At 44.4% G+C, this 120,741-nt stretch overlaps 2 protein-coding genes and 1 long non-coding RNA gene across 5 annotated transcripts in view; 2 read left to right on the forward strand and 1 right to left on the reverse strand.

Moving 5' to 3' along the window:
* Positions 1-1,121, reverse strand: part of LOC134553048 (uncharacterized) — a 1,277-nt gene extending 156 nt beyond the window's left edge. Inside the window, exons 1-3 of the long non-coding RNA XR_010081024.1 lie at positions 987-1,121; positions 432-603; positions 1-120 (exon numbers count right to left, since the gene is read on the reverse strand). The exon at positions 1-120 is cut by the window's left edge and continues 156 nt beyond it. This is a non-coding gene — a long non-coding RNA (uncharacterized LOC134553048). The remainder of the gene's footprint in view (positions 121-431; positions 604-986) is intronic.
* Positions 1,122-47,009: 45,888 nt separating this feature from the next.
* Positions 47,010-110,858, forward strand: ITCH (itchy E3 ubiquitin protein ligase). 3 transcript variants are annotated; one of them, XM_063404700.1, is made up of 25 exons: positions 47,010-47,121; positions 74,007-74,097; positions 76,526-76,664; positions 78,556-78,680; positions 79,897-80,034; positions 82,129-82,171; positions 84,158-84,327; positions 85,417-85,651; positions 86,845-86,940; positions 92,501-92,675; positions 93,524-93,590; positions 95,080-95,164; positions 96,601-96,729; positions 97,370-97,442; positions 98,829-98,900; positions 99,546-99,634; positions 100,284-100,443; positions 100,726-100,859; positions 103,018-103,158; positions 104,896-105,016; positions 105,963-106,067; positions 106,259-106,355; positions 106,723-106,795; positions 107,453-107,591; positions 108,360-110,858. In XM_063404700.1, exons 2-24 carry the CDS (start codon positions 74,028-74,030, stop codon positions 107,550-107,552), a joined length of 2,637 nt encoding a protein of 878 aa, XP_063260770.1. In that variant the 5' UTR covers positions 47,010-47,121; positions 74,007-74,027; the 3' UTR covers positions 107,553-107,591; positions 108,360-110,858. The 3 variants fall into 3 exon arrangements, with proteins under 3 accessions (XP_063260770.1, XP_063260772.1, XP_063260769.1); XM_063404702.1 differs by having other exon boundaries at positions 108,418-110,858; XM_063404699.1 differs by having other exon boundaries at positions 107,453-110,858.
* DYNLRB1 (dynein light chain roadblock-type 1) lies at positions 107,992-119,198 on the forward strand. The gene is made up of 5 exons (XM_063404929.1): positions 107,992-107,996; positions 113,518-113,731; positions 116,274-116,349; positions 117,637-117,804; positions 118,864-119,198. Exons 1-5 carry the CDS (start codon positions 107,992-107,994, stop codon positions 118,905-118,907), a joined length of 507 nt encoding a protein of 168 aa, XP_063260999.1. The 3' UTR covers positions 118,908-119,198.
* Positions 119,199-120,741: the final 1,543 nt, after the last annotated feature.

The raw sequence follows: 120,741 nt of genomic DNA on the forward strand, positions 1-120,741 counted from the left end.
AGGAAGCAAGGAGGTCCTTTCTGCACCTTGTGGCTCAACAGGAATGTCCTGCCTGCTCCCTGCACAGCTCTCCAGGTGGTCCTGCTGGTCCCGGGCCAGCTGTGAGTGCAGCAGGGACACCTGAAAGAGGCACAAGGCCCGGCTCAGACAAGCCCATGCTGGCAGCAGCATCCGCAGCCCCACGGTACCGGCTGTCGGGGCAGACACAGCCTCCAACTCCAGCCCTCACCAACACCCTGCCCCTGGGGAAGGGAAAGGAACAGGCTCCCAGACTGGCCCTGAACAGAGCTCAGATGATCAACAAGTCCAGTTCATGGCTGGCAAACCCTTCCCATGTACAACCCTCAGCCACCACAGGTCTATTAGAGAGAGTTCCGACAGCATTTAGGAACCCAACCCTGATTTCCAGAGCACAAACTTGGGCCACTGACCCCTTTCTCCACACGCTGTGCCTCAGGGCTACAGCTCCTCTGAGCTGCTGGAGGACTCTTCACTTTCAGAAGTCGATGTAGTCTCCTGGTCAGACTGGCAGACAGGCAACGTAAAGTAGTCTGGGGGGAACACTCTCCTAAAAGTTCTGATTTTTCTCCCTTCAGGTTCCACCTGCACGTTGGATGGGAGAAAGGGGCTCAGAAACCTGTCAGCAAACATGCAGCAAAAGGACCTCTGGACATCAAGGCAAGGAGATCTCTGCTCTGAGACCCTGAATTGCACCAGACAACACTGGGGCCATAAAGCTCTCACAGGGGGCTGTGCAAGAGAGGCCAGTGTGTGTCTGGGGACACGGGCCCAGGGAGGGAGGCAGCAGAGTGAAGGTGCCTTTGTGAAAGCCATGGGCTGCATCAAGAGAGAGAACAAACAAAAGGCTGTGCCCACAGCAGGGACGGGGGAGGCAAGGAAACAAGCAGAGATCTCCAAAGCAATGCCTGGGCTAACATGCAATGTTCCAGAGGAGCCTGAGGCTCTGCACAGGCAGTGCACTTTACCTGCTCCCCGGTTCTCCTGGGCTCAGTGGTTGATTCACGCTTCTCTGTCATGTCTTTGTCTGATGTTGCAACCAGATCCTGCACACATTCCACGTCCTCCCTGGAGTGCTCTGACACTTGCTCCCCTTCTGCTCCAACAGCCTGCTGAGTATTCAGAGAGGAGATGATTCCCTTATTTCAAACACCACAAAAGCTATTCCTCAGAAATCTCCATCTTGGGAAGCATCCTCACAACCCAGCAAGTGCAGCTGCGGTTCAGCCCTCTTGGTACACAACTCTGCTCAGTTTAGTCCATCACCCTGCTCACCTGCTCCATTCCTTCCCACACCAAATCCAAATCCCCACCTATTGCCTCCCCTTGTGTGGGCACAGGAGAAGCAGCTCCCCATGCCCAGCTTTTGGCCTGGAGCTGATTTAACAGCAAGCTCCTGCACAGCCAGCCCAGGGGCAGGGAGCAAACTCTCCCTCTGCCAGACTCCAGAGCATTCCACACAGGAGCAGAGCACAATGTGGGCAACCAAGCCCAAGAGCGAAATGACCCTTCAAGCACTGCTGAGGCCTTGAAACTCCTCCAACTCTTCTTTCCTGACCCCATGACCTTGTGTTCCCGAGGAGCCTGAGGTTTGCACAGGCAGCTAAAAGCCCATTTTACCTGCTCTCCAGTTCTCCTGGGCTCAGTGGTTAATTCAGACCTCTCTGTCTTCTCCTTTTCTGGTGCTTCAACCAGTAGCATAGATTGCAGGCTGGTCTCTGAGGCATGTAACAGCTGCTGCACTTGTGCTTTTAAAGCTGGCTGGGTATTGAGAGAGAAGAGGATTTCCTTATTTTAAACACCACAGAAGCTATACCTCAGAAATCTTCATCTCGGAAAACATCCTCAAAGCATCAAAAGAGTGCAGCTGCTCTTCAGCCCTCTTGGTATAAAACTCTTCTCAGTTTAGTCCATCACTCTTCTCACCTGCTCCATTCCTTCCCACACCAAATCCCCACATGCTGCCTCCCCTTGCATGGGCACAGGAGAAGCAGCTCCCCATGCCCAGCTTTTGGCCTGGAGCTGATTTAACAGCAAGCTCCTGCACAGCCAGCCCAGGGACAGGGAGCAAACTCTCCCTCTGTCAGACTCCAGAGCATTCCACACAGGAGCAGAGCACAATGTGGGCAAACAAGCCCAATGAGAGAATGACCCTTCAAGCACTGTGAGGCCTTGAAACTCCTCCAGCTCTTCTTTCCTGACACCATGGGATTGTGTTCCCAAGGAGCCTGAGGTTTGCACACGCAGCTAAAGTCCATTTTACCTGCTGTCCAGTTCTCCTGGGCTCAGTGGCTAATTCAGGCCCCTCTGTCTTCTTTTCTGGTGATGAAACCTGTTGCTTAGGTTCCAGGCTAGTCTCTGAGACACGTAACAGCTGCTCTTCTTGTGCTCCAGCAGCTTGCTGGGTATTCAGAGAGAAGATGATTTCCTTATTTCAAGAACCACAGAAGCTATACCTCAGAAATCTCCATCTCAGGAAACATCCTCAAAGCATCAAAAGAGTGCAACTGCTGTTCAGCCCTCTTGGTATAAAACTCTGCTGGGTTTAGTCTATCACTCCTCTCACCTGCTCCATTCCTTTCCACACCAAATCCAAATCCCCACCTATTGCCTCCCCTTGTGTGGGCACAGGAGAAGCAGCTCCCCATGCCCAGCTTTTGGCCTGGAGCTGATTTCAGCAGCAAGCTCCAGAGCTGTATCAGTCATTCTGGGCATGCCAGGAAACAGTCTGGCAGTCAATGGTCTGTGGCTGGAGCCAGGCACACAGACAAGGCTGCCTGCTGCAGCCCAGGCTGCTTTGCCCAAGCAGGCCTGGACTGACAGGGATAGAGAGTCCCATCACTTTATGGGAAACATCATTGGAATAATTCGGGAATGTTGTGGTGGACTGAAGGTCAGTGCCAGTGCCTACCTGGAGACACGTCTTTCCCTTCAGGAAGGCCAAGTGTTTCTTCAGAGACCCTTTGGCAATTTTACATTTGGTCAGTGCAGCACTCAGAGCGCTTCCTCTCCCTTCCTTCAAAGCAGCAGCCCCATGGTCCAACTCTTGCTGCTTGGCTTCCTTTTCCGTGTCCAGATGTTCCATTCTTTCCTGTGGACTTTGCATCTCACATGCATGCATTTCATTCTTCTTTTCCAGCTCTCTTATCTGCTGCTGGTGCAATTCCCGTTCACGCTGCCAAAACAGGGAGAAAAAGGGTCACTCATTCCCTCTCTCGGTTTGCTTTTCATCCCAGATCTGGGCTCCTGCCACAGGGGCAGGCACGGGCTGCCCCTCTCTCTCTGCCTCTCGGGATGCTGCAGACCTTTGCTGGGCCTCCCTTGATGCTGCATCTTTCCCAGCTCGCTCAGCCCATCCCAGCTTCCTTTCTGCCCTTCCCTGACCTCTTGCTGCTCCACTCCCGTGTTCCTTTGGGGAGGAGCTGCCAGAACTGCAGCCAGGATTTCAAGTCCACACTAAGCAGGATTCAGGCAGTGCCGTGAGGCTGTGCTCTCCATCAGGGAGGAAGGGAAGAGCAAACACCCCCAGCATTTCATTCCCTGGGGCTGGGCCAACAGGAGGGAGTTTTCAGCTCTCCTGTGTAGGATTTCCATGGCACCATCCCCGAGAGCCCCAGTGCCCTCTCCTGGAGCAGCAATGGCCACATCAGTCTGTCACTCTCTGCTGCCACTCAGGATGAGTTCTCCCCTTGCAGGCACACGTCCTTATCTGGATCAGCACTTGGCTTTCCTCTCTTCTCTCCCCACTGGCTGCTCTCAGATGGCCAAGGCCAAACACCTTTCTATGAACACCAAACTTGGTCTTCTCAGCCCTCCTTCCAGGTCCAGATATTCCGAAATCTGAACCTCATGGGTTTGGACACGGGGAATTGCCCAAACCATGCAATGTCAAGAGACAGTGTGGACATTGAGAACTAAAGCTTCTAGGGCACAGAACTCCAGCATGGAGGAAAATCAGAAGCCTCAGCACTAACTGGCTTTGGCATGACTACCACATCTCCTCCTCCTTGTTCAGAAGAATGAAATTAGAAAATCTGAACTGGAAAAAGGTGCTCCTTAGAACTAGTAACACAAGATCCAATCATAGCCAGGAAATGGCCCTTTGTAGTATCTGCCAATCTTACCAGAAAGTCCTTCCTTTCCTTCTCCAGGCTCTCCAATTTCCTCTGCAGAGATGCTTTCGTCTGACGAAGAGTCACAACTTGTTTCTTACTTTCAGTGAACTGTTTGTCCTGGGCAATTCGTCGAGAGATGTGCTTGTCCTCTGCCCTCAACCAATCTGCAGCAGTAAAGGAGAAGGGGAAGGAGAAGGAGGAGAGGGAGGAGAAGGAGGAGAAGGAGGAAAAAAGAGGAGAAGGAGGAGAAGGAGGAGAAGGAGGAGAAGGAGAAGGAGAAGGAGAAGGAGAAGGAGAAGGAGAAGGAGAAGGAGAAGGAGAAGGAGAAGGAGAAGGAGAAGGAGAAGGAGAAGGAGAAGGAGAAGGAGAAGGAGAAGGAGAAGGAGAAGGAGAAGGAGAAGGAGAAGGAGAAGGAGAAGGAGAAGGAGAAGGAGAAGGAGAAGGAGAAGGAGAAGGAGAAGGAGAAGGAGAAGGAGAAGGAGAAGGAGAAGGAGAAGGAGAAGGAGAAGGAGAAGGAGGGGAAAAGCAAATCAAAGACAAACTGATGTGCATCCTGCAGAGACAACAGCACTGTCTTCTCTGCCTGCCTATGTTTGCCAGGCCCTAAGCCCACAAGTGCTCCAAAGCTGACAGAAATGAAGGAAACTTCCAGGCAGAAAAAAAAAACCAGGAATGAAAGGGGCAAGGTGCAGAGGAACAGGAAAGTGTTGTTTGCTGTTGGGCTTGTGCAGAGTGAGCAATCCAAGACGGACAAGGGAGCAGAAATGCCTGTTCAGCCCTGCTCTGTGGTGGTGTGTGTTTTATTTTATGTTTCTTGGCCAGCCTTTTATTTCATTTGTGTATTAGATATGAAGTTTGTCTCCCCTAAACCGGCCCTCCCCCATTCTTTGAGACAGGCACCGTCCTTCATTTGTATCGGTTTGTTCTATTCTTAGGTTCTGTACCTTAATTGATATGCATACTGTTATGTGTCAATTCCTTTGCCTGTCAGCTGGCCACTCCCTCAAACATTTATCCCTTCCCTAAAATCCACTCCTTTCCCAGTTGTCCATCCCTTGTATCGCTGCCCCTGTTTCTAGATCCTTCCCTGTCAGTCTCCCTTTGCTTGATGTATCATTTGCTGTTCTGCATTGTTCCCCTCCCTTTGTTATCCCCATTGGATTGAGTTCTGTATTCCCTGCCTTAGACTCCTACCCAAGTGTACCCTCATTGGTTGCTTGCTTTGTGCCACCCCTTCTATAAAGTCCACTGCCAGAGCCCTGCTTGGGGTTCATGGGGCTTTTCGTTCTTGGAGTTCAGTTCTCAGAGCTTAGCTTTTCAGTTATCAATACCTTCAATAAACCTCCTGAGTTCACCCCAAGAATCCGTCTCGTTGTCTGCCTCATCTCTGCGCCCCAGAAGGCGACCGCTGAGAGCATTGGAGTCCCCAAGTGGGGAGCCACAAACTCCCCAGGGGGAAAGTGTCGCGCCCCCTTGCCGCTGTGCGTCCTGGACATTGAGAGCACACATGCGGACTGCGACACTGCTCCAGAGAGGCCAATAGTCTGGAGGCTCTGGCAGGGCCTGGAGTTTGGGGAAATCCAGCTGAGGCATCCAGCTACAGCTCCTTAGCACAGACAGGGCACCTGAAAGGCACCAGCTGTGCATGGGATCAGCCACAGCACACCAGATGGCACTGCCAGCCATGGCATCTTTCTTGAGAAAAAGCTTTCACTGGCACTTAGATGGATAAATCTCCTGCTGCTTGTTTTTCCCCTCTGCCATCTCTGGGCACTTTTCCTCTGATAGGCATCAGCGAGATTCCCCTGCTGGCAAGACAGGATGGGGGAGTGAGCATGACTAAAGTCGTACCTTGCTCATTTTCCTCCAACACCTTCTGAAACTCTTGAGTGCGGGATCTGAGTTTGTCCCTCTCAGCCTGTGTCTTCCTCAGATCCAGCTCACAGGTGTTATACTGTATGGTCAAGGCAAGAGCTTTGTCCTCAAACCTCTGGAGCCTCTCACGCACCAGGGTCAATTCACTCTGCAGCGCTTGCAAGGAGTCCTTCAAGCACTGTTCTCCTGCTTGGGACTTCTCCAGCTCCTGCAGCAGCTGCTTCTCTCGAGCTGCCTGGGCAGCCTCCATCTGCAGCACAGCGTCCTGCAGGGCCCGGATCTGGAGGGTGGAAGCACAGACCCTCAGGGACAGGGCTGCTCCTGAGGCAGCAGAGGGGGCAGCAGGGAGAGCAACAAAGGAGAAATGACTTCAGACAAAGAACAGGCATGAAACAGAAGGCACAGAAGCAAGGATTCCTCTGCAGACAACGGTACAGAAAAGGGGCAAAGGGAGGCAATGGGCATCCTTGAGGCTGCAGCTCTGAACACTGGCTGAACTGGCTGTGGTGGAAAGGCTCTTCCGAGCCTGCCATGGCCATGTCTGTGTCCTCACATTGCTCAGTGCCTGGAACAGGCACCAGCTCGGTGTGGGACAGCACTGCTAACAGAGGGACAGAGAAGCTCCAAAGAGATCTGCTGCTGCTTCTCCCCCCAGATTTCCTGTTGGGACCTGGCAGAGAATGGGGGAAACATTGGCAGCACACACCAGATCCAGCCTTGGCCTCAGGGTGCAGAAGCAGCACAAGGCAGAGCACGGCAGCAGTGGATGCTGCTGGGAGGGGAAAGAGGTTGGGCCCTCCAAGCCAAAGGTGGTGTTGTGTGTCCCTGGAGAAGAGGATGCCATGCACTGCTTACCTGGGTGTTGAGCTCCTGCAGTTGTACTGCACGGTTTGAAATAACCTGCTCGGCCTGCTGAAGAGCAGAACGAAGGTGAGACACCTGACTGCTCAGCGCCAGGTTCTCTTCTTCCAGTGTTCTCAGACACTGGTTCTTCTCCTCCAGAGACAGAATCAGCCTAGAAGGGAAGCATGCAACTCATTACGACACGGTAACACATTTTATAAACTCGTAGGACTTGCACCAGCTCCAGGAGCACTGCTCTGTCTGATGAGGTTTGTCTAAACAACTCCGCTGTTTGTTGCCCCTGCAGTCCCAGCCCAGCATGTGCCCACTCTGCTCTTGTTCCTGAGAGAATGGGGGGTTCCTGCCTACATGCCCTAGCTTCTTTTTGAGATGGGAATGTGAATACAAACCTAACAAAGTCTTGCAATGAAGACATTAGGGGAGAGGAACACTTTTCTTCTGACTAACCATGCTGCAAGGGGGGAGGTTTGGTCAACATGGAAGAGACCGTTCCTTCCCCCATCCTCTATGTCCAGGTAGGAGGAGCAGCACCTACAGCCAGGGGATCTCTGGGAAGTTCCCTAAGATTTACCAGCACCCATCCTACTTTCAGCTGGAGAAACAAAGGCCAAAGGCAGAAGAGGCATCAGAGGCTTGGAGCACAACCGGATGCAAGATGGTGAAACCTCCAGGCAAGCAAGAGTGCCCTGCCTTTCCTTTGTCTCCTCCATGGAAGAAGAATCCAGTGGCACTGAAGACTGGCAGGACTTGATCAGCTGGAGGAGTCCTCCTTAACCTTGGTCTTGTTTCTTGCATTCTTTGCACAGTCAGGAGTGCCTGTGACTGTGGAGGGTGCCAGGGACCCTGCTTGACACCCTCAGGCAGCAGGGGGCATTTTATGAGGAACAAGGCAACAGAGACATTCTTGTTTCTCGAGTGCCTCTGGGGACAATCTGGCCTAGATCAGCAATCAGGGCCTTAAGGTGGTTCTGCCCAGCAAAGGCATGAGATCCCAGGCTGATCCAGATCCCAAAGGAAAAGTTACAGGAGCCAAGGTGGAGCTGATGGATGTATCCAGCTCCTTCCACTGCAGCTTGGGCAGTGTTAACACACCCGGCTAACCTAAAAACACAACACTCCCTAGAGGGAAGGAGCTACTCCAAAAGCCTTGGTCTTCAGAAAAACTCTAACTGAAGGCCTAAAAGAAAAGAGAATGGAACAACATCCAGATAATGAGACGTGTCTGCATGGAGAGTTCAGAATCTGCCACTTCAGAAATGCTGCCAGAGCCCCTGGCAGGTGCAAAGATGGCAAAGAGGGAATCCATTCACCACAATGCAGAGTCCCACAGCTTTCATTTACCTGGCTTTTTCCCTGTCTTGGGCCTTCAAGGAAGCCTGCAGTGCTAACTTTTGCTGTGCCACTTCTTCCCATTGACTCCTTTCCCTCTCCAGCTTCTGCAGGTGCACTTGCAGCTCCTGGTTCTGATGTTCTGCCTCATCCAGCATCTTCTGGACATGCTCAACCTCCATCATCTTCTGCCTTGACTCCTCCTGGGCCTCATTCACATCTTGCTGGGCTCTCTGGACAATCCTTTCCTGGGACTCTTGGGAGGCTGCCAGCTGAGATCTCAACTCTCCCACCTCCAGGCAAACAGAACAAAGCAGTCAGAGGCTGCAGACACAGCCTGTCACTGTCAGCCACAGCAGAGGCTGTGAGGAAAGGGCAAGGACAACTTTCCATTGCTCCCTGTCCTGAGAGCACCAGACTCACAATGCCTATGGACAACTTGTTTCAGTCTCTAAGGGGTCCACCAAAGGCACCTGAACAAGCACTTCCAACCCAAGGCTAGCAAGTGGAGGCCAGCAGGAATCCTTGCTGATGCTTGCTGGCCAACAGCCCAGAGGACTAGCCCAGCTGCCCAGGGCAGCAGCTGAGATTCAGCAGAGCACTGAGTGTCCTTCAGAGCAGGTGCCATGGAGCCCCCAGAGCACGATGGATCACCCCATCAGCTGCTGCTCTGCCATGGAAACGCAAGAAGGGCACAGACCCCTTGCTGGATGACTGCAGTGCCAGTGCTGCTTCACTCACCTGCTTTTGTAGAGCCTCCCTCTGGTCAAGGAGGAGATTGATTTCCTCATTCATGTCCTCTAGTTCTTCCTTGTGACTCTTCCTCACTGCCTGGATTTCACTCTGAGCTTCCTGCAGCTGAGCTTGCAGCTCTGCCTTGATGGTCTGGCAACAAAATGCAGAGCAACTTTCTGAGACCTGCCCTCAGGCTCTGCTTTTTCCACTTGCTGTCTCAAAATCCCATTCCTTCAGCTCCTTCTTTTGGCTTCTCTACCCAGCTCTGCTTCCACTGCAAGTCTTCCTTCCTGGGGCTGAGCTCTGGAGTTTACCAGGCTCTGTGCTCCCAGGGCCTGAAGCAGCCCTTGCCTCCTCATTGCCAGGGGCTGCCTTTTGTGCCCTTGTCCCTGCCCTGCACTCTGATCCCTGCCTCCTCAGAATTACCTGCCCCTTCTCTTGCTGCTCTTTCAGCTCCTGCCTGAGCTGCTGGACCTGCTGGCAGGCTTGCCTGAGCTCTCCCTGAGTTTGGAGCAGTGCCTCTGATAAAGCAATCTTCTCATTCTGCTCTTCCAGCAGGGCCTGCACAGAAGGAAAGAGCAGAGGGCTTCACACTTCTCCTGCAACCTCTGTGTGGCAAGAGGCAAAGACCGATGGGCTCACGCGCTCTCAGAGCACTCGGCTGCTGCTCCCCTGGGCCACTGTCTGCCCCGGGGGTGACACAGCTGCACAGAGAGTGACTGAAAACACAGCCCAGAAGACATCTCTGGTTACTGTTCAGAAATACTCCAGACGAGTCTTCAAAAAGATTTTTCTCTTGTCAGCCTTCCTGCTGTGCCCTGCCTGTGCCCGTAAAAGAAAAGTCCTACAAACTCCCTTTGGCTATGAACACCTACCAGTCCACACCAAAAGGGGAGACGTAAGAGAACAGTGAAGATACTCTGAGGTAAGTCTTAGAAAAACAGAGCACAAGAGCAGCACAAAAGTCTCAGCTGAAAGCTGATGTTGCTGCCTGGCTTCCTATGAGGGGATCCATTCCTGGTCCCAAAGACAGCCCCGTTCACCTTTCACCTCCCCAGATTCAATGTAGAAGACACGGAGGGCAAGCTCCACACAGCCCCCTATCCTGCCATCTCCCACTGCTCCAGCCTTGCAAAAAATCACACCAATTCTCCTTTTGCAGTCATTACCTCTCGCTTGGCATTTTCCAGTCTAGTTTGTTCCTCTTCTTGTTGGGCCTGCAGGGTGGCAACTTTCTGCCTCATCTCAAACAGTACCTTCTCGTGCTGCTGCTCTCTCTCTGTCTTCTCTTTTTCCCATTGCTCCAGCATCTCTGCAAGGTGCCTTTCATAGTCACTTGCCTGAGGAGGGGAGGAGGAATTTGCAAGATGATGTCCCAGGCAATCTCGTTGCTGATAAATGTGAAGCTTCCTCCCTCCCACTACCAACCACCTGAAAAGACAACAGCACTGCCTTTCTGCCCTCCAGAAACAGTGTCCTGTCAGGGAATTTAAAAGCAGGCTCAGCAGGTGCAAGAATCACACTTGTGGAATCATTTCTGTTGGGAAAGACCTTCCCAAGCACTGAGTGCAACCACTCAGAAAAGGAGGTGTCACCTTCCCCTCTCTGATGCCCCAGTCACATGGACTGAAGGAGAGGGCACAAGGGGCCTGTTCCCTTTGGTTCCAGCCCAAAGCTGATCCACCTGTCCACCATGGAAGCACAGGAAAACAGGAACGGAGTTCCCTGGCCTGCATCCAGCAGCACTGCTGGCATCTGCTCCACGTGGCAGGTGGGACTGGGGCACGATCCTGCCCTGGGCTGCCACGCTGTGGCTGGGCACTGCCCAACCTGCTCTGGAACTCGTCTTACGCCCTCACTGAAGCCGTGGCCGCATTTACTGTCCCAGCACCATCCTGTGGGCCTTCAGGCACCTCCAACTCTGAGCTGTTGGCTCTGCTGCCCGGCGCAGCAGCAGGAGGCCTCTGGCAGAGGATTGCTGCCCTTTCACACGCACCCAGTGGCTCTGCTTGTGCTAAACCAACCCACAGGGCCAGCTTGGACAATTCAGGAGCATACTGTCCCCTACCAGGTCTTGCAAGAGCTTGTTTGTTTGCAGTTGCTGAGCAGCTCCCTGAAGCCTGAGGCTTTCATCACGCTGCTGCTCTGCCACCCTGAGCTGTTGAGCTGTGTCTTCCCGTTCTTGCCTCCTCAGAGCTTTCTCTGCTTCCAGCTCCTGTTGCAGACACTTCACTTGTCCTGCAAGCACGACCAACAGCAAGAGTCAGAATCTTTACTGACTTTACTGACCTCAGGCCTTTTCAGGGCCTCCAGCCCCACCACTCCTCAGAAGCCCTGTGGACAGAGGTGGCTTGACAGCAGCTTCTCTAGGCAGGGGCGGCACCACAAACAAAGCACACGTGGCTCTCACCTTCTATCACCTCCTTGGCCTTCTTGGCCCTGAGCACTTGAGCCTCCAGATGCTTCCTGGTCTTCTCCAGCTGAGATATCTGCTGCTGAGCAGCAAACAGGCTGGATTCCAGGCTCTCCTTTGCTGATCTACAAGTTGCAGATATGGAGAGACATGAGTTGCTTACTCCTGACACCCACAGGCACTTCTTCCAGGACGACGTGGCTCAAGATCCCCACACCTAAGTATGGAAAATGAGTGGCACGGAAACTCGTCCAGAGAAGGCACATTTGTGCCACTTCAGTGGCAAAGAAGGGCCCTCTGAGGGAGTGCCCAGGCCTTCCTTATGGCCTGGCAGAGCACAGGCTGCCCAGCCCAACTTGACCTCAGCAGCCAAGCCTCCAGGTGCTGTTCCTGACCTCTGACCCTGGGTAGCTGTGCCCAAACAGGCTGGGCCGACGAGCAAAAGCCCAGCCCCTGCTCACAGCCCTTCTCTCCTCAGCACTTCCCAGCTGCTCTGCAGGGGGACACAACAGATTCTGGTCCTGGCTGACTCCTGACTTTTTAATGCTCTTGATCATGGACATAAAGGGACATCATCTTCCAGACACCCTGTCTTGAAGAGACTTCAGAACTACTTTGCATGAGACAGTCAAATCTCATGGTCATGGCAGCACTTGTACAAAATCAGAAGACAATGATTTTTTTGTCTGAACAACAACTACCTGAAAGCAGAAACTGCTGTTTGAACTCTTGCAAGGTCAAGGAGTAGACTTGCCACCTTTATTGTAGTGTTGCTGGCTAAGCAGGCAGTAGCTCAAGTGACTTTTCCATCTTTACAGAGGGAGAGGGACCATCCAAAGGGACCTTGGCAGGTTTGGCAGGTGGGTGCCCATCAGCAGTCAGCAAGAATCCCCAGAGGCTCTAGAGAATTCCAAAGAGCTTTCCCTGCTGCTCTCTAAGCAGCTCTAGGACCTGCCCCACACTTCTCAAGAGCGTGCTTGTAAGCAGAAGGCCCTCAAATTTTCAGCAGCAGCCTCTGGCTTCCTGCTACTCCCAATGTCCCAGGGTTAGAGCCTGGAATGCTGAAGGTAAATCTTCAGTTCCAAAGATCAGGATCGTGTCAAACTACTTAGTAAGGAATGAGGTATGTTCAATGCCCAGAACAAGGAACCAAACCCAAGAGAAACCTGTGCTTTCACTCAATATCTGCATGGTTTAACTACTACTCAATTCAGGGCTGGGTGGCTTGCTTTCCACTTCCCACAGGAGTGTGCTCAGTGACCACAAACAGGAGCCCAAGGCTCACAAGAGCTTTGCTGGCTTTAGGTGTCAGAAAAATAATCTTCACATTGTGGCTTTTTTTTTTTCTTGAGACTCTCCCATATTCTGTCCATGGAATGTAAATCATTTGAAAAGGATCTGCTCCCTGCCTTTACCTGGTCTCTGCCAGCTGCTTGGACAGTTCATGTTGGTGCTGCTCCATGGCTGCCAGTCGGCTCTCAAGGGCAGCCTTCTCCTGGCCCAGCAGCTCCTTCTCTCTGCACTCCTGGGCCAGGGTGTGCCCTTGGCCAGAGCATTCCCAGTGCAGCTGCTCCAGAGCCCTTCTTCGCGACTCCTGCTCCTGGGAAACCTGGAAGCAGGACAAGGTACAGCCCAAGGAGCACCTGTACTCCGGGCTCAAAGTTTCACAGCACCTGCCCCATGCAGCTCTGACACCCTGGGCTCCAAAAGCCTCTGGCATTGTTCCCTTGGAAGTACTGTGAGAGGCCCTGCTGGCTTGCCTGGGACCAGACAGCTCCTTCCCAACAATCATCCCTCCTCCAAACTCCGTGTTGTCACCCAAAAATATCGCATCTTCTACAACTGCCAATACAATTTCCTCTAAAGCAGCAGCAGTGCAGATGCTTTTCAGGCATTGGCAGAAGACTCTGCTGGGTTTAGTCCATCACTCCTCTCACCTGCTCCATTCCTTTCCACACCAAATCCAAATCCCCACCTATTGCCTCCCCTTGTGTGGGCACAGGAGAAGCAGCTCCTCATGCCCAGCTTTTGGCCTGGAGCTGATTTCAGCAGCAAGCTCCAGAGCTGTATCAGTCATTCTGGGCATGCCAGGAAACAGTCTGGCAGTCAATGGTCTGTGGCTGGAGCCACGCACACAGACAAGGCTGCCTGCTGCAGCCCAGGCTGCTTTGCCCAAGCAGGCCTGGACTGACAGGGAGAGAGAGTCCCACCACTTTATGGGAAACATCATTGGAATACCTTGGGAATGTTGTGGGGCACTGAAGGTCAGTGCCAGTGCCTACCTGGAGATGAGACCGGCCTGTGCCAGTGTCAGGAGTCCTTCTCTGTAGGATTGCCAAATCTTTCTTTATAATCCCTTTGGCCACTTCACTCTTGTACAGTGCATCACTCAGGATTTGAGTGTTCTCTCTGCCTGTGAGTTCTCCTCTTCCTCTGTGCTTCAAGGCAGCAGCAGCCTCGTGCTCCAAGTCTTCCTGCAAGACTTCCCTCTCCATTTCCAATTGCTGGCTTATTTCATTCCAGCTTTGAATGTGGGTTGCAGGGATTTCATTCTTCTCTTCCAGTTCTCTTAACTGCTGCTGGTGCAATTCCCGTTCACGCTGCCAAAACAGGGAGAAAAAGGGTCACTCATTCCCTCTCTCGGTTTGCTTTTCATCCCAGATCTGGGCTCCTGCCACAGGGGCAGGCACGGGCTGCCCCTCTCTCTCTGCCTCTTGGGATGCTGCAGACCTTTGCTGGGCCTCCCTTGATGCTGCATCTTTCCCAGCTCGCTCAGCCCATCCCAGCTTCCTTTCTGCCCTTCCCTGACCTCTTGCTGCTCCACTCCTGTGTTCCTTTGGGGAGGAGCTGCCAGACCTGCAGCCAGGATTTCAAGTCCACACTAAGCAGGATTCAGGCAGTGCCGTGAGGCTGTGCTCTCCATCAGGGAGGAAGGGAAGAGCAAACACCCCCAGCATTTCATTCCCTGGGGCTGGGCCAACAGGAGGGAGTTTTCACCCCTCCTGTGTAGGATTTCCATGGCACCATCCCCGAGAGCCCCAGTGCCCTCTCCTGGAGCAGCAATGGCCACATCAGTCTGTCACTCTCTGCTGCCACTCAAGATGAGTTCTCCCCTTGCAGGCACACGTCCTTATCTGGATCAGCACTTGGCTTTCCTCTCTTCTCTCCCCACTGGCTGCTCTCAGATGGCCAAGGCCAAACACCTTTCTATGAACACCAAACTTGGTCTTCTCAGCCCTCCTTCCAGGTCCAGATATTCAGAAATCTGAACCTCATGGGTTTGGACACGGGGAATTGCCCAAACCATGCAATGTCAAGAGACAGTGTGGACATTGAGAACTAAAGCTTCTAGGGCACAGAACTCCAGCATGGAGGAAAATCAGAAGCCTCAGCACTAACTGGCTTTGGCATGACTACCACATCTCCTCCTCCTTGTTCAGAAGAATGAAATTAGAAAATCTGAACTGGAGAAAGGTGTTCCTTAGAACTTGTAACATAAGATGCAATCATAGCCAGGAAATGGCCCTTTGTGGCATCTGCCAATCTCACCAGCACATCCTTCCTTTCCTTCTCCAGGCTCTCCAATTTGCTCTGCAGTGATGCCACCTCCTGACGAAGAGCCACAGCCTCTTCCTTCAGGGCACTTTCTAGAGAGGTTTTCTGGTGTTCTGCTCTCCACATTGCTGCAGGACAGAAGGGGAAGGAGAAGGGGAAAAGCAAGTCAAAGGCAAACTGATGTGCATCCTGCAGAGACAACAGCACTGTCTTCTCTGCCTGCCTCTGTTTGCCAGGCCCAAAACCCAGAAGGGCTCCAAAGCTGAAAGAAATGAAGGAAACTTCCAGGTAGAGAAAAAACAGGAATGAAAGGGCCAAGGTTCAGAGGAATAGGAAAGTGTGTTTGCTGTTGGGCTTGTGCAGAGTGAGCAATCCAAGACAGACAAGGGAGCAGAAATGCCTGTGCAGCCCTGCTCCAGAGAGGCCAATAGCCTGGAGGCTCTGGCAGGGCCTGGAGTTTGGGGAAATCCAGCTGAGGCATCCAGCTACAGCTCCTTAGCACAGACAGGGCACCTGAAAGGCACCAGCTGTGCATGGGATCAGCCACAGCACACCAGATGGCACTGCCAGCCACGGCATCTTTCTTGAAAAAAAGCTTTCACTGGCACTTGGATGGATAAATCTCCTGCTGCTTGTTTTTCCCCTCTGCCATCTCTGGGCACTGTCATTTTCTACTCCATGGGATCAGAGATCCCTGCTGGCAAGACAGGATGGGGCAGGGAATGGATGGAAGGGGACAAAGTTATACCTTGCTCACTTTCCTCCAACTGTTTCAGCAGCTCCTGATTGTGGGCCTTTAATTGGTCTCTGTGAGCCTGTGTCTTCCTCAGCTCCAGCTCCACGGCCCTACACTGCATGGCCAGGGCCTCTGCTCTTTCCTCAGAGCTCTGGAGCCTCTCACACAGCTCAGACACCTCTGTTTCCAGCAGCTGCTTCTCTTGAATTACCTCGTGAACAAACGTCTCCGTCATTGCGTTCAATTGGGCCCAGATCTGGAGGGTGGAAGCACAGAGCCTCAGGGACAGGGTGCTCCTGAGGCAGCAGAGGGGGCAGCAGGGAGAGCAACAAAGGAGAAATTACTTCAGACAAAGAACAGGCATGAAACAGAAGGCACAGAAGCAAGGATTCCACTGGAGACAAATGTAGGGAAAAGAGGCAAAGGGAGGCAATGGGCATCCTTGAGGCTGCAGCTCTGAACACTGTCTGAACTGGCTGTGGTGGAAGGGCTCTTCCGAGCCTGCCATGGCCATGTCTGTGTCCTCACATTGCTCAGTGCCTGGAACAGGCACCAGCTCGGTGTGGGACAGCACTGCTAACAGAGAGACAGAGAAGCTCCAAAGAGATCTGCTGCTGCTTCCCCTCCCAGATTTCCTGCTGGGACCTGGCAGAGAATGGGGGAAACATTGGCAGCACACACCAGATCCAGCCTTGGCCTCAGGGTGCAGCAGTGGATGTTGCTGGGAGGGGAAAGAGGTTGGGCCCTTCAAGCCAAAGGTGGTGTTGTGTGTCCCTGGAGAAGAGGATGCCATGCACTGCTTACCTGGGTGTTGAGCTCCTGCACTTCTCTTCTATGTTTAGAAAAGAGCTGGTCTTTCTTCTGAAGAGCAGAACGAAGGTGAGACACCTGACTGCTCAGCGCCAGGTTCTCTTCTTCCAGTGTTCTCAGACACTGGTTCTTCTCCTCCAGAGACAGAATCAGCCTAGAAGAGAAGCATGCAACTCATTACGACACAGTAACACATTTTATAAACTCGTAGGACTTGCACCAGCTCCAGGAGCACTGCTCTGTCTGATGAGGTTTGTCTAAACAACTCCGCTGTTTGTTGCCCCTGCCGTCCCAGCCCAGCATGTGCCCACTCTGCTCTTGTTCCTGAGAGAATGGGGGGTTCCTGCCTACATGCCCTAGCTTCTTTTTGAGATGGGAATGTGAATACAAACCTAACAAAGTCTTGCAATGAAGACATTAGGGGAGAGGAACACTTTTCTTCTGACTAACCATGCTGCAAGGGGGGAGGTTTGGTCAACATGGAAGAGACCGTTCCTTCCCCCATCCTCTGTGTCCAGGTAGGAGGAGCAGCACCTACAGCCAGGGGATCTCTGGGAAGTTCCCTAAGATTTACCAGCACCCATCCTACTTTCAGCTGGAGAAACAAAGGCCAAAGGCAGAAGAGGCATCAGAGGCTTGGAGCACAACCTGATGCAAGATGGTGAAACCTCCAGGCAAGCAAGAGTGCCCTGCCTTTCCTTTGTCTCCTTCTTGGAAGAAGAATCCAGTGGCACTGAAGACTGGCAGGACTTGATCAGCTGGAGGAGTCCTCCTTAACCTTGGTCTTGTTTCTTGTATTCTTTGCACAGTCAGGAATGCCTGTGACTGTGGAGCGTGCCAGGGGCCCTGCTTGACACCCTCAGGCAGCAGGGGGCATTTTATGAGGAACAAGGCAACAGAGACATTCTTGTTTCTCGAGTGCCTCTGGGGGCAATCTGGCCTAGATCAGCAGTCAGGGCCTTAAGGTGGTTCTGCCCAGCAAAGGCATGAGATCCCAGGCTGATCCAGATCCCAAAGGAAAAGTTACAGGAGCCAAGGTGGAGCTGATGGATGTATCCAGCTCCTCCCACTGCAGCTTGGGCAGTGTTAACACACCCGGCTAACCTAAAAACACACCACTCCCTAGAGGGAAGGAGCTACTCCAAAAGCCTTGGTCTTCAGAAAAACTCTAACTGAAGGCCTAAAAGAAAAGAGAATGGAACAACATCCAGATAATGAGACGTGTTTGCATGGAGAGTTCAGAATCTGCCACTTCAGAAATGCTGCCAGAGCCCCTGGCAGGTGCAAAGATGGCAAAGAGGGAATCCATTCACCACAATGCAGAGTCCCACAGCTTTCATTTACCTGGCTTTTTCCCTGTCTTGGGCCTTCAAGGAAGCCTGCAGTGCTAACTTTTGCTGTGCCACTTCTTCCCATTGACTCCTTTCCCTCTCCAGCTTCTGCAGGTGCACTTGCAGCTCCTGGTTCTGATGTTCTGCCTCATCCAGCATCTTCTGGACATGCTCAACCTCCATCATCTTCTGCCTTGACTCCTCCTGGGCCTCATTCACATCTTGCTGGGCTCTCTGGACAATCCTTTCCTGGGACTCTTGGGAGGCTGCCAGCTGAGATCTCAACTCTCCCACCTCCAGGCAAACAGAACAAAGCAGTCAGAGGCTGCAGACACAGCCTGTCACTGTCAGCCACAGCAGAGGCTGTGAGGAAAGGGCAAGGACAACTTTCCATTGCTCCCTGTCCTGAGAGCACCAGACTCACAATGCCTATGGACAACTTGTTTCAGTCTCTAAGGGGTCCACCAAAGGCACCTGAACAAGCACTTCCAACCCAAGGCTAGCAAGTGGAGGCCAGCAGGAATCCTTGCTGATGCTTGCTGGCCAACAGCCCAGAGGACTAGCCCAGCTGCCCAGGGCAGCAGCTGAGATTCAGCAGAGCACTGAGTGTCCTTCAGAGCAGGTGCCATGGAGCCCCCAGAGCACGATGGATCACCCCATCAGCTGCTGCTCTGCCATGGAAACGCAAGAAGGGCACAGACCCCTTGCTGGATGACTGCAGTGCCAGTGCTGCTTCACTCACCTGCTTTTGTAGAGCCTCCCTCTGGTCAAGGAGGAGATTGATTTCCTCATTCATGTCCTCTAGTTCTTCCTTGTGACTCTTCCTCACTGCCTGGATTTCACTCTGAGCTTCCTGCAGCTGAGCTTGCAGCTCTGCCTTGATGGTCTGGCAACAAAATGCAGAGCAACTTTCTGAGACCTGCCCTCAGGCTCTGCTTTTTCCACTTGCTGTCTCAAAATCCCATTCCTTCAGCTCCTTCTTTTGGCTTCTCTACCCAGCTCTGCTTCCACTGCAAGTCTTCCTTCCTGGGGCTGAGCTCTGGAGTTTACCAGGCTCTGTGCTCCCAGGGCCTGAAGCAGCCCTTGCCTCCTCATTGCCAGGGGCTGCCTTTTGTGCCCTTGTCCCTGCCCTGCACTCTGATCCCTGCCTCCTCAGAATTACCTGCCCCTTCTCTTGCTGCTCTTTCAGCTCCTGCCTGAGCTGCTGGACCTGCTGGCAGGCTTGCCTGAGCTCTCCCTGAGTTTGGAGCAGTGCCTCTGATAAAGCAATCTTCTCATTCTGCTCTTCCAGCAGGGCCTGCACAGAAGGAAAGAGCAGAGGGCTTCACACTTCTCCTGCAACCTCTGTGTGGCAAGAGGCAAAGACCGACGGGCTCACACGCTCTCAGAGCACTCGGCTGCTGCTCCCCTGGGCCACTGTCTGCCCCGGGGGAGACACAGCTGCACAGAGAGTGACTGAAAACACAGCCCAGAAGACATCTCTGGTTACTGTTCAGAAATACTCCAGACGAGTCTTCAAAAAGATTTTCTCTTGTCTGCCTTACTGCTGTGCCCTGCCTGTGCCCGTAAAAGAAAAGTCCTACAAACTCCCTTTGGCTATGAACACCTACCAGTCCACACCAAAAGGGGAGACGTAAGAGAACAGTGAAGATACTCTGAGGTAAGTCTTAGAAAAACAGAGCACAAGAGCAGCACAAAAGTCTCAGCTGAAAGCTGATGTTGCTGCCTGGCTTCCTATGAGGGGATCCATTCCTGGTCCCAAAGACAGCCCCGTTCACCTTTCACCTCCCCAGATTCAATGTAGAAGACACGGAGGGCAAGCTCCACACAGCCCCCTATCCTGCCATCTCCCACTGCTCCAGCCTTGCAAAAAATCACACCAATTCTCCTTTTGCAGTCATTACCTCTCGCTTGGCATTTTCCAGTCTAGTTTGTTCCTCTTCTTGTTGGGCCTGCAGGGTGGCAACTTTCTGCCTCATCTCAAACAGCACCTTCTCGTGCTGCTGCTCTCTCTCTGTCTTCTCTTTTTCCCATTGCTCCAGCATCTCTGCATGGTGCCTTTCGTGCTCACTTGCCTGAGGAGGGGAGGAGGAATTTGCAAGATGATGTCCCAGGCAAGCTCCTTGCTGATAAATGTGAAGCTTCCTCCCTCCCACTACCAACCACCTGAAAAGACAACAGCACTGCCTTTATGCCCTCCAGAAACAGTGTCCTGTCAGGGAATTTAAAAGCAGGCTCAGCAGGTGCAAGAATCACAGACTTGTGGAATCATTTCTGTTGGGAAAGACCTTCCCAAGCACTGAGTGCAACCACTCAGAAAAAGAGGTGTCACCTTCCCCTCTCTGATGCCCCAGTCACATGGACTGAAGGAGAGGGCACAAGGGGCCTGTTCCCTTTGGTTCCAGCCCAAAGCTGATCCACCTGTCCACCATGGAAGCACAGGAAAACAGGAACGGAGTTCCCTGGCCTGCATCCAGCAGCACTGCTGGCATCTGCTCCACGTGGCAGGTGGGACTGGGGCACGATCCTGCCCTGGGCTGCCACGCTGTGGCTGGGCACTGCCCAACCTGCTCTGGAACTCGTCTTACGCCCTCACTGAAGCTGTGGCCGCATTTACTGTCCCAGCACCATCCTGTGGGCCTTCAGGCACCTCCAACTCTGAGCTGTTGGCTCTGCTGCCCGGCGCAGCAGCAGGAGGCCTCTGGCAGAGGATTGCTGCCCTTTCACACGCACCCAGTGGCTCTGCTTGTGCTAAACCAACCCACAGGGCCAGCTTGGACAATTCAGGAGCATACTGTCCCCTACCAGGTCTTGCAAGAGCTTGTTTGTTTGCAGTTGCTGAGCAGCTTGCTGAAGCCTGAGGCTTTCATCATGCTGCTCCTCTGCCACCCTGAGCTGTTGAGCTGTGTCTTCCCGTTCTTGCTTCCTCAGAGCTTTCTCTGCTTCCAGCTCCTGTTGCAGGCACTTCACTTCTCCTGCAAGCATGACCAACAGCAAGAGTCAGAATCTTTACTGACTTTACTGACCTCAGGCCCTTTCAGGGTCTCCAGCCCCACCACTCCTCAGAAGCCCTGTGGACAGAGGTGGCTTGACAGCAGCTTCTCTAGGCAGGGGCGGCACCACAAACAAAGCACACGTGGCTCTCACCTTCTATCACCTCCTTGGCCTGCACATCCATGAGCACTTGAGCCTCCAGATGCTTCCTGGTCTTCTCCAGCTGAGATATCTGCTGCTGAGCAGCAAACAGGCTGGATTCCAGGCTCTCCTTTGCTGATCTACAAGTTGCAGATATGGAGAGACATGAGTTGCTTACTCCTGACACCCACAGGCACTTCTTCCAGGACGACGTGGCTCAAGATCCCCACACCTGAGTATGGAAAATGAGTGGCACGGAAACTCGTCCAGAGAAGGCACATTTGTGCCACTTCAGTGGCAAAGCAGGGCCCTCTGAGGGAGTGCCCAGGCCTTCCTTATGGCCTGGCAGAGCACAGGCTGCCCAGCCCAACTTGACCTCAGCAGCCAAGCCTCCAGGTGCTGTTCCTGACCTCTGACCCTGGGTAGCTGTGCCCAAACAGGCTGGGCCGACGAGCAAAAGCCCAGCCCCTGCTCACAGCCCTTCTCTCCTCAGCACTTCCCAGCTGCTCTGCGGGGGGACACAACAGATTCTGGTCCTGGCTGACTCCTGACTTTTTAATGCTCTTGATCATGGACATAAAGGGACATCATCTTCCAGACACCCTGTCTTGAAGAGACTTCCAGAACTACTTTGCATGAGACAGTCAAATCTCATGGTCATGGCAGCACTTGTACAAAATCAGAAGACAATGATTTTTTTGTCTGAACAACAACTACCTGAAAGCAGAAACTGCTGTTTGAACTCTTGCAAGGTCAAGGAGTAGACTTGCCACCTTTATTGTAGTGTTGCTGGCTAAGCAGGCAGTAGCTCAAGTGACTTTTCCATCTTTACAGAGGGAGAGGGACCATCCAAAGGGACCTTGGCGGGTTTGGCAGGTGGGTGCCCATCAGCAGTCAGCAAGAATCCCCAGAGGCTCTAGAGAATTCCAAAGAGCTTTCCCTGCTGCTCTCTAAGCAGCTCTAGGACCTGCCCCACACTTCTCAAGAGCGTGCTTGTAAGCAGAAGGCCCTCAAATTTTCAGCAGCAGCCTCTGGCTTCCTGCTACTCCCAACGACTCAGGGTTAGAGCCTGGAATGCTGAAAATTAATCTTCAGTTCCAAAGATCAGGATCGTGTCAAACTACTTAGTGAGGAATGAGGTATGTTCAATGCCCTGAACAAGGAACCAAACCCAAGAGAAACCTGTGCTTTCACTCAATATCTGCATGGTTTAACTACTACTCAATTCAGGGCTGGGTGGCTTGCTTTCCACTTCCCACAGGAGTGTGCTCAGTAACCACAAACAGGAGCCCAAGGCTCACAAGAGCTTTGCTGGCTTTAGGTGTCAGAAAAATAATCTTCACATTGTGGCTTTTTTTTTTTTTTTTCTTGAGACTCTCCCATATTCTGTCCGTGGAATGTAAATCATTTGAAAAGGATCTGCTCCCTGCCTTTACCTGGTCTCTGCCAGCTGCTTGGACAGTTCATGTTGGTGCTGCTCCATGGCTGCCAGTCGGCTCACAAGGGCAGCCTTCTCCTGGCCCAGCAGTTCCTTCTCTCTGCACTCCTGGGCCAGGGTGTGCCCTTGGCCAGAGGATTCCCAGTGCAGCTGCTCCAGAGCCCTTGTGGACGACTCTTGCTCCTGGGAAACCTGGAAGCAGGACAAGGTACAGCCCAAGGAGCACCTGTACTCCGGGCTCAAAGTTTCACAGCACCTGCCCCATGCAGCTCTGACACCCTGGGCTCCAAAAGCCTCTGGCATTGTTCCCTTGGAAGTGCTGAGAGGCCCTGCAGGCTTGCCTGGGACCAGACAGCTCCTTCCCAACAATCATCCCTCCTCCAAACTCTGTGTTGTGACTCAAAAATATCGCATCTTCTACAACTGCCACTTGGCAAACACTGTTTCTATGAGGATCTATTTCAATGCTGGACATTTTCAGGGAGGTTGGGGCAAAGGATTTTGCTTGCTCCAGAAAGGGAAATTATGCAAGATTTCCCCTTCTAGAACAAAACCCATATCTAAATGTCACCTCCTCCAGTGTTCAAAGCAGCTCTCTGCAACGACAGCATGCTTGGTAGAGAAATGGCTCTTGTGGGGAGCAGTTATTTAGTGACTGATGGAAGTTTGGCTGATGTGGCCAAAGCAGACTCTCCTTGCACAGCAGTTCACACCTACAAGATCACTTACTTGTCTTACACGAAGAAAGTGATTAATGGCCCTTGCTGGTATTCTAGCCTGAAGACTAAACCGTGTTTTTCAGCTCTTCTCTTCAAAAGCAAAATCTCTGCTGTGTACTTGCCACACCTACCCCATACTCCAGAACTGAGACTGTCTGACAGAGACCATCACAAACAATCCCTTCTCTTGCAGCTATCCTCTAACAGCCAATCCAAACCTTCCCTGGCACAGCTTGGGGCTGTTTCCTCTTGTCCTGTCCCTCGTTCCCTGGGAGCAGAGCCTGACCCTCACCTGGCTGCACCTTTCTGTCAGAAGGAGTTGTAAAGAGCAAGAAGGTGCCCCCTGAACCTCCTTTTCCCCAGGCTGAGCCCCCCCCAGCTCCCTCAGCTTCTCCTCTCGTCACACCTGTGCTCCAGACCCTTCCCCAGCTCTGTTCCCTGTTTTAGAGCCTCTGTGGCTGCCCAAAGCAACAAATGTTGCAGAAGCAGACAACACTTTGCTCATGAACATGCCTATCCCTGGCTAAGAAATGTGCATGCCATCTTGAGCCAGGTGTGCACAGCAGTGTCCCTGTCTCCTACTGCCAGAAGCAGCATCTGGGCTGATCTGATTGGCACAACTCCCAGTCCCACAGGTGCTGCCTGGGAATAAGGTGTCCAGAGCTGTGGTAACATCATCCTTCTCTTGCTCCAGCAGATCCCTCTGAAGCTGCAACTCCTCGAATGTCTGCCTCTTGACTTCCCGCTCGCTCTGCAATGATGGGTCTTCTCCCTCGAGTGCAGTCAAGTCCTCCACTGTACAAGAAGGGGCAGGACAGGTTTTCTATGGAAAACCAGTCTCATTGCCTAGACTAACCTCCATCCTGTCCTGCTGCTCTGCCTTTTCCGCCTGGCCTGACGCTTCCTTCTGCTGCTTGGTGTTCTTCTGACGCAGACACAAGGCTCCTGGCTCCGGGATTCCGGTGCATTGCTGCAGCATTTCCTTGGACTTCTCCAAGTTTTCACAGTCACTGCAGAGGCAAGGCTCAGTCAGAAGAACAAAGAGGCCTGGAGAGTCACTGATGTCATTTTCAGCACTCCAGGATGGAGCAGGGGCAATGGGCTGAGGAAGACCTTGCACTTTCCCCCCCAGGGAAATCCTCCAGAGGCCAAGGGAAAGGAAGGCAGGATTTTGCCTTCCTTCCGTGAGAAGCAGTGGCTGGGCAGGGGCACACAAAGGACAGAATTCAGGAGCGAGAAGAAGGAAATCTTCTATTCCAACATGGCTGTGCACCTCCCAGCCAGCCTTGGGAGTCACAGTAGAGCATGGAAAACCCAGACAGGACAATGCTCGAGAGCCACACTGAGGCCTCCACATGGTAGGGCAGGTGATTTCTTCACCCAGGACACCTCTGAACTCCCAGACCTGGAAGCAGATTGCCTGTGGAACCCAGGAGGAGAAGGAGGAAGAAATGCTCACCTTCTGATTTCTTCTATCAGACAGTCCATGTACTGATAGTGACTTCTGAGTGTCTGGCATTTCTTGTCCATTTGCTCAAAACGTTGCTGCAAGCGCCCACAGTTCTCTGTGGCTCCCCGAAGCCATTCAAAGAGATGCTGTGCATCAGTGGATGTCAGAGTAGATAGGGTGTTCCCAGAACTGTCAGTGGAGATGACGGAACTGGCCATGCTGTCCCTGTCGTCTAACAGCACCTGAAAGCCCACGTCCAGCTGTTAGCCAGGTATTCTCTTCCTAGTCCAAAGTACCACTGAGATGCCTCTTCTGATCCCACAAGAACCAGTCTCCATTCATGGAGAACCAGTTTCAAAATCCCAGCCAGCTCAGCACAGCTTACTCACCTTAGGGGCTCTGGAGGAACGTCCCTGGTGAGAAAGCCCTCGAGCTCCCTGCAAGAGCACAGGGAAGAGCACACTCAGACTGCATGGCTGCCCCTGAGGCAGTCGCCTCTAAGTGCTCCCCTGCCTGTCCCAGAGCACAGCAATTCCAGCTGAGTTCTTCCTCCCCTCCTGGGGAATATTTTCAGCCCAGCAGTTTGACAGCAGCACAAATGAACATGCTGGGAGGTGTCTTACCACTTCTAAGAACACCAGAAGGGGAATCACCCAGAGCCCCATCCAGCCTGGCCTTGAACATTCCCAGGGATCCAGGGGCAGACACAGCTTCTCTGGGCAACTTGTGCCAGAGCCTCAGCACCCTCACAGGGCAGAATTCCCTCCCAGTATCCCATCCACCCCTTCTCTGTCTCAGTGGGAAGCCATTGTCCCTTGTCCTGTCCCTGCAGGCTCCTGGCTTAAGTCCCTCTCCAGCTCTCCTGCAGCCCCTTCATGCATTGGAAGAGGCTCTAAGGTCACTCTGGAACCTTCTCCAGGCTGGACATCCCCAACTCTTGCATCCTTTCCACTTGGCACAGGTGCTCCAGCCCTTGGAGCATCTTCCTGTTATCCCTGTGGCCTCCTCTAAAACCCTGGGGATCATCTTGTACATGTCAGGGAGAAACCCATTCTTGCCTCTGGAAGGGCTGAGGCTGTGCTGTAAATTGGGCTGAGGAGAAGGCAATGAAAAGTTGCTCCCTTGTTTGTGCCCACGGCCTCCAGTGGGACAAGGACGGAGGAGGAGATGTGGCTGTGCTCTGGGATGGCCAGGAGCCCCCCATTCCCTCCCAGGCCTGTCCCCACAGCAAGCCCCAAAGCTGCTGCCAGCTCTGGAACATCCAAACGTTTCTCCCTTGCTATTCCCAAAGGAAACCATTCCGTGAGGCTCAGCCCAGGCCCACCCAGGCCCCTGCTGCGCTTGGTACAAGGAGAGCAGCAGCTTTGTCACTCACCTGCCGGGTGTCCATCAGCCGCTTGGAACGAGCACGGACCAAATGCCAGTGTCCAAAGGCCCTTGGCCTTTGCAGGGTTTAAAACCCAGTGTCCAAAGGCCCTTGGCCTTTGCAGGGTCTAAACCCAGTGTCCAAAGGCCCTTGGCCTTTGCAGGGTCTAAACCCAGTGTCCAAAGGCCCTTGGCCTTTGCAGGGTCTAAACCCCAGTGTCCAAAGGCCGTTGGCCTTTGCAGGGTCTAAACCCCAGTGTCCAAAGGCCCTAGGCCTTTGCAGGGTCTAAACCCCAATGTCCAAAGGCCGTTGGCCTTTGCAGGGTCTAAACCCCAATGTCCAAAGGATGTTGCTCTTTGCAGGGTCTAAAACCCAAATCCAAAGGCCCTTGGCCTTTGCAGGGTCCAAACCCAAATCCAAAGGCTGTTGGCCTTTGCAGGGTCTAAATCCAGTGTCCAAAGGCCGTTGGCCTTTCCAGGGTCTAAACCCCAATGTCCAAAGGATGTTGCTCTTGGCAGGGTCTAAAACCCAGTGTCCAAAGGCCCTTGGCCTTTGCAGGGTCTAAATCCAGTGTCCAAAGGCCCTTGGCCTTTGCAGGGTCTAAACCCCAATGTCCAAAGGATGTTGCTCTTGGCAGGGTCTAAAACCCAGTGTCCAAAGGCCCTTGGCCTTTGCAGGGTCTAAACCACAGTGTCCAAAGGCCGTTGGCCTTTGCAGGGTCTAAACACAAATCCAAAGGCTGTTGGCCTTTGCAGGGTCTAAACCCAGTGTCCAAAGGCTGTTGCCCTTTGCAGGGTCTAAACCCCAATGTCCAAAGGATGTTGCTCTTGGCAGGGTCTAAAACCCAGTGTCCAAAGGCCCTAGGCCTTTGCAGGGTCTAAACTCAGTGTCCAAAGGCCCTTGGCCTTTGCAGGGTCCAAACCCAAATCCAAAGGCCGTTGGCCTTTGCAGGGTCCAAACCCAAATCCAAAGGCCCTTGACCTTTGCAGGGTCTAAACCCCAATGTCCAAAGGATGTTGCTCTTGGCAGGGTCTAAAACCCAGTATCCAAAGGCCCTTGGCCTTTGCAGAGTCTAAACCCTAGTGTCCAAAGGCCGTTGGCCTTTGCAGGGTCTAAACCCCAATCAAAAGGCCTTTGGCCTTTGTAGGATCTAAACCCCTGTATCCTAAGGTCCTTGGCCTTCGCAGGGTCAATAGCACACGATCAAAGTGCCGTTGGCCTTTGCAAAGTCCAAGCCCCAACGTTCACGAGCTGTTGACAGCTCCAGGGTCCAAACCCCAAAAGCCAGGAGCTGTTGGTTGTTGCCAGGGTGCAACTCCCAACATTCCATGGCCTGTTGACGGTTGCAGGGTCCAACCTCCAAAATTCCATGGCCTGCTGATGGTTGCCAGGGTCCGAAGCCCAGCATTCCAGGGGCTGTTGGAGAGGCTCTCCCCGGCTCTCCCCCCATCCCAGCTCCCTGATGTCCCTGGCACCTGCCCTGCCTTCCTCAAGTCCCCACAGCCCTGCTGGGCTGCTGGGCAGGGACCTGGCTCATAACATGAGTTCAAAGTTGCTGATCCAGACAGCATCACTTTTAAGGCTCAGCATTCTCAAGACCTGCATGCTCTTTAGGGATGCGCTTCGTTCCTGTGTCACAGGAATTCTGTCTTCCCTGACAAAGGGGAGATGTAAGAACAAGGCTACAAAGCTTCTGGGTGCTTACAAATATTCATGGAAAGTAAAGATTTGCATTTAGAACAGCCACATGAGGAGGAGAAATGGTGTTTCAGGGGCTTTTCAAAGTCCTACAGAGAAATGCTAAGAGCTGCTCTGTTTAAGGCTCATAAAATAAATGAAGAATCCTGAGACAGCCACGAGTTCATTTTTTTCCTCTGCTCTCTGTTTGGCAATATGTGTCTAGGTCTTCTAGGAAGAAGAAAAGTCTTGCTGCTAACATCAAAGATTCCTCACTAGGAACAGGCCTTCAAGAACCAAATGGGATTGCTTGGAAAAGCGTTGCTTTTTGCCCTCATTTTCCATAGCGTTTGTCTGTGTCCTAGGGAGGATTTTTGTGGCCCAGTTGACAGGAATTGGCTTCTGAGTAGGGCACAAATCCTCCGTGGCAGAGAAGAGCTGCACCTGCCTTCTCCAGGGCCTGACTCTCCAGAGACTGACAGCCCAAGGATGTCACTGCCAAGTTCAGGTTCAGAGACTGATGCAGCTTCAAATCTCTGCTGCCACAAGAGCAGCCTTAGGCTCCTTAAGCACAGCTGCAAAGGAGCAGGACAGCTCCTGGTGAAGGTCAGACAGCTCCTGGCTGGTCCTTGCACAGCTCTCAATGTAGTTCTGCTGGTGTTGTTTGTCCCGGGCCAGCTGTGAGTACAGCAGGGACACCCGAAAGAGGCACAAGCTCAGACAAGCCCACGCTGGCAGCAGCATCCGCAGCCCCACGGTACCGGCTGTCGGGGCAGACACAGCCTCCAACTCCAGCCCTCACCAACACCCTGCCCCTGGGGAAGGGAAAGGAACAGGCTCCCAGACTGGCCCTGAACAGAGCTCAGACGATCAACAAGTCCAGTTCATGGCTGGCAAACCCTTCCCATGTACAACCCTCAGCCACCACAGGTCTATTAGAGAGAGTTCCGACAGCATTTAGGAACCCAACTCTGATTTCCAGAGCACAAACTTGGGCCACTGACCCCTTTCTCCCCACGCTGTGCCTCAGCATGAGGGCTGCTGCTTCCCTGAGCTCCTGGAGGACTCTTGTCCTTGAGCTGCTGCACAGCCATGCCAGACACGAGGGGAATGTGATGCTTGGAGTTTTTTGGTGCTTTCCTGAGGGATTTTAGCAGCCCAAGCCCCATTTCAAATGTGCCCATTTTTTATTTATACATTGACTGTAATGCCTTTCTTCCCCAATTTGGGTGGATACCCCTTTTTGCACACCATATGGTCTCCCATAAAGCATTTCAAAGGGGCTCAGCTTTCCTTTAGTTCTGGGCTTAGTCCAAATTCACAGCAATGCTAACGGGAGGGACTGGGGCCAAGGTAAATTAGCCTCTTGTCCTAGCCTCACAATTTGTTGTTTAATCAGATGGTTCATTTTTTCAACTTGGCCTCTTGACTGGGGACGGTATGGCGTATGAAGTTCCCAGTTTATGCCCAGATGCTGACTGATCTGTTGGACTGTCTTTGAAATGAAATGCGGTCCCCTGTCTGAAGATATTGTGGCTGGAACTCCAAAGTGTGGTATTATTTCTTGGTTACCTCCTGGGCTTTGGCACTTCTGGTGGGGAAAGCTTCTGGCCATCCTGAAAAGGTGTCTGTTAGCACCAACAAATATCGATACCCCCCTTTTCTTGGTAATTCCAAAAAATCAATTTGCCACTGCTGACCGGGTCCATGGCCCTTTCCAATTTGGCCAAGGTTTGGTTTAGGGGTATTCTTAGGGTTAGTCTGGAGGCAAAGTTCACACTGCCGGGCCACTTGGGTGATAGTGGCATATAAATTCCTGGCAGTGATCTTTCCAATCAAGTAATTATACAAAGCATCAATTCCCCAGTGTGTTTTCTGATGTTCTTTTCTTACTAATGGCCACAGTAAATGGGAGGGGATAACCAATTTCCCTCCTTCTGTAATAGCCCATCCCTCTTGGTTATATGTTCCCTTTTGGTCTTCAATTAGCTCTTTATCCTTTTTATTGTACACTGGCTTACCTTCGGGGGAGATTTGGCCATCAGGAATCAGGGCTCCTTCCACTATCACCTCACCTTTAGCTGCTTCTTTTGCCTCTCTGTCCGCCAGCTCGTTTCCCTCTTCCAATTCCGAGCTCACCTTTTGATGCGCCTTAATGTGCATGATTGCCACCTTTTCAGACAGTTCCAGCAGTTGTATTATTTCTCATGCATGTTTAATGGTCTTCCCTTGTGAATTTAACAGTTCTCTTCCTTTCCAAATAGCTCCATGAGCATACACTACTCCAAACATGGATCTTGAATTTGTATAAATGTTTATTCTCTTTCCTTTTGATAATTCTAATGCATGAGTTAGGGCAATTATTTCCACCTTCTGTGCAGAGGTACCTGCTGGTAATGGTGCTGATTCAATTAGGTCTCTGGATGTGGGACTGCATACCCAGCACGTCGTTTTCTATCGCTGACATAACTGCTTCCATAGTGAACCAGGTTTCTGCATCATACAAAGGGGTGTCCTGTCACCATGAGATTTTACTAGTTTCTGAGCGTTCATATTAAAGTAGAAGGTTTGCACCTTCTCATGCTCCTTTCATGTAAACACCAGCTATGTTCTATAAACATAGCCATTGTTTTCACATTCCTTGCTGGGACAGATAAGACTGTGTGACAGTCCCCTTGACCAATGTGGTGAGAGGTGGGAATACCCACTCTCCAATCCATGGTCACCTTGCTAGAAGTATGTAATAGGAAGTAATAAACAAAGCAGGGGGATTCTCCCTGCTGCTGTCTGATCTCCCTAAACTCTGGGCTCTGTGTGTCTTTCTGGCGAGGCTCACAGCAACAGTGTCTTTCAGGTCTGAGCGACTGGAATAAGTAGCTTCAATGGTCTCACTAAGGAAAGAAGCTGGGTTGACAATGTTAGTCACTACTATCTCTACATCATCTTGTTCTACTGTGGCAGCTTGGTGTTTCAGAAACCGTTGTGGGGAAAGCCAGTGGCCTCCTTTTGTTTCCAGTACTGAGGATACCGTATGAGACACCAGCACAGTCATTTTCTGGCCCAGGGTGAACTTACGGGCTTCCTGAATGTTCAGCACCACTGCAGCCACTGCCCTGAGGTAACCTGGCCATCCTTTAGCTGCTGCATCCAATTGCTTAGAAATATAAGCAGCTGCCCTTCTGTATGGACCCAGGTTCTGTGCCAGTAATCCCAGGGCAATTCCCTGTTTCTCGTGAGAGAAGAGAAAAAATGGTTTACTCATGTCTGGCAATCCTAAAGCTGGAGCTGACATGGGGGCCTTTTTCAGCTGACCAAAGGCCTGTGTGGCTTCCTTTGTCCATTGGAGGTCTCTGCTTCCTTTTGCAATGAGCAAAGGTTTCACGAGTAATATGTAGCTGTAAATCCGTAGTCTGCACCATCCCGTCATGCCCAGGAAGGTTCTCAGTTCTTTTATTGTCTGAGGTTTCGGGGTTTGGCATATTGATTCTATGCGTTCTCTCCCCAGAGTCCGTTGCCCAGCACTGATCTCATAGCCCAGGTAGATCACCTTTTGTTTCACTACCTGAGCTTTTTTCTTAGTCACTCTGTACCCCTGAAGCCCCAAAAAGTTTAGGAGGCTTATCGTCCAGGCCACAATCTTTTCTTCTGTTGGGGTAGCTATTAGGATGTCATCCACATACTGCAACAGTCTCCCTTCTCCTGGTGGAGCTTCCCAGGATTCCAAATCTTTTGCAAGTTGTTCTCCAAACAAAGTGGGGCTGCTTTTGTACCCTTGGGGAAGCACCGTCCATGTGAACTGAGTTTTGCATCCGCTTTTGGGATTCTCCCATTCAAATGCGAAAATTTTCTGGCTGGCTTCGTGGAGAGGGAGGCAAAAGAAGGCATCCTTCAAATCTAAACCAGTAAACCAAGTTAGCTCTGGTGTCAAACACATTAACAAGGTATAAGGGTTAGCTACTACAGGGTAGAGATCCTCAGTTATCTTACTGACAGCTCATAAATCCTGCACCACTGGTATGAGCCATCAGGTTTGCGGACAGGCAGGATAGGAGTGTTAAAATCAGATTGGCACTCCTTCAGCAACCCTAGCTGTAATTTTCAATTATTGGGCTAATTCCTTCCCTGTCTTCCTTTCTTAAGGGATACTGCTTGATTCTGACTGGTTGTTTTCCTTCCTTGAACTTAATTTGTATTGGAGATGCATTTCTTGCTCTTCCTGGTACATTGGAGGCCCATACGCCTGGAAACACTTGGTTCAGTATTTCCTCACTAATTTCTTCTTTAATCTCAATAGGTGTCAGTAGTATTAAGCTTAATACTTCTATATATTTCTGCTCATTTACCTCCAGAGTAACCTCTCCATTGTTAAACGAGATGGTTACCTCTAATTTCTCCAACAGGTCTCTCCCTAGGAGTGAATCCGGGCAGTTGGGCACGTATAGAAATTTATGGATGCTACACTGTTTCTCATATTTGTATTCAAGTGGCTTGAAAAATATGCTATTTCAGGTTGGCCAGTTGCTCCCTGCACTCTAACACAGTCATTCCCCACTGGCACCAAAGCTTTATTCAAAACTGAAAGGGTTGCCCCCGTATCTACCATAAATTTCACCTCCTTCCCGTCCTTCCCCTCCTTCCCCAGTTTCATTTTTATAACCAGTGGATCTCCTGGGGTGAGGTCCCCTGGTCCTCCTCAGTCGCTTCTAGTGTGAGCGACCACCACCTCCCTTTCCCGGTTCCCTTTCCCTTTGTTCTTTGTTTCTTTGTTCAGGGCACTCATTTTTCCAGTGCCCAAATTTTCTGCAATTTGCACACTGATCTTTGCCCAGATGAGGTGGTCCTTGCCTGGGTGGTCTATGTCCCCACCTCCCTTTCCCTTCTTCTTTTACCACTGCCATTAACTTTTTCATCCCTTGCTTATATCCTTCCTCTCGATTGCTGAAAATCTTCCATGCCTCATCTACCAAGGCCTCTAAATTCCTTCCCTCTGGTCCTCGGAGCTTCTGAAGATTCCTCATGATATCTCCTGTAGATTGCCCTAAAAATAAACTTACTAGCTGCTGTATCCCTATCTCAGACCTGGGATCTAATGGTGTGTGATGGCGCATCGCGTCCCTTAGGCGATCTAAAAACTCCAAAGGAGTTTCGGCAGGACTCTGCTTAATTGCATACAAGACTGACCAATTTATAGTTTTGGGGATGGCCTGTTCCATTCCCTTTGCTACCCATTCTTGATAATTCTTTATCTTCACTAATTGTTTTGCAATGTTTGGATCCCAACCCGGATCCTGGAGAGGAAAGACATCCTTAACATCCTCTTGTGTTGTTCTGCAAAAGCTCTCTGCTAAATCCCCTGCTGTTTTCAAAACTAATTGTTTCTCTGTCTCCATTAATGCCTCTAATAATAACTGGAGGTCTTCCCTGTCTGGGTTGTGCTGCTTAATCATACATCTTAACCTTTTAATTGTTCCTACAGGATCAGCCCTATAATCCTTAACAACTTTTTCCCAACCTTCTAAGTCAATTGTAGAAAAAGGGACTTTGACTAAAACCTTTTCTCTCCCGGGCCCCACAGCTTGTCTCAAAGGGGCTTGTATTACTTCCTGATTTGTTTTCTAGTTCAAGATGCTATGGGACCAGTCACACTTGTGGAAGGTTCCTCATTGTCACTATCACTATCAGGCAATGGGGTATTCAATGCTGTTTGCAAGTCAGACGTGTGTGTGGGGGTAGATGGCCCAGCTTGTCTCCCTTCCAAGGGAGCTGAATCTTCTCTCCTTTGTCCCCTTTGCTCCTCAGAGAGTGGCCCAGATAAATCTAGTAATTCTTGCATTTGTGCCTCTGCTTGATAAACCTTGTCACGATTTGTGCAACGCTGGTTTATTGAGCAGATGCTATAGCATCGTTTAGGCTGCTTTCTATTAACTTTATTTTCCTTTTCAAGGGCTAATACCAGGGGATCAGAGGGAGCTCTGATCCCACAATCCCTCTGCCATTCAGGATGGTTTCGGAGGAAGAAAAACATTTCTGCATATGAAACTTCAGCCCATTTCCCCTCATGTCTGAGGAAAATCATAAGCTGCAGCAAAACATCATATTCCAAAGTCCCGGTGGGTGGCCATCTATTCCCATCTTCTAGCCGATATAAGGGCCACCACTGTGTGCAGTACTTCACAAGGGTGCGTTTGGATTCTGTACCTCCCGACCCTGCAATCTCCTTCCAGTGAGCTAAAACACAGACCAAGGGGCTTGGCTTTGGGATTTCCTTACTCTCTCTTGATCCCATTATTTCCACCAAGTACTCTAAATCTCTGGTTTACGGCCCTCTTCACCCTGTTACCCTACACTGGGCACAAGCACTGTCTTCTACTCAAGAAAACACCACTGTCAGCAAAACATTAAAACAGACTGCAGCAATCTAGAACAGCATTTATCATCTAAACCTTAAGGGCGATACTCACAACAAAAGCATGAAAACAAACAGCAATACACAAAAACCCCAGGCAGTTTATCACACAAACTCTAAGGGTTCCCAGGCACCTCACAACAACAATCTCTATAGACAGCACCCCATCAAAGCAGAATGCAAAACCCTTTAAGGACAGAATCCTTGGCAAACTATACTAAACAAACTTTACAACAGCATGCTGTAAAAGAAAAAATAAAAAGGAAAAAAACAACCACGCAAAGGTCCAAAGAGTTTTCTGTGAGCACACTAAGAAAGGAAATACATATAACCGGTACTTTGATGCACTTATAACCTGAGAAATACAGCACAGCTCTCAAACGCACGGTCATTTCACATACGCTCTCAGGCAGGCACAGAACCAAACGCAAAACGCACTCAAACTTTTCTCAAACTCACATGCACACAACCAAATAGGAGTTCGCTCGATTCACGCCCAGAGTCGCTAGCAGCTGATCCACGGTCAACAAACCCCTCCCCGCCGCCTTTCCCTCGGTCAGCGGTTCCCACCTCTGGCCGCACGTTCGGCCAGTGGTCACCTGCAAGCCCAAGCTCACCAAAACCCCTTCTGTGTGCTCAGACGTCTCTGTGCGACTTATCAGTGGTCTCTATGGGGCCCTTTTTTAAAGAAATACATACCGTTTCTCCGCTGCTCAGGGGCCGTTTTCTGCCCCTGCAGTGAGCGACCTGAGAAGCGGAATTCCTTCCAGGAAAATCCCGGCGGCGCCTTAGGAAGTCCACCCCTCAGCCAGTCCTGTGGCTGGGCAGAGAACGTCCTGTCTGGGTCGCCAAAATGACGTGTGGAAAAGACTCTAAAACTTGGAGGCAGAGTGAGTTTTAAAGTAGGTATACAGTTTTATTCAGCACTGGGCGCGATGCGAGGTAATTCTCAAAGGCACGCGTGCCACTCACTTTATGTTTCTCTTTTATCCTCTAGAATGTTACATATGTATTGAGTTTCACAGTACCCTCATGCATGTTCATCCTTTGGCTCCCCCTCTCTCCGCTTTGCATGCTAATTAGCTCATCAGTCTTTTGCGCCTGCGCAGTTTTCTCCGGAGGGTCTCAGCGATGAAGGAAGAAGTCTTCCTCTCGACTCCTCTGAGATGAACTTTTGACCCTGCCGCCTTGCGCATGCTCACTGATGCTCTGGTCATAGTTCAAGCTGTAAGGTCAGTTTTATCTGTCCCTGGGGGTGCAAGGCGCCTGTTATCTTAGCATCTTTGGTTCACTTGCATTCTTGTCTCCTGCTTTGGGTAAGAATTCTCCTTCTAATCAAGCATCCTTGCATTCCTACATATTTCTGTTTTTTCTAAGGGCAGCAATACATCACCTGAATGCCTACTCTTTTAATGAGCTTTTCTAATTTCTATGATTAATATCCTCTAATTTCCAATATATGTTTCAAGGTGGGGTGCCTGTTCTGGTCCTCCCTCACCATACAGAGAGGCATGGCCCAGCCTGTCCTGGTCCCCAGACAGCTGGAGCACAGCCCTCCCTCCTCAGCCCGGCATGTTGGGCAGGGAGCTCACTGCAAACAGCTGAAAAACAGCTTCTTCAGGGCCACCACGGTGTTCACCAAAGATCAGGAAGGTGCCCAGGGAAGGGATAAAACCTTGACAGGCTGGATACTTGTTATGGGTTAACACAGTTTGGTTTTTAGTTAAAGAAGAATATGGACTATTGCCCTGTTACAACCTTGGATTTCTTTAGAAAAGCCAAGGACCTATGAAGGTGCAATTCTTGGCTATTGGCATGTGGCTTGACCACTGGGAAAACCGAGTGCAACTTTTGGCAATACCCATATAAAACTAAGGCTTTGTTCAATTCCTCCCTCTCCTTTCTCCCAGTGAGGCACCAGGTAACATCGTGGGCCGCGGCGGGGCCTGCCTTAGGCCCACTCTGCCTTGGGCAGCCAGGCCAGGCTCGGCCGGGTCTCTGGGAGCCGCTGCTGTGGGAAGTGGCCTGGGCAGCCAAGCCGAGCTCCTCTTCTCCCCGGCTGCCAGAGGGAGATGCGGGAGGCTCTGGCTCAGCAGGGCTGGCCGCATGCTAGAAGCCGTGATAGAGGGGGCCAGGCCATGGCCAGGCCCGGGAGCAGCCGGCAGTGAGGAAAAAGGGCTTGCAGATTCTGATGGCAGCTCTGAGCTGAACTACCTTGGATCAGATCGAGGGGTGGAAAAGAAGGCATCCACCAGCCTCCTCTGCCGAGATCTCTACAGCTGCCGCAGGGCAGCGACCACATGAACACCGCAGGCCTGGGCAAGTTTGAACTCTTTCCTGCCAGCAAACAGAATTCCCAGAGCATTGCCCTTTCCTGGAGTGAGGACAGGCAAAGTGATTGAATATAAAGGGACATAGCATGAAATTTTAAGTCAGTGAAGAGTGAGTGAAAAGCCTATTTGGAACAAAGGAGGAGGGAGTGGCCTAATTTGACTGGACGTCTATAGTAAACTATGGATAATAGACTATATTTTTTTTTCTTGTAACGTATGAATGCTGTTGGGGGGTGTAAAATACAAAGTTGTGTTTCGTGTCAGGGAAATAAAAAGAATCTGTGTAATTGTAATTGTAGAACACGGCCATGGGACAGTTATAAAGATGAGTTCTAATAAACAACCGAGGAAAGCATGGAAGAAGGTTTTTGAACAAACTTTGCTTGCAATTACCTATTATAAATCTCAAGGAATTCTGTAATAGGTGTCTTTGAATTATAACTTTAGAAGCTTGTTTTGTATTAAAGAATTTAAAACTGTAGTTTTAGAATGTAAAAAGGCTTTCTCACAGACTGGTAAAAAAAACCAAAAACATCCTGGATACGGAAGAAAAGACTTCAGCTCGCTGATTTCTGGTTCCTGAAAAAAGCAAACTAGACATCACTATCGAAAATTGATAGACCTGGAAAATAGAAACTGGACCCCCACATCTAGAAGCTAGACCCCACCATTTGGGAGACATATCCTGGATGTACATCCTGGAATATTGAAATAGATCACAATAGCCTATAGAATTATACAGGAATCAAACAGGACCAACTATGGATTTATGACTGTTAAGTATTGAATTGTGATGTTAAAAACTAGAAATGGAAACTGCTGAGAAAGCTTATGAATATGTATGAATATAGCCAATAAAATACCAGCAAGTCCTATAAAATACTAGCCAATAAAATACTAGCAATTGGTGTGCAGTCAGAAGGGAAAATCCTTTCACTGTTCTCAGTGCGCTGTCTTTGCTCACACTTTACCATATTAATTAATTAATCATTAAATTGAATTGCTGCTTGATATATTGGCCGTGTCAAGTGTCTCTGTTGGGGGTTAGATTTGCCTCTTTTAAACTTGCATTATTTTTCCCCATAAGTTTCTAAGAAACCCTAATGACAGTACTTAGCCAGAACAAAGAGAGTAGTTGAAGGACATGGCAGCACAAGGCTACACCTGTTGTTTTTAAGTCTCTGGGAGTGTCCCTCAGAGGGGAGAGATAACACGAGCTTTGGGAAAGATAAAAGAGCTGGGGGAAGGGGCCTCACTCTTGCTCTTAGCATCGAGGAAGACAGTCAAGCTGCCGTTCGCTGCAGGAACAGTTCACAGCCATCACTCTGCCTCTGCCTCATCCTGGGAAAGCTCTTGCTCATCAGCAGTCTCCCCTTGTCTCCTTTGTGGCTTGGAGTATTGTTAGTTTTAAGCATAGAAGTATCTGGAACAGAGAAAGAATTTTATGGGTATGTTAGAACTCCACACTATTGCCCAGCAATAGTGTTGGGCAGCCAAGGTAATCTGTGTTTTAAGGATGCTGCTGGAGCTCTGTGCCTGGCCTGGCTGCACAGGTAGCTGTAACTAGTGAGGTATGTGCTCTACAGTGTGAACAGGGGATCTGAGGCCCTGCCAGATCCCACTGGATGCATTATGGGCAGTGGAAAAACTTCTGCAACAAAGGATCTTTTTGGTCTGGTGGTGTTGGGTCATGCTCCCATTTAGCATTCACATGTTCTCTCTCTTACCTTCACAATCACTTGTTTTATCAAATGAGGACAGATCAGTTCCACTTGGGTGTGAAGGTGCTCCAGTGACAAAACATTCTCAGTGTTTTCTGGGTGCATAAGGAATGCTTAAGGAGAAGCCACTCTAGCTGCATGGTTCATCCTGACCCTCTAATTTAGGAGATTAACACCTCAGAGCACACAGTATTTTACTACGCTTTTATGTGTTTCATGCCTTGACTGCTCCTATATATCCTGGTCCTTTCATTGTTGCTGTCACTGGTGAATTTGAGACACCAGGTGGCACAAGATAGTCATGAAGGGAAGAGAGTAGGATGTAGTAAAAAAGAAGGACAGGAAAAAGAAGAGTACAAACGCCTATTCCTCAACAGAGTCCATGACACAGTAACAGAATGTTTGTTATTTGTGTTATATATCCTGTGACTGTTTTGTTTACTGTAGGAGTTCAAGCAAGGAAGTTCTGGGATGTAAATTTACATATTTCACAGTCACTGAAATGCTGTGGAACTCAGGGGGAAAAGTCCCACTGCTTTAAAATTAAGAATATGATATTTCTTCAGACGTATATTTAAACACCCCCCCGGGCTTCCTGGTATGGCTAGGAAATGCTGTAGATGTCAAGACCAAGAGGAAAACATCAGTCTGAGCCTCTGTAATGCAGGTGATGTTGACACAGGTGCTCCATACAAAGCCAGCTAGTGGCTAGATTGGGATGATTTATGTGCTATAAATATTATAAGAAAGATTTTGTGCAATCTGATTTTTTATTATAGAAAGAATTATTTGTTCAACAGGATTTTCACTTGACACTGGGAGGATCTGTCTGAGTGTGAATTAGAAACACACAGAAAATGAGGCTGTTGTTCACAGGATTTCTGTCGCAGTAGAGCTGGTCTGTAGCTGGACAGATAAATCTGGCCATAACAAGAAACCCAATTTGGCTCTCCTAGTTTGATAAACAAGTCCCTGGGTGAGTGATGATAGGATAAATTTGAACACATACAAGGGAGCCTCAGCCAACCCCACTCAGTCCTAAGTGCAAACATATCATTGGTCAAGGAGCTGAGCAGTGTTAAGACCCAAGCCAATCACCTGTCTAAACCTGGGAAATTCAACCTCCCTATAAAAAGAGCTGCCATAATAAACTCTTGGCTGTTTGTTGATGAACCTCAGTAAATTCACGTCATTTCTGTCTCTGGCAAACAACTAACATAATAGATTTCATTTGTCAGAGCAGGCAGAAGATGGGCACCAAAGAGTGGCAAGGATGGTCTGGCAATTAATGCAGTGCTGTGTGAGCATGGAGAACAGCATTCTATCCCCCCACAGCACATCATCCCCCTGTGGTACTGCCTCTGCCCATGGGATAGGCTTTACAGTGATCCTTAATTTCATACTCATTTTCTAATCGTCCTCTGCTCTTTCCTATTTCTTGATCAATGATCTGTCAGGCTGCATGGACCAAAGTCCAGAGTATATCACTGACTTTAGTAAATGTAGCACAATGCCAAATACTCTGACAAAGCATGTCTCAAAGTGGTACCCACAGACAAAAAAATCATGCAATGTTATATTCTATATTTTGGGTTGCCCTTGCATGCAAACTGCAATGATTTCACCCTTCCACAAACTCAGATGCACATTTGAAAACAAGAATTCAGTTCTGCCTTTCAGGCACTACAATATTGTGGTGGTGGCCTTCAGGAGACCCTGGTCAAGAAACTAGGGTTGTTCTACCCTGCATAGCGTTTTGGTGAGGAGTGAAGAAGAATCCCCATGGTGAATGATGCCATCACTGGTGTCTTCTAAGCAAAGTGCTTTGTCTGTAGCCTCACACTTGTGAAGGCCCTAGCCAGCTGTACAGAATGGCTGGGATCCAGTTCAGTTAATACTGTCTCCATCTACAGAAATCTTTATATTACTGTAGCAAGCATTTGCATCATGATGATTATACCACTTGCCCCAGTGATATTAATTTTACCATATTCCAGTTTTACTACAGCTGGCTTTCTCCTACCCTGTCCTCCATAAAGGCTTCTGCACCATGCCAGGTCCTGATGCTGTAATGGTACCATCCCTTCCTACCATGAACTGCCCAACAGAGGGCAGAGAGAACTTTCATTTTGCTTCCCTGGGAATGAGGATGAGCAACATTCAAAAGTTGGGTATGATTGAGCTGGTGTCTTTTGGAAGGAGCAGAGCTAGTCCAAGGGTTAAAAGGTGGCTGAGTTTTTGTTTCAAGAACACTAGAAATTATTTACTCATGAACATGCTGTGTGTACACTCAGTGCAGGCAGAAACTGGAGCAAGACCCAGAAGATAACAAATGAATTGGTGTGAAGGGAAGCTTGCACTAATTTTATTACCTCTTGCCTTTTATTTTCCTTGTACCCTCCACAAGAGGAGAAACAGAACATTTTGTTCCTTATGCGAACCCTGGAGCCAGCATGTTATACAAGAGGCTGGTTCAGTCCCTGAGAGCACCAGGGTCTGGGTTGGTGGTAAATCAAGTGCATTATCTTTTCCTCCCTCTCCAGTCATAGCAAGCACACGCACAACTTCAACTGAGGACCAAACCCTGGGCCTTGAAGAGCAAGTTTAACCAAGTAAATTCTCCCTTAATCCAGTCTGGGAAATCATGAGCACTGCACCTGGTATGTTAATGGCATGTGATGGGACTGGTGCAGCAACCTTCCTGCCCCTGCTGTTACTCACCCTCAGATTGCAATTCAGTGCCCAGTTACACACTGCACAGTGAGCACAAGAAAGGCTGGATAAAAGAAATCGAGTGAATGAGAAAGATTTCTGCTCAGCCAGGGATCTCCTAAACCTGGACTGTAAGTCCAAGACCAGAGGCTTTGTTCAGAATTCACAAGTGTAATGCTGCAGCTCCAAGAGACAAGGGAACAAAGTGAAATACATAACTCCACCTCTCACTCATCAGAATTGATAGTCTGCATGGGGCTTTAATTTTTAGCAAAGGACATTCGGGTATCCTGTTATAAGGTGCTACAAAAGATAAGGAAGGTACCCACCCTAAAGCTGATAAGGGCTATTAAAGAGTTATTAATGGAAACCAGTTCATTAGCTATATTTGGCTTTGGATCAAGCTCCAGGTATTTAAATCATACCTCCTCCCTTTGTATTAGTTTTGACGTTACATGGCTTTTTATCAGCACCTGTTCTGCTCTGAAACACGAGCTGATTTATACCAGAGCAATTTGCAAGAAGGCAAAACGCTCAGAGGATGAGTCAGCCTTTCAGATGTAGATAATTCACAACTGTATAAATGAGGGAGGTGATCAGGGTGGGAGAAGAATAAACCTGGGTCTAAACAAAAAGTTCTGTCTCTACAAACATCTGCATGTCAAAAACTCTTCTCAAAGAGCCTGGCAGAAGCTGGCATTCAACTCACACTGACACTGAGCATCTGCTCCCATCGTGCATCCTCAATCCATCATCCAGAGGGCAAAGCTGTGATGGGATCCAAGTGGTGCCTGTGGACATGCTGCAGATCTGCTGTGGTTCCTCCCACGCACCCAGCTGACTTTGCTTGCAAGACCCCTGTGGAGACAAGAGCTGGACAGATCCACCAGTTAAGCACTGCCTGGTGTGTTTTACCTTTCCCAGCACCAACATCTCATGTCTGCTTTTGAAAAGCCCCCAGTACATTTACAGTGTCATGGTCTTCACTCCCAGAGAAAAATAGTCTTCAGTCTTTTGTGTGGGGAAGAGAGGCACATTTTTCCCAGTAGCTTCTCCTTGGTTTAAAACATCTACGTATCTTGGTTGTGTCATTTCCGTTCTCAAGACACCTAATCACTCCCTCCCACTTCTGTGATTATGCACTGTAGAGCAACTGAGTAATAAAACACTTAATTAAATAGCCATACGTCTTTGTTATACCCTTTAATTAGATTACTTGGAAATAATAATAGTTTCTCGCCAACCTGAAGGCTTCATTAATTTCCTCTGCAGATAACAGGAAGTAATCTATCTTTTCTTACTGGTATTTTTCTAAATCCTAAATCAAATGAATCAATTCTGATTTTAAAGTCAATTAGAAATAGATACACTCTGACAGTACACCATTTCCCTCATGAGTGAAATGAATTCAGACTCTCCTTACAAGGCAGCTCAACAAAATTTCTCCTTCTAGGGATGACAATTTCCAGACACGAAGTCAGATTTTAAAATATAAAACACTTCCTAGAATAATTACACAACTAACAAAATACTCCAGAAGAATAAGAAGATTGACATTAGAGTACTTAAAAAGTGCTTTAACACCAGGAAAGAAAAATGATGTGAAAACAAATTACCCCAGCATTTATAAATCACCAACTTTACACAGCCTTAAGTCAGACAGCAGCATTAAGCCATAGTTAAAGACTGACAATTGCTTAGGAGCTAATGCGTACTGATGACACCTGATGACTATTCCACAGTTATTGTGTGATACTTGCTTGGGGCTGTGTCTATCCCAAAATAGGTAAACATCCACACTACCAAAACTGCCTCCGTGGAGAGATGGTCACTGTGGTCTCCCCAGTACCAAGACCAGCTTCATGTTGTCGAGTTAATCAGCAGTAGAGACTGAGGTCCTACAGGAAGGAGGACAAAACCCTCAGGAAACTCAGCAAAGACAAATGCAAGTGGTCAAAGATAGTTCTGGGTCTGGGAGGAAGTAACTCAAATTCAGCAAGACATGGGGTGCTGCTGTGAAAGCAATTTGGTGGAAGAGGTGCTGTGGTCCCAATGAGTTGAGTAGGACCCCAACTGAGCACCCTGTGACAAAGAAGGACATATAGGGCCGTGTCACCAAGAGTGCAGCCAGTGGGGTGAGGAACCTCACCTTTTACTCTCCAGTGATAAGAACCCACCTGTAAGTGCTGGGACCAGCCCGAGCTCCCTGATGCCTATATAGGCACAGACGTACCAGAGTCCAGAGGAGACCACCATGCATCAGGGACAGAGCACAGGACTCATGAGCAGCTTCTGAGAGAGCTGGATCTGCTCAGCCTGGAGAGGAGATGGCGAAGGGGCACCTTACTGCTGCCTGCAACTGCCTGCTGGGAAGGTGTGAGGAGGACGAGCTGTACTCTCTGCAGAGCTGTGAAGTGAAATCACAAATAAATATAAGGAATTAAAATGGACTATGAGGGGAATCAAACACTTGACCAGGGCACAAAGGGGCTGTGGTATCTCCAGCCTTGACATTTATCTCTTACCTATGCAGCATTATCAAAGTTGGTTCTGGTTCAAGCATGGGGTGGACCTAAGGGCCTCCAGAGGTTACTTCCAATCTGAATTATTTTGTATTTAAGTGGTTCTGTAAGGGTTTTTATGTGCCTCACACACACACACACACACACACACACACACACACACACACAAACAAACAAACAAACAAACAAAACCCCACAACAAAAAACCCACACCAAAACAAAACAAAACCAACACCAAAAAAAACCCCAAAACCACACACACAAAAAACCCCGAAACCCACACCACTAAAACTAAAATATCATTAAACACTTGTGAAGGAGCTAAGGAACCCAGCCCTGTTTCCAAGTCTGACAAAAGACTCGCTGTGCAACCTTTAGGAAGTTATGTAATGTTGGAAAGAGGTTTGTCATGTGTGAGGTCAATGGAGTTGGTTGAGAGTGGAAAAAGTGAGGGAATGAAGGCAGGGTCTATTTCAGGAGAGGGAATCCCATACTCTAAGGATAGGAGAATAATTAGGAGTATTCAAAGTTTCTGTTACACAGTCTTATCCCAGCCCTTTAGATGAGAGAGCCCAGGGCCCAGAGGTATCAGAGAACAATCTCCATTTGCAGAATTCTGCTCAAAAATCAAAATGAATCCAAATATTTTAATGATCTTGCAAGATTTTTTTTTACCACACAAAAGGTTCAAACATGGAAATCAATTACACTACTCTGCCACACAGACCCTTATCCTCAGAGGCTTCCCAGTCAGCTCTCAGCACCAACAGCACTCCGTGTGTGTGGCAGTTCTGTTACAAGAGGATCGATTTCTATTAGGGATGTGAATATTATTACTTACAGTAGCCAAGCCAAGAATAAATGCTACACATCTTTTTGCCACAAACACCAGTCTCTGACCAGTGTGGATAGGACTGAGAAATAAAAGAAAAATATTATGAAAATTATTATTTCTCAGAAATTGTCTCCCAGAAGCACAGCTTCACCATATCAAACCCAACAAATGTGCAAAGCTACTAAGCATTTAGTTTTCCTGAAAAGCCTTTGCACAAGATCATCCTGCACTATTGTGGGAGACATTCCTGTCTGTTTGGGTTTATACTTGTCAAAAGAAAGCTATGACAGTGAATAGCAAGAAAATTCCATCCTGCCTAAGTATCTTGTAGTTATAAAAAGCATAGGGAAAAAAGACAATAATCAAGCATTCTGCTCCTCTCCCCAAAGGTAAAATCCTGGATACATAGTTCTTCTGCCACTCAATTATATTCATCTTCACTCACCACGTATTCTGTGTTAATTATTTATTTGTTCTTCCAGTTCACTGACGGGCCATGATTTTTACCAGGGAAAATGATATCTGAAAGAGAGTGAATGTGAGGATTGCTCTGTGTTCCGCTTGTCCTGGCAAGCACAAACTGATCAGTAGTCTGCAACTGGAATACATTATTTTTCTCATGAATTTTACAGAGCAGATGGAACCAATGGAACTTGACTGGAGGCATCAGAAGCTGAAAACAAAGAGATTAGGGCTGCTGAGGTTGAAAAACAAGCACTTTGTCTGAAATGCCAGTTGAAAAAAGGAGGGGAAAAACAGTAACACAGAGGACAAGTGACATGATGTTCTTTAAAAGACACTGAGTGTTATTCATATCTGCTTTAGCAACCTTTACCTACCAAAACCCAGTAAGACAAAAAGCGACTGCAAAAGGCCCACACTGCCCTAGGGATGGGTGTATGCACATCTGCTGGATTCCACAGGGGCTACAGGGATGTGTCCTTGGGGCGACCTCCGGATTCTTCCTGCAAACTTTCAGCTCTGCTGAAGGTAGAATTCATCCAGGCGGCTGGGGAGAAGGGGACAGCGCAATGTTCCCACCGTTGAGAATCAAACCACTGGCAATCTGCAAAATCAAAGTGTTATGTGCCAGCTGGGAGACAACAAATCCACTGCAAAGGATGCCCAGCTGGGCAGATGTGGAACTTCACCTGCAGTCTGCCAGAGCAACACTGGCCAGGACAGGAACTGGACAGGAGCCCATTGTTTATGTAGGTGATGCATGAGACAGAAATCTCTGTCAAGCAAGGCTTACAGAACTCTTTTTTATCATTATTAATTTGAATAAACCATTAACTATGGAACTTTAAATGTATGTGTATGCGGTCAAATATCTCTAAAGGAACATAAAGACTTAAAGGTGAATAGAAAAGGTTTAGAGAAAATAAAAAAAAACCCTCCAGACATTATTTCAGCTGATCAATTTGCTTGTTCTCATACTGGGCTGTAACCTTGGCTCCAAACTTGCTTCCCAGGGATGCCCACCTCTCTGACAAAGCCGCATGCTCCTGACTTTTCCCTGCTCAGCCTCTGGCTAAGCAGCATGCATTGTTCTGTGCTGGAATTAAAGTGATTTTTGTGTCTGAAGTGATGTGCACATGAACCTTGGTCAGTTGGAACCACAGATGGCTGACTGGTATCAAAAATGTGTGTGGGAAAACAGTTGGAGCTGTTTTCTTGCTTAGGCCTTATCAGTGGAAACAGTCACTTAATTGTGGCTGTGAGATCTTATGGGAGTTTATGCATGGAAGACAAGATGGATTTTCCCATCCCTACCAGTTGTAAGGAAATGCTAAACTTTACACTTGTAAAGCGTGTAATTTTTCTGAAGAATTATTGAGGCTATTATCCTACTCTCTGAAGATTGGGTAGTCTTTCCTCTAACTTCAGAACATGGACTCTCTCATTCCTCATTGTCAAAAGAGGAGGTATATTGTAATTTCTATGCTTTCATTTATGCAATAGTATATTCAGATTAAGAAAAAATACACTTCAAACAAGAAAGATTTTATGTAAAGGTTAAATAATATCAGTGGTTTAAGCACCTGCAGCAGATACTTTAAAATCACAAAAGTGCTTTATTTACAAAGGGCTTTATTTTGTGTCCCAAAGCCCACAGTGCCAGCAGTGATGTCCCAGCTGCTCGACTGTTACAGACTGATGTTAGCCAGATGTCCCTTTGTGCTCAGAGATTTCCTGTTACCGGTGTCTCTGCAGTAACGTGGGGCCAGGGACGGCCGTGGCTTCCTCAAGCTGTTCTTGCACCAGCCCAGCCCTCAGGGGTGCTTTGACTGTCCAAGATTTTTACTGTAGTGTGTGTATATACATGCACACACATATATATACTCGGTTTACAGAATCATAGATTCATGGAATGATTTGGGCTGGTAGGAACCTTAAAGATCTTGTTCCAACCCTTGCCATTGGCAAGGACAACTTCCACCGTCCCAGGGTGCTCCAAGCCCCGTCCAACCTGGCCTTGGACACTTTCAGGGATCCAAGGGCAGCCACAGCTCCTCTGAGCAACCTGTGCCAGAGCCTCACCACCCTCACAGGGAAGAATTTTCTCTCAATTTCCCATTTAACCCTACCCTTTGGCACTAAGAAGCCACTACCCCTTGTCCTGTAACTCCACGTCCTTGTTCCATCTTCCTCTCCAGCTCCCTCGGAGCCCCTTTAGGCACTGGAAGGCGCTCTAAAGTGTCCCTTGAGCCTTCTCTTCCCCGGGTGAACACGGTCAGCCGTCCGCGCCTGCCTCCACAGAACACAGACCTCTCCTCGTTAACGCGGATCCCACGACCCCTCACGGCCCGGCCCCGCCCCGCCCCTCCCTGCCGGGCGGCTCCGTGGCCCGCACCGAGCACGCGCAGTGTCTGGCGCGGGGCACTGTGGGAGCTGTAGTCCTTGCGCGGCAGCCGGGGGACTCGGCGCCTGCGCACATCACGCCCGACTTTGCCAAGTCGCTGCCGGAGGCCAGGCGGGCCGCGCTGCCATCTTGGACCTGAGGGACGGGGGAGCTGCGGCCGGTGAGCGGAGCGGGGCCGGGGGACGGAGAGGGGCCACGGGGGTAGCGCTGGGGACGAGACCCTGTGGGCGGCGGGGAGACACGGAAGGCGCGGGAACCAGCGGTCGGGCCCGGATCCGGAGGGGCCACTCGCCCCGGGAGGGGCTCGCTGAGGGCGGACCCGCCGCTCTGTGCCCCCGCCGGGCCCCGCGGGGCAGCTCCGGGAGCGAGGCAGCACCGCTCCCTCCCTGGGGCGCGGGCGGCGGTCCCGGGACCCCCGCGCTGCCCGGCCCCGCCGCCCCTCCGCGGCTGCCGGGGGCACCTGCCCGCAGCCCGGTGCCTCCCGTTCCCAGTCCCTTCCCCAGCCGTCCTCGGCAGTGTCGCGTCCCTGACCGGCCGGACCCCGCCAGCCTTTCCCGGTTCCTGGTCGCCCGGATCTGCCCCTAAACCTTCGCCCTCTCGGGGGCCCGTTCCCTTCAGGGCTGTGCTTTCCGCAGCCCTTCCAGCACAGCCTCCTTCCCCCGTGTGTGTCCCCCCTGTCCCGGGGCTCCTTCCAGGTGTACGAGGGTTCGGTGTCTTTGTCTCGGCCGGGTACAGGCAGACGTTGAAGGAATGTTTATTAGCGATAAAGCGTGACTACAGCCAGAGGTTTATCCCGAACTGTGTTCCCTCTTGTAAACACGACAGAACGGCAACGTTGGTGCCACGGCTCTATTTTGGAAACACGGACAAGTTCTGGCTTTAACTCTTCCGCTCCCACGCAGGTTTTCTTTGACCTTGTGTGCCCGTGCTATCGAGATAAAAGCAGACAAAGGTGTTCGAGGATGGGTTTCTGTAATTTGCTAATCGCTGCAATTTGTGATGTTAAATTGGCAGAAGACCTTGTGCTCTGTGCGTGATGCAGAGAAAGGGACAGGTGTAGAGTTTGGGGTACCTGTGTTGTGGCAGCCTTTACCCTTCATGCTTCAGGAGGTATCTCCAGCGAAACTTACCTTTATAGCTTAATTAGAATTGAAGAAGTCAGAAATCAGGATATTTTAAAATATATATTTTCCAATATATTACTGCTTATTTTTGTGAGTTTCTCATTGTTTTGCTTGGTCTCTGCTAACCTGCCTGTCAGCCTTTTCAAAGAGGAGAGGAATCCGGACTGGTATTTGAAATAAGGCATTCTGTGCTAAGAGAGTGACAGTAGATCCGGCAATTGCTTCTATTTACCTGAGAAAAGGCACAGGCGTTTAAGAACGAAACATGAATCACAGGCCGCCTTTGGTTCTGAGGACTTTACTGCTTAAAAACGAGTTGTTTGAAAAAACAGTAAATTCTTTTCTGTTTTCTTGAAGTGGAAGTCCAAAGCAGTTCCAATTTAATTACAATTACCTTGCTATTCACTATAACTCTTTAAATATGAAATGTGTCTAGAAGTATACATTCTTAATTGTGATTTAGCTGACATTTAATCACTGCACTGAATGCATTCACCTCTAAGTGATCTTTGGAATAATTTGTAGCATTCAGACCCAAAGTGAGTTTTCTTGTCTTTAAAACAAAGACCTACACAGTAGATGTGAAAGATAATTTTGGAGTGGAAAATAACTGAGACTTCTGAGTGCTAACTTTGAAAGCTTCTTACAGATTAAAGTTATTTTGGGGTTTAAGAGAGATTGGGAGAAGATTATTTATATGAATTTATAAGTTAAGCAGCATCACCTCTTTTTCTTCCCTCAATTTTCTCTCTCTTCTTAAAGTTCTGTTTCTTCTGTTGTGAAACAGACCTCAAACTTGAGTTATCTTATTTCTTTCTAAGTTTCAGAACGGTTTGGGGAAAACTACAGAATAAATTAATAGGAAGAAGGGCAGTAAAGTAGCATGATGTTTGTCTCGAGGAGTTTGAATTTATAATTTTTTAAAGAAAGCTTGTCATAGACTGCTTGAAAAATGTTTCATGAGAGATTTACAAAGTATTTTTCTCCTATTTTACAACATGTGAAAGAGATAAGACCTTGTCAGCAGCATTATCAGTATCAGTCAATTATAGCATCTAAATAAACATCTTCTATGAGTTTAAGCTGTTTAAAAAAAGAGATAAATGTATTCGACCATAGTGAAGTACTTTTCAAGCAGTAAAACCAATTTGATTTCTTCTTAAAAACAGGGAAAAGAGTCTGCAGGGTGAGAGTAGAAGAAAAACCCCTTGCATAGGATAATGGTGAAACTTCTCGAAGTTTAATTTTAAGCTTTTCTGTTTGGGTGTCCACTTTACGTTCATGTAATGTTCTAGTTTTTGTCATTCTGCTCTACTTACATGTAATTGCAGGAACTTCTTTGTGTCCTCACAGCTGAGGAAAGTGAAGGTGTGTGCATGACCCAGCGGAGTGCTGGCCGCACTTCCTGAGGATAACTATACTCTGCCCAGCTGCAGAAGCGTTTGGAAGTGAGTGCTTGCCTCAGAAGAGGAAGGAGACAAGCCATGATTATAAGTCTAGTTTGGGAGGATTCTAGATATTTAGTTTTACTGTCTCTTGAGTATTTTTAAAGACTTCAGGCAGTGCTTCTTGGGCTTGGTTGGACTGTTAGCTGAGCTAATTCTGTGTGCACATTTTGGTGAGAGAAAGTTTCTTCATCCTCCTCTCTGAAGACTAAAGCAACAGAGACTTGTCATTTTCTTTAAGTGACTGACACTCAGGTTTTACTGTAGTGCAGAGTTGCTGGAGGGGAAGGATTGATATTTTTCTTCATAAGAATTGCAAATTACACATAGTAGAAATGAAATTATTAGAACAAACTCGGAAAGAGTGTTCTGAAGAAGCCAAGGCCTTGTTTCATATGACCAGCTCTCAAGTTATGCCTGGAATTTCTACTTTTACTATACCAAAGCACAGCAGGTTTTTTTCTCTCCCTGAGGAAACACCATACCAGATCTTGTTGGGCTGGTTATTCAAATAGTTTTTCAAACCTGGCAGTATGTTGCTGTTCTTTTTTCTTAAAAAAAAAAAAAGTTTTATTACAGTCCTCCTGTTTAGGAACTGATAATTCCTGCCTTCCACCCACCTGCCCGAGCTATTCTCAACTCTGCTGCTGGGAGAGGCCTATTGTTTCAGTCAGGCAAAGAACTCTTGTCACGTTAGCATTTATATCATTGGTTCTGAAGCTGGAGCTCAGACTCAAATGGTATTGTTGCTCAGCAAAAAATGGCCTATTCTCTTCAGGGGAATTGTTCCGGTTTGATTGTGCAGAACCTCGTTTCTAGTCAGGAAGTGAAAGTTAGGTGACTTAGCTTTACCTGAAATGTGCACATCTCAGGTTCTGGATTTGTTAGCCCCTGATACAGAGGCTGGAGCTTTCAGGAGGAGTGTGTTGCATCAGCCACTATAAAATCTTCATGTTCTCAGTTTTCTGTTCTTTATAGGTCTATTTTTCTTTCAGCAGTAGCCTTTACACATATTTTTTTTCTTTCTGAGTATTAGCTGGGCACCTAGTAATCTTTTTGAGGTTTATTTCTAAGGAAAAGAAATATCAGGTAAAAGATTAAGGTGATCTTGAAACAGAAAAAGACATGGTAAGACAGGTCTGCAATGTTCTTCTGATTTATTCATTAATTCATCAAATAAATAGACATTTGCAGTGAAATACCCATCAGGAATATAGAATTTGTGACTGGAAGCATGTTAATTTACTGAAAAATAAACTAGGTTCTTTGATCCTTTAAGTTTCACATGATTGGGATGGAACTTTTGCCTAGGCAAGTCATTCATAGCTTACTACCCTTTTTAGCTTTGCCTCATTCGTTGGAAAAAGTGAAGGAAAGCTCAGTGCTGAGCAAGCTGAGGAGATGGACTGAGACATAGAAGGATGTTAATTTTTTACATGCTTTTTGTCAGAATCCATCCTTAGTGCCTCCCCACTCTCCAATGCTAGCTAAATTTTGATTATGTATTAATAATCACTACTCTTGGTTAACAGAGTGCTCAGATATCGAGATTTTTTTTATTCACCACTGGCTTCATAAACACTTGAATGGATTAAGACTTGTTGCTCTGAATACTCCTCTACTTTTCTGACACCCTGAGGTTTTTGCTCTGTCAGTGCTGCTCTTTTCATCTATTTGCAGAGCAGCTAGATGGAGTGAGTTTGTTCTGTATAAGGATTCCTCATCTTTAAAGTGGTTTGGTTTTGGTTTTTTTAACTTTGGCTTGTCAGAGCCTGAATTAAGTGATCTGTGGATCACTGATTAATTTCTCTTAATAAGGCTTGTCTCTACAAGTGTGTGTGCCTTGTGTATGTGCATGTGTATTTCCTACTGCTCTAAGTATATAATTTCAGAGACTAGATAAGAAATGTGGTGACCAATATATAAAAATGTTCATAAAATGGTAATGTATTTGGGCTAATCTTTAACTAGGCTTGCTAACTTCTGTGAAAGTTGTGAGCTGCAGATTTTCACCAGCTTTTACCTCAATACCCTTTCCAATCTATTCAGACTAGGACTTCCTGGGCAATCCTGCATATGAAGAGCACTTTATAAAGGAAATGAGAGAAAAGAAAATTTGTGAGTTTAGAAGATAAAAAGTGAGGACTTGTGACACTGACTTGCTTTTGGTGTCAGGATCACAGCATGGTTTGAGTTAGAAGGAACATTAAAGACACCAGTTCAAAGATCACAAAGCTGCTTTGGCTCTCAAATGTCTGTGGTTGACCCAGTGCATGTGATGTCTTCAATGATGAAGCCTTCAGAGCAGCTTCTTATTCCAGCTGTTTGAAGGGGAATAATGTGTATAATGATAACAGGAAAGAGGAGGGAATTGCTGAAGGAAGACACTTTGATCACCTCACTCTACGTGAAAGGAGATTCCATAGCTAACCAAACAGCTGTGACATGTGTTTTCAGGTGGATACTCACCACGTGTAACATTTCTAATTCCATTTAAGTGCTCATCACCTAAAGATACAGAGGAAAACTTACGGTCCACTGGCAGTAATCCTGCATACAATTACCATGTTCCCACTTCGTGCATGTTAAATTGAGTTTATCAGTAAGATTTTAGAATATCCTTTCTTTTGCCTTACACCAGTGAGGCTTTTTGTGAATATGAAAAAGATCAATTTCCAGAGCAACGCTGCATTTATTAAATATTTACCTGAACCAGATTGAGTTCAGGTCAATGAAAAAGTTATTGTGAGGCAGTGGTGTTCTCATGGTTCTTCCGTGCACCAGTTGAATCAGGGTATTTAACTCCTGTCCTGAAATCAGGTTTGGGCAGGTGGATTTGCTCTGTGTGGAGACCTGTTGACATTGCTGGTGGTTTATTTGATATTCTCCATGGTTTAAAGGTTTTAAACATAGCCCTCTGAGGTGTGGCATGGCGTATCATGACTTTTTTCTCCTTTCCCTTCTTTTCCACTCATTATGACGCTCTCAGAACTACATGACTTAAGGCACTAGTGAGAGCTTGAGTTGTTATTAAAGAAAAAAATAACATTTAAGCAACGTCTTGCTTTCACATCTGCAATGTGAACAAAATAATACTGTCCTGAGGGGGATAGTAGAGGTGAAGATACTTTCAGACTAATGGCTGTTCATTTCAAGGCTGGAGGCTGCCCAATGCATTCTGTGTTTGAGTGGAGGAGACACCAACAAAGTGAAATTTGTAGTTAAGGGTGGATGATGTGGGAGGTGAGAGAGGAGGGGACTTAGAGACAGTAATAATAGGGATGAGATCTATTCTAAGAGAGCTTGTGTCACAGCTGGGATTTCTTTGCTTTTTGGAATTTCACTTCCTGTTTTAAAAATAGTCAACTCTATACTTCATATTCTATATTTTTGCCTTCATGACCTCTAATCTCACACACAGTAATGTTCTAATGTATTGCAAACTAGATAAAGCATCTGAACAGAATTTAGAAGAAAACTGTCAGAACTCCTCACATGGTTCAGACTCTGGGTTTGGCTCTGTAAGGATGTTTTGCTGATTAAGGTGGTCATTGCACAGCATTATAACCCTATGGGTCTGTTCTTTTCTCCAGTATGTGAGTTCCTTTTTGATGTTCCACATGATGCATGGCCAAGGGAGGCCATGAAGGGGTGGATATATGGTGTAGTGTGCTCACAATGAATTACTCTCCCTGCGTAGAATATTTTGCCAGGGCATGCAAAATGTGCCTATTTTGTTTTTAAAAAATATACTCTTTCACAGTTATCAGGGGCCTTAGGCTTTTTTCCCTGAAGATTTCCTGGATTAAAGAGGTCAGTGAATGTCAGTTTGTGACTAGAATTGACACAAAGATAGGGAAGGACTGTGAGACAGGGGAGTGTCAAGGGGAAGGGGGGTCCACTCCTTGGGCAGTATCCAGCTGCAGGAGGAGAATGCCCCATGTGCACTGACCAATAGCTGCAGCAGCTGCACTGCTGACATGTGTGGGTGCTGCAGTTACCTCTGGTTCACTTGCAAGTTTTGGTTTAAAAAGCTTCTCCACCAGTGGAACCTCTGTGGGCTTCCAGTTGTATCCCAGCAGTAAGGTGAATCCCTTGAAATTGAAGGATACATTCCATGTTTGTTGTTAGAAGATGATTTTGTTCTTTTGTTTTAATTTAATATGCAATTGTCAGTTTTTCACACGGAAGATACAGGATGTAAAGACTGAAACTTTTAAGGATTTTTCTTATTACTTTAGTTGGAAGAATTAAGATTTCTGACATCTGCTTTATCTTTTGATAAAGGCCAAAGGAATTTTAGGGTGGCCCCACAAAACCTAAGTTTAATGGAAGTGCTGAGACTATTGGAATGGTGGTACAGTTCTAGGCCACCTTTCTCCTATAGTTTCTGTTTTATTTTACGAAGAGGCATGAGCTGGACTGTAGCAAGCAGTCAGATTTTGCAGAGTTGGGATGGCTCTGTTGTGCACCCATGGCTGTACTTTCATGTTACCATCTGGTCACTTGTAAAAAATTCCTGGGAAGCAGGTAATGGACTTCATTGAAATTAGAAAACATGAAGATGACTCCTTTAGAACTCAAGGTTGTGCTTGCAGCAGTTTGCAGTTTTGGAAAAGACAGTGACCCATAGCAAATTTTCAGATAGCTCAGGGTTTACTTAAATAATCTCAATACTTTTACCGCTCCCTGAAATTGTAATTTCTACATCTTTTGGGTTTACTCTAGTAATAAATAGTTTAGCTTGGAGAAGTGCAACCTTTATTTTTGGCTGACACTGAATTTTGCACACAGCAATATTACTTCATTTTGTTGCAAGTACTGGCTTTCCACTTCTAGTTTCTTTGATTCTACTGTTTAAGAACACTCAGAGAAGCAGATTATTTTTCTTAGGGGGCAGTGTGTGTGTAGTCATACCCTGGGAATGAGTTACCTGTCGGAATTTCAGTGTGTTGTCTACAGCAGTTCTTGTCTCTCAGCTGAGTCAATCAGCAGGACTTGTCTTACATCATCTGCTTTGCTGAAGCAGGTACAAGCAGCAAGTGACAAAGAGCTTTCTTTTTCAAGAGATTTCAAGTCATCAGCACGTTTCAGATGTGTGGTTGTCACTGGCAGTAGGGAATGATTCATCATTTCTTTGATGAGCTTTGCCAGGCTGAATTGCAGAGCTGTGCAGTCTGTTTCGATTTCATTTATTGCTCAGGTACCTACAGTGACAGTCTGTTTAGCAAGTTTTTATAGGCAATATCTCCTTAAAGCTCCACGGGCCTTTTTATCTGTGTTCTTGGGAGAGGAGTGGAGGTGTGTCTGGGGCTCTCTTCATTGCTGTACTCACAGAGGGAGGTAGTTCTGTGCTCATTAAACCTTCACCGGTGTTGTTGGACACTTAAAGCGAGGTGCATTGTGTGCTGGACAGTGCTGCACAGAACATCCTGAAAAATCATGTCTAGGTTCATTAGAAGCCAGCACTGTGCTTTTGGAAATTGTATCTGCTCTATTTGAGGCGTCCAGATGAGATGATCAGGGTTGATATTTTGCTGGTGGATAACAGTCTTTCCAGAAGCTACTTTTAAAAACATTACAGCTGTTCAATTTTACGAACATACAAACATGTACAACAACTGTAATGGCTGCTGAAGTTGTCATTCTCAGTAATGATTACAGGTAATTGGGTAATTGAATGGTAAAGTTTTCTGGTTTTTTCAGTCCCCAGAGTTAAAAGCTTTTTGCAGGTTTCTTTAGGTGTGTGTATGAACCATTGATAATGAACTGTAGCTCTGAGAAAGGAATGGGGAAATAATGCAAAGCAAGCACTGAGCTGTAAATAAGAAGTAAAACCGGAGATTATGAAATCCTCTGTAGTTGTAACTGCTTCTGAAGGGACTTGTTCCAAAGCTGCAAGGTGGGTGGTGAAACAGAAGGTGGTGCCCATATTTTGTTTTACTGTGCTGTTTTACAGCAGAGAAAGTGTTTCTCATTGACGCTTGGATGTGCTTAGGCCTGAGCAGCAGGCTTCAGTCAGAGTTGACTTACAAGATAAACCTTGGGCATTATGTGACTAACACCATCAGTATTACTTAGCTAAAAATAAATAACGCAGATGCTTATGCTAGCTCATAACCTTGTATAGTTATCTGCAAGAACTGTATCATTTTAGGAAACTTTCCCAACTGACATGAATAGAGGCTTGTTTGTAGGGTATTTTAGGGGAAAACCCGCCCAGCCAAAGCCTGGGCTCTGGCCAAGCCCTGGCCCCTGCTGGTCAGGAAGTGTGCCATCAGATCCAGGAGTTTCTGTGCTAAAAGTATTACCAGGTCCTTTTGACTTACTGATTTGGGCCAATAGAAGCTGGACTCATTTTGGGGGTGAATTTGGAGACCTCATCTATGGGTGGATGCACCACGTGGGATTTTCCCAATTGCTGGAAGGGTTCTCCAGGTCCTTGCTGTGAAACGGGGCTCCCCAGCGACTGTGGCCTCTGGATGATGGCAGACTGTTTAGGCAATCAGTGATGGATCTTTCTCAATCACTATCCTGTCTCTCATATAGCAGTTATTAGGTTCATTACCTTGCTTCTTTTTACTTGTTGTTTTATTGGATGTTTTATTTTACTTTTGTGTTGCCTTAATATGCATCGTCAGATAAGACCATTCTTTCCATTGGTGTCTGTGCCCTTTAAATCGCCCCCATCAATTGGCAGAACACACTTCAAAAGTAATGCCTTTGAAGTACATTTAAAAATAGCTCTAATACAAAAACCATGGATTTTCTTCTGATGACAAGTCACAAAATAACATGTCAAATTAGTTAAAGTTCAAGTGATTCTCTTAACATATCCAGTGATACTAGTCTTTTATCTCTTCCCATAAGCATCAAATTAAGTTCTGCAGTTTCTGAAATTTGCTCATGAAGGTTGACTATTTCCGTCTTTTTAATTGGAAAATAACTCAAAGCAGTAATGTGAGCTGTGGTGCTGTGTGGCTATGTCTGTACTAATGAGGTAGGGAAGATAAATGTAGGCACTGGAAAATGAGGGAAAGTCAGTGGATATGTGAAAATCTTTAGGCCAAAGTGGTAGAAGAGCACATAGATGGGAAAGACAGCTATGTTATGGTATGTGGCTATTTTATACCTCCAAAATCAAGTTACCTATGTAGATATTTGTTGGAGTCTAGAACGTCCCTCTGGCCACCCTGGAGGGTTTGGAGACCGGACAGGGGGGTCTGGGGTCTGTACAGGGGGGTCAGTTAGACCCACACGGATCCCAGGAGGACACTGACTCTGATTCCTGTCCATGGGAGTGAACACTCACATGCAGGAAGAATCACAAATCCTAAGAATTTAAAATAAGTAGTGGATGGTTTATTATAGAATATAAATATAGAAATTAGGATTCTTAGCATATGGGGCTGAAGAGACAAGATGGAGGAATTGAGGAGTGGCCCCTGTCCTCCTTGTTCTTGCTCTCGTCCCCCATCTTGTGCTGAGTTGGGTTTTAGAGATTGGCTTAGAGTAGAACTGACATGTTAGCATAGGTAGTAGGTATTGGTACAATTTTGTAAATAAAAAATACGTCTCGGACAGTGGTTGGGTCAAGGGGACCGTACATAAGGTGCGGGGCTCTCTGATCCACCCCAGTCCAGCTGTGTGTCCTGCTCTGCTGGGGATGCCTCACAGAGCTGAGAAAGAACTAAGATAAGGTACCCTGCCAGGGAGGCCTGGCAGAGTTGAAAAAGGACTGAGATAATGAAGAATAAACAACCTTGGAAATGTGCACCGGCAGACTCAGCTTGTCGTCTCTACCTCTGGTGTGTAACACTTAGGGCAAAGAGAAGACTGAAACCCTTATTACCTCTGGGAACAGCAACCCAGAGGAAACTCCCAGGGAACAGCAACCTTGGGAGAACCCTTATTACCTTGGGGGTCAGCAACCCCAAGGAGAATCTCAGGGAAACAATAACCCTGAGAGATATTGTGGGGATTTTTGGCAGCATCATTTTTGTTTGGTTTTAGTATCATAAGTGGATAGCCAGTCTTTGCCACTGAGCTTTGGATTAATTTATATCGACACTTAGGAGATGCTTTTAGAAATTGTTAGAGGATCAGCATCCTTTAAGCGACTCTCCAGCCTAAATTTGTCACAGATGGGATAGTTTCCAGGTAAAAGAGAGTAATTAGTGTGATTGAAAGTATCAGGACAGCAGCTTTAAAGAAGCATGGGAGAGATACAGAGCAACACATAAGTAACTGTCCAGATTTGCTTGGGTAAATAATAACCATATAAGTTAAAATGAAGGAAGTATATGAAAGCATCAATAAATTATTATATCTTTTTGAATAAACAGAATATCCAGCCATGACATTTAATGACTTTCTCATCTCTGATGTTTTTATAACGATGGGATACCACTGGTTCCAAGGTGGTGATATGTGAATTTTTAATGAGATTTCTTATGAAGGCAAAAGGAAAAATAAAATAAACCAGGAAATCAGTGTGCCTTTGAAGTGTCTAGTAACATCTTTATGTAGGGACAATTGAACCAGTCGACCATTGCATGTTTTTCAGTTTCATGTTACCTGATTATCATCAACTGAAGCTGGCTAACACTTGGGTCTGTATAGTGCTGGACATGTAGGAAATTTACTCAAGCTGTATTGCCTTGTTCCTTATAAAACACAGCAGCAATAAGGGAAATGGAAGTATTTCTGAGAAGTGAGAAGAAATACCTGGTGTAGACTTGTGCATTGAATTTTACTGTAGGATTTAGGAAAAGCTGTAGAAAGGAAAATCTTGATGTTCAAGATCAACATTACTGAACCTGAAGAAAGTGCAATGTTGATTTATGCAATCCATGCCTTTCTATTCAAACTAGTAAAACTTAAGCTGTATTAATAACTGGGCTCTGAAAGGAATCCTCAGTTTGGAAAAAAAATAGCCTGTATGACCAGCTTGGTAGATGTCTCTTTAGAGGAGGAATCTGCTACACAACAGAGACCCAAAAAGAGCAGGAGGAACAGGACAGGTGCAACAGGAGGTTGTTTTAGGGAACTCAAAGAATCACAGAATGCTTGAGGTTAGAGGAGATTTCTGGACATGGCCTGATCCAAATTCACCTGCTTAGAGCAAGGCCAGTTAGGGCAGTCAGTAATCTGTTCAGTCAGGTTTGGAATGGCTCTGAAAATGGTGATTTAACCTCTCTTGACAATGTCTCTGCTGTTCAACCACCCCACAGAAAAGTAACTCCATCCTCTGCTTTTAAGTTGAATTTCCTGTATTTTAATTTGTGCCTGCTGGCTATTGTCCCATCCCTGAGTACTGCTAGGAAGAGTCTGTCTTCAGCCTTTTAACCCTTCAAGTATTTATACTCACTGGTAAGATCCTCCTGATCATTCTCTTCTCCAGGCTTAACAATCCCAGTTTTCTCAGCCTCTTGTCAATCACTTTATTGTCTCCATAGCCCTTTCCTGGTGTCATATCAGTATATCTCTGTCACTCTTGATTTGGGGAGGCTAGAATTAGAATGAAAGAGAAGGATCCCGTTCCTCATGCTGCTAGTGATGCCTTTTCCTAATCCAGGATGCTGGCAACCCTTTTATTTGTTGTTATTGTAAGGAAGCGTTGCTGGTTCATGTACAACAGCACCAGTGTCTTCTGCAGAGTTGTTTTCTGCCCAGCTGTCCCCAGCCTTTACTGGTGCCTGGGTTTATTCCTCCCCACGTACAGAGCTTTGTGCTTCCTCTTGTGGAATTTTTTTTCTTCCATCAGCATATTTGCTGAGGGTGAGCTAGGTCCAGGTCATAAATGGGGGAGTTAAACAGTACTGGTCAAGTCTTTACCCCTTGGGCTGCAGCACTAATGCCTGGGTTCTAGCTGGACAGTGCACTTCTGATCCCAGTGCCGGGACCTTGCCCTTCAAACAGCCTTGCAGTCTGCCCCTTAGTCCTGCTTGGCCCCTGCTCCATCCATTGTGTGAGGATGTTGTAGGACATGGTGTCGTCCCAAAGATCAAAGAAAGATTTACCTGAGATCAAAGAAAGAACTCAGGTCAATCAGATTTATTTCCCCTTTATAGATCCATGCTAGCTAATACAAATCACTTTCTTGTCCACATTATGTTTGGAAGTGGCTCCTACGAGAATTTGCTCCCTGACCTCCCTGGGGCTGAGATGACACTGGTCAGTCTGTAGTTTCTTGGATCATCCTTCTTGCTCTTTCAAAGAAAGGAGTGTAATTTGTTTTTTTCAGTACCTGGAATGTAGAGAGTCACTCACAGGAGTTGGACTTCTCACTTTAATGTGGCACAGAGTGGGCTTCACTGATTTTCTCTAATGCATAGAATGAACAGGAAAAGAAACTTCAGTTTTTCAGCATCTTTTTAGATGCTTAATAGTTCTGGAAATTTATCCTCCTTGTGAAAAAAAACCCATTTGTGGTTACAGAGATAGTGGTACTTGGTTACTGCTCCTCCTTGCACACGAAACAAGCAGTTCTGTGGTCTGGCTTATCACTTAGGCCTCAGGGAGACAATCTCTTACCCTGTTTGATGACACAAATATGTTGTGCTTTATGACAGACTTGTTTTTTACCTACAGCATTCATAATTTGTATTAGACATATACTCTAAATAGACATTGTGAAAAAGGCTTGTTGTGTGTGTGGCTCTATGCAGATATTTACTATATACAATAATGCTAGGTAGAAAAGTTATGCTGTATTGACATTTGAATAATATAGTAAATGTAGTTTTTAGCATTAAGTTTTAGTAATAAAAGAATTGTGTGTAAGATATTTTCTTTAGCTCAAGAAGAAAAAAAAAAAAAAAAAAGGGAGAGGCCCAGAGGTGTTTCTCAACAGAGATAACAGTTACAACAAGAAGAAGAGAACCCACCCTTAGGACTTTCAGAAGACAAGATGCATATCTCCCTGCATCCACAGAAGCCACCTGGTCAACCCAGACTGAATCCACACGAACCACCTGGTCAAGCCCAACTCCTGGACGCTCAGGATTAGAAGGGGGACTCTGGGCAAACGGGTCTGTCTTAAGATAAAGATTACATAATTTTGAAATTTTGGTCTTCAAAAAGGGGACATTCCTCCCGAAGGAGGCCCTTCTCCTTCACAGCCTTTGTCTGAGAGGGAGGGGGGACGGTAGACCCGGGCTACCTTCTTTGCTCTTATTGTCTCATTATTTGTCCTGTCTCTGAAAACTTTTTAAACTTTTATTATTGTATTAACTTTTTTGTAACCAATTTTTATTCTTTATTAAATTTTCATAAATTTCAAGAAGTGAGTTATTAGCGTTTATCACAGACATATACTGTAATCTCAATCTGTTTGACTAAAAATACTCTGGTTTTTACTTAGACCAGAGCACAGCAGGTAAAACTTCCTAGTAGTTTTGTAGAAGCAATTTTCTAGCCTTGGCTTTGCACAGAAGTGAAAAAGCACACTTTTCTCACTGATGGAGAGTGAGAAACTTTGCAATTTCCTTTTTATAATTTTGTAAAGGAAAATATTCTGAGAAAGAATCTCTTCTGAAACAGTCAAAATAGAATGAAAGATGGCTGTCTAGAAACAAAGTGGCCAAGCAAGGTCACACATGAAAATACTCATGTCCGTATGCAGGAAATTAAAGAAGAAGAACAGAAGTAATGCAGAAAGGGTGAACTTGAGTCAGTGGATGTGAGAGACCTGTGGAGGTTTTCCTCAGGGCCAGAATGCATAGCAGAGAGAACAGAAAAGAAACAATCTTCATTAGTGGTTTAATTGTTTTAATTTGGACAAAGAGGGCACTTTGGAAATTAATCCACTGAATGTTCTCACAGACTGCACTCGATTTTACTTGTGAAATGATCTTGGATCAAGGAAGCTGAGTTGCTTTTGGATGAAATGAAACTGGAAACTGTGATCCTGCTGGTGTGGGACTGTGGGATTCCAGCAGAGCTGTTCCAAACTAAAACTCCAAGAACATACCCGTGTGAGTTTCAGGCCTGCAGACCTTCCTGCCTGGCCCCACTCCTGTTGCACTGCACTGCTTGTGGGTGTGGGCACAGCAAATCCTTACGGGACAGTTCAGAGAACAGCACTGGAAAAGGCTGTGCCATTGTGGAATGGGCTGTTGCAAAAAAGAGACAGGTTGACTACTGTAATTCGGAAAGGTGTGGGCACAGAGTTCTTAGGATACAGTACAGGAGGTAAAAATGGGTCTGTAAGAAAATAGAAGTCTGTTTTGGCAAGTAATTCCCACAGTGAAGCTTAGAAGATGTATGACAATGCAATTAGCTGGTACAAGCTGAAGGATAATAGTCTTATTCTTAAATACAGCTTGTATTATTCTTTTTATTTTAATTATCTCTGAATGTGTACTATATGAACAAGTTTTAAAAATTAAGAAGCAGTGGAAGTCTTCCACAAGAAACAAACAAACAAAAAAACCCACCTAAACTGTGAATAAGTGAAGCATTTATATGGATTATTATTAATAGAAGGTGCAGGGGAAGTAAACATCCTAAGGTGTTAAAGGAGTAGCTGAAAAACTGAGCAGGAGAATCCTTCCCAAGGAGTTAGCTTGGAAACTCTTCTCAGTCATTCAAGTGAAAGCCATCTGAAATGAATATACAAATATACACTGAAAAAATGATTGCACTTCTAAGAATTAAATCATGTAACAAAACAAATCTTGTCATATACAGTGTTTGGTTTGTTTGTTTGTTTTAGCTGTTAGATTTTTCCTGTTAGGTTTTAGTGATGCTGTTTGATTGGTAGTACGAAGTTCTGTCAGAAGTAAGCAATCTTGACTGTGAGAAATCTCTTACCATATTATTGCCAATATCAAGAGGAATAACATCTCTAAGGAATGATTTTTTTTTGTAATTTTATGTTTATTATGAGTTCGTTTCCTTGATTGGTTTCAGCAGCAGTGTGGCAGGGAATGTGAAGGGCTGACATGTTAAGGACAAGAAGGCATTATGCACATTTGTGCCCTAGAAAAATTGCATATATTTGTATATAGCCTCAGAGCCACTCACTTTGTTGTCATTGTATCTACAAACATGGATATCTATTAAGAGCCTTTATTCTTGTAAAGAGACTTGTATTTTGCTCCTATTTGAGTGTAGTGAACGTTTCTACAAGACATAGAACAGCTTGGGTTAACACTGATGTTCCCTATTTCGGAGGGTGTTGGGGAGGATGACCCCCAGAGGCCCTTTCCAGCCCAAATTATTACTTGTTTCTATTCAAAAATAAAAGGAAGAGATTGAAAGCAATTCCTAGAAATATGTTCCTGTTTTAAGATATCCTTGTATGCTCTTTTAGTAACTCATTTTTACTTATGTTATTTTCAGATCATTCATTAGTTCGTGTTTGCTTAAATGCACAGCATAGGGAAGAGCAAAAATACATGTAAAGGGTTTGAGAGGTAAAGATAGAAATGTAGCTTGGCACTTGTATAGACAAATCTCCAAGAGTTAAACCAAGCACACTTTTCTCATCCTCTGTGAAAATTTTCACAAGATTAGGTACCCTGACTTCAAAGTCAGTGCCTGTGCTGTGTATTTTGTCTCCTTGTCCTTAATTTTTTGGGCGCCTCATAACAGACAAAATTTTGGGGTTTTTTTCTGGTGTCTTTTCATCTTTTCAAGTTTTGTTCGTGTGTCATGTGTTTCATGTTTTTAATCCATTAATGCCTTTGTTTTAAATACATAAGTGTTAATTTATGTTTTTCCTGACTGCTCCTAACTTCTTGGATTGCAGGAAAGCTGTTGAAACTGCAAAAAGATGGCTAAAAGGAAGGTTATTTGAATTACCTCTTCCAGGCAATCATCAGTTAGATTATAAGTAAGAAAATTGCCTAAGGGGGAAAGTATTGTAAAATTTTGGCTTAATGCTTTTCTTCTGAGTGATCACATTAAGATTATTTCATTGCTCTAATCAAAGATTAATTGAATAACATGAATAAGTAGCTTATAGCTTGTGGATTTATGTGACTGTCTCTTTTCTACTGTGTCATGCAGCTGAAGTGATAAGCAGAGGCCTCCAGATAAATGCATTGCTTCCCCTTCCCATAGCAACAGGCAGGAAGGGACTTGGGGTAAACTTCTTTAGAAGATTCCTTTGCATGCTGTCATGCTAAGGTCTAAAATAACCTCTTGTGAACAGCACCATGAATATTTGACTAAGATGCTCAAGCTTGGTATTTTTGCCTTGTAAGAGCCTCTCTGCCTTTGAGCCAGCTGAAGCTAAACATAGCTGTAGGGCTAAATAAGCTTTTACAGGGCAGATGGAACAAAACATCATTGTTTTGGGTAACTTTTGTTAACTTGTGCTACTTCTCTCAGTGCTTCTTTGGGCTCAAAGTTGTCCTTTCTGATAAAATGTGAGTTGAGTTGGGAAACCTGATCTCTGAATTACAAAGCAGGTACGTGTATTTCTACAGTCAGGATGGGATGTTACTTGGGTGAGCCATAACTGAAGCTGCATGCTGTAGGATATTGTGTTTATCAAGCAACAGCAGTTTCTAGAAAGCACTAAATATTCTCAAATACCTGGTCAGGTTAATGTCAGAGCAGTTTAACAGTGACTGTTTGGAAGTGTCTGGCCACACTGTGTGCTTTTTCCTGGAGAAAATTCTCTTCCAAGGTTACCACTGAAAAAATACTGTTTATACTTTCTAGGTACTTTCTTTATAGAAACCTCAGAATGTAACAGTTGTTATTTAAAAGTGAAATATAAAATATTTATTGCCTGTTAGGGAAATACATGCTGTTGATTACATTGCATCAGTCTGTCGTCTTCATCTCTGAGGAAGGATATCCCTGAAGTTACAGCACAGAGTATTTCTTTAACCTCTGTTTCCTCAAAAGTCCATGTAGGACATGGTTCACAGTGCAAGGAAGTGGAAGAATTAAGAGGGGAAGCTGTAATTAATTTCTACAAGATACGAGAGTTCTGATCACTACAACTTGATGTCTTGGTTCACTGTATAGTCAATTCATTCCCAAATCTAGGACGTGTACTTTTTAAGGGTGTAAACTGTCTGCTCACAGTACTGTCATCTGGTGGGTTTCAGATTGTGAGTTTAATTTGTGTTTTGAAAGCTGAACTTGATTTAAACCATTCTGTAAGAAATGTGATGGTCACAGCAGAGCACTGGGGTGGGTTAACCATGGCTGGCTGCCAAGTGCTCACTCTGCCTCCTCAACCAAATATGATTAGATGTGTTTGATACGTAAAACTGTTGTGTGCTCACACCTTTAGGGGTGTCCATTGAGAAAAGGCAGCCAGCAGTGAATTAAAACTCTTGACCTTCCAGAAAAAGGGGCCTAGGAAAGAGTTTTGCCCATCATGAACTAGGTAAAAGAGCACAGACCTCTATAAATTAGCTTTGACTTTGTGTATTGCAAGCCCATGGTAACACCTGGGAAGTCTTAGCTATAGAGGAACAGGCTTGAATATCTGGTTTCTTGAATGAAAAGCAATTTGTCTTGCTTTGCAGGTAGCAAGGTAACTGCTTACCTTCCACTCCAGAGATTGTAGTTTTGTTCTGGTTGTGAACTCCCACTGTGAAATTTTCCTGAAACCTCATCACAGAGGCATTAGAATGAAACAGTTCTGAGTCAGTGCAGTATTGCGTTGAAACTATGTGATTACCAAATATTTTTTCAAAGAATTTTAAAGGCCAAAATTAATTTCTAAAAGGAGTGGTTTGTAAAACACAGGAGTTAATCCAGTTAATGTCCTGTTAATATGGGTAAATCCAATAATTCAAATATCTGTTTGAGTTCATGGTAGTTACAGCTATTCCAGTTTCACTGCCTTCTCCTCTGTCCTCTTAATTCTAGTTTAATTCTCTGTCGTGGGGGTTACCATGCATGCCAAGTTTCATAGATGTTTTCTGTGATAAACGCCAATAACTCACTTCTTGAAATTTATGAAAATTTAATAAAGAATAAAAATTGGTTACAAAAAAGTTAATACAATAATAAAAGTTTAAAAAGTTTTCAGAGACAGGACAAATAATGAGACAATAAGAGCAAAGAAGGTAGCCCGGGTCTACCGTCCCCCCTCCCTCTCAGACAAAGGCTGTGAAGAAGGGCCTCCTTCGGGAGGAATGTCCCCTTTTTGAAGACCAAAATTTCAAAATTATGTAATCTTTATCTTAAGACAGACCCGTTTGCCCAGAGTCCCCCTTCTAATCCTGAGCGTCCAGGAGTTGGGCTTGACCAGGTGGTTCGTGTGGATTCAGTCTGGGTTGACCAGGTGGCTTCTGTGGATGCAGGGAGATATGCATCTTGTCTTCTGAAAGTCCTAAGGGTGGGTTCTCTTCTTCTTGTTGTAACTGTTATCTCTGTTGAGAAACACCTCTGGGCCTCTCCCTTTTTTTTTTTTTTTTTTTTTTTTTTCCTTCTTCTTGAGCTAAAGAAAATATCTTACACACAATTCTTTTATTACTAAAACTTAATGCTAAAAACTACATTTACTATATTATTCGAATGTCAATACAGCATAACTTTTCTACCTAGCATTATTGTATATAGTAAATATCTGCATAGAGCCACACACACAGCAAGCCTTTTTCACATTTTCTAATGGCAGCATTTAAGAACCAGCCATTTTAAGTAGAGCCATTTGCTCTATTTTGAAGATTACAGCACTGAACCAGTTTTAGCTTAGTGGTTTGCATATATGAATTGTTGTCCTCTTTGAAATGGATTGTACCATAAGAAGGAAATGGCTGAAATAAAAACAGACTATCTCTTTGTTTTCACAAATGGTTTTAATTATCCTGTGCAGCTTTCTGCAGTGGCTGCTCTTGCCAGGCTTTTGGAAATGAAGCAAAAGGCATATGATGTTCATGTATATTTTTCTTTTTTTTCCCCTCTTTGAGCATTTCTTAAAAGTTAGTAAAAGCTGACATCCTCCTATTTAGGAAGGAAATCCATTGGGAAGTTGTCTGAGTTTGTGGCAATGCCAATTTTATCCCCTTTGTCCTGCCTGCCACAGTTTTAGTCTAAGAACAGCTTGTGGTTGGGGAATTTCTGATGTACTACTGAAAGTGTGAAAAACTGTCAAATTACACTTGTCTTTCTTGGAATTGTTTATATTGCAGTTCTGTTTCCTTACATGTCTTTTTCCCATTATTTTATTCAGGATCAAATGCTACATGTGTGTAGAAGAAAGTCATGTGAACTATTTCTGCTGAGGTGCAGGTTTTACAAGCAGGCTTTTCATTGCAGAGACATGCTAATGACTGAATTCTTATAATTTTGCTGTAAGTTTCCAGTTTGGGAGGCCTGAAGACAGTTTAATTTGGACTGCAAGTAGTGTTGGAAGCATTTTTCTCTTCAGGCTGAAGTTGATAGACCAGTTTTTCTAACCTGTGGCATTTGCACAAGGAGCACTACCTGGTGATACCAGGTATTCAGGGAAAAGTTAAAGTGAGCATCACTGGTTGTCTGGCTACAACGTTTCCAGAGTTATTCTGCCTTTTATTGGGCGATGTCTTTGCTTTGGTGGGCAGGGTGAATGTTTCTCAACACTTCCAACTTGAAAACTTCAGACTCGGAATAGTTTTGCATGCTCAGTTCTCTCTTGAAGTGCTAGATGTTTGGGAACAAGAAGGAATCAGCACTGAGAATTACTGTTGCATAAATAATTGTTTCTAGAAAAAGTGTTTAAGGTTGATAATATGTAATTTCTTAGTCTTTCCGCTGTAATGTAAGATGTTTGTTACAATCATTTTTTGATGCCATTGTTGGATATCAATATAGTATCACACTTATTATCATTCATATTACATTGAGGTTGCAGGAAGTTAGTAAAACAAAACTCAGTATGAGACTTTAGCGGGCAAAGTGTCTCACTGTCTTTTACCTTGGAGAATGTGGTATTTATCTTTAAAACCTCACATTACTTATACCCTCTCACACATTTCATTAACTCATCTTCTCACTTGTGTACTCTCAGACACCAGAACATTTCCACATGTGAGGGTGGGCTAGCCAGTGTCTCTCTTATGCTTTGCAGAGGGTGGAACTAATGGTATGTCACTGTTTATTGTGCTTCAGGTTCCTGTTTGTGACAACAAACTACTTCACATACAGATATTTTATATCCTCTGGGAGTCAAGAGTTGTTTTTTTACTAGTCCTTTGCATCAGAATCTGGCTTACTTCAGCTTCCATAAATCTTCTATAGAGGCTAATGCTGCTTGTTTTTTTCCTTTTTTGGAATATCCATCTCTTTAAAGCTACAGTATGTTTTCCTGTTGGGCTGACAGGAAATGGAATGACATATGTGATGTGACATAACCCTGTTGGCACGCTCCTCTTTGAAGCACAGGCTGTTTTGCTGGTCACACATCTGTGCTGGAGTCTTATCAGAGTGAATGCAGCCTGGCCTTGACACAAACACTCCTCAGTTTTATTCCTGCAAGAAGTGCCCTTTGTTATCAATCAAAGCCATTTTAACTCCTGTTTAGCTGATTTATTCATGTTTTCATCCCTACTTTATTCATCTCAGTTTAGCATCTTCATTACATTCTCTACAGGTATGTTTGCTCATACAGATTCAGATAATCTCACTGGCAGAAGTAGACCTGTTGATTCTGAGAAGATGTAACTTCTGACTCTTGTTATACCATTGTCCTTGGAAAGGGTGCAGAAATAGTCATCTGTAAGGAGATGTAACAAGAAAGGGATTCCTGTGTTAAGCCAGTAGATCGTATATATTGTATACATGGATCAGATATGAAAAAAATAAAATACACAGATTTGAGACTGGATAGTAGATTAAGCTTCTACTTCAGTGTCAAGGATTTCTCGTTAGTAAGTCTACTATAGGGCCAGGGCAGAAGTTGGGCACCTCTTTTCATTTGTTTTGTGGTTTATATATCTTGCTTGGCCCTCCTTGCTGCCTCTGAAGGTCATGTCACTCGGTTTGCTTCCCAAACCGATTAAATTGTATTCCCCACAAATATATTTTTAGCCTGTGTATTGAATTGGCTCCAGTTTTATCTTTCAGTGGGGATCTCTCCTGTTGCTCTCGGAGCAGCTGCGTGGATGTTGGCTTGTACCTGGATAACCTGAGCATGGAGGCTGTGCCTATGCCGATTCTGAGGGCAGGGGAGACAGGACACACAGCTCAGGAACCCAACCCACAGCCTGTTTTCAGACCCAGCCTGTATTTCACATTTGTTCAGAAGACAATTCGGGCATTTTAAATTCCAGCAAGTTGTGTTCTGGCACAGACTGCTTGGATTTTCCAGACTTCTTGGTGAATGGATGTAGTGCTGCTCACAAAGTAATCACCAAAGGAAGCCAAGCTGCATTCTCTGTTAAACCTCTCTGATCCATTCCTTGTATAAATATCTCTTGGTGCAAACCTCATAATTGCTTCCCTTTCCAGTGTGTACTCAGCTCTCTTATAATCTGTGTCTATTCTTTTCTCCCTGGTGGATTACTCAGCAGTTTCTTCCTTTCGGTCTTTTGACTCGTTTGAGCAAACCTGACCACGTCCCTAAAGCTTATTTTAGGGAGAAAAAAAGTGTAAACCACTAAAACCAGCTTTGTCAAACCACATTTTACTTTAAGGATGAAACTTGAACACTTTGAACTTCAACAGTTGAACTGCATATTTGCTAAGCATGTAAGTTGCCAAACTCCCTGTCTCTGCCTGGGCTCTCTGTGTAGTTACAGCTAACATTAAAGAGAAAAACCTTTGCCACAGTATACATGCCTTCAGTTAAAGAGAGGCTTCAGGGTTTGGGGGGAAGGAGAAGAAGTATTTCTATAATTTCTCATACACAAAAAAGTGCATATATTTATCACATGCCTGTTGGTAAGAGGGACATGTTACATTTTACATGCAGTTTTTCCAACAAAATTTTGTATATTTTATGCTTTTTCCAAAAGTGTGTATTCCTGTTACATAGTGAGGTTCTCAAAACCATTTTTAAAATTACTAGGTATATAAGAATTTTTTTCATTATGCAGGGTTTTTTCTCCATTATTGAAATTGCAAATGCACTTTGAATAGGAACACCTGCAAAGTGCAGCTTAACCTATTCTTAAAATTAATTACTTAACATAAGACTTAAAGCAGCCAACAATATGCAATTATTTCAGTATTTTTTGAGTTGTAAAGAGCATGCACCAACATATTTCCAAAGTTATGTGTGTATAATACAGCCACAGGGTTTCATTCTCACCTCAGTGTCTTCTGTTCTTTCAAATAAATACAAACCAAAATTACCTTCTTCAGTAAGCTGGGTCCTTACCAGATAAATGCCAGTGCTGAATAAATTCACCCAAGCTAAACTGGTGTGACACTGAAGGTCTCTCAGTCTGTTGATTGCATTTTTCTTCTGTCTATACTCCCTGATTTTGTGGGTTGAGGAGCTCCTCCCCAGCTCTTCCCTTCCTTTGCTTTAACCACGAAGCACTAAAAAGGGTGGGGAAAAAAGCAGCTTTCTCATGATTTCTTAGAAAAAGAACTGAGGATCCTCCTTTGCTGCCTTCCTTTTTCCCAGTGTCGCATTTGGGCTGCACTTTCCTCTTCTTCCACACCCCTTGCACTGTAAACTGAGGTGGAAATTTGTTGTCTTGGATGAAAATGCCCCAGCAGCACTGGGTCAGGCCTAAGGGGAGCTGCTGGGAAAGCACTGCAGGTGGGATTCAGAGAACAGGACCAAAAGGATGCATGGTCCAAGTTTCCTGCTGTGAGGCAGATTTATTTTAGCAGTGTTTGTTCAAACCTGTCTCAGTACCAACAATGGTGCATGCAATTATGAAGCTGACTATAATTTATCTAATAATTTACATATTGTGGTAGGATGTTACAGAACCCTTGGAGCAGGTATGCAGCCACCAAGGAAATTCAGACAACAATTTCAATGGTTTATTTTTAATGGCAAGAAGATGTTTTTTATCTGTTCAATTTTTTGTATGCCAAAGAATCTGTCTTGTTCATTTCTGAGAAAATCATACTTACCTGATCATTCTCTGAACATTCATTACACTGCTGCAGTCGTTCTGTCACAGCTCTCAAACCTTTCAGCTCAGGTTCCTAAATTTCAGATTCTGACAGTTTCTTGGAAGTGAGTTGCAGGATCTGGAAGAAAAGTGGCAATAGGAGTTTACTATAATTTAAAACAAAACAAAACCAGAACAACAAAACACAAACCAACCAAAAAAAACTCAAAACCCAACCCAAACCTCACCAAATCCCTAAATATCCATGAAGATGTTTAATTTTCTACTGCAGAAGAAAACCTGAACCTGCATTCTCAGGTTTGAAGTGACAGTTCCAACTTGTGAAAGTGCTTGTAGCATTCCACTGTATTTATAAAGACATTTGCTTTTCCCCTTCCTAAGTATCATATCTATAATAAAACTAGATGGAAGTACTTTAACAGTGATTGAGGAGTGTATGCTTTTTCATTTTGTGATTAGGCTTACAAGTAGCCCTAGGCTGATTTTTGAGTTGAAATCATCTGCAGCTTTTAAGAGAGTAATTTTTTACACACCAACAAAAACTGTTTGTTGTATGTGTTACATAAATAAAGAGGAGTAAAATGTTGAAAATTAGGTGTAAATAGACAGTAGCTGAATGTGTGGCTGACCGAGTTACTGCCTTTGCACTCTTTTGTTTCTTTCTAAGTCTAGTTTATTAATCACCATGGATTCTTCTTTGGCTAATCAATGTATTTTAGCTTTGTTTCCTAACACAATGAAGTGTATATAATTCCACCTACTCTCTTCCCATTTTTCTGTGTGTTGCACTAAAGACTTTCTAAATTACTCCATTCCGGCCAAAAACTAATGGAGATGGAGGTGGAGAAGTTGATAAAATTTCAATGAGTTGTGAAAAATCCAGATAAAGTATACATAGGCATGGTAGGGAGGGGACTTAAATTAGTGCCCAGCTGAGGGATAAGCTGCAGTGTGTTTTCCATGATTATTCCTTGCTGGAAGCTTGGAACGGAACCAGCTTTTCTGCTTGTGGAGCCTTTCTCAGCAGTCACTTAAGGGGAGTAGAAGAGGCACTTGGAGTCAAGGTATTAGAAAACATGGAAAGAGAGATAGGAATGAAGTGCAGGGCAGAAGTAAATTGTTGCTTCCTGCTTCTTCCTCTGAAACTCTGCTTTTCCTGGTGAATTCATGGAGCTTGCTGTAAGTGAACCGCTTCTAGATTTTAGCAAGAGTAAAATAAAATAAGACTATTCAGTTTCACTGTTCAAAAATCATTAGAAACTTTCTAGCAGCTGAGAGAACGAAAGAATGTGTAGTTCAATTTCTTTTTTAGAAGTTTTGGCAGGCAGTATATCCCTGGAATTTTCCTTTAGCTAGTTGTTGGTGAAGGCTGTGTCTCCCAACGTGCACATTTATACATCCAGATGTGTTAACTCAGCAGGTGTGTTTGCCAGACACTCATTTCAGACGTGGTTAAGCTGCTAGATTTTTCTCTGCATATTCTCAATGAAAATGATCAGTTGTTACTAAAACCATTTAAATGAGTGTATTTACTGTGTTAAGAAATGCAAGTTGGCTTAACACATGCTTCTGAATGAGTATTGTATAGTGTAGGTGCTCAGTGTGGGAGTTCAGGTGAGAGTGATCCCCCTCAGGGATCCCAGGCGTACTCTGCGCCGTGTCATTTCTCCAGGTGGGAACTGGCACCCACCAGTTTACTGTTTCCTCTTTTGTAAACACCAGTTCACTCTTTAGTAAATCCAATCTCCTTCAGACTATCCAGTGTGTCTGTGTTGGTCTAGATGTGATCTGATTGCTTTCAAACAGCTTAGAGGATACCCAGAGAGGTTGGTACAACCAGTCACAGGAGCAGAATTATGAATTGCCCTCTAAATCATTTAAATGTAGGCTTTTTAAATACTTACATTAAAATCTCTTTCACTCTAACATGATTTAATTTTGTGTGATTCACATCTGAAATTTAGTAACAGTACTGAACTCTACTAATAACACCAAATACTATTTGAGCAAGTCATTAGTGCCTTTTTTGGTGGTGTCCCATTTTGCATCAGCAAGGTGCAGGATGCAAGAATTACCCATTTCATGACTTTCAAATACCTGTGAGATTACAATTTCCACAGTCACTGTTGCAGACATTTGCTTCAAATCGCAGCCTCCAAAAAGAAAGTTGCCATATCGAGAGAGACCTGATCTCCTTGTGCAAATTGTGGTTTCCTTGGTGTGGCTGAGTATGTTTGGGGTTAGATAAACTGTTTGTGGTGTTATCAACTGTAAGTTCATAAATGCAGTCTTCTGACTCACAGATAGCAGCAGCCTAAACTAACACTTTCCTTTCTTGTTGGAAGTAATTTATGCAGAAAAGTGCTTGAGAGCTGGCGTGGGATGTTTGCTTTGCGCTGCAATCCCGTTTGGTGGCTGCCCAAAGTGGAGCCTCAGTGGGGGCTCAGGGCTGAGGAGCAGCTCTTTGGCCACAGCAGCTGAGCCCCGTGAGAAGGCACCCAGAGAGGTGCACAAATGGTTTGCAGTAGGTTCTGACCAGGGAGACGACGTGGAGGTGGCACTTAGGATGGAACCTGGCATGGCAGGGATGCAGTGAGTGGTCTGGAAGCAGGCTGTTCATTTTGCAGTGGAGTTCAGTTGGTAAGAGATGCTGAGGTGAAATGTGTTTTAAAAATTAATAGGTGACAGGGGTATCTGGGTATTTCCAGAGTGATCTCTGTGTTTAATGGAATAGTACACTATTTAATTTCTCTGGAAGCTCTATGATGCACATTGTCCACTTTGTCTGCTCCCCTCCCCGCCCCCCCCAAATACTGCAAGGAGGAACCTGTGCTGCCTTGGGCTGGGAGTATCAGACCAGCCTTGGTGTGTGTGTTGGGGTGTGCCAAAAAGGAAAGTTGTGCAGTAGCTGAAAGTTGTCTTGCTCTCTTTCAAAAGTGATGTATTTCCTTTTTTATTTAAGTGCTTTGTAGAGTTACAGCCCCTGTCTGTAGACTTGCTCTGACCAGGAAAGGGCAAAAAAGATACAAAACCAGGTTTATCTAAGTTTGAAATTCTCTTTTTAATTTAATAATTTATTTTCAGTCTTTTTGCTGTGCTTGTGGATTGTGGTGTTTTTTATTTTCTTAAAATCAAGTAGTACTTGATACAGAAAGATAAACTTATCCAGGATTTACGACACTAAGACAAGCAGATGTTTTAGACATAAGAGGTACAGCAGACACTGGAATTAGAAATCATTCACTCATAAATTAACAGATTGAAGTGACAAAATCAAAAGACCTTTTTTGCCTAGAACCTGAATAGTTACATATCATGTAATAGAAACTGAGCTCTTTTTAAAGGATTTTCTGTACTTTGGGGAAATGGAAAGACAAAATAAGGTATGGTGGGTTTGTTTGCACTAATGTATCCGCATGTCAGAAAACAGATGAATTTTTGAGTTTCTGAATATTGAAATGCTTGTGTTCTCTCTTCATGCAGATTCAAGATCCAGCCCATATTATGGCTGGCAGTGGGTCCAGATCAGGACCAGCCAGTGGGTTGTCCATGAAATCACAGCTTCAGATCACTGGTGAGCCTTCTGAAATTGTCTGTCTTTTCTGGCTAGAAATGTGACAGTGTTTTTCCACAATTAAGCAGAGTTTACTGTGTTGCATTTCAGGAAGTTTTACATTGTAAAACGCCAAAGAGAAGTCAAGATTGATGTCAGGCCATCATTATTTGGCAACTATTTTATTCTAGACTTAATCTAAAATGCATTTTGCAATTATACGTATTTGTGTAAAAGAAGAAAGAAAGGACTAATTCTTTTTGGGTGCTGTTAAGTAAATTGTAGAGGCAGTCCTCTTGGAAATGTAATAGTGCATTATGACGTTGCTTGCACTTACTGAAACTTGGCATAATATCAAATCTAACACTTTTTCCTGATACTGCTGTTGGTTAAAGTTGACTTACAGCTTCTCCCTTGTTACATGTTTCTGTGGCCACCATTGAAATGGATAAAAAAAAGGATAAAAATTTTAATAAAAGTGTTGGTGAGAATATCACTGTAATTGAACACCTCTGGATTGTTTTGAAATGAATTTACATTACAGGCTTTGCTTTTGGTAGTACCTCATCAATAGGGCAGCTGTTGAAACTTAATTACCAGGGTTTCCTCACTTTTGCTCTCTGGAAATTTAACTGAGGCATCAAAACTGAATGGGAGATCCAGGGTTGTGTGCAGGTCTGTTTAGAAACATCAAGAGTAAATTTTGCACCTTCAGTGCGAAAACCTGTGGGCATATGCAGTACTTTCAGAAAAGGCATATTGTGGGGATGAGAATTGTCAAAAATAGATAGGAAAGCTTCAGACTAGAAGGGAGGTTGGATGTCACTAAGTTAGGCTGTAGCTGTCCCTCTGAGGTCACAAGCTTGTGTTTCCTCAGTAGGTTGTGAGGCTGTAGAGAAATCTTGTCCCTGCAGGTTGATATTGGAGAGAAATTGGAAGAGGTTTTCACAGAGGTATCTGCTCCACACAGGGATGGAGAGCAAAGCCAGGGATTGAAGTGGTGACTGCTGTCCAAGCCTTTCCCCGTTAAAGACCTGAGACTCACACAAAGACAGTGAAGCTGAATAAATGCCTTAGTGTTTAGAATTGAGACAGCTGAGGTATTGAATTTCAGGTCTGAATTTCTGTAGATGTTCAGCCATGATCTGCAGCAAATCGTTGCTGGTGTTACCTCCCACCTGCCTTACCCTCAGTGCCCCATTCTGCTGCCCTCATTAGTTTTAAATGAATTTTCAGAGTGTCTGGGTAGGAACAAACCTTGAAAGTAGGTACAAATTTGGTGACTTTTGATGCTCCAAAGTAGGTCTTTGAGATAACTAGAGATGTTGAGGTATGAGGTGCTATAGCATAGAAGTACTGGAGACAAGAGGGGAAGGATGGGGAGCTGTTTGTGAAAATTAATTACTTAAATTCTGTGAGATGTCTGTAATACACAGGGAAAGAGTTTTCTTTGGGAGCAGTTCAGAACAGTTTTATACTAAGCTACTTCTCTAAATCTCTAAAGGAGCATAGACTATAAAGGGAATCTGGGGAGATTAGCCAGATGGGCCAGAATTAGTCATCTCTTTTTTAAGGATGTAGTGAGGCTGTGGTGGTTTTTGTTAGAACAGTGAATTCAGGGGCCAACTGGAAATTAAAATATTTTTGTATTCAGTACTGTTTTGTGAGTTCAGTGTTGCCAGTGAATCCAAGAACAGCTGGGACTCAAACATCAGGGTAGATCCACACTGTAAAAGAGGCAGCATGGCAGTGGTGTTTGGAAAGATGGAAATGCTGCAGTCAGTAACACTGAATGCTTAAAAAATACCCAAACACCAAAAAACCCCTCAGTCAACACCCAGCACAGCCCCTCCCCACCAAAATTAAAGCTCTAGAGCTTCAAGTCCTGTCCAGATTTGTTGTTGCTAGAAGAGGAGGTAGTTACTTTAACCCAGGGTTTGGATTCAGCTTTTGAGTAAGTTTGCTTAGCTACAGAGAACTTCACACAAAATTCATTTTCTCAGTGATATTCTGTTCCTGAGAAGTTGTGGCAATTTTCCACAGTGCCTTGATGAGAGGCAGATCATTTTTTGAGCTTTTTAACAAGAAGTGTAATAAACTCCAGGAATTCTCTTGGCTGGTGATAGACAGGAGAAGGTTGTAGAGGATATTTTCTGCTTTCAGCACCTGAGAACTTCTGTGGACTTGTACTGGTTATGATTAATTAGCGTGTCTGATGTTGCAAAAGTATTGTTGCGTATTTTAGGCATTTGTGTGAGCTGTAGAATTGTATAAACAAGCTGGAATACAAGAGGGTTTTTACCCATCTAATGTGGTTTTTTTTCTTGAGTGTTTTCTTGAGTCAGGCATCAGTGACCTGACACTTGAACACTGAAGCACCCAGCTGAAAAATACTATTCACAATTGAAATCTTCCTGAATAAATTACTGCTTTTTCTCTTTCTTAACAGTTATTTCAGCAAAACTAAAGGAAAAGAATAAATGGTTCGGACCTAGCCCGTACGTGGAAGTCTCAGTAGATGGACAGTCAAAGAAGACAGAAAAATGCAACAATACAAATAGTCCAAAGTGGAAACAGCATCTTACAGTGTAGGTTTGGTTTTATTTTCCAATTTATATGAGCTAAATTAAAGCAATTGACAGTGGGCTTGAAGACTGTTTTTATTTTAAGCAAGGAGTGGAATTTTGCATGAGGTGGTGATGTTTGTATAATTTTTAGAGTAAATATAGTACAGTCTGAAATACATATTTACAAGCTATTACACTGCTTGTGCTTATATTTTATATTGCTATGGAGCTGTAATTCTGTGAGTAGTAAGGGCAGTAAAGTAATTTAGTGTTAAAACTGGTGGTCCCATGCACATTTTTGTTGCAATATTTAAAGTTACGGTTTTCAGAAGTGCTGTGGATGAAAAGTGTAGCTGTTCTTTGTGTCCTGCTGTAGTGTACCATGCCACAACACAAGTAGTTGGCTCTGTCTTGTGCACCTTTAAATTCAAGCACAAATCCAAAAGTCTCAATTAATTTATGCAAATTGTTAGTACAAAACTAACATCAGATTTGAGATGAATACAGCTGTTGATGTTTGCTTGGCCCAGTATTTGTGAATAAAAAGATACACAAGTTCTATAAAATTAATTTTTCTCTTAATGTCACATGGAACTCTGGGATAAAGATCAGTCTGTGCTTGCACATTGGGGACTTTTCACAAGGGCATGCCAGATAGGGTATTAGAAATAGTATAGTATAATATTTAGTATAGTATAATATTATACTATATATAGTATAGTATAATATTTCTATAGTATATATAGAAATTCTTCCCTAGGAGGGTACTGAGGCCCTGGCACAGGTTGCCCAGAGAAGCTGTGGCTGCCCCGTGCCTGGAGTGTGCAAGGCCAGGCTGGATGGGGCTTGGAGCAGCCTGGGATAGGGGAAAGTGGGGTGGAATGAGATGGGCTGCAAACCATTCAGTGATTCTGTGATTGGCTTGTACTTAAACTGTAGATTATTCTTCTTGAAGCACCTGGAACATTGCCTGAGGAAAGCCTTTTTTGTATCTGTACTTTTATTGTAATTTAGATTATTGTGAGGTTTTAGTTACTACTATTTACTACCTTACTTTGCACTTACTAAGAAAAAGAAAATCTTCCGCTTTATATGCATGTAAGTGTAGAAGACCAGAATTTTCTTTTACCTTTTGAAGCTTGCCTTTTTCGTTTTTTAATGGGAATGTTTGTAGTGTGTGCTGTGCAAATCCACACAATAATACATGGGCCATTTTTGCTCTTGTTGAGTAAAAGCAGAGCACAGACACCCCGTGTATATCAACTTCATTGAAAATTACACTAAAGCTGCATGAAGCTTAGTGAGGTAATTTGTTTTTTAGGAAATATCTTGGCACAGCTGCCTATATTCAGATTCAGGACAAAAAGGAAAAGTGTAATGGCTTTGAGGATGGATCCTCTTGGGGTTCCTCTCCCTGGAGTTTGTTAGGTGAATCTTCTGAAGGCACTGGCTGACTGTGAAAGTCTGGACTTATCAACCAGATACAGCTGAAATTACCCACTGAGAAAATAAGCAGTCATTTGTACCCATTTTTTACAATGAAAGTAATTTAAAACTATATAAATGTTAGAGTGTTCATTATAGAAAAAGAATATCAGTATTAAAAATTACTTTGAAGTTGATGTCACAGAACTGACTGTGTATTACTAGGGAGTTGCAGGTAGTTTTTCTATATTTCCCTTAAAATAGTAATAGTAGAAAATGTATTTGGTCTGTGAAGAGTCTTGCAACAGTCTTGATTGACATGACATATCCAGGTGACATGAGAGTTTAATAATTGGAAATGGTTTGATGTTACCACCATCATTTCTTTGTTTTTTAATAACTTCTAGTGACAGTGGAAGTAGATGGTTCTGTTCACCCCCTTCCCCACCAACAAATGCTCTAACAGTGCTCAACCTTTTCTTTTCAGAATTGTCACTCCTGTAAGTAAATTAAACTTCCGAGTTTGGAGCCATCAAACATTAAAGTCTGATGTCCTTCTGGGAAGTGCTGCTCTGGATATTCATGAGACTTTGAAGTCCAACAGTATGAAACGTAAGTCTGAGGTGGAGGGTACCTCAGAGTGCCACAGTTCCTCAGGAATTGTCTGTTAGTGGACATGAATGCTGTGTGCACCTCTGGAAATGGCCCTTGAGGGTTCCTTTTGGTGCTTCTGATTGCTTTTATGAGCTTCCTCCTACTTTTTCAGGGTAATCTTTTTTGGTTGTACACAGGCTGCTAAGGTGTCCCTGAAAACAAGATGTTTTTCACTTTGCTATTGTGTGCAAGAGTGAGTGAAAGGCTAATTAAACAGAGGAGTTTCCTTTTACATACCTTAAAAATTAAAACTGTGGTTGGGACTGGTGCTAGACAGGAGATGTGTAAAGTTATTTTTGTTCTAAATAGCGCTACAGGGTTAGCACTGTTAATGTTGCATTATTTCATTAATCTTGGAACTAGTTAGGGCTTTGGGCAATATGTGCATCCTGGGAAGCTTGAAGGAGAAATACAAAATTCTACAGAGCCATTATGTCACCCCTGAGGCTGCAGCACAGAGCTCTGTGCTCTCCTCCTTTTGTTCTGTCTGTTAGGGAAGCATTGGCTTCCCAGCTCACACATGGGTGTTGCAGATGAAGAATGCTGACAGCAGCAAGAGCTGCTCTGCTGGCAGCAGATTTTCACCCAAAAATCCCTGTGGGTCAGTGCCTTTGCTGTCTGACACCAGGCACCTGTTGGAGCTCACTGGGGTTTATTTCAAACCCTTTCAGCAAGAATGTTTAGTTACGGTTCTGTTTCACTGAAAAACCTGAATATACCATTGGTCTGGGGATATGATGGAAAATATTCACGTTCTGAATGTGAATCTGGATGTCGTTAGGTAAATGTGAAGCTTTTTAGTCAGAAGACAGAAATAATATCTGCTCTTAATCAAGAATAAAGTGAATTACACTTCCTAACTCATATACAGGTGCATTAATTGCTGTAGAAATGTGAGACTCAATCTCTGCTGTAATGATAATCCTTTCTAGGCAGCAACAAGATGATGCTCCAGCTTTGCACTTTTTGTAGAAACAATAACTTTCTAAAGACATATGAAAACACTCAGTTTTATCACACAAAAAATAATGGGGAGGCAGAGCTGTAGTTCTAGGGGATGTTTGGGGTTTTTTTCCCCCGTTGATCACTGAGGTCTGGAATCAGCTTCTTGAATAAAAGGCCATTTTTTCTCTTGCTGTAAGATAAACTCCCTTTGTTCTGTGTTCTTTTCCAGTGGAGCAGGTAGTGGTGACGTTGCACCTCGTCGGTGACAGGGAGCCAGCAGAAGTGGTGGGAGATCTGTCGGTCTGTCTGGATGGAATGCAGGTGGACTCCGAGCTCCTGACCAATGGGGAAGCCTCAGGTACAAGAAGTAAGTGACTTTCAGTCCAAATCTACATGTCTGCTATACAAAGCTGGTTTTGGGGAAGCTTTGACATAGTCTTTAAATAAGCCAAATAACAGCAGTTCCTGTAACTTTCTGTTTATAGAGATCAGAAATCTTATGCATTTTTGTTTGATGTGGAGTCATAGTTCACAGGGCAGACCTTCAGCCTTATTGCAACAAAATCAGATCAGCATCTTTATTTTCTGGACTTCGCAAACTTTTATCTAGTGATCCCAAATGTTAATGAAAGCCTCCAGCTTCCCTGAATTGTAATAACATCATGAACATCAGAAAAAGTATAAAGTTGGTTTGATCTCATCATCCTAGTAATAAGTATTCTGCTTACCAGGAGACATGGATTTATATTATTTTTTCTTTAAATAGCTCATTTAAATAAATGTGTTCACAGATTTAGTTCCCTGTGGAGAGCTGCAGAGAGGGATCCGCTTTCTGTTTCATTGGTGTGTGCAGTTTTCTAAACTGAAAACTTGAATACATGTAAAACACGTAATTACAGTAAAATAAAAGGTAGTTTTAATTCCCATGGAGCAGGACAGTGGAGCATTTCTGAAATACTGTACATTGAGAAGTAGAACTAGGTAAGAGTTACTTTACTAGAAAGCAGCAAGAGAGACTGGCTGCGGCAGTGACCAGCTGGACACTTAATGGGCAAGTTCTAGGTTTCTGTTTTGTGGGGGTGCTTTTAAAGTTCTCGTGATAGTTGCTTTGAAATTTCATCTGAGTATCATAGAAAAAATGAATTAATACACAAGTTCTGTAACCATTGTTTCTTAGAGCTTTTAGGTAATTTTCTTTGCATTTTGCAAAAGGATCAATTGCATAGACTGATTGTGTGGAATTTTATTTGTAAGTAAAAGCCAGATACTGGGATTTTGTGGGACCTCTAGAGCAGGGCTGAGGTTAGAGCAGGGATAGAATTATCTAGTGAAAGTACCAAATTTTCCTTTTATGCAGTGCTTGATTTTCATCTGTGCTCTCTTGGATTTCCCAAAGTTCACCTACTGAGAAAAAGGTGGGGAAAGTCATCCAGGTGGTGGAATGGAGCATTATTTACAGGGTTGGGCTTGGCACAGCAAGCCCAAGTTCAGTAGAAGATTCCCAGATAATTGGGTGACTGGAGCACATAAGGAAGGAGTTAAATGTTAAAAGTAGTCTGGCACACTGTACAGAGTAAAGGCACTTCAGGCAAACACTTTGTTTATGGAGTTGCTTTTAAGTTAAGATTTCTCTTGCTGGGATTTAATTCATTTCATGCACAATCCACTAACAGCACATTATCCTAAGCCTTTCTGTGACTACATCCTTGTCTTTGGCCTAGATGTGTCCACAGTTCCCATATGAACTGAAAACTGATTTCTTTATTAATGACATTTGTTGAAGTCTATGGAAATAGGTTTGGTGCTCTCTACATGAATGAGCAGTTCTGTGCTGCATATTCAAAGTTTGCAAATGCTGGCACAAGAGGCAAATATTTCCAAGCTGGCTGAATAAGCAGTTGCAAAACATTTGCAAATCTAGGCTGAGCTGCTGTAATGCTTTTGGAGTGCAGCCATATTTCGTACCTGCTTCAGTGCTTTTGTGTTAATAGTTCACTGAGAAAGGGAAGGGTCTGGGTTAAAGACCCCAAGAAAACAAAGCCCCCAGCCAACCAGAGAGGAGATTTCAGTGAAGTTTTTACCCTTCCTGCTCTGCCTGCCATCACTGAAAGGGAGAGAGAATGAAAAACCAGCTCCACTTAGAAGAATGAACATTCCTTTATACTGCTTGAAAGACAGGGTTAATAAACTGTGTGTATGTTCAGGAGTATTCATACAGTCAAATTATGTCCTTACATATTCTATAAGGTGGAAGTATTACAGTGGCAGTGGTTAAAAAAATTGTATTCACACACACAGAGACATGCAAAATCTGTACAGCTTTGAAATCCAGTAGATAAGCAGCACACAGTGTCTCGCCTCCATACTTGAAAGAAGCGTGAGCATTAAAGGCTGCTGCTTTCCTTGGAAATGATTCAGTGTTGCTCATGCTTCTGTTGTCTTTTTCTTCCTGGTATTTAAGGTCCTACACAGAGTGAAAGCTCCAGAGTAAGGAGTGATACACGGTAAGACTTTTTTCCTCTTTTTTTTTTTTTATTCCGCCTTTTAGTATTCACCGTTTTGAAAGAGGAATTGTGTGTTTTGTAAAGAAGACAATGAAAAATTTATGAATATGCCCTGCAGCAGTATCTGTTAAGATCTGAGCATGCCCTAAACAAAAATATTGAACTGTTGCTCAGCTCCATTGTTTGGCCTGTTTTGCCTTCATACCTGACCAAACTTTTTGTTTTTTCCCTTTGTGTTCCTCATCCTTCTCCCAGTAATCACCCAAAGTAAATTATATATTTTTAAAACCTCAAACAAATGGCACTGGTTGTTTTTACACTGGTTTGCTTTACAGCGTGGGGGTATCAGCATTATATTTAGCTTTGTTAAGAAGATCCCAAAAGCTATCTGGCACTTAACGTGTGCTAAGGCTGATACCAGATTATGAACCTTGCTGCCTGGTAGGATAAGAGTGTGCACAGCACCGTGTTACTTTAATTAGTTCCCAGTATTATGAGTATTTTAAGGATCTGTACAAGGCATAGCACTCTGGATGACTTCTGGAGTAGCCAAGCTAAATTCTGCTTTCTTTTAATAGGTTGTATTCTTGGCTATGTTGTCTGAAGGCCTCCTTTGAAAGTTTTTTGTGTTTGAAAGAATGTTTGGATGTCTGGATATTCAGAATACCCGAGTGTATATTAGAATAATAACAACAATAGTAATAATGATTCAGTTTTGGTATCAAAAAGGGGGCATCTGGTGGTCATTGTGAGGATCATGTAAATGATCAGGAAAGTGACTTTCTACAAGGGCATGACATGAAAGACCAGGGGGGAATGGCTGAAAAACTGGGGCTAAACCTCTTAGAGGTTGAGGTCACTAATGATTTGGACCCATTTTCAGAGTCATTTACTTTGGCATTGGTGTAGTATGAATTATGTGCACCACACCTGGTGTAGAGTAAAAATGTGTTTGACCATGATATTGAGGTTAAAGGACCACGATTTTACTTATGCCTTATGATTTACTTAGTCTTATCTACTGGGTTTTATTTTGTGTACATTTAAAGGAATGTAGTTTTAGAGGTATTGGGTTAAAACTGTAACATCTTCCTTTATTTCTGATGATGGCTTATGTGCTTGACCTGTAAATCCACTAGAATTTTGGTTGGCAACATTTTTGTTTTGCCCGACATATACTGAAAACAAAATGCTTTAGAATAAAGGTGTAGGTATCTCTAACTCTGTTTAAGGAGCTACAGATATATCAGAATAATACTCAGCTAGGTGTAAGTGAACAGCACAGCATGGGTTAGTACTGCTGTGTAATTTCTTAATTCTTGTGAGGTTGAGCAGTTTATATTCGTAGCTGTTGGTCAAACGTTAATGCTTAGTCCTGAGTTCTCCAGCCTATTCCAGAATTGAGTTTAGAGGAAAATATATGTATGCATAAGTAAGATTTCTAAAAATTTGTAGCATTTTGTGTGTTCTGAGCATATGCCAGCCCTGTGGAGGAAAGGCACACAGGCTGTTCTCAGGTGTTAGTCAGCTTCTCATCTCATTAGGGACTCATGGCTTTAGCTGAGCAGCAAAATCCAGAGCCTGGACCTAAGGGCAAGTGTATCAAATTGGGAAATGACAGAGGAGGTTTTGTTATAGACATCTGCTTCACCACGTTTCCGTCAACTGAGGTTTCAGGTACCTCAGGAGGTGAACTCTGAGTGTGTTTATACAGCTGTATAGATATTTGGAATTATTGTGAATGTTACAAATTTCACCTATTTGTAACTGTTGCATTCTAGTGTCTTTCATGTGTCTTTTCAACCCCGGTGAAAGGTGTCCCAGGCCAGGCTGGATGAGGCTTGAAGCAACCTGGTCCAGTGGAAGGGGGCTGGAATGAGATGAGCTTTAAGGCTGTCCCAAACCCTTCCATGATTCTGTGATTTGCGAAGTTTCATATCACCCATGCACTACTACAACAGTTCTCTGTGTCTTTTCCTACAAAAGGACTAACTCAAATGGCCTTGAAAACTGTGAGGATGCTGCTTCCAGTGAAAACAAGACTGTTAATGGCAGTGACTCTCCGTTACTCACAAATGGAAACTGCAAACCTGCCAGACCTCCCCGGCCTGCCAGGCCCCCGCCCCCCACTCCCCGCAGACCGCCATCGGTTGCCGGTACGTCCGTGGTGCTGGGCACTCCTTGAGTGAGCTTAGCAGTTTCTGCATCTGGTGTTTAACTGCACTTCTGATGGTGAATGCTTTGGCAGGTCATTGCTGAAGGACTGTTTTTTAGCTTGCATTTGGTACATGTTGTTTAGTCACTGTTTCCACATCTGCTCAGGGGTGGTGGCAGTCAGTCAGTGCTACAGAGAGTGGACCTGGGACCAGGAGAACACGAGTGTTGCTGCTGCACTAAGGCTCCCGCTGAGGGTGACATGGAATCCACTGAGGGACTCACAGAACTGCCTCAAGTTGATAATATTGAGTGCTGAGATACGAGCTATTGGTTTCTGCAATTGCAGTTAGATTCTGTGAAGTTGCAGCACTTAAATCATTCATTACTCTTCTCTGCTGAAATGGATAGATTTTTTTATCTAGTTATTCAAAAACTACCTGAAGGCTGCTAATTGTGAAAAGTTATTTGATGTTTTTGTGGTAATTCCTTTATCCCATACAATGCAATGTTTTGGTAGTATCATTATTACAATTGATAATTGCTGGGTCTCGATGGGCCCTGCAATACAGTAATTACTTGAAAAGATTATTCCAGTGCAGTTAGTTAATGAGACCTGACCTGTGTTCACCTTCTAACCCCATCCAGCAAATGGTGTGAAGATAAAACAAAAAACATTTAAAGGATGTCTGTATTCCCCTACCATTGGGATTGTTACTTTCCATATCAGATATCAGATCTCCTCTTGAAAATTTTATGCTTATCATCACTGAAATTATTATTCCAAATAATAAATGAAAAATAATTAATTCATTAGTACAAGGAGTAGTTTTGAATCATCATTTAATATTTACAGAATGCAGACAAGGTAAATATTTATCAGAAATATCCAAATGCTGTTGATGCCCATTCTTGGATTAAAGCATTTTAACAGTGAAACAGAATTGCTGTTTAGTTTTTGTTTGAGCTGCAAAATGTGGCTGTGGAAACAGCAGTTCCGGCAGGTTTGCTTTTGTAACATGTAACTTCTACAATGGATTGGTGATAAATGTCAGTTAAAGGCTTTTTCTCTTCTCTCTCTGACATTGTAGCAAGTGCAAATGGTCCTTCATCCACATCCACAGAAAGTGATGGGGCCAGTGCAGGATCACTGGCAGGTACAGCCTCAAATACACCTTCAGAGCAGAGCCCTGAGGGGGCAACAGCCGCAACCACAGCTCCTGCCACTCCTGCACTCACCACTCCTCCAGTGTCGAGACAAGTCCAGCCAGTAAATCCTTCACCTCAGGCCCTTACTACAGTCAGCCAAGGTCCTCTTCCACCTGGGTATGGCTTTAATGACTTCTTTCTCCCCGTGTGTGCTGACTTTTCTGGTTTTACTTTTATTTTATTTACAGCAGGTTTAACAAACCATTGATAACATCTGCCTTTTGCTGCCTGACAGTAATCCTCCAATGTGAATTCGGAGGATTTATAACTGTTTTGTATGGTCGGTCTTCAAGCATTCAAGGAAAGATTTACTTCTGATCTTTATCATAAGTTCCCATGTCAGTGAAACCTAGCTTTAAAAGGGTGTGACAGCTTATTGTCTTCAAATTAAAATAAAGTCAGGTAGGAAAATATGGGTATGGATAAGTAGAAGAAAAGCTGCTGTTGCACTCCTGAAGATTTGGATTTCATACTGCAGCTCCTAAGAGTAGCATGGACATGCTGCTGTACTTTTGGTACATGTGGAATTTGTCAGATGGTTGGCCTGTTGTCTCAAAGCTCTCAACTTTAAAAAAACAACAACAAAAATGTTTCTGGGCTCTCTGAGGGAGGGAAATCAACAACTTCCCAATGTGAATGGTGTAACTGGTGAATTACCTGCCTTGATTTGCAGGTAGTTAAACCAAAAGGTAGGAGACATCTGAATTACTTCACAGGATAACAGAAATAAAAAAGTGGTCTTGAAAACATCGGTTGTTGCTTTATAATTTTGCTTTCAATAGAAAGGGCAAATACCTTTTTTTTCCCCTGTGATGTTACATCTGATGCAAATACAGGGGCAAGTCATTATCCCAAATGCTGCATATGCAGAAAGTGACCAGTGCCCTTGTGGTGATATCGGCATATACTTGATCACTGAAAATGTGCACATATTGGATTAATGCTACTCTAAAAGGGGATTAAGATCTACAGTTGGTTCTGTTCATCAGGTTATTGGTACACTTGATACTGAATGCAAAATTTTGCTAAAATTGTACATCTAGGCACGAATTTGAGCTTCTGTTTCCCAGAAAGGTGGTCATATACAATATTTCTTTATTTTAGTTGACATAGAATCACTGTTAATATGAATGGTAGCACTCTGTGCTGCACACTGTTCTGGTGCATCTGATGAGCCGAGGGTTAGTTTTAAGCATTTTGTTTAGAAATAAGCATTTTATGAAAACAAATGCTTCTCATCTTTATGCTGTAGATGAATGGTTGGAGTAGTTTGATCTGGAGGAAGAATAAACTTTTTTGTCTGTTTTCAGTTGGGAGCAAAGAGTAGACCAGCATGGTCGGGTGTACTATGTGGATCATGTTGAAAAAAGAACAACGTGGGATCGGCCAGAGCCTCTTCCTCCAAGGTGAGCCAGGATCAGCCATACAATCATCTCAGATGTCTGGGTTTTTCAGGAATTAATTGCCTGATAGTTTGCTAAAGCTGGAACAGATATTTGAAAATGGAAATGTGAATCCAGTTGTTCCAGGTTGTCTCCAAGGAGTGCATACAGAAGAGAGCTGAATGTCAAAAATAACCAAAACTGAATTTCCTGTCAAAGATTAAGCAAGTGCATCTTTACTGACTGAGAAACAGATTTCAGTTAAAGACAGGCACCCCCAAGAGTAAAAGACAGCCAAAACCACAGAAAAGTGTTTTGGGTCTGATGTAGCTATCAGCTTGAGCAGGAATGATCTTGGTTACCTCTTATCCCGAGGTTACTGTTTGCAGGCCTTTGATCTTGTCTCAGGGCTCCCAGCTGCCAATTTGTTATGCACACAGAAACCAGCTTTCATTATTAAACTTCTCTAGCTCTTGGCATCAGAAAAGCCAGTGATATTAGTTCACAGTTGCTGTTACTTATTTTTTAACAATATAAGAAAAATACCAGAGTTGTTCTGTTGCACTTTTTCATCCTCAATGGTTCACACACTATCAAGAATTACAAAGTGAAAATGTGGGATAGTAAAGAGAACTTGGTATTAAAAAACAAAAACTGGCAGTCTCATAAATGGAGCCCACCTGTCATGTTTCAAGTTATTTTGAAATCTTCGAGCATATGAACTTGTATATTGCTGAAGCTTACTTAAGAATAGGAATGTTTTCTTTCAAGTTTTGTAAGTAGTACTGATCTCATATGAACTGAAAATCAAAAAAGAAACCCCAAAGAAAATCGAAAACAAAACACCAAACCCCACGTCCAAACCTTTCTTTACTGCCAGATCAGAGTGTGAGGAAGTCTTGTACTGAATAGCTTAAAGTGTCAGGGAGTTTGCTGTGTTTTAGGAGAAACCAGCAGGCTTGTGTTACAGGCTGGGTGGGATAACTGCAGTGATGCCAGCACAGTATGGACAGTGTGTTGGTATGGTTTTCGGACGGCACAGAAATAACAACATGACTCTCCATGATGGTAAAGATGAGAGCAAACTTTATTCTTCTACATTCTACTTTTATAGAGTAGTTCGGTACAAAGAACATGATTGGTTATTCAGCGTCTACACTCTTTAGTAAACATTTCTTTCCAGTAAACACGTTGGAAAAACACCACCTGCGGATGGTTTCTCACTTCCCAAGGTTTGTTTGAATTCCTCCTTTAGATTTCTCAGGCTAACATGAGAAAGTTGCTCGTCTGCCTTTCACACAGACACTAGCAGAGCCTGAAGCCTAAATTCAGACCAATGTCAGGCCCACATCTCCCCCTTTTAGTTTTTGCTGAGGGCGGCGTCTGTGTCTGTGTCCTCTCCTGCAGGGCCCTTGCAAGAGAAAAAAAGACAAACATGACACCAGAAGTCCCATTAGTAATCAACCAATTACTAAACAGAACTTTCATTGGGCACCAACTTAAATGGTCAGGGAAGTTCTGTGGCATTTGGTGTTGACCCTTCATAACCATGTCCATGCACCAGCGTCAAGCTTAGCTATTTACTAATTCTAATACAGAAAAAAACAAAACATCATTAGCCTGCTCAAAAATGGCAGTCTAATTTGTCAAGATCCATCACTCTAGGAATCATCCTTTCAGATAACAAGGGCTTTTTCTGCCTTTTAGCAAAGGACAGTGGTCCTTGCATTACCTGCAACCGCAAACTGATTTAATTTTCCAATTATTTGGACAACCTGAGTTGACCCTTTTTTTTTTTTTTTTTTTTTTTTTTTAAATGCAAAAATGCATGTGATGTTTGAAAGGGCAAAGACCCATTGCAGGATGTGCAGGACTGGACCACTGGTCACTCAATTGGCCCATGATACCTGTAGGATGTCACCTAGAAAGAAAGAATAAGAATAATAAAATTAATAAAAATATCAATAAAAAGATATCTGACTCCAAAAAAAAATCTACATGATCCCAAAGACCAGAAAGGCAAAAACCACAAAGTGAAATAACAACCCTTAATAACTACAAAACATACACCGAAGGCACGTGAAATATTACCTAAAATACAACTACATCTATGTAGGAAACTTAAATGAAACAACATCTACATTAAAACACATGAAAAGGAAATGTCCATTGAGACAAGATGTTGATCCTTAGCATCACTGGATGTCTTCTTGAAGTCTGGAGCAGGAAGTGACTCGAGGAAGATCGATGAAAACAGGACCATGCTGCTGACACAGGACTTCTGTTGTCTCCATAACTTCCAACCACATGGTCATCTTTGCAGTCTATATGACAGCCACTAAGGCTATGCAATGTCCCTTTTCACTCCTCAAAGGTGATGGGTAACACGACTGCTGAACCTGCTAATGATAAAACACAGGCACATCTTCCCCTTAAATTAACAAACTTGTCAGGCTCCACTGCCCTAAACTGATAACTTGTCAGACTCCATTGTCTAAATTCAACATCCAGGTTTCAGAATTACTTTTTCTTCAGGTTCATAACATAAATGTTACATTGTTGCCTGTTATCTTTTTGATAATAATTTTGATCAGCCCAGGAACTGCAAAAGCTGAAGTGCTTCTTTTCCAGTGAGATCCTGTTCATCCTTCCCGGGCAGGAATTCCAGGTTCACCTCAAAGATCAATTCAGCTATTATATTTAAAGGTCAAATTGTTGAGTCAAATAACTCATATGTAATTTTTTGTTAAAAATCTGGGCAAACAGGCAATTCCCATCCAGAGAGAGCCAAGGCATGGCCAGTGCCCAGCTCTAACTGCAGAGGAATCCCTTACACCAATTTTAAAAACAAACTTTCTAAAAATCTTATAATAAGAAACTAATATGGTAATTGACACCTCCTAAATTTGTCAGGGTAGAGATGCTCTGAGCTCAGCAGGCTCTTGAGATGGTCTGTGACCAGGATTGGAACTGCATCCCAAACCGTCAGGACAGAGGAGGCATTCTTACAAACTCAGATAACCTTGTCTGGAAATCTGAAAATATTTAGAAAATCATGAATGCAAAACTAGCATAGACAGCTAGGAAACAAGGAAAAATTCTTGGGTGACACGTGTCTTACAGGCAATTATAGACAAATAGCAAAGTACATGAGAAGAAGAAGCAGAAGCAGCAGCCGGCTGTAGAACTGTGATAACTTTATCATATCTGTGAATTCACATCAAATATCTTAAAAACTGAGATAAATCTCATAACTGATGGTTATACTGTAGAATTATTAATAATACTTGTGTTATCTGCGAAAGGCAACAAAGGTTGCTTATTTGTTTTTTGTATTTCTTGTCATTTTTCTTCTATTATGAACAGGCATCTGTTCACAGAGACGCCTTGAGAAGAAATGTTTTGAGGGAGGGGGGGAGGGAAAAAACCCAAACAAAATTCAACTGTCCCTCTAAAGGAAAAAGCTTCTGCTCACCTCAAAGGCGACGAAGCTATTTGGCCCTCCCTCAGTGGGGCTTTGGGGGCTCAATGGCCCCAGGGCCGCTCCGCGGAGCTGGGGGAAATCCAAACAAACGTGGCCCCCATTTCTATGTAAAAAAAAAAAAATTTCAAGCGAAGCAACTCCCACAGCATTATCCGCTGTCTAGAGGAACGGCAAGTTCCTCGTGCCCTATTCGCAGTCAGCCGCTTGGCCCGCAGGGAAGGAGTGGGGGAGCGAACCCCGCCGCTCATGGCGGGGGGAAGGGGGAAAAGGAGCGAGGAGACCGCTCCTCCGTTCCTATGACGACTTGCTGTGCAAATTCACGCGGGAAGGAAATGGAGGGGAAACAGAGAGGGGACAACGGAGCGGGGCTCGGCGGAGCTCAGCCCGCCGCCGCCCTGCCGCCGCCTGTCTCGAGCGGAGAGCCGGTGGCCCCCCTCACCGCCCTGGGGGGAAGCGGGGGGGGACGAAGAGGCAAAGCTGCTCCAAGCCGCCCGTCTCAGCGGCACCGCGCGGGGAAGGGACCTGCGCGCCCGCGGGGAGGGGGGGAAACCGAGTACGGAAAAACGAGAGAGAGAGAGAGATTTTGCAGCCGCTGCAGCGCCCTGGAGCAGGGCGGGAGAAAAACCGAGCGAGAGAGAGAGAAGGCAGGGAGATCGCATCCGTGCTGCCATGCCTCTGTCTCGACCGCACCCCCCATCCCCGCGCAAGGGAAAGAACAAAGTTAAAACACAGAGACACAGAGAAAGACAAGCCCTAAACTCACACAGGCAATCATAAAAACAAGCACAGGTAACGTTAAAAGCATAAAACACTCATAAAGTGAACTTTTCGCCCTGAACACACAGAAGGATACAGAGGGATCAAAGGTTTTCGATCCCGGTCCCGTCCGCAGGCCAGATGCTGGGCCACGCCGAGGAGGAAACGATCGTTGTGTCACACTCCGGGTTGGAATCTGACCAGCTGTATCTTGGACGGGCTAGCATCTTTTAAAGTCACGGTACAGACTAGTCGCAGTGGATGATAGCGCAGGAACCACTGCCAGCCATCCGTGGTATGAAGAAAGGAGAAGGAAGAGCCAAGGAAGCGCCGTCTCTGCCGGCCGGGAGAGGCTTACAGACGCTCGCTTTGATCTCGGCCAGACAGAACCGAAAGAGGTCGGGGGAGTGCTGGGCAAGCTGTCGGCAGCGAAGAATTCCAGCAGCTCTTGTCAGGAAAGGCACAAGCTGTCCTTTCTCAGGCTGGTTCCCCAGGTTTTTCTGGAACCTTTGCCCAGCTGTCTGTTCTAGAAATTAAAGTCCAGCTGTGCTGGGTGCCGTCCGACCTGCTGTTTTTTGGCAGGAGTGATCTTTTTCCATGGTCAGCAGGACCAGCATTCTTTAGAAAAACGTGGAGATATTTTGCTTACCTCTCTAAGGAGGCAGGTAGAATTTTCAAGCTTTGCTGCATGAATCAGTCCCGGCTGCGCTGAACTTCTTCGAAACGTCAGGTCACCAGATGTTGGTATGGTTTTCGGACGGCACAGAAATAACAACATGACTCTCCATGATGGTAAAGATGAGAGCAAACTTTATTCTTCTACATTCTACTTTTATAGAGTAGTTCGGTACAAAGAACATGATTGGTTATTCAGCGTCTACACTCTTTAGTAAACATTTCTTTCCAGTAAACACGTTGGAAAAACACCACCTGCGGATGGTTTCTCACTTCCCAAGGTTTGTTTGAATTCCTCCTTTAGATTTCTCAGGCTAACATGAGAAAGTTGCTCGTCTGCCTTTCACACAGACACTAGCAGAGCCTGAAGCCTAAATTCAGACCAATGTCAGGCCCACAACAGTGGTCTAGACAGCTCTTGAAAACTATTCCAAATAAACCTAAAAATACAGTAAATGGAATGGGTCTGACTTTGTATAGTATGCAACAAATAAAAATGATCCTTGTATAACAATTCTAGCTCTTGCATAATTTTAGCAGAGGGTACAAGGAGAAAAAACTGCTGATGATCCCATGCTTTCTGTTCCCTTCACCACATTGGTCTCCAAGTGCCTCTGAGCCCTTAAATTGCTGGCTGTTGACAACTGTGGCTTGTCTTTGTTCCCAAAGCTGGGAGCGCCGAGTTGACAACATGGGGAGGATTTATTACGTTGACCACTTCACGAGAACGACGACGTGGCAGAGACCAACGCTGGAGTCAGTCCGGAATTACGAACAGTGGCAGCTCCAGCGCAGCCAGCTCCAGGGAGCCATGCAGCAGTTCAACCAGAGGTTTATATATGGGGTAAGGAATACGTGGGTGACTGAGGGTTTGGGGTTTGGGCATGCCTGTGGCTGACTTTTCCCATAAAGGCAGCAGTCTCTGATATGGTTTATGATAATACATCTCTGTGTGTAGCATGGCAGGAAGGACTCATTGTAATGTTGGTTCATCTTGCAGACAGCACGTGGGGTTTAGTTGTCACCTCAATATAGGTCTTCCTGGATAAAATTTATGTACAATATTGATAAAGTCTTTGGTTCAAAACAAACTACAGCTTAGTAATAAGCTGTGTTATTTGTATTGTATCTTGTGTTACCCTAGCCAAACAGCTGGGAGGTAAGCAAGCTCACAGGCCATACATTTCTGCTCTGGGTAAAATGAATTATGCACAATGAATGTTAGGAGAGCAGGGGAATTGAAAATAATCTTCCCGCATTTTTAATTCATTGTTTGCCTCTGATGAATAGCAGACTTTAGATCACTCCAGCTCATGCTCATCAAGAATGGTGTAGGTTCTGATTTGCTTTATGTGTGAAAACAAAATGGAGCCCCTAAGTGCTGGTAGGAGAGCTGTACTGAGTGCAGGAATGAAGTTTCTGATTGTTTTGGGTGCTACTGTACTAATTTCCTCCTGTGTAGGCAGGGGTACTAAACAAAGAATAATCATTTCTTGGCACTGTAGTTAGTTAAGCATGCCAAGGTCAGTAAAACAGGCCTTCTCTGTGGAGAAAAATAAATAGCTGGCATCTTTGCTTATGTGTAACATTAATAAAAATGCATTTACCTCAGTAACTCAGGATGACTATGGTAGAACATCTGGAAAGCAAATGACTAGTCATTAATGCCTCATTTGTTTGTGTGACTTGCAGAACCAGGATTTTTCATCTACACAGAACAAAGAGTTTGATCCTCTTGGCCCTCTGCCACATGGATGGGGTAAGACTAACTTGAATATGTTTTGTAATGCACTGTAATTAAACATTAAAGCATACTTCTACCAAATTATTTGTCAGCTGTTCTGAGATAGTTTTTAAAAACTAAAATCTGGATTAAAAATATTTTAAAATTAGATCTAATCAAATGTGCTATTAAAACAGAATCCTGACGAGGCTATGTAATTTCAAAGTGGTTTAGAAACTACGAAGTGTTCTGGTTTACTCCACCGGTAACAAGTGTATTAGCTGCTTTAGCACTGTCATCTTTTTGAGACTTTTTCAGTCCCCCCCACCATCCTGTTCCTGCTAAATCAGGCTCCAAATCCTCTCTAAATCAAACTGCCAAATTCTCTCTCCAAGACAACTCTTGAAGAGTTTTGTTGGTCTGAAAATGTTTCTAATAGTGACGACTAACCACTTCTTGATTTGGCCCTCTCCCTGGAATAAATTTGTTCATGTACTTTACAGGGTTGAGAATTTACAATTAATACAAATTTTGGCAGGGTGTAATAAAAAAATAGAAATGTAAAACTGCTTTCTGGTGTGACTGTCAAGCAGATATAAAAATTCAAGTCTTATGATATGTAGGCAAAGCTCTCAGAATTCTCTTGTGGAGTTTGGAGCAAGTAATTACTTGGCAGAGTTGGACCTGAGTTTTTGGGTTCATCTGCTTTTCAAACAGAACTGCTTGGATTTTTAGTCCTGGTATTGATGCAACTTTGCGGCATAAAACTGTTGTTCCCCACACTTGTGCTTAGGTACATTACATACATAGCATTTCACAGAAAGGTCTTTAGGCAGGCATTGTGCAGGAAATGGCAAACTGAGTCTCCACATGGTGTGGAATTTTGCTGTCATGATCACAGGCAAGTGCCTACTTGCAGACTTGTCTTGGAAACTGAAGGCTTTTGATCTGTGGTAGTCAGATTTTGATCCATTTTTGTAATTTGTTTCTTTTGCAATGATAAATAAAAATGGTATGAAGAGTTGCAGAATGGTACAGAGGAACAAGCCAGGGCATTTCTCCCAGGCAATGTTAGGTCAGTGTATGCCCATGGTTCATCTGAGAGAAAATATAATATTCTTGGAAACTGCATTGACCATTTTTTATTCCCTGTTATAATTTGAACTTGAAGCCCTCCTTGTACCTTCTTGATACTTGTGTACATCTGTTCCCTCCTCTGTGTTTGCTTTCTGTGTTGCTTGTCAGACACATCAGAATATTTGACACAGCTGAAATTTCCTGTGGACAAGACAGCTCACAGTTTTCCCTTTTCCCAATTAATTTTTCCTACAATTGAAAAATAAATTACATAGTAAGGAATAATGTCAATGAAAGTGTAAATATGTTGGGTCAGAGGAGGTACAGAGAAACCTGAGAGCAAGGAGAGGCTGTGGCAGGGTCTGGTGATTGATATTATTTATTTGATATAGTCTCAGCAATATATTAAAGAGAGAATTGAATTTTTTCTTCTTTTACATCTTTTCAGAAAAGAGAGTTGACAGCAATGGCAGAGTGTATTTTGTCAATCACAACACACGAATCACTCAGTGGGAAGACCCCAGGAATCAGGGGTAAGAAATCAGTTGCAGCTGCATGTATGATGAAAATGTAAATGAAATTAAAATGTAGCCAAGTAGTGAGAATAGAGTGAGAGCCAGGAATTGCTGCCTGCAGGTGAGGCATGGATTGTGCGATGCAAACATGAGAGAGCTTGATAAAAAGTTGAGATATTGGCCAAAATGGAAACTGGCACAATATTACTTTGTCATCCTCCAATTACCAGGAAAGCCTTGGTCAAAAGTAAGCAATAAGCTCATTCCCCAGGACAGCCTCTACTATTGGTGATCAATTACATTTGTATGATGATGGGAATGCAGAGTCTTGAATAAGGCTTTGGTTGTTTCCCAGACAGTCATAGAATCCCAGAGTGGTTTGGGTTGGCAGGGACCTTAAAGCCCATCTCGTTCCACCCTCCTGCCATGGGCAGGGACACCTTCCACTCTCCCAGGCTGCTCCAAACCCCGTCCAGCCTGGCCCTGGGGGCACTTCCAGGGATAGGTAGGAGACAGAAAGAAGACAGACCTAAAAAACTAGCACCTTTCTGACACCTTTTTAAAAAAGGAGGAATAAAGGAGACAGAGAAGTTGAGGCACTACTAGAAACACTAGAGTTCTGCTTGTTTTGAGCTCTGTCACTGCAAAGTCTTTGATGTAAGGAATGGAGGCAGGAAGCTGAGGGTGAAGGGTGTTCAGTCCCAACTGCTGGTTGAGCTGAAAATGTCTGTGTGGTGAAACAACTTCACCTGTCCTCTGTGGAGGAGGGGAAGGGAGACAGGCAAGGCTGTGTGAGGGGTCACCCCTGTAGCCACTCACCTCTGCAGCAGCCAGCTGTGGAGAGCAGTTCCCTTTGGAGCAGCCCAACAACGGCATGTTTGGGCTGCACATCAGGACATGGTGTTTATGGAGCAAGGCCACTGGGGAGCACTTCAAAGTGGTACTGCTCAGGTCTACCAATTATATTGAGATCTGCTTTTATGTATAGCAAAACTGAATTGGAAATGTTCAAAAAATTCTGCATGATCAGTATTTGTATTTTCTTTCATTTTTGTCATTCTGAAACATTTTTGACTGCTCAGATTATACATGAGGTACAAAAAGCTGCTTATTGAGATTATGACAGTTTTTGAGTAAAAACCTCATAGTTAGAAGATAAAATTCTGTTTTTTGTGAAGGAAACGATAAACCTTGCTTACACTTTTCCCATAAGGTTTTTTCTTGCTTTTGTTTAAGGTAGTGCAAGCAAATGAGCTAATGTTTACTTAACCGGTCATTTTGGTCTAATTGAGAGCTGACTGCAAATTTAGGAGAGGGGGGATAAAGCTAAAATAAATCCAAATGGAAAGTTTCTCAATCTGTAGATTTTCTAAAATGCTTACTGTCTCAGTTATTATTTCATTGACTTAATAGATTGAGTTGATCAGTTACTATGTATTTTCTTGTATCCATAGTCAATTAAATGAGAAGCCCTTGCCAGAGGGCTGGGAAATGCGATTTACTGTGGATGGAATTCCCTATTTTGTGGATCACAATAGAAGAACCACTACATACATAGATCCCCGCACGGGCAAGTCTGCTCTGTAAGTGTTCTTAACATTTTACTAAGGTTTCAAAAGTCAGTTGAGCACACATCATTTTTGAACTCTTTGGTTTTTTTCCTCTTGCTACATTATTAGGCAGGAAGGTTTACATGGAGCATTGCTTCTTAATTGCCTGAGATTTTTCATTCACTGAAAGTCCCTGAAGAAGGCAGAGTTCTGAACACTGCAGAATCCTTCTTGCCATGTAGTGTATGAGATTTGAGAGTAATGGAGGAGCTGGATGTGTCCTCTTGATGACGAGATCCCTTCCTTAGAGTTACTAGTCTCTCTCTTTAGAACTAAAGACCTAGTCCTTTCTTTTTTTGATTTTTTTTCAGGAACCAGAATGAAGTTGAAACCAGAATTACCTCCCAAGTTAACTGAATATCATCACATCTTTATTGTTAGAATCTTTCTTTACAGTTAATCAGGCGGTGTTTTAAATGTACTGTTAAGCATGCAGTTTACAACAGAAGATTTTTCTTTTTAATTTAAAACCAAGAAATTATACCCTAAAATCAAAAAATGTGACTAGATAGCCAGCTAAACCATACAGCTGTATAACTAATACATTTACAGGCTTTTACTTCATTTACAAAAATACTTGGAAATTCATTTTTTTTCCTCCTTTTGGTTGCAGAGACAATGGACCCCAGATAGCTTATGTGCGTGATTTCAAGGCCAAGGTCCATTATTTCAGATTCTGGTGTCAGGTATGGATTCATTTTTTAGCAATATTTGCTTGCACTTTTGGTTTTGCTTACATGCTTTCAATGCCTTCTTCAGTGCCTTCCAATAAAGGGAATGAAACTGCTCTAAGGTTAAAGGTGAGTTAAATTAAGAGGGAGTAAATGCAGGAATTGTATAATCTCATGTAAGTTTTAAAGTGATGTAACTTTTTGGCTTTAAAATGATTTAGAATAAAGAAAAAACATCAGTTTCCCTTCTTTCTTTGAACTTGTAGGTTTCTGAACAGTGTTTTCTTGCTACTGTTAATACATGTATATATGGAGGCGCAGTGGTTTTTGAGTTAATACAAGATCTGTTTTCTATGTAAATACTTCTGGCAGAAAATGCAGGACATTTGTGACACAACAGATGTGTCTAAGCACTGAGGGATGTACTGTGGTGCACATTAGGGTGCTCTAACATAATATCAAATTCCAGTGTCAGTCTTGGTCCTCTAAGATCCTTATATCAAGAGATGAAGTAACTTGGTGTTTAGGAAAAAAACTTTGGTTTTAATGTTCAAATTTTCAAGAGTCACTGAATTATACTTTGAAAATAGTGGACAGACTAGCCTCATTTTTCACTTGGAGTTTTGTGCAGTATAGCCTGAATGTTCTATTTTTTTATTGAATTAATAGAATCACAGAATGGTACGTGTTGCAAGGGACCTTAAAGCCCATCTCATTCTAACTCCCTGCCATGTCCGGGGACACCTTCCACTAGCCCAAGTTGCTCCAAGCCCTATCCAACCTGGCCTTGGACACTCCCAGGGATCCAGGGGCAGCCAATGCTGCTCTGGGCACCCTGTGCCAGGGCCTCCCCACCCTCCCAGGTGCTGGGAATTCCTTCCCAATATCCCACCTAACCCCGCCTCTGTCAGTGGCAAGCTATTCCCTGTGTCCTGTAGCTCCAGGCCCTTGTGAATGGTCTCTCTCCATTGTTCCTGTTGGTCCCTTCCAGGTACTGGAAGGCTGCAGTTAGGTCACCCTGAAGCTTCCCCAGGCTGAGCAATCCCAATCCCCTTTTCTCATAGGAAAGGTGCTTCATGTGTCTCATGAGTTCTGGGGTAGAAAGCCTTCCTGAGCTGGAATATGTTACTGATCTTTGTTTTCCAGTATCTTGTAGGAGTGCAATATTTAACCTGTTCTGAGCAGCATCTGGAGGTGTGTTCATGTCACTGTAGTTAGCAGTGTTGGAACCAATCTGTTCTTGGATTAGATTACAGTTGAGATACCTTGATTGCTGGGTTTGTTTTATATCAATTAATGAAATTGAATTTTACCTTATAATATATAGAATAAATAGCAGTCCAAACTCAGTATAGGAACTTGAAGTGATGTACCCTTCACCTCTAAAACATTTCCTTTCAGCAACTGGCAATGCCACAGCACATAAAGATCACAGTGAGCAGGAAAACGTTATTTGAGGACTCATTTCAGCAGGTATTGTATTAAAACATGGGAGTAATGGGTATGAAAAGTGGAGTTATCAAATTTATTCTCACGTGTTATTTTTGAGCCTTTGATATCTTCCTAATGTTACTTTGTCAGACTAACAAAAAAAATACTAGTTTAACAGTTAGGCTGCACTCATACTTAAAAGATCAATGGAAAATATGAAGTTCTGGCGCTGATTTATCTGACAAAGGTGATTTTTTTCCTCAGAATGATTTAAAATATGAGTTAATTTTGAGGAGAGTGCTGGGTCACAGCAGCACCCAGTTCTCAGGATGTTTTTGTGTTGTGGTTATGTTTGTTGGTGCATTTTTCCTTGCAGTGTGTTGTACTAGCATTGGCTATGTACAAAAAACACATTAAGTTGATCTTAGTCTGGTTGTCTTGAAATGAGTAATTAATTTTTTAATAAACAAAGATTATTAATTCTGTTTGCATTATTAGGAGTGAAATTCTTATTGATCTTTGTAGACCTAGGGTTAAAATGTTAAGATTTTGTTAAGGTCTGTAGACCTTGATTAAAATTTTTCCAAATTATTAAATGCTCTATTGCTTGTTAGAAAATAACAATAATTTTAACCCGTGCTTATAGCTGTTTTCTCAAAAAGAATTGATTGTTTTTCTTTCACTAAGATAATGAGCTTCAGCCCTCAGGATCTCCGGAGACGTTTATGGGTTATTTTCCCTGGTGAAGAAGGTTTAGATTATGGAGGTGTGGCAAGGTAAACTACACTAAAATGACAGATAATAACTTGTTCTGCAAGTGGTGATGTGAAGGCTTCCCCAAAGTAGATACTGAAACTGTAGTGCTTTCACAGTAGGAGTGAAGTTTATTCCTTATCTTGGAACATCTGAGGAAGGCAGTTCTGCAAGATGTTTGCATGTCTTAAAACTGTATAAAATTATTTTCAGTTTGCATTAGGAATGACTTTAATCATCTCCACAATTTAAGAGATGCAGTTGACTGAACTAAAGCGAGCCTTTGACCCAGCTGTTAATGTCAAAGTAGAATTTATTGAAAAAGTGAACAGAAATCTACATTTAAATCCAAAGTCTTGACAGGAATACTTGAGAAGTGAATATGTTAATTGGCGTTCCCCAGCCCCGGATGTTTAGATCAGTGGTAGACTTGCAATGTGCTCACTTGATAAGAGTGGGTTTTATCTAAGTCTCTGACAGTTGTCTATCATTGCAACTTTGCATTTTTTTTGTAATTTGCTGTAGTTTCCCTTTGGTGCTAGTGTGGGCCAGCTGCTCTCTGGGGAAGGAGGCAGACTGTGCCAACAAGAGCCTGAGTCAACATGAGTTAGCTACAGTAATATCTGCTGTGATTTATTTTGAAATGTGTTTTTATTGTTTGTGTGATTTCAGGGAGTGGTTCTTTCTATTGTCACATGAAGTCTTGAACCCCATGTATTGCCTGTTTGAATATGCAGGGAAAGATAACTACTGCTTACAGATAAACCCAGCCTCCTACATCAACCCAGACCACCTGAAATACTTCAGGTTCATCGGGAGATTCATTGCCATGGTAAGTCCTAAAGCAGGAAGCAGGTCTGTCCTGTAATTTTCCTATAAACAAATCTTGTGTCATCAGATGGATAATTAATTAATCCATTTTTGAGCTGACAATATCAGGTGTTTTGGCTATAACTCCTGTTGGTAAAAACTACTTCAGCATATTGGCAATCGTGGTACTCAGGTTGGTTTACTTCTTTGGCTGTCAGATTTCATGGGCACAGAGAACAGAATGTTGTCATATTAAATACTGAAGCATCCATTGCATTATTTTGTCTGTTTTTGTGTTCCTCAGGCTTTGTTCCATGGGAAGTTCATTGACACTGGTTTCTCTCTGCCATTCTATAAACGTATCCTAAACAAGGCAGTAGGACTCAAGGATTTAGAATCTGTTGACCCAGAGTTTTACAACTCTCTCATCTGGGTAAAGTGAGTTTGACTTCATTTTGTTCTTGAAACAGCAATACAATGGTTTTGGTTTTCACTTCTGACAGGAAGTAGATGTAAATCTATTACTAACCACCTCACAGAAAAATATAATCTAACATTGCAGAGCAGTATGGAATTTTTACTGTGACTTTAGATACACAAAGGATGATTTGTTAATGCAGAACCTTTCTGGTTCATTGATGATTCCGTGCAGCATCTTGTGTTGAGTTTTTGTTGGCTGTTATTAATTCTAGTTAGACATACAGATATGGCAGTCTTGAACATGGTTACAAATAAAATGGCTGGAGTAAATTTGACTGAGACTTCTCAGATAACTGATTAAAAGAAATCGGCAAAAACCCATTTAATGTTTCTCTAGTACCTGGTTTAGTTAGAAACCAAAATGTTTAGTGCTACAATAACACAAAGTTAACAAATGTAGTTTATTATTTACTACCACATAATTCTTCTGTTACTCACAGTGGCAATTTGACTTTAAGGTTGGTACTGAAGATTTAACACTTTAAAGAAGTTCTAGCTGTCCTGGTATTTTTGCCCCAAGCTTAATGATTCCAGACTATTCCAACTTGCAGCCTTCCATGTCTGCATGGTCAGGCACCTCTCTGTCCGTGTTTTTGTGGAGTCCTCCTCTTCCACTCCTTTGCAAATTCCTCTCCAGAGACCAGCAAGTAAAAAGGATGTGGAGTTTCTAGACCACAATTATTTTAGAATTATGTATTACAGATATTTTAAGAAATAATTTTTAAAACACCTTCAATCTAAAACGTTGTAATTCTGTACTGATTTCATCATAGGAGGATTCCACATATTTTAGTCCATGGTTGATGTGCACCATTTGTTTCAGTAACACAGATTTTTTTTTTCCAGTTAAAAATGTTAACAAATATATTAGAAGAAAAAGAAAGACAAAATGAGTAATTTTTTTTCTTCAGCTATAGTGAAAACAATATTGCAGAAAAACTGGTTTTTCTTGTGACTAGAGACAAAACATTTCACTTAAGAATCACACTAAGGATAGTTTGAAAGGTGATTTGAAAACTTCATAGAAGAAGTGAGAATAGATTGAGTTTTGAAATTCAAAACTAAATATAAAAGCCAGGATTTTTATCTCCTGTAATGGTGATTCTTAGAAGGTTTATCTTAAATACTGAGGAGCAGAGAGAGCAGCATATGAGATGTTTAAGAATTGAGATAGGAGTTTTGTTTGGATTTCAGAATACTATGCTCTGCACTCCATGGATATGCTGCATTTTAATTCAAAGCAATTTCTGTAGTGATAGAAATCTTTTAGGCTGGAGTCCAGAAAAGGCTTTGGCCCTTTGAAAAAACACTTAAGGGTGTGAAAATTGGAGAAAAGGCTTCACCTCCAAGGGCTGCAGAGTCCTCTCAGTCCAGAGCCAGCTGAGCCTGCTTGTCTGTAGTGCTGCTTGAGGTACCCCTGAGGAGAGGACTGCACATTTACAGGGGAGAAGAGCTGTGTCTGTCAGGACAGACATCATTTTGTTCCTCACAAAAAAGCAAATTTTATAACTGCAGGAAGCATTCTTTGGCACTTGTATGAGAGGGCTGTTTTTCTCATTCCCACAAGTTTGAGGATTTCACAGACTGACTGAGCTTGGAAGGAGACTTTTAGAGGTCATCTGCCAGAGCTCTGTGCCCAAACTGAGCTGGAGCATGTAGCTTCCATTTTAAAAGGGGTAGATGATGAAATAAAATCAGTCCTTCATCTGAAGCCTTCCTTGCTCACCCAAGGCTTCATGCAGTACCATGTATTTTGGAAAGATGTAGTTCAGAAGTGCAGTTGTATCATGGGGCTCAGTAAACCACAGCCATGTTTTCAAGACTGTGACATTGCTGTGTTATGGGTCAGGATAAATATCTGGATTTTGCATGTTATTTTGGAGGAAAATTATTATCAAAACCTCTGTATATACAGGCAGTTCTTCACTTTGCAAAAGCATAAATCAACATATAAACTCAGCGATTTCTTGCAAAGCCATAATTAATGTGTAAGGAACATTTCTGTGTCTTGACTATTTACCTCAAACCTTCTACCTTAAGGTTCTTCATACTCATCTCCTCTACTGTGTGCAAATTGTCAATACAGTTATTTAAAACTCTGGTTTTTTCCTTCCAGAGAGAATGATATTGAAGAATGTGGCTTGGAAATGTTTTTTTCTGTGGATAAAGAAATACTAGGTGAAATCAAAAGCCATGATTTGAAGCCAAATGGTAGCAACATTCTGGTCACAGAAGAAAACAAAGAAGACTACATCAGGTAAGAATAAGTGAAGACTTTAAAATACTCTGTCTTTTTCTTTCTTGAGTTCTAGCAACAAAAGACTGTCTGTGTCATCTAAAGCATTGCTGAATAATTGCTGATGCTGGCAACAAGTGGCAAGTGTTTGGATCTTATCTTTGAAAGAGGAATGTTGATAGAAATAAGTTTCTAAAATCCAGTTTTCCTAAAGATCATGGTTAGAAGACAGTCCACTTTTCTCCTGGAGTTATCTCAGTTTAGCAGAATACCATGACAAGAATTGTGGCTGTCATGTATTTCATGAACTGGAACATGTGTTTATTATTGTAATAGTATTGCTTCATAGCCTGCTGATGTTCCAGCCAGCTAGAACATTTAGGGTTCATTTAGAGTTTCTAAGGGTTGGCTTTTTTGGTTGGTTTGTTGTTGTTGGCGGTTTTTTTGGTTTGTTCTCCTTGTTTTTGAGAACAGTTTTGGCTGTTTCTGTGAAGATTTTTATTTTTCAAAGGTACTTTGAATTGATATTAGTTTTATTTGAACTGGTCTTGTAGTTGTGTTATGAATGATGCCATAGGTTGTATTGTCATAAAGTAAGGATGATATTTGCAGCAGCAAAATGTTTTAAAGCAATGGATTAAGAGTGAAGGAGCCTAAAAGTGATTAAGGAATAAAAATCTGAACAGTGACCTGCTTTGTCCAGAAATATCTCCTATTTCCTCAGAGTGCAGCAGTACAGCAGCTCTTGTTTAAGGTGTGAACTTCAACATAAAAGCCTGGAGGATGTGCTTGCAAAAAAAAAAAAGTCATCACACATTGCAGGCCCAAACCAAACTGAATCAAGGAGAATTTCCCTCTTTGTTACAATGTGTTCTGTGAAGGCTTTTTCCGAGGGCAGAGCGAGGGAGTTGGGAGTGGGCTCTGTTTTCATCGCATGAGAAATCTGTAGACATTCCAGAGATTCACAAAAGAGGTGGTGTTTGCACAAGAAACATACTGGCATTTGGCAGGAGGGAGGATCTGCAGAAAATCACTCTTATCTAGTTCCTAGGAACCCAGGGAGAGCTCGGATTCCAGTTTGATTCAGATTCTTTTGTTTTACTCCTGCTTTAAGTCCCCCAGGTTTCTAGGACTGAAATGAGAAATAGCCACCTTTCCTTTAGCCTCCAGTGCTCCTGATAGGTTAGGCTTGAATTCAGCATAATATCTGCTTCTCCCTGGGTTCAGGTTCTCCGAGTCTCCTGCCTGCTTTTCACCCTTTTATTAATGTAGAGTGGAGTTTCTGCCACAGAGCAAAGTTTCATGATTAACAGAAACAAATATGGAACTTTTCCAAACGGACATAGTCACTGCTTGGTAAGCTGGCAGTCTGCTGCTCTTCACCAGTACAACTTGACTTGTTTTTTACCTTGTCATGGATAACAACTGAGATTTCTGGGGAGAATATCAGACAAAATCTTCAAATACCTTGGGACTGCTGTGCTCTCAATTAATGTAATCAGTGAAGAGATGCTGTCTCCTCTTTGAGTCCAAAATACTTCTGTAGCAGAACAGTTGAACACTTAGGGTAATTTAGAGAAAAATCATTTGCACAGAATAAGGGCTGGTGATAAAATTATGCAGTGCTCTATCCCCAGAACTTTCCAGACTTTCCATAGTTTTTTTAACTTAGCTTACAGTTCATCTCAAAATAGGCAAAGATGTACACTTGGGTTAGCATGGGTCATGTAAATGATCTTGGTGTGTCTTCTTTTCCAGGCTAGTAGCAGAATGGAGACTGTCCCGAGGTGTTGAGGAGCAGACACAGGCTTTCTTTGAAGGCTTCAATGAAATTCTCCCACAACAGTATTTGCAGTATTTTGATGCAAAGGAACTGGAGGTAAAGGATTCCTTGACTGTTGCTGGATCCAGGTCATTACACATAAAATAAACTCCAGTCAGTACATCTGAAGAGCAGAACTCACTGAGGCTGACAACTTTTTTAAAGGGAATAAAAAGAGGGGGAAACTTCATGGAATAATATTAGATTAATGTGTTTTCCAAAACTTTCCTCTTTGCAGCCAACTTAGATATTTCTAAATGCCAAGATTCTGTCAGCAGAAATTTCTTACTTTGTTTTAGTGATTCTTTGATTTGCCTGTGTTCAAAGAATGAGTAACTTGACAGAATGAGAAATAAAACTAGAGATGCAATGGATGTTTGCTTATAGATTGGGCCAAGTTCTTGGTTTGGGTTTGATCTCTCAGAATTACACTGTCCGAAGCATCTGTTCAGTTTGAAAAGTAAAACCATGAGAACAAAACATCCCATCTCTGGTGAAGAATTGTATGGCTGGGCAAAGATAAATTGGATTGAATATCTACATAGAATCCTAGAATGGTTTGGGTTGGGATCTTAAATAATCTTGTTCCAGCCCCCTTCCATGTGCAGAGACACTTTCCACTCGCCCAGGTTGCTCCAAGCCCCATCAAGCCTGGCCTTGGACAGTTCCAGGGATCCAGGGGCAGCCACAGCTTCTCTGGGCACCCTGTGTCAGAGCCTCACAACTGTCACAGGGAAGAATTTATTCTTAAAATTGCAAACAATTACTCTGTTTTTCACAAGAGAGATGCTCTCTAATTTGTGTCATCCCCAAATACACTTCATGAACCATCACCAGTCTTTGTCTATAGAAGTTTTGGATGAAGTTTAAAATTAAAACCAAGTAAACTGTTACTACAGCTGCTGCTAAGTGGGGGTCCAGTTCTCTTTTGCTGTGTGTGAGGTCACAGAAGGAAAGTGGAAATTTGTATTCCTCTGCTTATTTCCCTTTTTCTGCCCCAAAGGTGCTTCTCTGTGGAATGCAAGAAATCGACCTGAATGATTGGCAGAGACACACCATCTACAGGCACTACACCAGGACCAGCAGGCAGATTGTGTGGTTCTGGCAGGTTTGCAGATTTTGCTTTATTCTCAGACCAGCAGAAGTTACAGAACACAGCTCAGTGAACAGTGGTCAGATAGAAACTGTTACTGCTAACCCAGCTGTTCACAACAGCCATGTTACTGTTCATCTGTGGTGATGTGAAAATCTGAAGATTGAATCTATTCCTAAAAGTTTATTTCAATTACTGTTTTCCAGTTTGTGAAAGAGATAGATAATGAGAAGAGGATGAGACTCTTGCAGTTTGTGACTGGAACATGCAGATTGCCAGTGGGAGGATTTGCTGACCTCATGGGTATGTATTAATAACCCTTCTAATGCAGGAGATACTTCTAAAAATAATCAAATTATGTATTTATGGCATTTTAAATGAATTTTATATTAAATGCTGTTTTGTAAGCCATGCATATACTTGAGCTATGATGGAAAAAGATGGAAGGAATGTTTACACCTCTTTACTGCGCTTTAAAATCACTTCAAATTGATGAATTTCTCTGCGTGCATACTTTGATCCAGGCAGAGCTGATTGGTGAGACAAATGTCCCTTCTGTGGGCAAATAATGGTAATCCTGTCTTTGTTTAAGCATTGCATGCTTCAGATGTGTGTTACAGTGATACAAAGGTAGCTGGACCTATGCCTTGTCTGTTGGAATTTGTTACAGGGAGCAATGGACCCCAGAAATTCTGTATTGAAAAAGTTGGAAAGGAAAACTGGTTACCCAGAAGTCATACCTGGTGAGTACATAACAGAATATTGCTATTTCTCTGGTTTTGGCAATCACAGTCTGCTTTGACATTTTAGTAAATGGGTAATGTGCTAAAATGGTCGAGACTCTGTGAAAGCAAACACAAATTACACCAAGGGACTATGTTTTTGAGTGATAGCTGAACTTCTGAAAAGGTCTTGTGGCATGGAATAGATTCCATTGTGAATTCCATGGATTTGTGTAATATGTTATGGAATAATTAAAGTAATTGACAGTACTGTCTAACAAGATTGGGACTGTCTTTTGTTATTACTGCACTCCTTAATAAAATAGCCATATTCATACACTTCCAGAGAAAAAGTCACTTCCACTCTTTTCTTTGGGTGTTAGTGATAGGCAAAACAACACAAATTGAAAATTTCGTATCGGAATGATGACTCTAATTAACCACTTAGAGATTGGTTTTCCTCCAGTTAGGATAAGTTAGTGAAAACTATCGCTGTATGAGCACTTTAGTCCTTACCTCTGCCCTCAGAAATACATACATTTATATCAGTAGTCAGCTTTTCTTGGAGTATAAATCCCAGTATCCATCTCCACAGCAAAAATTCAAATCACCCATATTCATAATGGATTTTTTGTTCCTATTGAATTCTTCATCAGTATTTATTTTTTTATTTTTCAGTTTCAATCGCTTAGACCTTCCACCATATAAGAATTATGAGCAGTTGAAGGAAAAGCTGTTATTTGCAATTGAAGAAACAGAAGGATTTGGGCAAGAGTAGCTGAAATTTGCACCTTGAAGAATGTGAACCCAACACGATGTATGTGCTTCACTTCTGCTTGTTGCACACTTCATTGTAAAGTAGACATGACTTGGATTTATTTAACAGTACTAGTATGTAAATAAATGGATGTTATCCTGAGGTTATCCACATTAACTCTGGATTTCTGCTGAGCACTTTCAGAAATCAAACGCGCAATCAGACATGGCTACAGGTGACTAATGACTGAAGTAGAGGTTTAATACAGCTTTGGGCTCTGCTTTGTTTTACCATTCATTAATTAGAATGTGTCCTTAGTGACTCACAGATTTTTAACAATATTTTTGTCTTTCCTTTTTAGTAGCATTTTTGCTACTGATGCACTGGGAAGTTCATTGGCTGCAATGCTGCAGCAGCATCCTGAGCCTCTTAACAGCAGTGTCAGAGCCAGCCTGGATCCATGCCGTGAGCAGCTCCATTCCTTAAACTCCTTTTTCTAACTCAAGTGTGGCCAGACTGTTTTTCCTTGCCTGGAGTCTGCTCACATGCCAGCTGGACTGAAGCTGCCGTTAAGGGGATGTCAAACTGTGGCACAAATCCAGGGCATAGCTTTGTTTTGGTTTATCCCAATCCTGCTCCTGTCAGCAAAAGAGACACCTGCCCAAAGTTGTTGGAACACTGCTCTGTGTCCTCTGAAGGGTTCTGAGCTTTTGCTGTGTAATACCTTTTAACTTTAAAATCAAGATTAACACTGTGGTACTTCACTTGTTTTGCAAAAGACAAGCCCAGCTGGGATTGCACTGATTCCATTGAGGTTCCTGTTTGCAGGCTGTTTGTCAGCAGTGTTAATGGACATTACCCTCGGTGTTTTTCCTACATGTTGCAGTCAGTTTGCTCCGAAGAGTTCATTTGGCCCTCAGGAAGAGACACACAACAACTGGATTCAGAAAATGATCCTACTCATCATTTCTGCGGATGAACTGATGTGTGAGACTGGCTGAGGCCAAGAGGATTAGAAAGTTCAGACATGGATTACAGGTTTTGGGGAAGCTGGAGCATCAGTAAATAGTTCTATGAAGTTTGAAACTAAAGTTTTTTGGGAGGTTTCTAAGCTAATTCACCCTAAGCTGCTTACAGCTAGTAACTTTTGTAGCGAGTTCCTGTTGAATTAACATGTTTTATTTCTTTTTAGAATCTGTTAATTCTTTTCCAGTTTACAATAACATTTTGCAATTTACTGCTCCTTTAGACTGAATGCACTTTTTGGGTCTGGTCAGCCCTTTCCCTTCCCCTGAAGGGAGGAAGTCAGACACCAGTGAGCTGTAGCCACAGTGAGAGACATGACACTTGAAATAATATGTAGCACATATTAAAGCAAACCTGCAGCTCAGAGCACTGAGGCAGGAGCTGAACTTAAGACTCTTTCAGATGACTGAAACAGATGACTCTTTCAGAGCTGAAACAGGACAGTGGGAAAGTGTAAAACTGAACATTCAGTCTGGAAAAGAGTATTTCTTTCCTGCTGTCTCATCCATCTAAACTGCAAGAAGGAAAAACTGATTCAGGCCTAAGAAGAACCATGACACTACAGGTTTTAACTGACTTCACAAGTGTGTTAGGGTTCAGTGATATATGCTTTGGGAAGGCAGGAGGGTGGGACTTGTCAGGCTTAATTGAAGGAGGGCCTGGGGAGAGGTGCTGATGATACAGAAATGCCCCTTTTTTAAGGTTTCATTGAAGGTGAGAATTCACCTTCAGATGTGACTGGGAGGAGAATTGCCAACTTCCACAACATTTGGATCTATCACAGTATACAGCTCATGAGGAAAAAAAAAAAGCCTTATATATATTTTCTGTTTATATTAATTCTTACAATGTAATGTAGTTATCTAACATATTTACAAGAGAGATTAAATTAAGCAAGATAATACAAGGTTAAGCTATGAAAAATAGTCTATGTTCTGCATATTGCTTTACGATTCATGTAGGGAACCTAGAACTATTGTTCATGTATAAATATCACCCAAAAGGCTGTCAGCCCTATATTTTTAAAATAAAGAATAGTTATAATTGAAATAGCCTTAGCCCTAGTTCTATAGGGTTTGGCTGTTGAATATTTTTATGGTTGAAATGTTTAGTTCAGGAAAAACATACCTGCTTGTATATATTTTTGATGTCCAGGATTCCACTTATTCCATTGTTTCTTTAATTTAAATGGCATGTTTGTATGTCTTTTCTGCTGTACCAGGATGGGAGAAAGGGGGCTGGATATCCCAAGCACCAGATATGATTTAAAAATACTGCAAATGAAGAATTCATTGTGGGGGGGAGAATAATCAGTGAAACATGGAATTTGGCCAAATATAAAAAGTTTAAAGCAACTGTGCAGTGTTACCTTGACAATATTTTTGAAGGCACAAGTTCAGATTCCTTAGGCATTTGACTTGTGAATACTAACAATTCTGTTAAATTTTTACAGCATGTTGTGTAGAAGTTAAAAGGAATTATACAAGCCACTGGTGCACTTTTCAGTTCTTTCTGGGGATCTGGTGAAGCAATACAGGGATGAGCCCAGAGTAGCTGCTGTCCCAGATAACAGGTTTTTGTGGATTGGATTTACAAGTGAGATTTTCAGTAGAGATTAATGAATTTGTTTCCTACTGCTTCAACTGTTCTAGCAACCTGAGCTGCATAAATTCATATTATGTCACAAATGTACATTCATATGCAACTGTCACTTGATCCTAATTACCAAGTATTAAAAGAAATTTTATTTAGCATTTTCCCTCATGAGAATGACATGAGAGAATGAAATACTAAGAATTAACAAAGCCTTATTGTTACAAGTAGCTCAGGAACCATTCATTTACTCATAACATGCACAGTAAATACATCATGTCTTTATCTGATCTAGTATGGAAGTTCGGGGTTTTTTTAATCCAGTTGCTTGTGTTTTAAAAAACACCTTTTTTAATTATTTTGAGAAAAATAAAAAATTGTTTGGAGATGTTAGGTTTTTTGGGGTTTTGGGTTTTTTTAAACTTTTATTTTAGTACATGCTGCACTGGATTTGTAATCTCAACTCTGTTATATTGGTATCTCCAGCCCCCTTTTTGTGGTGTCTTTTAATTTTCTCCAAGAATCACTGTTTGTGTATATGTGCTCTAGTGAACTCATGTAGAAACTGGGATCAGCAGCACTGGATTGTAAAATACTGTACTGAAATTCATTGTCGATATTTCCTTGCATTGTAATTTCAAATACTCAGGTAACTGTAACAGTATCTCAGTAAGTCAAATACTTTTATAAAACTACTTAAAGAGCTGGTGGTCTGGTCCTTGTTCCTTGTGTGACAGAAAAATCCAGGTGGAAATGAATTGTCTGTGTGCTCCTGGGGTGAGGGTCAGCTGCCTGGACCTGTCATTCCACCAGGATTCTTTAGGAATAGTTCTTTCCCAAGAGCTCGTCCACCCTTGTTGATTGCATTGGCTATTGAACTGGAGATTTTGGACACAATTTGTGGATTTTTAGTGCTTGTGGATGCCTCCCTGAGGAGCCAGTGAGGGCTGTGAGGCTGTTGAGGCCTGAGGGAAGAGGGGGTGGAGGGAGGTTCTGCAGGAGCCACAGATGTAACATCTCATTGCAGCACTGTTGCAAGGATACCAAGGAGAAATGACACTGCAAGGGGTGTGGATTGACAGAATGCCACAAAGGAAGGGGGGAAAACTCCGGCGAGACCAACCAGCCTTATAGTGTCTCTGATCCTCCTTGAAAGGGTGAGGTGGGATTTAGATTCTTCCTGTCATCAGAACTTCTCCTGATGGCCACAAGCTTACCCAGATAATGGAGAGGGGCTTTGCAGTGAGGTTTCTGTGCTCACAGGGATGTCCCGGTGGGTCTTAGGTCATAGGTTGGACTTGATGATCTCAAAGGTCTCTTCTAACCTAGCTAATTTTGTGATTCTGTCTCAGGGGCCTGGTTCTGTCCAGTTTGGTCAAATGGTCCCTAAGTGGTCATCCTTCCCTGAAGGTGATACTCCCTGCTGCAGATCTTCCCACTGGCTTCTCCCTCTGCTGACTTCCCCAGGTGTTACCACAGGCTTGGTTAACAATTCTGTCAGGGGAAGCAAATCCCAAGGATGATTTCCTGTGCCAGGCAAATACATGCAATAACAACTGCCTTTTTCTGCAGCAGGGAAGTCGGTGTGGAGTTGATTCCTCCAAGCTTTGAATGGAACCACTTAAAAGCATCCTAGTAAATTGTGTAAACCCAAAATTTGATACTGCTTTGGGCAGCTTTATGTGAGTACAGCTACAAGGGTATTTCATATACATCTGAGGTTTATTTTAAAAAGGCAAAAATTAATCACAATGCAGTGTATGATAAATGTACATCTCAGTTTCACCATTTTTTTTTCTGTTTGCTTTGATGATGAGGGTGCTAATGTCAGCACCAGCCCTGGGTGGGGGTGCTGAAGGTTTTGTTCATGACAGGATGGCAATGGTTGTTTAAATAAACCCATGTTTGGGTGTCTGATGGCAGCTGTGCACTGCTTGTTATTGCCCAAATTATCCACCACATCCTTACCATTGCCCAAATCTTACCATCACACAGACTAGATGTTAAATGCATCCATGGCAAAATAATTTCTTGTAGCCACACTGTAAAACTTGCTGCTGGACTGCTAAGAGAAATTAGAATTTAACTGAATTAGGTTGCAGAGTTGTGAATAGCCACAAAAAGAGGAACTAGCCATATCTCTTGGATCTTAAAGAAGGATTTTTTTGTTTTCCTGATCTCTGGCAATGCCTGATCCCATGTCTGTTCTGAGCCTGTCAGTCCAGCAGTGTACTAATGACAGAGCTCATTGGAGAAATCTTGTTTTCTCTAAGGAGAATGCAGACTCTGACAGATTGGAGAGGCCAGTGAGCTTACCTGCTGTGTCAAATCCTGGCTTTCAGAGGGGAAAAAACAATCTCAAGACATTGTGAGGATGTTTTACATTTCACCCAATACCAGCTCTCTCTGATTGCTGTGGGAGATCAGTGTGAGTCCAGTGTCTGCTGATTCTGGGGTCGTGGTCCTGAAAGAAGGAGCATTCAAACTGATAGGGAATAGGTTGAGACTGGATATTGGGAAGAAATTATTCCCTGTGAAGGTTGTGAGGCTCTGGCACAGGGTGCCCACAGAAACTGTGGCTGCCCCTGGATTCCTGGAAGTGTCTGTCCAAAGCCAGGCTGGACAGGGCTTGGAGCAACCTGGGACAGTGGAAGGTGTCCCTGGCCCTGGCAGGGGGTGGCATGAGATGGCCTTTAAAGGTCCCTTCCCACCAAACCATTCTGGGACTCTGTTTCACTTCTAGCAGAGCCTGAAGTCAGGGGGAAAGTCCCAACTGCTGCTGTTGTAGAACAGAGTTGGGGTTACACGGGGTGCAGTTCTTCGATGTGCTGTTTTGTTTTGCCATCGGACTGTGGGTCATTCCCAGTCCTTCCCCCAAGGGAGCTGAGAGCTCTTCCTTTCTCCCTGGCAGGGGCAGCACACACCTCTGCCCTCAGGACATGGGGCTGTGGCAGGGAGGTCCCAGGTGCACTCTAGGGTGCACCATGCCTTGGAGTGACAGCAGCTGAGGGGACAACAGCCATTTGGGGGGAAAAAAGAACTTCCCACACAGAATGGAAGGGAAGGGACCTTGAAAGGCCATTTCATGCCACCCCCTGCCATGGGCAGGGACACGTTCCACAATCCCAGGCTGCTCCAAGCCCTGTCCAGCCTAGCCTTGAGCACTTCCAGGGATGGAGCAGTGTCATCTTTTCTGGGCAACCTGTGCCAGGGCCTCCCCAGCCTCACAGGGAAGGATTTCTCTCTAATGTCCTATCTAAACCTCCTGTCTTTCAATGTGAACCAAACCCCCCTTGTCCTGTCACTCCAGGCTCTTGTAAATAGACTCATCCCTCCTTTCCTGTAAGTCCCTTTCGGGTACTGGAAGGCTGGGGTTTCACGCTGATGTCCCTAAAGCGGGATCGGGGACCCGCCCCGTCCCTGGGCGCGGCCGCGGGAGCTTGGGGGAGGGTAGCGAGGGCTCCGAGGGTTGGAGGGTTCGGGGCGGTGTCTCCGGAGCAGTCCCGCCCCGCGCTCCAAGCGCTTCCGGGCCAGCGCCGGGGCCGAGACGGGGCGGAGGCGGTGGCGGCTGCTCGATCATGGTGGGTGAAGCCGATGCGGAGGCCGGGCGGGCCCCTGTGCCGCCCTCGGGAGTCTCTGTGCCACCCCGGCTCCTCGGGGCCGGGGCGGGGCGGGGCGGTCCCGGCTCCCCTCAGGCACAGGCGTTGCCCCGCGGGCGGGGCCCGGGTAAAAGCGAGACCCCGGTGCGGGCCGCGGGGGCTCTGCGGGGGCTGGGAGCGCCCGGCCCGGTTCGTGTTGGGTTGTGTGTCGGGTTCTGTGTCAGGCCCCCGGACGGGGTCGTGTTTGTGCGAGACGGGCCCGGGGGTCCCGCCCGTCCCCGCCAGCGCCGCGCCAGGAGCGCTGCGGGTCCCGGCGCCGCCTCCGAGGGGCTTCACTGGCTCTGCCCGGCCCTGAGTCACGGCGGGGAGAGGCCGAACCTTCGATCCAGCCCAGCCCTGCGCCGGGGAAACGCTCACAGCGAAACCTGCATTTCCTACGGCTGCCAGGGCACATCCCTAGAGCTGGGAGCAGGCACGAAAAACAGACTGGGTTTGGATGTTTAATAACCGGGGCTGTATCCATTCTGTTTTGATTGTATTGGAGGCTTCTCCCTGCTCAGAGGTGTTGCTGGCTCTTGCATGTTGACGAAACTGGGGATCAAAATACGTCAACATTTGTAAAGAAATAAATGCTGACCGAAGTTGCAGAGGGAAAATTGAAATTATCTAATAAGTTGGATTTTTTAGGCAAACCTAGGAGTTCATGTATTCCAGATGAAAACAGGAAGACAAAGGCTGCTGTTGTACATATAGCAAAGGATACCTGGCAGCAAAATGGATTTGAGGGAGTGTTTATTCTTATTTTTAAAGTGCATCTCTCCTCCATGTGCATCTCTTGTAGTTATTCAGCCCTTCATTAAAATGGGGTTTGTGTGTTTCATGAATTAAATGAGTATATTTTTGCTCAGTATTATTTTTGTTGGTCTGGTGAGCTGCACTGGCTTGTGGAGGTGCTGGACAAGTCCCAGAGGGGGAGTAGCAGGAGCAGGACCTTCCCACAGCAGCAGGGAACTGTCAGAGCAGATTTAAATCAGCTGAAGGTGTCAGAGGAAATTAAAAACTGGTATCCTTCTTTATGGATGCTGCTTTGCATCTGAAAAGGTTTGTTAAGGTCCTGTGAAGGAAAGTATTTAATCAGGACTTAAATAGTGCTAGTAAGAAGGCAGGAAATCAGATCTTAATTTCTTAATAGATTTAACATTTTAACACTATATTTTCTCAGCATTTGTACACCTTTTAGTCTGTTCTTTGTTTAATTTCCCTTGTCTTCCATTTGAGAATAGTCCAGCATTGAGAAATAATCAAGAGTTTTGTTGAAAATACTTGAATTTTTCTGTGCTGGATCACACAGAAGAACTTCTGCTTCATAAAGATCTGCTCAGGGGGGTCCCATATTTTATGAGCCACGGGTTGTGTTACCAGCAGCACCCCGAGGAAAGTGCTGGTGGTGCTGAGCTGATGTTGTGTTGTGCTGTGCTGTGCTTGTTGTTGGACAGTGTCTCTTCCAGGGAACAGGGCATGTGACATCTTTGTGCCTGTTTGCTGTGGGAGGAAGTGGAGAGGATTGTTCAGGGTGCTCAGGGAACACAGCCTTGGCCAAATGTCCCTTGTAGGTCTCACCTGTCCTGGTTCGGGTGATTCCTGTCTCCCTTCCTAAACCATTTCTGGGGGACTCTGCCTTGCAGAATCTGAAAGAAGCTGCTTGTTTCTGTTTCCTTTAATGGGAATAAAAAATGCCAAATACATTTTGCCAAATGCCAAAAACAACTAAAATGTCTTTATTGGGAATAAAAAAATGCCTATTCCAGCTGTGGAAATCAGCTCAGGTGCAAGGGTTTCCCACCTTAAAACAGATGCCATGGTTACATTTTGATGGGTGTCTTGTTGCAGGAAAGTTGTGTAGAAGGTACTGAAACCTTCTTTGATGGTTTTTATGGAGCAGACAAAGGACTATTGCCTTGGCCTGCATTGCATTTTTCCTTTTTTAGGTTGTAAATTATTGGCAGTGGTTACAGCCTTGCAGCCATCCCAGCAGAAATCAGAATTACAAACAAAGAGTGTTTACTCATTGTTTTTCCCCTCACTTCTCTTATTTGTAATTGCTTTTGGCATTCATTTGATAAAAGCGAAGGACATCTTGCACCCACAATGTACCTTTTTCCTACTTTTTTCATAAATTTCATGACCATTTTCAAAGGTTATTTTTGTTTGACACCTAAATGTAGCAGTCTGACTGCAGCTTCCAGCTGCAAGCCTTCAGCAGGAGGCTTGGGGAGGAGGAGGAGAGGGGAGTTCTAGGATGATAATCACAAGTGAGTGAAGAAGAAAGGCAGATGGAAAATAACTAGAAAGATCATACAGAAAAGGTGACATCAAAGTACAGACACTTAGCTGTATAAACAGTGTAGGCAGTGGCTGTTTAATCACCCCTTTTCAGCTTTGTTTTCAGCCACGTTATCCCAAAGCTTTGGTGGGAGGCAAAGAGCAGCTGTAACCCTGTATTGATTTTTGCTTTGTCTTGCAGGCTGAGGTGGAGGAAACACTGAAGCGAATCCAGAGCCAGAAGGGAGTGCAGGGAATCATCGTGGTTAATTCAGAAGGTGCTGTGTCAGCCTCACTTTTCTGACCTATCACTTACTCCAGCCACCCACTTTGAGAGCTGCTGCTTGTGCCACTTGCACTTAGCTAAGAGTCTGGCTTTGAGAGGTTTTCCTGTAGCCCAAGGAGACAGACAGTAGTCAGGCTACAAGAGAAAATCGGTTTCCAGTTTCTGCAAGCTCACTTTATTATTTTGGGAAATAAATTCAAATAATTTGCAGAAACATCAAAGTATTTGAGTTATGGCAGTGTTTTAAACTGAGTCTGTGAAAACTTTAATCAGCAGCACTGAGACTCTCCCAAGCTGTAAATCTTGCTGCTGGGCCTGTCCAGAGCACTGCTGGCCTGGCAGACTCCAGTCCTTTAGCACTGTCTAGTGCTTGTGGTCTCATGGAACTCATCAGCAGGTTATCTGTTTTCAGAGTCTCTGAAGAGTTCAACAGAGCAACTCCTTCAGAGCACTCTGAATACACTGTGAGCAGGCCAAAAATTGAGTATTTCCTAGAAAAAGTCCTTAGAAAAGATGACATGTGAATATACTGAGGATCAGATCATGCAGCTTGGCTCCTGCTCGCTGCTTTTCTATGATGGTTGAGTGTGTTGTGCTCTCTGTGCTGCAGCTGCAGTTGCTGGAACACACACCTGGTTCTGCCCTGCAGAATTTGATACCTGGCTGCTGTGCTCTGACCCAGGAGTTGGGATTTGACTGGCTTTTGGTGGGAAAACACATCTAATGGGTGGCTGAAGTGTAAGGGAGGGAAAGCTCTGGCTGAACAGTGTGTTTGCCCCCCCAGACTGGTTATCACTGAACCAGGGACCTCTCAGGACTGCATTATCTCTTAGGGCTGAATGTTGGAGTTTCAGCCTTGGAGCTGTGTGATGCAGCAGCTGATGTCCTCCATAATCACTGATCCCAGCCTGGCCTAGCTCAATATTATTTAACTGGTGATGGAGAGCCTTTCTGAAGTAAAAAAGGTGTCCTCAGTCAGGAGAAGAAACTGCAACATTGCTATTTTCTGTCTCATCTACAGATAATGACTTTTGTTTAATTTATTTCTAACTCTCAAAATGCAAAAGTAATGCACTGATACTACTAGAGGTAAACTGTTCTCTCTGTGGTCCTACATCTCAGCCTTTTTATATCTTGTTTTCTTCATGTTTTCCTCTTGCCTTCAAAGAGAACACTCCTAACCGCTGGTGCAGTGACCAGCGAGGTTGGGCCTGGTGATGCCCAGTGCGAGGGTGGTTCTGGAGGTTTGTCCCTGAGCCTCGCTGTCCCTCTCCTGCAGGTATTCCCATCAAGAGCACCATAGACAACACCACCACCATTCAGTACGCTGGCCTCATGCACAGCTTCATCATGAAGGCCAGGAGCACCGTGCGGGACATCGACCCCCAGAACGACCTCACGTTCCTGCGCATCCGCTCCAAGAAAAACGAAATCATGGTTGCTCCAGGTAGGAGAGAGCAGGGGGAAAGCAGGAATCTGGGAATCCAGCAGGATTGTTTTCTCTTGAGACTGACACTGTCAGCCTGGAAGGAGTCTGCCTGCTGCTTGTGTTAACATTGGATAATTCCTTGTTTCCAAGCTGTTCTGCTTTCTGGAGAGTTGAAAGCTTTATCATTGACCTAAGTTTCCTTTGTCATGTTTGAATGTGGCAAACCCCTTCCCTCATTTTGTGTAGATTAAAGTAGAAAGTATTAGATAATGCTTGAGAGAGTGATGCACCCTTTCATGCTTTGTTTTTCAGTATAAAACCCTAGGATTTGGAAAGAAATGTGTTCTGGGAGCAATTTCCATTCAGAACTGTGGAGTGAGTGATAAGACAGTCCTGACTTTCCAGTTCTGGGAAAATTACACTGTAGCTGTAATCATGAGTCATGGTATGCAGCAGCAGCAGCAACAGCAACCATCTTTTCAGGAAACATCCTCCGTATTTTGTTGAATTTCAAACTGGAAAGCAGCGAGATGAGTGCAGGTCCCTCATGTGGCAGGAATTCAGCCTTGTCCCTGTGTGCTCCCTGCTGGCATGGGCTGGTGGAGAGGCCAAGCAGGGGATGGCAGTTCCCCTAGGCAGGCATGGGTCAGGGCAGATCGTGACACAGGCTCTGGTTCATGCTGAGGCAGCCTCAGATTTCCACATGAAGGATGGAAACAGGAATCAGCATTGCTCCAGAAAAAACAGCTGTGGCCCCCAGTGTGCCTGTGAGAGAGGGGCATTGGCCACCTTTCCCCAGTGTGGCACATGCCAGTTGCTGGAGTTTCTTGGCACAAACTGAGTTAAATTCAGATACCTTGGGACCGTGCAGTTTCTAAAGCTGAGAGTTTTTCTCAATAAAACCCATAAAATAAAGAATCTAACACATGCAGCCTGTTTTGCTTATTGAGAATGAATGTCAGGGCTCTGAAGTTTCCACAGCACATCAGAGAGATGTGAAAAATGTTGGAATTTACCATTTCTATGAACAAATGTCAGCAGTGAAAGAATAATTTTCTTTTTTTTTTCTCTCTCCAGATAAAGACTATTTCCTGATTGTCATCCAGAATCCAACTGAATGATTACACTGACTCAGACTGGTTTTTCCCTTTGCCTGTTTTATTTTCCCTGTTTTATTTTTTATTTAATGGTAAAGATAGAGCATTAGTGTTAACTGTGCTGTGACTCTTCAGTAAGGTTTAGGAAAATTAAAGCAGATGGGTTTTGTTGTCTACAAACAGAAAAAATGGCGCTTTTTCTATCACAAATCGTTTTGAGGGGGAGCTGGTGAGTTGGAATTGGGCAGTAAAAATGCAACAGATTCTTTTAATAGCTAAGATAATATAATAAAATTCTAATAATAACCAAAAAAAGACTATTCTTTGTATGCTTCTATGCTTCTTTCACCACTGAGTTCTGCTTTTACACTCTTAGTTTCGAATGGCTGTAAATATGACTGCCTGTCCTCTAGTTCTGTCTTACTCTGTTGGTTTTACTTCAAAAAAGTCTGACCATAAGAAATTAAAAAAGGGTCACCAGTAACTGGTTTTGTCTTACGTATTTTTCTTCTGAAGATCTTAAGTTTTCTCATCATTGATTGAGTTTTTCTTCAAAAAACAGAACCTTCCTAGGACTTGTTTTGTTTGTCTGTTGCTTTCTCCAAACAAGGATTTGGCCCAAAGGCATGTGCGGTGCACTCAAAATTGGCTCTTGTTTTGCAGCATTCTCCTACCACTTTTCTTTCTGTTCCAGACAGAATTTTCATGGTTAAGGAAGGCCACTGAGGCCAGCCACAGGAGAGCTCACACTGTCACAGCTCAGTAGCCAGTTTGATCTGTTATTTTCCTTTAGTATTTTTTATTTGATGCCATTAAGGACAAAAAAAGCCTCCACATGGTTACTCCAAAATGCTCAAGGGGTTATTATGGTGGAGTTTTTCTTCAGAAAATAAAAACAGGGCTGGGGGCCGCTCTGGAAAGTGGAGATTTTGGTAAAAATGTTGGTGTTGACTTGGGCACCTGTGGCTTTCAGAGCCCAGCGACAGGTGGGTGTGTGGGGACTCAAACAGCCAAGGTAACCTGCATGTGCAGGGTTTTCTCTGTGCATTTGCAGACCTGGACATTAATTTTCAATGTGTCTAATCTTCTAGGTGGTGGCCATGACCCTGAGGGTCAGAAATGCCTGTTGGGGTCTGTAGCCCTGTAGCATCAGTGCTTTGAGAGTCCCAGCTGCCCCATGACTCAGTGCTGGTTGTTGCTGTTCATGAGCTGTTTCTCCCTTTATACTGGGTCTGATTTAAACCATTCCATCAAAGCAGGAAATAGGGTCTGGAATACTGCTTGGCCTTTGGAGCAGCTCCTGATACACAGCAGTTTACATAATGCCTGTGATCTGCAATAATTGAATGCTGCCTCCCAAAAAAAATACCTCCAGCAAGCTGAAGTCTGAGTAATAACTGAACAGTGAGGCAAGGCAGAAGAAAAATGTGACCTCAGTGATCTCCTCTCTCCTGCTTGTAACCCAGAGAAATATTTCCTTGGAGGTGGTGACCTGCTTATGGATTTTGACTTTCCCAAGTAGATGGCAGTGCTACTTCTCTGAACAGTGAAAAATCTGCAGTGTCCTGCATTCTTTTGGACACTTCCTTAAGGACAGCTGTCCTACCAATAGCTTTGTGTCACAGGAGCTTGGGACAGTGTTGAGTGTTGGTTTTACTTAAAACAAGCTGTAATAACTTGTTGCAAACCAAAAGATCATGGCCCTTTTCTGTTGCATTGAGATCATAAACTTGCAGTGAAATGACTGAGTTCCTGCCTTGTGCTGGTTAGTTGGAGGTTTGGGAGTTGGTTTGGGGTTTCTTTCTCAGGGATTGAGAGCAGCCTGGCATGAAATATATTTGGGAATTAGGATGAAAGG

This window comes from Prinia subflava, chromosome 8 (assembly GCF_021018805.1).
Source record: "Prinia subflava isolate CZ2003 ecotype Zambia chromosome 8, Cam_Psub_1.2, whole genome shotgun sequence".
NCBI lineage: Eukaryota > Metazoa > Chordata > Aves > Passeriformes > Cisticolidae > Prinia > Prinia subflava.

Bases quoted from the DNA above. Each gene is read 5' to 3' on its own strand.
- ITCH (XM_063404699.1), top strand. From the start codon at position 74,028: ATGGCTGGCAGTGGGTCCAGATCAGGACCAGCCAGTGGGTTGTCCATG. The intron at 82,172-84,157 runs GTAAGACTTTTT...TTCCTACAAAAG, and splicing joins AGAGTAAGGAGTGATACACG to GACTAACTCAAATGGCCTTG. The intron at 96,730-97,369 runs GTAAGTGTTCTT...TTTTGGTTGCAG, and splicing joins CGCACGGGCAAGTCTGCTCT to AGACAATGGACCCCAGATAG.
- DYNLRB1 (XM_063404929.1), top strand. The intron at 113,732-116,273 runs GTGGGTGAAGCC...TTTGTCTTGCAG, and splicing joins GTGGCGGCTGCTCGATCATG to GCTGAGGTGGAGGAAACACT. The intron at 116,350-117,636 runs GTGCTGTGTCAG...CCTCTCCTGCAG, and splicing joins CATCGTGGTTAATTCAGAAG to GTATTCCCATCAAGAGCACC.